Here is a 124,947-nt window from a genome sequence, read left to right on the forward strand (position 1 = left end):
ACATTCTGGACATTAGTGGTAACAACATTCTGGACATTAGTGGTAACAACATTCTGGACATCAGTGATAACAACATTCTGGACATTAGTGGTAACAACATTCTGGACATTAGTGGTACATGTAACAACATTCTGGACATCAGTGGTAACAACATTCTGGACATTAGCGGTAACAACATTCTGGACATTAGTGGTAACAACATTCTGGACATTAGTGGTAACAACATTCTGGACATTAGTGGTAACAACATTCTGGACATTAGTGATACATGTAACAACATTCTGGACATCAGTGGTAACAACATTCTGGACATTAGTGATCACAACATTCTGGACATTAGCGGTAACAACATTCTGGACATTAGTGATAACAACATTCTGGACATTAGTGGTAACAGCATTCTGGACATTAGTGGTAACAACATTCTGGACATTAGTGGTAACAACATTCTGGACATTAGTGGTAACAACATTCTGGACATTAGTGGTAACAACATTCTGGACATTAGTGGAAACAACATTCTGGACATTAGTGATAACAACATTCTGGACATTAGTGGTAACAACATTCTGGACATTAGTGGTAACAACATTCTGGACATTAGTGATAACAACATTCTGGACATTAGTGGTAACAACATTCTGGACATTAGTGATAACAACATTCTGGACATTAGTGATAACAACATTCTGGACATTAGTGGTAACAACATTCTGGACATTAGTGATACATGTAACAACATTCTGGACATTAGTGGTAACAACATTCTGGACATTAGTGATAACAACATTCTGGACATTAGTGATAACAACATTCTGGACATTAGTGATAACAACATTCTGGACATTAGTGGTAACAACATTCTGGACATCAGTGATAACAACATTCTGGACATTAGTGGTAACAACATTCTGGACATTAGTGGTAACAACATTCTGGACATTAGTGATAACAACATTCTGGACATTAGTGGTAACAACATTCTGGACATTAGTGATAACGACATTCTGGACATTAGTGGTAACGACATTCTGGACATTAGTGATAACAACATTCTGGACATTAGTGGTAACAACATTCTGTACATTAGTAGTAGCAACATTCTGGACATCAGTGATAACAACATTCTGGACATTAGTGATAACAACATTCTGGACATTAGTGATAACAACATTCTGGACATTAGTGGTAACAGCATTCTGGACATTAGTGGTAACAACATTCTGGACATTAGCGGTAACAACATTCTGGACATTAGTGATAACAACATTCTGGACATTAGCGGTAACAACATTCTGGACATTAGTGGTAACAACATTCTGGACATTAGTGATAACAACATTCTGGACATTAGTGATAACAACATTCTGGACATTAGTGGTAACAACATTCTGGACATTAGCGGTAACAACATTCTGGACATTAGCGGTAACAACATTCTGGACATTAGCGGTAACAACATTCTGGACATTAGCGGTAACAACATTCTGGACATTAGTGATAACAACATTCTGGACATTAGTGATAACAACATTCTGGACATTAGTGATAACAACATTCTGGACATCAGTGATAACAACATTCTGGACATCAGTGATAACAACATTCTGGACATCAGTGATAACAACATTCTGGACATTAGTGATAACAACATTCTGGACATTAGTGGTAACAACATTCTGGACATTAGTGATACATGTAACAACATTCTGGACATTAGTGATAACAACATTCTGGACATCAGTGGTAACAACATTCTGGACATTAGTGGTAACAACATTCTGGACATTAGTGATAACAACATTCTGGACATTAGTGATAACAACATTCTGGACATTAGCGGTAACAACATTCTGGACATTAGTGGTAACAACATTCTGGACATTAGCGGTAACAACATTCTGGACATTAGTGGTAACAACATTCTGGACATCAGTGATAACAACATTCTGGACATTAGTGGTAACAACATTCTGGACATTAGTGGTACATGTAACAACATTCTGGACATCAGTGGTAACAACATTCTGGACATTAGCGGTAACAACATTCTGGACATTAGTGGTAACAACATTCTGGACATTAGTGGTAACAACATTCTGGACATTAGTGGTAACAACATTCTGGACATTAGTGGTAACAACATTCTGGACATTAGTGATACATGTAACAACATTCTGGACATCAGTGGTAACAACATTCTGGACATTAGTGATAACAACATTCTGGACATTAGCGGTAACAACATTCTGGACATTAGTGATAACAACATTCTGGACATTAGTGGTAACAGCATTCTGGACATTAGTGGTAACAACATTCTGGACATTAGTGGTAACAACATTCTGGACATTAGTGGTAACAACATTCTGGACATTAGTGGTAACAACATTCTGGACATTAGTGGAAACAACATTCTGGACATTAGTGATAACAACATTCTGGACATTAGTGGTAACAACATTCTGGACATTAGTGGTAACAACATTCTGGACATTAGTGATAACAACATTCTGGACATTAGTGGTAACAACATTCTGGACATTAGTGATAACAACATTCTGGACATTAGTGGTAACAACATTCTGGACATTAGTGATACATGTAACAACATTCTGGACATTAGTGGTAACAACATTCTGGACATTAGTGATAACAACATTCTGGACATTAGTGATAACAACATTCTGGACATTAGTGATAACAACATTCTGGACATTAGTGGTAACAACATTCTGGACATCAGTGATAACAACATTCTGGACATTAGTGGTAACAACATTCTGGACATTAGTGGTAACAACATTCTGGACATTAGTGATAACAACATTCTGGACATTAGTGGTAACAACATTCTGGACATTAGTGATAACGACATTCTGGACATTAGTGGTAACGACATTCTGGACATTAGTGATAACAACATTCTGGACATTAGTGGTAACAACATTCTGTACATTAGTAGTAGCAACATTCTGGACATCAGTGATAACAACATTCTGGACATTAGTGATAACAACATTCTGGACATTAGTGATAACAACATTCTGGACATTAGTGGTAACAACATTCTGGACATTAGTGGTAACAACATTCTGGACATTAGCGGTAACAACATTCTGGACATTAGTGATAACAACATTCTGGACATTAGCGGTAACAACATTCTGGACATTAGTGGTAACAACATTCTGGACATTAGTGATAACAACATTCTGGACATTAGTGATAACAACATTCTGGACATTAGTGATAACAACATTCTGGACATTAGTGGTAACAACATTCTGGACATTAGCGGTAACAACATTCTGGACATTAGCGGTAACAACATTCTGGACATTAGCGGTAACAACATTCTGGATATTAGCGGTAACAACATTCTGGACATTAGTGATAACAACATTCTGGACATTAGTGATAACAACATTCTGGACATTAGTGATAACAACATTCTGGACATTAGTGATAACAACATTCTGGACATCAGTGATAACAACATTCTGGACATCAGTGATAACAACATTCTGGACATCAGTGATAACAACATTCTGGACATTAGTGATAACAACATTCTGGACATTAGTGGTAACAACATTCTGGACATTAGTGATACATGTAACAACATTCTGGACATTAGTGATAACAACATTCTGGACATCAGTGGTAACAACATTCTGGACATTAGTGGTAACAACATTCTGGACATTAGTGATAACAACATTCTGGACATTAGTGATAACAACATTCTGGACATTAGCGGTAACAACATTCTGGACATTAGTGGTAACAACATTCTGGACATTAGCGGTAACAACATTCTGGACATTAGTGGTAACAACATTCTGGACATTAGAGGTAACAACATTCTGGACATTAGCGGTAACAACATTCTGGACATTAGCGGTAACAACATTCTGGACATTAGTGGTAACAACATTCTGGACATTAGTGATAACAACATTCTGGACATTAGTGGTAACAACATTCTGGACATTAGCGGTAACAACATTCTGGACATTAGTGATAACAACATTCTGGACATTAGCGGTAACAACATTCTGGACATTAGCGGTAACAACATTCTGGACATTAGTGGTAACAACATTCTGGACATTAGCGGTAACAACATTCTGGACATTAGTGATAACAACATTCTTGACATTAGTGGTAACAACATTCTGGACATTAGTGATAACAACATTCTGGACATTAGTGGTAACAACATTCTGGACATTAGTGGTAACAACATTCTGGACATCAGTGATAACAACATTCTGGACATTAGTGGTAACAACATTCTGGACATTAGTGGTACATGTAACAACATTCTGGACATCAGTGGTAACAACATTCTGGACATTAGCGGTAACAACATTCTGGACATTAGTGGTAACAACATTCTGGACATTAGTGGTAACAACATTCTGGACATTAGTGGTAACAACATTCTGGACATTAGTGATACATGTAACAACATTCTGGACATCAGTGGTAACAACATTCTGGACATTAGTGATAACAACATTCTGGACATTAGCGGTAACAACATTCTGGACATTAGTGATAACAACATTCTGGACATTAGTGGTAACAGCATTCTGGACATTAGTGGTAACAACATTCTGGACATTAGTGGTAACAACATTCTGGACATTAGTGGTAACAACATTCTGGACATTAGTGGTAACAACATTCTGGACATTAGTGATAACAACATTCTGGACATTAGTGGTAACAACATTCTGGACATTAGTGGTAACAACATTCTGGACATTAGTGATAACAACATTCTGGACATTAGTAGTAACAACATTCTGGACATTAGTGATAACAACATTCTGGACATTAGTGGTAACAACATTCTGGACATTAGTGATACATGTAACAACATTCTGGACATTAGTGGTAACAACATTCTGGACATTAGTGATAACAACATTCTGGACATTAGTGATAACAACATTCTGGACATTAGTGATAACAACATTCTGGACATTAGTGGTAACAACATTCTGGACATCAGTGATAACAACATTCTGGACATTAGTGGTAACAACATTCTGGACATTAGTGGTAACAACATTCTGGACATTAGTGGTAACAACATTCTGGACATTAGTGGTAACAACATTCTGGACATTAGTGATAACGACATTCTGGACATTAGTGGTAACGACATTCTGGACATTAGTGATAACAACATTCTGGACATTAGTGGTAACAACATTCTGTACATTAGTAGTAGCAACATTCTGGACATCAGTGATAACAACATTCTGGACATTAGTGATAACAACATTCTGGACATTAGTGATAACAACATTCTGGACATTAGTGGTAACAGCATTCTGGACATTAGTGGTAACAACATTCTGGACATTAGCGGTAACAACATTCTGGACATTAGTGATAACAACATTCTGGACATTAGCGGTAACAACATTCTGGACATTAGTGGTAACAACATTCTGGACATTAGTGATAACAACATTCTGGACATTAGTGATAACAACATTCTGGACATTAGTGATAACAACATTCTGGATATTAGTGGTAACAACATTCTGGACATTAGCGGTAACAACATTCTGGACATTAGTGGTAACAACATTCTGGACATTAGCGGTAACAACATTCTGGACATTAGCGGTAACAACATTCTGGACATTAGTGATAACAACATTCTGGACATTAGCGATAACAACATTCTGGACATTAGTGATAACAACATTCTGGACATTAGTGATAACAACATTCTGGACATTAGTGATAACAACATTCTGGATATCAGTGATAACAACATTCTTGACATCAGCGATAACAACATTCTGGACATCAGTGATAACAACATTCTGGACATTAGTGATAACAACATTCTGGATATTAGTGATAACAACATTCTGGACATTAGTGATAACAACATTCTGGACATTAGTGGTAACAACATTCTGGACATTAGTGATACATGTAACAACATTCTGGACATTAGTGATAACAACATTCTGGACATCAGTGGTAACAACATTCTGGACATTAGTGGTAACAACATTCTGGACATTAGTGGTAACAACATTCTGGACATCAGTGGTAACAACATTCTGGACATTAGTGGTAACAACATTCTGGACATTAGTGATAACGACATTCTGGACATTAGTGGTAACGACATTCTGGACATTAGTGATAACAACATTCTGGACATTAGTGGTAACAACATTCTGTACATTAGTAGTAGCAACATTCTGGACATCAGTGATAACAACATTCTGGACATTAGTGATAACAACATTCTGGACATTAGTGATAACAACATTCTGGACATTAGTGGTAACAGCATTCTGGACATTAGTGGTAACAACATTCTGGACATTAGCGGTAACAACATTCTGGACATTAGTGATAACAACATTCTGGACATTAGCGGTAACAACATTCTGGACATTAGTGGTAACAACATTCTGGACATTAGTGATAACAACATTCTGGACATTAGTGATAACAACATTCTGGACATTAGTGATAACAACATTCTGGACATTAGTGGTAACAACATTCTGGACATTAGCGGTAACAACATTCTGGACATTAGTGGTAACAACATTCTGGACATTAGCGGTAACAACATTCTGGACATTAGCGGTAACAACATTCTGGACATTAGTGATAACAACATTCTGGACATTAGTGATAACAACATTCTGGACATTAGTGATAACAACATTCTGGACATTAGTGATAACAACATTCTGGACATTAGTGATAACAACATTCTGGATATCAGTGATAACAACATTCTGGACATCAGTGATAACAACATTCTGGACATCAGTGATAACAACATTCTGGACATTAGTGATAACAACATTCTGGATATTAGTGATAACAACATTCTGGACATTAGTGATAACAACATTCTGGACATTAGTGGTAACAACATACTGGACATTAGTGATACATGTAACAACATTCTGGACATTAGTGATAACAACATTCTGGACATCAGTGGTAACAACATTCTGGACATTAGTGGTAACAACATTCTGGACATTAGTGGTAACAACATTCTGGACATCAGTGGTAACAACATTCTGGACATTAGTGATAACAACATTCTGGACATTAGTGATAACAACATTCTGTACATTAGTGATAACAACATTCTGGACATTAGTGATAACAACATTCTGGACATTAGTGATAACAACATTCTGGACATTAGTGATAACAACATTCTGGACATTAGTGATAACAACATTCTGGACATTAGTGATAACAACATTCTGGACATTAGTGATACATGTAACAACATTCTGGACATTAGTGATAACAACATTCTGGACATTAGTGGTAACAACATTCTGGACATTAGTGATAACAACATTCTGGACATCAGTGGTAACAACATTCTGGACATCAGTGGTAACAACATTCTGGACATTAGTGATAACAACATTCTGGACATTAGTGATAACAACATTCTGGACATTAGTGGTAACAACATTCTGAACATTAGTTGTAACAACATTCTGGACATCAGTGATAACAACATTCTGGACATTAGTGATAACAACATTCTGGACATTAGTGATAACAACATTCTGGACATCAGTGGTAACAACATTCTGGACATTAGTGGTAACAACATTCTGGACATCAGTGGTAACAACATTCTGGACATCAGTGGTAACAACATTCTGGACATTAGTGGTAACAACATTCTGGACATTAGTGGTAACAACATTCTGGACATTAGTGATACATGTAACAACATTCTGGACATTAGTGGTAACAACATTCTGGACATCAGTGGTAACAACATTCTGGACATTAGTGGTAACAACATTCTGGACATTAGTGGTAACAACATTCTGGACATTAGTGATACATGTAACAACATTCTGGACATTAGTGGTAACAACATTCTGGACATTAGTGATACATGTAACAACATTCTGGACATTAGTGGTAACAACATTCTGGACATTAGTGATAACAACATTCTGGACATTAGTGATAACAACATTCTGGACATTAGTGATAACAACATTCTGGACATTAGTGGTAACAACATTCTGGACATCAGTGATAACAACATTCTGGACATTAGTGGTAACAACATTCTGGACATTAGTGGTAACAACATTCTGGACATTAGTGATAACAACATTCTGGACATTAGTGGTAACAACATTCTGAACATTAGTGATAACGACATTCTGGACATTAGTGGTAACAACATTCTGGACATTAGTGATAACAACATTCTGGACATTAGTTGGTAACAACATTCTGGACATTAGTAGTAGCAACATTCTGGACATCAGTGATAACAACATTCTGGACATTAGTGATAACAACATTCTGGACATTAGTGATAACAACATTCTGGACATTAGTGATAACAACATTCTGGACATTAGTGATACACGTAACAACATTCTGGACATTAGTGGTAACAACATTCTGGACATTAGCGGTAACAACATTCTGGACATTAGTGATAACAACATTCTGGACATTAGCGGTAACAACATTCTGGACATTAGTGGTAACAACATTCTGGACATTAGTGATAAGAACATTCTGGACATTAGTGATAAGAACATTCTGGACATTAGTGATAACAACATTCTGGACATTAGTGGTAACAACATTCTGGACATTAGCGGTAACAACATTCTGGACATTAGCGGTAACAACATTCTGGACATTAGTGGTAACAACATTCTGGACATTAGCGGTAACAACATTCTGGACATTAGTGGTAACAACATTCTGGACATTAGTGATAACAACATTCTGGACATTAGTGATAACAACATTCTGGACATTAGTGATAACAACATTCTGGACATTAGTGATAACAACATTCTGGACATCAGTGATAACAACATTCTGGACATTAGTGATAACAACATTCTGGACATTAGTGATAACAACATTCTGGACATTAGTGATAACAACATTCTGGACATCAGTGATAACAACATTCTGGACATTAGTGATAACAACATTCTGGATATTAGTGATAACAACATTCTGGACATTAGTGATAACAACATTCTGGACATTAGTGGTAACAACATTCTGGACATTAGTGGTAACAACATTCTGGACATTAGTGGTAACAACATTCTGGACATTAGTGATACATGTAACAACATTCTGGACATTAGTGATAACAACATTCTGGACATCAGTGGTAACAACATTCTGGACATTAGTGGTAACAACATTCTGGACATTAGTGGTAACAACATTCTGGACATCAGTGGTAACAACATTCTGGACATTAGTGATAACAACATTCTGGACATTAGTGATAACAACATTCTGGACATTAGTGATAACAACATTCTGGACATTAGTGATAACAACATTCTGGACATTAGTGATACATGTAACAACATTCTGGACATTAGTGATAACAACATTCTGGACATTAGTGGTAACAACATTCTGGACATTAGTGATAACAACATTCTGGACATCAGTGGTAACAACATTCTGGACATCAGTGGTAACAACATTCTGGACATTAGTGATAACAACATTCTGGACATTAGTGATAACAACATTCTGGACATTAGTGGTAACAACATTCTGAACATTAGTTGTAACAACATTCTGGACATCAGTGATAACAACATTCTGGACATTAGTGATAACAACATTCTGGACATTAGTGATAACAACATTCTGGACATCAGTGGTAACAACATTCTGGACATTAGTGGTAACAACATTCTGGACATTAGTGGTAACAACATTCTGGACATTAGTGATACATGTAACAACATTCTGGACATTAGTGGTAACAACATTCTGGACATCAGTGGTAACAACATTCTGGACATTAGTGGTAACAACATTCTGGACATTAGTGGTAACAACATTCTGGACATTAGTGATACATGTAACAACATTCTGGACATTAGTGGTAACAACATTCTGGACATTAGTGATAACAACATTCTGGACATTAGTGATAACAACATTCTGGACATTAGTGATAACAACATTCTGGACATTAGTGGTAACAACATTCTGGACATTAGTGATAACAACATTCTGGACATTAGTGGTAACAACATTCTGGACATTAGTGGTAACAACATTCTGGACATTAGTGATAACAACATTCTGGACATTAGTGGTAACAACATTCTGGACATTAGTGATAACGACATTCTGGACATTAGTGGTAACAACATTCTGGACATTAGTGATAACAACATTCTGGACATTAGTTGGTAACAACATTCTGGACATTAGTAGTAGCAACATTCTGGACATCAGTGATAACAACATTCTGGACATTAGTGATAACAACATTCTGGACATTAGTGATAACAACATTCTGGACATTAGTGATAACAACATTCTGGACATTAGTGATACACGTAACAACATTCTGGACATTAGTGGTAACAACATTCTGGACATTAGCGGTAACAACATTCTGGACATTAGTGATAACAACATTCTGGACATTAGCGGTAACAACATTCTGGACATTAGTGGTAACAACATTCTGGACATTAGTGATAAGAACATTCTGGACATTAGTGATAAGAACATTCTGGACATTAGTGATAACAACATTCTGGACATTAGTGGTAACAACATTCTGGACATTAGCGGTAACAACATTCTGGACATTAGCGGTAACAACATTCTGGACATTAGTGGTAACAACATTCTGGACATTAGTGATAACAACATTCTGGACATTAGTGGTAACAACATTCTGGACATTAGTGGTAACAACATTCTGGACATTAGTGGTAACAACATTCTGGACATTAGTGATAACAACATTCTGGACATTAGTGATAACAACATTCTGGACATTAGTGGTAACAACATTCTGGACATTAGTGGTAACAACATTCTGGACATTAGTGATACATGTAACAACATTCTGGACATTAGTGATAACAACATTCTGGACATCAGTGGTAACAACATTCTGGACATTAGTGGTAACAACATTCTGGACATTAGTGGTAACAACATTCTGGACATCAGTGGTAACAACATTCTGGACATTAGTGATAACAACATTCTGGACATTAGTGGTAACAACATTCTGGACATTAGTGATACATGTAACAACATTCTGGACATTAGTGGTAACAACATTCTGGACATCAGTGGTAACAACATTCTGGACATTAGTGGTAACAACATTCTGGACATTAGTGGTAACAACATTCTGGACATTAGTGATACATGTAACAACATTCTGGACATTAGTGGTAACAACATTCTGGACATTAGTGATAACAACATTCTGGACATTAGTGGTAACAACATTCTGGACATTAGTGATAAGAACATTCTGGACATTAGTGATAAGAACATTCTGGACATTAGTGATAAGAACATTCTGGACATTAGTGGTAACAACATTCTGGACATTAGCGGTAACAACATTCTGGACATTAGCGGTAACAACATTCTGGACATTAGTGGTAACAACATTCTGGACATTAGTGATAACAACATTCTGGACATTAGTGGTAACAACATTCTGGACATTAGTGGTAACAACATTCTGGACATTAGTGGTAACAACATTCTGGACATTAGTGATAACAACATTCTGGACATTAGTGATAACAACATTCTGGACATTAGTGGTAACAACATTCTGGACATTAGTGGTAACAACATTCTGGACATTAGTGATACATGTAACAACATTCTGGACATTAGTGATAACAACATTCTGGACATCAGTGGTAACAACATTCTGGACATTAGTGGTAACAACATTCTGGACATTAGTGGTAACAACATTCTGGACATTAGTGGTAACAACATTCTGGACATTAGCGGTAACAACATTCTGGACATTAGTGATAACAACATTCTGGACATTAGTGATAACAACATTCTGGACATTAGTGATAACAACATTCTGGACATTAGTGATACATGTAACAACATTCTGGACATTAGTGGTAACAACATTCTGGACATTAGTGGTAACAACATTCTGGACATTAGTGGTAACAACATTCTGGACATAAGTGGTAACAACATTCTGGACATTAGTGGTAACAACATTCTGGACATTAGTGGTAACAACATTCTGGACATTAGTGATAACAACATTCTGGACATTAGTGGTAACAACATTCTGGACATTAGTGGTAACAACATTGTGGACATTAGTGATAACAACATTCTGGACATTAGTGATAACAACATTCTGGACATTAGTGGTAACAACATTCTGGACATTAGTGGTAACAACATTCTGGACATTAGTGATAACAACATTCTGGACATTAGTGGTAACAACATTCTGGACATTAGTGGTAACAACATTCTGGACATTAGTGATAACAACATTCTGGACATTAGTGGTAACAACATTCTGGACATTAGTGATAACATTCTGGACATTAGTGGTAACAACATTCTGGACATTAGTGGTAACAACATTCTGGACATTAGTGGTAACAACATTCTGGACATTAGTGATAACAACATTCTGGACATTAGTGGTAACAACATTCTGGACATCAGTGATAACAACATTCTGGACATTAGTGGTAACAACATTGTGGACATCAGTGGTAACAACATTGTGGACATTAGTGATAACAACATTCTGGACATTAGTGGTAACAACATTGTGGACATTAGTGATAACAACATTCTGGACATTAGTGATAACAACATTCTGGACATTAGTGATAACAACATTCTGGACATTAGTGGTAACAACATTGTGGACATTAGTGGTAACAACATTCTGGACATTAGTGATAACAACATTCTGGACATTAGTGGTAACAACATTCTGGACATTAGTGATAACAACATTCTGGACATTAGTGATAACAACATTCTGGACATTAGTGGTAACAACATTCTGGACATTAGTGATAACAACATTCTGGACATTAGTGGTAACAACATGCTGGACATTAGTGATACATGTAACAACATTCTGGACATTAGTGGTAACAACATTCTGGACATTAGTGATAACAACATTCTGGACATTAGTGGTAACAACATTCTGGACATTAGTGATAACAACATTCTGGACATTAGTGGTAACAACATTCTGGACATTAGTGATACATGTAACAACATTCTGGACATTAGTGGTAACAACATTCTGGACATTAGTGATACATGTAACAACATTCTGGACATTAGTGGTAACAACATTCTGGACATTAGTGATAACAACATTCTGGACATTAGTGGTAACAACATTCTGGACATTAGTGGTAACAACATTCTGGACATTAGTGATACATGTAACAACATTCTGGACATTAGTGGTAACAACATTCTGGACATTAGTGATAACAACATTCTGGACATTAGTGATAACAACATTCTGGACATTAGTGATACATGTAACAACATTCTGGACATTAGTGATAACAACATTCTGGACATTAGTGGTAACAACATTCTGGACATTAGTGGTAACAACATTCTGGACATTAGTGATAACAACATTCTGGACATTAGTGGTAACAACATTCTGGACATTAGTGATAACAACATTCTGGACATTAGTGATAACAACATTCTGGACATTAGTGGTAACAACATTCTGGACATTAGTGGTAACAACATTCTGGACATTAGTGATACATGTAACAACATTCTGGACATTAGTGATAACAACATTGTGGACATTAGTGATAACAACATTGTGGACATTAGTGATAACAACATTCTGGACATTAGTGGTAACAACATTCTGGACATTAGTGGTAACAACATTCTGGACATTAGTGATAACAACATTCTGGACATTAGTGGTAACAACATTCTGGACATTAGTGGTACATGTAACAACATTCTGGATATTAGTGATAACAACATTCTGGACATTAGTGGTAACAACATTCTGGACATAAGTGGTAACAACATTCTGGACATTAGTGATAACAACATTCTGGACATTAGTGATAACAACATTCTGGACATTAGTGATAACAACATTCTGCATGGACATCAGTGGTAACAACATTCTGGACATTAGTGATAACAGCATTCTGGACATTAATGGTAACAACATTCTGGACATTAGTGATAACAACATTCTGCATGGACATTAGTGGTAACAACATTCTGGACATCAGTGGTAACAACATTCTGGACATTAGTGATAACAACATTCTGGACATTAGTGATAACAACATTCTGGACATTAGTGATAACAACATTCTGGACATTAGTGGTAACAACATTCTGGACATTAGTGGAAACAAAATTCTGGACATTAGTGGTAACAACATTCTGGACATTAGTGATAACAACATTCTGGACATTAGTGATAACAACATTCTGGACATTAGTGATAACAACATTCTGGACATTAGTGATACATGTAACAACATTCTGGACATTAGTGATAACAACATTCTGGACATTAGTGGTAACAACATTCTGGACATTAGTGATAACAACATTCTGGACATCAGTGGTAACAACATTCTGGACATCAGTGGTAACAACATTCTGGACATTAGTGATAACAACATTCTGGACATTAGTGATAACAACATTCTGGACATTAGTGGTAACAACATTCTGAACATTAGTTGTAACAACATTCTGGACATCAGTGATAACAACATTCTGGACATTAGTGATAACAACATTCTGGACATTAGTGATAACAACATTCTGGACATCAGTGGTAACAACATTCTGGACATTAGTGGTAACAACATTCTGGACATTAGTGGTAACAACATTCTGGACATTAGTGATACATGTAACAACATTCTGGACATTAGTGGTAACAACATTCTGGACATCAGTGGTAACAACATTCTGGACATTAGTGGTAACAACATTCTGGACATTAGTGGTAACAACATTCTGGACATTAGTGATACATGTAACAACATTCTGGACATTAGTGGTAACAACATTCTGGACATTAGTGATAACAACATTCTGGACATTAGTGATAACAACATTCTGGACATTAGTGATAACAACATTCTGGACATTAGTGGTAACAACATTCTGGACATCAGTGATAACAACATTCTGGACATTAGTGGTAACAACATTCTGGACATTAGTGGTAACAACATTCTGGACATTAGTGATAACAACATTCTGGACATTAGTGGTAACAACATTCTGGACATTAGTGATAACGACATTCTGGACATTAGTGGTAACAACATTCTGGACATTAGTGATAACAACATTCTGGACATTAGTTGGTAACAACATTCTGGACATTAGTAGTAGCAACATTCTGGACATCAGTGATAACAACATTCTGGACATTAGTGATAACAACATTCTGGACATTAGTGATAACAACATTCTGGACATTAGTGATAACAACATTCTGGACATTAGTGATACACGTAACAACATTCTGGACATTAGTGGTAACAACATTCTGGACATTAGCGGTAACAACATTCTGGACATTAGTGATAACAACATTCTGGACATTAGCGGTAACAACATTCTGGACATTAGTGGTAACAACATTCTGGACATTAGTGATAAGAACATTCTGGACATTAGTGATAAGAACATTCTGGACATTAGTGATAACAACATTCTGGACATTAGTGGTAACAACATTCTGGACATTAGCGGTAACAACATTCTGGACATTAGCGGTAACAACATTCTGGACATTAGTGGTAACAACATTCTGGACATTAGTGATAACAACATTCTGGACATTAGTGGTAACAACATTCTGGACATTAGTGGTAACAACATTCTGGACATTAGTGGTAACAACATTCTGGACATTAGTGATAACAACATTCTGGACATTAGTGATAACAACATTCTGGACATTAGTGGTAACAACATTCTGGACATTAGTGGTAACAACATTCTGGACATTAGTGATACATGTAACAACATTCTGGACATTAGTGATAACAACATTCTGGACATCAGTGGTAACAACATTCTGGACATTAGTGGTAACAACATTCTGGACATTAGTGGTAACAACATTCTGGACATCAGTGGTAACAACATTCTGGACATTAGTGATAACAACATTCTGGACATTAGTGGTAACAACATTCTGGACATTAGTGATACATGTAACAACATTCTGGACATTAGTGGTAACAACATTCTGGACATCAGTGGTAACAACATTCTGGACATTAGTGGTAACAACATTCTGGACATTAGTGGTAACAACATTCTGGACATTAGTGATACATGTAACAACATTCTGGACATTAGTGGTAACAACATTCTGGACATTAGTGATAACAACATTCTGGACATTAGTGGTAACAACATTCTGGACATTAGTGATAAGAACATTCTGGACATTAGTGATAAGAACATTCTGGACATTAGTGATAAGAACATTCTGGACATTAGTGGTAACAACATTCTGGACATTAGCGGTAACAACATTCTGGACATTAGCGGTAACAACATTCTGGACATTAGTGGTAACAACATTCTGGACATTAGTGATAACAACATTCTGGACATTAGTGGTAACAACATTCTGGACATTAGTGGTAACAACATTCTGGACATTAGTGGTAACAACATTCTGGACATTAGTGATAACAACATTCTGGACATTAGTGATAACAACATTCTGGACATTAGTGGTAACAACATTCTGGACATTAGTGGTAACAACATTCTGGACATTAGTGATACATGTAACAACATTCTGGACATTAGTGATAACAACATTCTGGACATCAGTGGTAACAACATTCTGGACATTAGTGGTAACAACATTCTGGACATTAGTGGTAACAACATTCTGGACATCAGTGGTAACAACATTCTGGACATTAGCGGTAACAACATTCTGGACATTAGTGATAACAACATTCTGGACATTAGTGATAACAACATTCTGGACATTAGTGATAACAACATTCTGGACATTAGTGATACATGTAACAACATTCTGGACATTAGTGGTAACAACATTCTGGACATTAGTGGTAACAACATTCTGGACATTAGTGGTAACAACATTCTGGACATAAGTGGTAACAACATTCTGGACATTAGTGGTAACAACATTCTGGACATTAGTGGTAACAACATTCTGGACATTAGTGATAACAACATTCTGGACATTAGTGGTAACAACATTCTGGACATTAGTGGTAACAACATTGTGGACATTAGTGATAACAACATTCTGGACATTAGTGATAACAACATTCTGGACATTAGTGGTAACAACATTCTGGACATTAGTGGTAACAACATTCTGGACATTAGTGATAACAACATTCTGGACATTAGTGGTAACAACATTCTGGACGTTAGTGGTAACAACATTCTGGACATTAGTGATAACAACATTCTGGACATTAGTGGTAACAACATTCTGGACATTAGTGATAACATTCTGGACATTAGTGGTAACAACATTCTGGACATTAGTGGTAACAACATTCTGGACATTAGTGGTAACAACATTCTGGACATTAGTGATAACAACATTCTGGACATTAGTGGTAACAACATTCTGGACATCAGTGATAACAACATTCTGGACATTAGTGGTAACAACATTGTGGACATCAGTGGTAACAACATTGTGGACATTAGTGATAACAACATTCTGGACATTAGTGGTAACAACATTGTGGACATTAGTGATAACAACATTCTGGACATTAGTGATAACAACATTCTGGACATTAGTGATAACAACATTCTGGACATTAGTGGTAACAACATTGTGGACATTAGTGGTAACAACATTCTGGACATTAGTGATAACAACATTCTGGACATTAGTGGTAACAACATTCTGGACATTAGTGATAACAACATTCTGGACATTAGTGATAACAACATTCTGGACATTAGTGGTAACAACATTCTGGACATTAGTGATAACAACATTCTGGACATTAGTGGTAACAACATGCTGGACATTAGTGATACATGTAACAACATTCTGGACATTAGTGGTAACAACATTCTGGACATTAGTGATAACAACATTCTGGATATTAGTGGTAACAACATTCTGGACATTAGTGATAACAACATTCTGGACATTAGTGGTAACAACATTCTGGACATTAGTGATACATGTAACAACATTCTGGACATTAGTGGTAACAACATTCTGGACATTAGTGATACATGTAACAACATTCTGGACATTAGTGGTAACAACATTCTGGACATTAGTGATAACAACATTCTGGACATTAGTTGTAACAACATTCTGGACATTAGTGGTAACAACATTCTGGACATTAGTGATACATGTAACAACATTCTGGACATTAGTGGTAACAACATTCTGGACATTAGTGATAACAACATTCTGGACATTAGTGATAACAACATTCTGGACATTAGTGATACATGTAACAACATTCTGGACATTAGTGATAACAACATTCTGGACATTAGTGGTAACAACATTCTGGACATTAGTGGTAACAACATTCTGGACATTAGTGATAACAACATTCTGGACATTAGTGGTAACAACATTCTGGACATTAGTGATAACAACATTCTGGACATTAGTGATAACAACATTCTGGACATTAGTGGTAACAACATTCTGGACATTAGTGGTAACAACATTCTGGACATTAGTGATACATGTAACAACATTCTGGACATTAGTGATAACAACATTGTGGACATTAGTGATAACAACATTGTGGACATTAGTGATAACAACATTCTGGACATTAGTGGTAACAACATTCTGGACATTAGTGGTAACAACATTCTGGACATTAGTGATAACAACATTCTGGACATTAGTGGTAACAACATTCTGGACATTAGTGGTACATGTAACAACATTCTGGATATTAGTGATAACAACATTCTGGACATTAGTGGTAACAACATTCTGGACATAAGTGGTAACAACATTCTGGACATTAGTGATAACAACATTCTGGACATTAGTGATAACAACATTCTGGACATTAGTGATAACAACATTCTGCATGGACATCAGTGGTAACAACATTCTGGACATTAGTGATAACAGCATTCTGGACATTAATGGTAACAACATTCTGGACATTAGTGATAACAACATTCTGCATGGACATTAGTGGTAACAACATTCTGGACATCAGTGGTAACAACATTCTGGACATTAGTGATAACAACATTCTGGACATTAGTGATAACAACATTCTGGACATTAGTGATAACAACATTCTGGACATTAGTGGTAACAACATTCTGGACATTAGTGGAAACAAAATTCTGGACATTAGTGGTAACAACATTCTGGACATTAGTGATAACAACATTCTGGACATTAGTGGTAACAAAATTCTGGACATTAGTGGTAACAACATTCTGGACATTAGTGGTAACAACATTCTGGACATTAGTGGTAACAACATTCTGGACATCAGTGATACATGTAACAACATTCTGGACATTAGTGGTAACAACATTCTGGACATTAGTGGTAACAACATTCTGGACATTAGTGGTAACAACATTCTGGACATTAGTGATAACAACATTCTGGACATTAGTGGTAACAACATTCTGGACATTAGTGGTAACAACATTCTGGACATTAGTGGTAACAACATTCTGGACATTAGTGATAACAACATTCTGGACATTAGTGATAACAACATTCTGGACATTAGTGGTAACAACATTCTGGACATTAGTGGTAACAACATTCTGGACATTAGTGGTAACAACATTCTGGACATTAGTGATAACAACATTCTGGACATTAGTGGTAACAACATTCTGGACATTAGTGATAAGAACATTCTGGACATTAGTGATAACAACATTGTGGACATTAGTGATAACAACATTCTGGACATTAGTGGTAACAACATTCTGGACATACATAAGGGGCCGCGGTGGCCGAGTGGTTAAGGTTTCCCGACACTTTAACACTAGCCCTCCACCTCTGGGTTGCGAGTTCGAAACCTACGTGGGGCAGTTGCCAGGTACTGGCCGTAGGCCGGTAGTTTTCCTCCGGGTACTCTGGCTTTCCTCCACCTCCAAAACCTGGCACGTCCTTTAATGACCCTGGCTGCTAATAGGACGTTAAACAAAAACAAACCAAAGAATATACATAACTGTTTATTAAAAGTATGCCTTGATACAGCCTATATGTTCCAGATATTGTTAAAAAATTGTTGAGATGGTGGCCATCTTGAATGTCACATGGAATCAACTGTGTTCTACTTTTCAAGTAGTGAAGGTCATGAATCAAAATCCACACAGAAGAGCTGATAGCAAGCATTGCTTATGGACATATGGCAGGCAATACACTGGATGATGCCCGACCATTGATGGATATCTTATATATTAGACGATGGTTGACGTGCACCATTTATGGACATAAATTGTATGTCAGACACTAGATGACAAAATTTATGGACATTTGACAGTTGACGATGTGTACCATTTATGGACATAATACAGTTGATAATATGCATCATTTATGGATGCAGATTGGATGAGGCTCACATTTATAAACGCAGACAGACAATGGATGACATACACCATTTATTGACATAAGACAGACTATGATGACATACACCATTGATGGACACAAGACAGACTGATGACATGTACCATTTATGGACATAAGACAGACTATGCTGACATGTACCATTTATGGACATAAGACAGACTATGATGACATGTACCATTTATGGACATAAGACAGACTATGATGACATGTACCATTTATGGACATAAGACAGACTATGATGACATACACCATTTATGGACATAAGACAGACTATGATGACATGTACCATTTATGGACACAAGACAGACTGGATGACATGTACCATTTATGGACACAAGACAGACTATGATGACATGTACCATTTATGGACATAAGACAGACTATGATGACATGTACCATTTATGGACATAAGACAGACTATGATGACATGTACCATTGATGGACACAAGACAGACTGATGACATGTACCATTTATGGACATAAGACAGACTATGATGACATGTACCATTTATGGACGCAAGACAGACTGATGACATGTACCATTTATGGACACAAGACAGACTATGATGACATGCACCATTTATGGACACAAGACAGACTGATGACATGTACCATTTATGGACACAAGACAGACTGATGACATGTACCATTTATAGACACAAGACAGACTGATGACATGCACCATTTATGGACATAAGACAGACTGGATGACATGCACCATTTATGGACACAAGACAGACTGATGACATGTACCATTTATGGACATAAGACAGACTGATGACATGTACCATTTATGGACACAAGACAGACTGATGACATGTACAATTTATGGACACAAGACAGACTGATGACATGTACCATTTATAAACATAAGACAGACTATGATGACATGCACCATTTATGGACACAAGACAGACTGATGACATGCACCATTTATGGACATAAGACAGACTGGATGACATGCACCATTTATGGACACAAGACAGACTGATGACATGACATGCACAATTTATGGACATAAGACAGACTATGATGACATGCACCATTTATTGACACAAGACAGACTGGATGACATGCACTATTTATGGACACAAGACAGACTATGATGACATGCACCATTTATGGACACAAGGCAGACTGATGACATGCACCATTTATGGACACAAGACAGACTGGATGACACACCATTTATGGACATAAGACAGACTATGATAATGTGCACCATTTATGGACACAAGACAGACTGATGACGTGCACCATTTATGGACACAAGACAGACTTTGATGACATGACATGCACAATTTATGGACATAAGACAGACTGGATGACGTGCACCATTTATGGACATAAGACAGACTGATGACATACACCATTTATGGACACAAGACAGACTGATGACATGCACAATTTATGGACACAAGACAGACTGATGACATGCACCATTTATGGACACAAGACAGACTATGATGACATGCACCATTTATGGACACAAGACAGACTGATGACATGCACCATTTATGGACACAAGACAGACTGATGACATGCACCATTTATGGACACAAGACAGACTGATGACATACACCATTTATGGACACAAGACAGACTGATGACATGCACCATTTATGGACACAAGACAGACTGATGACATGTACCATTTATGGACACAAGACAGACTGATGACATGCACCATTTATGGACACAAGACAGACTGATGACATGCACCATTTATGGACACAAGACAGACTGATGACATGCACCATTTATGGACACAAGACAGACTATGATGACATGCACCATTTATGGACATAAGACAGACTGATGACATGCACCATTTATGGACACAAGACAGACTTTGATGACATGTACCATTTATGGACATAAGACAGACTGATGACATGCACCATTTATGGACGTAAGACAGGCTGATGACATGCACCATTTATGGACACAAGACAGACTTTGATGACATGTACCATTTATGGACATAAGACAGACTGATGACATGCACCATTTATGGACGTAAGACAGGCTATGGATTATGCGCACCAAGGCACAAACATTGGTCTTTTCCAGTAGAACTGACTTTACCTGAGCTACATACATACCATATAAATGGATCTTTCTAATTATCTAATATCTTTAAGAATATTTATCGACATTTTTTACTTTCAGTCTCCTTAAACATCAAAACAGAACACACTGACTATATATAAGAACTGTGTATGTTGATTTTTTATTAATATCATCAGGAACATGATCATACTAAGTTATACAATCTCTGAAATAACAGAAACATATTCAGTGTAAACAGCTACTCAAAACACAATATCATATTATGGCAGCTACAATTGCAACAAATCATCATTATATAAAGAACAATAATATATGTATTTTGATTAGGACTGGGCCCGGGGTTATCTCCCCTGGTAAATAATCAACGTGATTGAAATAAGCACACACTACCGCATATATCTTCATAGCATCAGCAAAGTTCTTTATTTCAAATGAAACAATATTGGACAAGAGTCTGTGCTATTCTCCATTACTGGTAAAAACTTTGTTACATTTCAACTGTTAGTAAACTTTGTACCTCATGTTTGGTAATAGGTCTAAAAGAATCTAAAACAATACCCATCTAAACAACTTTGTCCTAATTTAGTTTACCACTGTTAAGTGGAGTAATTCACAAAGTTGTACATAATATTTGAATTTCAACTTAAAATGAAAAAAATTCAAACTGGTAATTCTATGCAGTAAAACATCTTCACAGAAAAGGCAACCTAGTACAGACTTTGTGTTGTTTTTTTGGTGTTCAATAAGTGAAAACAAAAATGGAATTTACAATGAAACATGACACTAGCAGTTACTGGCCATAGGAGAACTTCCTAGTAATTCATGGTGAACTGTTCAGACCACACCAGATATTTTAAGTACAAAAAATTTAGACAAACACAAACCAAAGCTCAATACTGCCATTCTGCATTTTCTGGGAAAACAAATTCTGAACAATGATATTTACAGTGCATATGATTTAGTATATAAGCCCCAATTCTCATCTCCTCTTTCTCAATGGACGCAAGCTAGTGCTTTACAGACAAAGTGAAAGGAAGGGAAGTAACTCTATTAGACAACAATGATAACCCTTGGATAATAAAAATTGGTCCATGTGCGTAAAATATCAGTTATAACAATACCATGAACTTTTATATGTATATCTGAAATAGATAATCAAATCACTTCATAAGTTTATTATTAAGTACTTGAATTACCAGTTGAGATGATCGTTTAAAAGAATATGATAATATTTTCCATTGAAAATCAAATTCACAAAAGATTTACCATCTTTTCATAATTTATTGCAATACATGTAAATATGATATTACTTTTTGAGGAAAATCACAGAAAAGAGATACATTGAAACAACATTAACAGAGAAATTATGCCTCATTTAATAATTTATTGTAAATCCAAGAAAACTTGAATCATCAAAAACTAGACTTCATAATAGTTGATTGATATTAATTACATGGATATGAGAGGAACTTGTGTAGCTCTGTATAGACTACAATTGACACAAAAAATCTGTATACTATCAACAAGGTTCAAACATTCAACATGAAAACGTAACAATGAAATCACAGCACTGAAACCACCAGTGACGGAATGTTTGTGCAAGATGAATTAACAAATTATTTTTTTGTGTATAATCTCGTGTTTAAATAATAAAGTTATGATAAGGGTTGAATATATAAAATAATGTTCTGAGAGTCAACTTTCATTTTTTCTTTTTAATAATACCGTGATAAGATGATGATATTTGGAAATACGATTTTAACATTATTTATCACTATGATAATATTGGGAAACCAAATAGGAATCTGTGTGAAAATATGCATGATCAAGCAAAACTGGTCTTATCCACTACTGTGTTCTTAATAAAGCCGGTTATCAGCAAAATCAACTTGCTAAACCTCAATATTGAACTGATTATTTTTTCTAAGTAATGTGTATAGGCTAATATATACCATGTGGTAGACATTCAACCAACAAATTTTTAATTTGCCACCTGTCTACATAAACTTTATGAGAACATTGCCATGTAGACACAATACACAGGGCAGATTAAATAGAATGTCAAAATACACAGGTGATATTTCAATACTTAATTTTTAGTTTCCATTAAAATAATGAGACTTGAATTTGTTAGATTAGACAGGATGATGGAATACTTGAGGTCGGAATGCATCACCAGGGAAGTCAATTCTTAAATATCCCATTAATAGATGATTATTACAACTAGCAACTTTTATATATAATTGTATAAAATCAACATTGTAAATCAAGTTGAATGATGTAACTGTTTTCAGGCCTCAAAACCTTCCTCAAGCATATCAATGATGTTTATCACACGGAGGGGAATCACGTGATCTGAAGATACGAATTCAAAATGGTCGCCACCAGTGTAGAAAGCATAAAATGAGGTAAGACACTGAAAATACTCATTACGTAGGCTTTTCATTGTAGCGAGCATATGATATACTATAATCTAGACATATCCATACCTCATGTATGCTGGAACAGTCCGTAGTTTTCCGTAACATTCTGACCAAAATTTTGAATTGAATTCGTCAGTGGAATCCTTTCGATTCGAAATTTTGGTCAGAATGTTACGGATAACTACAAACTGTCCCAGTACACACCTGACCACGTGATTCCCCACCGTGTATCAGGATCTTCACTTTTTAGCAACAGAAAATTTTACAAGTAAAGTTGGTTATGTTAGAGACATTGGAAATACATAATGATTTTTTTTTGGTGACAAGCTGAACCAGCTTAAGAAACACTACAAATAACATGTACAGAATTAACAATCTCAAACTCAATACTGTTCTCATTGTCCACACAAAGGTGAAGAAACATTGCATGAAATAACATATATATTTTCATATTGGAGTAGAACAAATTAAGCCTCTGTAAATATCTATAACAAGAATAAGAAATGCATATATAACTGTAGATTTCTTCTACCATAACAAACATCACATAAACTGTGTTTAGACATCAATCCTACTCCTTGTATTGTTAGGTATGGGGTATATATACATAAAGCAAGATGTGTATATTTTTCCATCAATAAGCCTATGTCTGGTATCAAGCCCACTCAAATTTACTGTATTTGGCCTAATAAGCACATCTGCCCCAATAAGCACCTTTTTCATGAAAAAAGAATTGGTGCGCTAATTGAATCATATAAATGTTCCTTACCTCACAAATCTGCCATTACAATTTACAGTCTGTTAACCAAAGACTCTGGATTATTATATTCACTTTATGAAGATGATTAATATGTAAATTAAAAAAAAAAAAAAAAAAAAAAATCACTGATTTCGCATAAAATCTTTCCCTGTACATGCTTCTATGAAGCACACCACTTTTGTGTTTTTGTAAGCGTACAGTGTGCTTATTAGGTCGAATGTGGTATTACAGTTCAGTAGAAATACCTTACTTTGAATCAGTGTGGGCTACAAAATACAAAGCATTTCAGACTTATATTAAATAGTAGACACGATGTTATAACTGGAATTGGATTACAATATTATCTATTATATATTCATACATAATACCCACACTGTACAATATGTATTGATGAATACTGGCATTTCATTACCAAACACACTTGTAAATACATACATGTAATAGCAATTAATTTTCAGATAATAAAGTTAATCAAAGCACGTTTTAGGTCTGAGAGAGAACAAATATTTATCACTGTTATTTAACTATGATCAAATTCACTTTTTGTTCTGATTTTGGAATTGCTACTGCTGGTAATCTTAAGATCATGCATGATACATTTTTGAATAATTATCTTATTAGATACACTGTAACACATAACATCACCTAGCCAGCATTTAGACATTTAACACATTCTAAAGTAAATGTATAAACCATTTCATCAATATCCATTGTTTACTTGAGAACAAAAGACTTTTTACAAGGTTTTAAAGTAAACAAAGACCCATAACTCTGTATATTGTGAGATTAAAGTGACACAATGACAGACAAGTTGCTAGATGATAGAGTGTAAAACTCTAGTTCCTTCTATTACTACTGGCTAGGGACTTATTAGATCTCGACTGAATTGTCTTTGTCGCATAAAAGGTACCGGTATTGGAAAGTTGAAGTATATACATTAACTTTATGCTTTGTTAGGGTTCCAAAGAAATCTGACAAAGATTTAAATTTCCTTTTTTTTTTTTTAATTTGAAAACATATTTTTAATCCTAAAGAAGTGTATCTAACAAAGAAACTGGCTAATAATGGGTAGAACACATGCACTATGATCTGACTTTGTATATACATGTACACTGTATATATATAATTCCATGTTTCTGTTTTAACTGATTAACACAACCCCAAATTTCATTTCTGCCCCTCTCCATTACAATCCTTATTGGCTATTAAACAGAATCTTAATCCACTCCTCTGACTAGGGAACAACAACTTGTGTTAAAAACGTGTGCTTTGTAATACAGGATTAAGATATACAGCATATATAAGCATGAACATCACATTTGCATCAAAAGCCTTCTCATTCATTGGAATTATTTATCAATGAATTAATTTCCCATAGAAAACAGATTTACAGTACAATATCATGGCAACAATAGCACAAACAAAAACACTTTACTGCACTGCTTCATCTACTGTTTCCAGGACGACATATACTGATGTCATTAGCTACGGTTTCTAGGACGACATATACTGATGTCATTAGCTACTGTTTCTAGGATGACATATACTGATGTCATCTGCTACTGTTTCTAGGACGACATATACTGATGTCATTAGCTACTGTTTCTAGGACGACATATACTGATGTCATTAGCTACTGTTTCTAGGACGACATATACTGATGTCATTAGCTACTGTTTCTAGGACGACATATACTGATGTCATTAGCTACTGTTTCTAGGACGACATATACAACTGTCATCTGCTACTGTTTCTAGGACGACATATACTGATGTCATTAGCTACTGTTTCTAGGACGACATATACTGATGTCATTAGCTACTGTTTCCAGGACGATATATACTGCTGTCATTGAATTGAAGTGTTTGTTACATGACTATTTCATGACACATAGTTCAAGGTAATTCATAACAACACCTTAGAATGAAAGACATTTGCCTACACAACAACTAGTATTGCAAAATTTACTGCATACTGTAGATAGACCTACTTTGATATCTATCGATAAATAACATCTAGGTATGATCTATTGCAAAAAAAAAAAAAAAAAAATTTTTTTTAAAATCCGGTAGTTTCCCCATTAAAGCCCCATGTTAGTCACAATGTCATTCAGGCCCTGGATTTCTGTCACTCGTGAAAAGATACAGTTGTTTCTTCACTGATGGATTAAATTTTGTGCTTGTGGAAAAATCCAGTTGCTAGCATAAAAGACTTCAGGATAAGATCAAGCAGGATCATTTATATAATATGCTCCTCATTTGTCACTTCAGAGTCAAACTCATTTCATAGAAAATTTTACAAACAACAGCACTGATGCCTCTAGCACAATTCTCTTACATACTGTTCAGTATTTAATGTAACCATCTTCCAAGGTGATCCTTGAATCCTTCATTGTTTGGGTCACAATTTTTTTCTTCTAGGAACACGAAAATATTCTTACTCCTCAAGGAGACATCATTTGTTCAGAATAAATTTCTTAGCAGTATACCAAGTTGTGGAAAATGTCTTTAAAATGAACACTCTCATTTTGAATTTTTTGTCTGACTAGTGTTCACTGTCAACATACTTGATGAAGAAATTTTATCTTAAACTAATTTCAAAAATTCAAATGAGGGTACAAATGAAATACAAACGTAAAGGTACAATTATCTTGAATGAAAATTACATTTTTTTCAGGAAATTCAACTTGGTTATTTTTTAACAGCATTTGTTTCTTGAAAATTTCCATTGTTGTTCTCTCATAAGTCGTCGTCACCTATTGTGTCAAATGCATTGTTTTCTATAACACTCTGTCCGTTACTCTTTGGTGTTTCCTGCAATGAGAAATTGAGTAATCACTGATTTTGTACTTATCTAAGACAGAAATTTTCATTTAGTTTTATCTGATATGAGTTACATGATCATTTTATAGAAATCCATTTCACTTTTATAGCCATAGTAAAGAGGTACCATTGACAAGCAATAAACATATCATCCATACATTTGTAAATATTATTTTCCCCTTTCATCTAAGTCATTCACAACTAGAGTTATGTCCCATTAACTTCCTGCTCTTTAACTAGAGTTATGTCCCCTTACTTTCCTTCTCTTTAACTAGAGTTATGTCCCCTTACCTTCCTGCTCTTCAACTAGAGTTATGTCCCCTTACTTTCCTGCTCTTTAACTAGAGTTATGTCCCCTTACCTTCCTGCTCTTCAACAACTAGAGTTATGTCCCCTTACCTTCATTCTCTTTAACTAGAGTTATGTCCCCTTACCTTCCTTCTCTTTAACTAGAGTTATGTCCCCTTACCTTCCTTCTCTTTAACTAGCGTAATGTCCCCTTACCTTCCTTCTCTTTAACTAGAGTTATGTCCCCTTACTTTCCTGCTCTTTAACTAGAGTTATGTCCCCTTACCTTCATTCTCTTCAACTAGAGTGATGTCCCCTTACCTTCCTTCTCTTTAACTAGAGTTATGTCCCCTTACCTTCCTTCTCTTCAACTAGATTATTCCTGAACTGGAGTTATGTACCTTTATCTCACCTTGGACAGAGTTTTGTGTCCTTACCTCTCTTTGATAAGAGTTGTGTACCCTAACCTCTCCTTGGCTGGAGTAATGTGCATTTCGCTCTCCTTGACTACATTGATATACCCTTAACTGTCCTTGACTACTGTTATATGCCTTTAGCTCTCCTTGCCTAGAGTTATGTGCCCTTATCTCTCATTATTTAGATAAATGTGTCCTTCCTATGCTTGACATGGGTTTTGTGCTCTTAACCCTTTAAGACTAGAGTTAGGATTGGGAGGCAGGTCTGCAGAAGATGCTCCTTGACTAGAGTTATGTGCCCTTACCTCTAAAGGATTGGGAGAGGGGTCTGTTGACTCAGTGCCCCTTGACTAGAGTTATGTGCCCTTACCTGTATAGGACTTGGGAGGGAGGTCCGTCGACTAGAGTTATGTGCCCTTACCTCTATAGGACTTGGGAGGGAGGTATGTCGACTAAAGGTATGTGCCCTTACCTCTATAGGATTGGGAGGGAGGTCTGTCGACTAGAGTTATGTGCCCTTACCTGTATAGGATTGGGAGGGAGGTCTGTCGACTAGAGTTATGTGCCCTTACCTCTATAGGACTTTGGAGGGAGGTCTGTTGACTAGAGTTATGTGCCCTTACCTCTATAGGACTTGGGAGGGAGGTCTGTCGACTCAGAGCCCCAGCATAACTGTCTCCTCTCTGCAGTGGTCGGATGGCTGACACTGTCTTGTTTCTGTCTTGTGGCTGTCAACATCAAATTAATTAAAATGTTTTATTTCCTTCAGAAAGGCTGCAATCATATCGCTGTAGTCACATTACTAATGAGTAAATATTATAGCTGTGTATCGCAAGGTAGTTGGCAATACGATACGTATCATGATACAGGGGTCACGATACGATACGTATCATGATACAGGGGTCACGATACGATATGTATCATGATACAGGGGTCACGATACGATACGTATCATGATATATGAGAAACTAATGACCTATCAGACATCTGATATTTTATTGCTAACACATGTACAGTATATGTAGTTTCTGCAAGTTAATGTCACATTTATTTGAGAGTTATATGTGATATCAATATAATAAAATAAATAAATAATCAAATAAACAATCAACAATGACAGAGATTTCTTGACTTGTTTATTTTTTCATTTCAGAGTTTACTTTAAGAATATTAAGGTGTCCACATGTTTTGATATTAATGAGCTCTTCTGAGCTGTAACAATATTGATGTCCCAAGCACAGGAAAACACTCTCTAACTTGGGACTGAAGTCCCGGAAATACAGTGATAGCGTTTATCTAATCTGGAGAGCAGAGGATAAAAAATGCATTTTCTCTCCACCAATGAAATGGATTTTCTTTCATATTTTATAAATTAGAAGTCAGAGGGATGAGTGATTCTAGTTCAGGGCACGAGTGGTTCTCATGAGGCACTCATATTGGATGAGTAATGGGACGAACGCTTTCAAAAATACTTTTCTCACCCTGATCTGTGACCTTTTTATTCATTGACAATATAAACATCTCCTAATAAGTCACTCCAAGCACAACTACTAACATCATACACAATAAAATTAGCAATTGATGTTGTGATTGATTTTTTTTTAATTTTATTTTTTAATCATTGTTGTAATTCCTGTCTGTGCCGGTTAAACTAGACCTATTGGTATTAAACTGAAATGTAGTTGCTGTAGAATCAGTCCTCACACTTAATTGTGAATTAGATCCAGCTCACATTGATGAAGTAATTGATTCGTGATGTTTTTGTAACGGTGTTCAGTAGTTTTGTTTTTTTTTGGTATTTCTGGAATATTTGAGTCTTTTATTCTTATTCATTACAAAAAACATAGTTTTGTCTGTTTCCTACAAACCGTTCTTGAATTTAGATGATACAAATCAAGGATAGACAATGCATTGATGCAGTCTCTGCGATCCAATACATTGATCATGAATAGTAACACCACTAGTAAATATACAAATACTTCTTACTGTTTAACATAGCAACACACATTTTTACTTCTGTATACTTACTCGTTTTATTTTCTTCCCTTGTTTTTTCCTGATCAATTCATCCACAACTGACTGTAGACACATGCTCATCAGGATAGCCTAGAACAACACACAAAGACACTAGAGGATAGCCTAGAACAACACACAAAAACCTCACTTCGTTATGTCAAATGATTGTCATTTGTTATATCTCTCTAGCCGAACAGTATATTGTGGCTAGTATTTACCAGGGTTACATACTCCCCCTCCAGGAAAGAACTCGTCCTCGAGTTTCAAGGGGATAACAGCGATGCTTTCGTAAGCAGCAATGAGTATCATTCCCGAGTCCCTACGTTGGCGCCAAATGTAGCAGTGGTACCAATCAAATATGTTAGCAGTGGTACCAATCAAATATGTGTTTACATAACCTAACGCAAGCTTTTAATTTTATCATTACACATAATGAAACCATATACACTGTATTTGGTATTAAGTAAAAATTCTAAGAGTATATTTTCAATCCACCCCTCCCCCGTCATATTTATGAATAAGAACATGATCCTTTGCTGACTCTTTTCCAATGACATCCAAAAGTGAATAGGTGAAAATGTAAAAAGTCAACCTTGTAGTACATGTCCTTGCTCCGACTTTGATAGAAATTGAGTTAAATGAAACATTTTCCCAGTTCAGAAAATTGCATATGTTCAGCACTTATCAAGTTCAGAACGTGTCATATGTTCAGGATATTAAACAAACATTTTACAATTTATGTAGCTACCGTAATTTACGTAGCATAAAATGACAGAAAAAAAAAGTACAGAATATATTCTGATGTCATGTACATACATGTCTGATGGGAAATTTAAAGACACAAGATAATAACGCATTTCAGGACTAATTGAGAGTTAGATGGCGTAGAGCCAAAATGAACTAGAACTAGACTAATGCACCCGCAATCCGCATGAGTCAATGAACAACTGGAACTGTTATTTGGAGGCTAACTAAGATAACCTGTACATGCCCCTATTTCTGAAATTCAGAATGGCTGGAATATGTGTTCATAATAAAGAGAATTTAGTCATAAGTTTTGTTGTAATCAGTACACAGGTTTTGGAAGAGTTGTCCGGACAGGAAAAACCTATAAATAGTGACCAGTAACCGTAGCAACCCCATTGTTGGAATTTAAAAAGCTCCATGCACATCTACACATGGTCCTCTCTATTTGTGTGAAGAGTCATTGGAATCGGTCCACTGGTTTAGGAGTTGTCCGGACAAGATGTGTCAATAGACAGTCGACCGGCCGGCCAGCCGGACAACCCGATTCCAGTATACCCCCCACTAACTTCGTTGCGGGGGTATAATTAAACTGCACCATAGAGCTGTTTTGTTTTTCTAGGTCTTGTAAGGGTGGTGACCAGAGATGTGAAAAGGCTAAACGAAATGCCAAAATCTGGATGGAGAGGTGCAAAAGACTAATTTAAATTCAACCAATATCATAATTTACAATATTTCATTTAATCCAAAAGAACTTTACCTGTAAAAAGTTTTCTTACTCAAATTTATAACATACAAAAACAAGAGGCCCACCTGGTTTCATGAGATATGAAACAAAAATGATGCTGAAGTATATTTGTCGCTGGTATTGCTATGTCAATATATATCATAAGCATTTTATATGGGTACATGTACATTGGTTTTATTTTGATACTAAAAATTCCAAAAAGTGCATTAATCCATGAAATGATATTGACTTTTGGCGCGACCTCATAGGGATGCTACCACACAAATGTGAGTGATATCCATTGCTTAGTTTCAGAGAAGAATTTGTTTAGACCAATTGACCCCTTTTGACTCTGCCCTCTGCCCCTTTGGGGGTCAGCTCCTTCCTTTATGCAATTTTGAATCCCTACCCCAATAGGATGCTACCAGTCAAACCATTGCTAAGTTTCAGAGAATAAGTTGTTTAAATTAATTTAGCCAAATTGACCCCTTTTGGCCCCACCCCTCAGCCCCCTGGCTGCCCGGGTCAACCCCAACATTTTTACAATTTTGAATCCCCACCCCATAACCATGCTACCATACAAATGTGAGTAATATCCATTGCTTAGTTTCAGAGAAGAAGTTGTTTCAACTAATTGACCAATTTTGGCCCCGCCCCTCAGGCCCCTGGGGGGGGGGGGGGGGGTTAGCCCCACCATTTGTACAATTTTGAATCCCCATCTACCCGGGAAATTTGAGCGATATCCATTGCTTAGTTTCAGAGCAGAAGTTGTTTATTTCAATTTTGCAAAACTGACCCCTTTTGGCCCTGCCCCTCAGCCCCCAGGGGGGTCAGCTCCGTCATTTGTACAATTTCAAATTCCTACCCCAAGGTGATGTAACCAGTAAAATATGAGAGATATCCATTGCTTGCTTCCAGAGAAGAAGTCAATTATATGAATATAGCCCGATTGACCACATTTGGCCCCACCCCTCAGGCCCCTGGGGGGTCAGCCCCATAATTTGTACAATTTTGAATCCCCACCCCATAGTGATGCTACCAGGCAAATATGAGCGACAGCCATTGCTCGGTTTCAGAGAAGAAGTCGTTTATATAAATATAGCTGGATTGACCACATTCGGCCCTGCCCCTCAGGCCCCTGGGGGGGTCAGCCCCATAATTTGTACAATTTTGAATCCCCACCCCATAGTGATGCTACCAGGCAAATATGAGCGACAGCCATTGCTCGGTTTCAGAGAAGAAGTCGTTTATATAAATATAGCTGGATTGACCACATTCGGCCCTGCCCCTCAGGCCCCTGGGGGGGTCAGCCCCATCATTTGTACAATTTTGAATCCCCACCCCATAGTGATGATACCAGGTAAATATGAGTGACAGCCATTGTTAGGTTTCAGAGAAGAAGTCGTTTATATCAATATAGCCGGATTGACCACATTCGGCCCCGCCCCTCAGGCCCCTGGGGGGTCAGCCCCATCATTTGTACAATTTTGAATCCCCACCCAATAGTGATGATACCAGGCAAATATGAGTGACAGCCATTGCTAGGTTTCAGAGAAGAAGTCGTTTATATCAATATAGCCGGATTGACCACATTTGGCCCCGCCCCTCAGGCCCCTGGGGGGTCAGCCCCATCATTTGTACAATTTTGAATCCACACCCCATAATGATGCTACCAGGCAAATATGAGCGATAGCCATTGATTGGTTTTAGAGAAGAAGGTGTTTATATCAATATAGCCGGATTGACCCCTTTTGGCCCCGTCCCAGAGGCCCCCAGGGGGTCAGCCACATCATTTGTACAATTTTGAGTCCCCTACCCATAGGGATGCTTCAGACCAAATTTGTGCAAATTCTGATCAGCGGTTATGAAGAAGAAGTCAAGTAAGTCAATTGTTGACGGACGGACGGACGACGAACGCCACGGTATGGCATAAGCTCACCTTGGTCCTTCGGACCAGGTGAGCTGAAAAAGGGGGGAAAAATAGATGGACAAGTCTCTGATCACCTCAGGTTGGGTATAGATATTGGTCTTATGAACCTAAATTTACTATTAATCAACCAATTACAAAATACATCTGTCCTGCCGCTCAGTCACTACCGACCTGGTCACTTGTTATAGTGATCCACTTAAGGGTATCCTTGGCCATCAGGTACTCAAAGGCAAGCTCCAGGCGTGGACTAGATGGGTTCCTAATCTCCTCCTTACTGTCACTCAACTATAAAACAAATTGACAAGTTTACACATTTTGTGGTAAATTAATTGGCTTTCATAGTTGTAGATGTGCCAACAGTTTTTCTGTTACCTGTATATCAATGTAAACTTAAAAGGGATGTCATTACATGTAGACAGAAACAATTTGTACCAGATGTACAAACATGTATTTCATTTGCTTTGTGAAACACTATGTCTAGTATAAAAAAATCAATTAGCCAAAAACTGAAAAAAACCTTTTGAGTTATATCAGTTTGTTTGTTTGTTTTTGTTTAATGTCTTATTAACAGCCAGGGTCATTTAAGGACATGCCAGATTTGTGAGGTGGAGGAAAGTCGGAGTACCCAGGGAAAAACCAACGGCCTACGGTCAGTACCTGGCAACTGCCCCACGTAGGTTACGAACTCGCAACCCAGAGGTGGGGGGCTAGTGATAAAGTGTCGGGGACACATTAACCACTCTGACCCCAGAGGTGGAGTGCTTGTGATAAAGTGTCGGGGACACATTAACCACTCGGACCCCAGAGGTGGAGGGCTTGTGATAAAGTGTCGGGACACATTAACCACTCGGACCCCAGAGGTGGAGAGCTTGTGATAAAGTGTCGGGACACCTTTAACCACTCTGACCCCAGAGGTGGAGAGCTTGTGATAAAGTGTCGGGACACCTTAACCACTCGGACCCCAGAGGTGGAGAGCTTGTGATAAAGTGTCGGGACACATTAACCACTCGGACCCCAGAGGTGGAGGGCTTGTGATAAAGTGTCGGGACACCTTAACCACCCTGAACCCAGAGGTGGAGTGCTTGTGATAAAGTGTCGGGACACCTTAACCACTCTGACCCCAGAGGTGGAGGGCTTGTGATAAAGTGTCGGGACACCTTAACCACCCTGAACCCAGAGGTGGAGTGCTTGTGATAAAGTGTCGGGACACCTTAACCACTCTGACCCCAGAGGTGGAGGGCTTGTGATAAAGTGTCGGGACACCTTAACCACTCGGACCCCAGAGGTGGATGGCTTATGATAAAGTGTCGGGACACTCGGCCACCGCGGCCCTGAGGTGGAGGGCTTGTGATAAAGTGTCGGGACACCTTAACCACTCTGACCCCAGAGGTGGAGAGCTTGTGATAAAGTGTCGGGACACCTTAACCACTCTGACCCCAGAGGTGGAGGGCTTGTGATAAAGTGTCGGGACACTCGGCCACCGCGGCCCCAGTCAAACCAGCACAATGTACTTACACAAGTGGTGATCCTCCAACACCTCATTCTGGTGATCCGGAAATTTCCCTCTTTTATCACATTCTAAAAATGAACAAGAATAAAATATATATTTCATCATAAAGCAACCATGTTATCAGAGTCAAAACAACATATGATACAGTTTGATGTTCCCTAACCATGGTGGTTTGTGTTTCTCAGGAAACTGAGAAACAGACTGGTCTGTGCTGTTGTGTGGTTGTGTTCTTGATCAAGACACTTTACTGTAATTGCTCAGGATGGCATGCAACGTGCCTCTATATATTTTTCATGTAAGGTATTCACAACTACTACAAGGAGACCCAGTCTCAAAATGACAAACACATCAATATATCAAACAATATCACTCTGTTATCAGTGTCATGTTAAAGGCATCACAAACTATCACACCTTAGATAGAGGTAACTTACAGGTGCTGTCTGTATCCTAAAGTTCATTTCCTTGTTGCCGACCGATATCACAGCTCGGGAGCTAGGATGAGGGTAGTCCGTCACGCATGGCTTGAACTGTAGGTGACCATAATACTTGAGAGTCCGCGCTAGTCGTAGATACTGTGAAATGATTAACCAACAATCTCAGATTATCGGAGGATGACACTTTCTTTCTGTCTTTTTGCGAGGTATTAGTAGCTAAATTTTCTGTCAACTGTTTCATTATATAGCTCTCAATAATTTTTACAAAATTTCATATCTAGTATTTTCTAAAATGCTATTTAATGTCTATGATGCTATGACTTTTCTAGGCTGTACAGTTCCCAGCCCCGTGGGTTATGTCATAAACCAGTAAAACTCAGATGGTATAGAGAGGAAATTATGGGCCTGTTCGTATATGCTGACAAACCAGTTCAAGTTGGTCAGTTTTTAAATGTCATATTTCAAACATATATCTTGACGAACCTGCAAATGTTAATACAGGCCTTGGAAGTCTTTGTCAAGGCTCGTCTGAAAACAATATAAAATCACCAGGTCTGTTTTTATTTCATAAACGAACAACACAGGTCCAACAAGTCCAATCGTTTGGGCCGCAAAAAAGAAAATGTCCCATGTCTAAGAATCCTGCTTTGTACATCTCCCTGGTGATGGAAACCATTCTCTAAATACTGATTAAAAACCCCTGAAAGTTTGTTGAATTCTGTCAATTGGTTTTGAGGGAGTTGCAGATTAACAGAGTGAGACAACTTACACTGGTGACAGACAACAATGACGAATTGTTATCTTGACAGTAACAAATATCGTACCAGAGTGTCTGGTTGTGTCAAGACTTAACCAATTACAAAGTTACGGAGCGAACTTTCTATAGATAATCACATAGGGTACAATGAGAAGCTATTGAGACCTTCGAAGGACAAAGCAATCAAAACAATTTGGCAAATTACAGTTCCCCACTGGATGTGACATTATACGCCAAGAATGCACAGATAATCAATTCGTAATAAATAAGGTGAACCCATAACTCAAGTATAAAGTTCCAGTGACAAGTAGTGTAGGAGATAGAGCTCAAACAAGGCTAAAGGTCATAATGTAGGTGACCTAATTTTGATGACATGATTACTAAATAATTATTTAAATTCCATTAAATAAAACGCCCCTATGCATTCTTTCCATAAATGAACTTTCAAGAAGACTGGTACCTGACTCTAGAATACGGAAGCTACAATGTATAAGTCAAATTGAGCTTTATAAGTTTGGTCTCTGCCAGGGATATGTCTGATTCAAAGATTCAAACTAGGGGGAGATAATCTAATATCAGAATGAAGTTTGTAATAAACATTTAAAGGTGCTACACCTTCGACAGATAGTATTTTTTATCAATTAAAAACACGAATAGACTCGTATGTATTTTTCTTCAGGAATAAAAGTTACACACTTGACATTATTACCACCCTCGGAAAGTTTCATCATCTTATTTATCTTTAAAATTAAAAAAATATAAAATAATCAATTGCATCCCGAAGAAATTCCGTTTCGCTCCGCCTCCATATTGAATGAAATACTGATAGCGCATGCGCCGAAAACAGAACCACAAACGAGTAGGAACCACATGGCGAAGCGAGGAAGGCAACATGTGTTAGCCTAACGTCTCCAGAAAGGAAGCATAGATTAGATTATGAAAGAGAACGAAGAAAGGGAAGGATTTCAATCGGAGACTGCACAGACTGGTGGAATTGTTAACAACAATGGAATCGGAACTCATGCGGAAATGACACAGTTGAGTTTTTGTTGGAGAGGCAAGTACACACGTACGTAGTGTAACGTTGGGTCTGTTGTCATCTTTACTGAAAACGCTAAGCATATGATGCGATTGAATCAATGGTTAGGATTTCTTTTGTGATATGTAGTGATTGCAGATTCACTATTTATAGTTCACCAACTTAAACCTGTTGATAAATCACACCTGTATCAATCCAGCGAAATGGGGCCGAAAGGGGTAACGCTAAGAAAGCGTTTCGGTTTGTGGCCGACAACAGGCACAGGATCGTGATTTTTTGCAACGGATAATATTGAAATGTTTATTTAGTTTTTATTTTCTGTTTGCATTAAAACCTCGCAATTAAAAGTTGTAGTTATGTATGTTAGGCAGCAGGCATTATATATACAATGTAGTTGTCGCAGCTGAATAAAAATAAGTCCACCATATTTGTAAATCTCTCCCAGAATGCAATGCGATCAAGTTCAAGTGTAAGCAAAGTAGATTATAATGTTCAAAAGTTTGAAGCTTCTTGGTTTCATTCCGACAATTTTTGATGTTATGATAATAACAGATTTTTTTTATTTGTAGTTCTTAAATAGACATATATATAAAAATGGACTAAATGCCATTTATTGTCAAAATAATAACAATTTATTATACTCTGTGTCTTTATATCAGTGTGGCAGTTGTTTTCTCTTACCCTGGACAGGGATATCCGCAGTTTTACCAGGGTGAGATTTTCTTATCTCACCCTAGGGAAAAGACAAGCTACACATGCTCTTTTCACGTTCTCAACAATTGTATTTCATCACGTCAACAATACCATGAAGTCACGGCAACAGTACCATGATGTCACGTCGACAATTCAATCACGTCACATCAACATTTCCTTGCATTGATGTAACGTCAATATTAGATACATAAGAGGGTAAACAGGGTAAGAGAAAAAAAATCATTCACCCCCATGGAAGTGAGGCAGGGGAATCTCATCCCTCTGGGTAAGATAATTAAGCTGCCAAACACTCGGTGGATGAAAGATTCTAGTATTCTTACCTCACGTTTTGAACCTTTACTTTGTAGAGAAGATAAATGCTTGAGTTGTTCCTTACTTCCCAGTGTCCAGTGTCTCTCTATATCATTAACTGCCTGTAAATAACATATTTACACCAAAATCTATAAAAGTATGAAAACCAACATTTCTGTCTTTCCCAATAGCGGTAACATTCCTGGACAAAACCTAATAATAATTAACAGAGATCAAATAGTGGTAATATCCCTGGACAAAACCTAATAATAATTAACAGAGATCAAATAGTGGTAACATTCCTGGACAAAACCTTATAATATTAAATAAAGGATCCAGAGATCCCTACTATGTGGTGAACATAATCTTGGAACATAAAAGCTTCTCAACTTCAAAACATGCAACACCATCTCATTTGCAATAAAACAGATACTGTTCTTGGAGTTTGAAGATTATGTAATAATTTAATTTTGTATGAAACACGCATTTTCATTGGCTGAAATAATTTTGTTATACCTCCATAACAAAATTTTTGACGTTGCGAAATGTAACGTCATTTTTGATTGGCTGATGACCTTGCGTAATAATTTATCACAGAAAAGAGTTCGCCAAAGAAAGTGAAATATCTTGGTGTGTTTAAGACGAAATTAAATTATAAGGATTAACATTAATTATTTTTTCTGTTATACAGTCATAACATAAAAACTGGAGTGTACTCTCTTCATAAACCGCTTCGCGGTTTATTTAGAGTACACTCCAGTTTTTTCTGTTATGACTGTATAACAGAAAAAATAATTGATGTTAATCCTTAAATAACTTGTATCACCATCAATGTAATCTAAACTGACCTTAAATCTTTATGTTCATTGATACCCCCTGCTCCTCACATTACTGTTCAGAAATAGAAATGCTGTAGCATGTCGGACGGTTAATGGAATAAATTTGACACTTTATTTAAGTTCTAACATTCCAAACTTCTGTGACCTACTTTAAGCATGAATATGAGTTACACTTTAGTAATGTATTTTTTCTTTAAACCATCAGTTAATGATACATACCTGCACATAAAGAAGATTCATTGAAATTTTATTTTCTAGAAGGTCATCTTCATATGATAAGTCCCAAAAACTGTAAAACAAAACATGTAATTATCTATACATAAATATTGTGTAGCTGTCCTATTCTCTATTCTGATTTCAGTACTGTCCAGTAAGAACAAGTGATTGTGTCAAAAATAGTTTTCTGTATTTGAAACACACTCAAAGGGCTGCACTTAACCAGGTACAGGGCAAAGTTTCCATATAGAATCTGGGTAGGAAAAAAATCTTTGTTTTCCTCATTTTAGGTATCTCTATAAACAATTCAGAATCTTTGATTAAATGACTGAGTATTGTATCGGCAGATCAGTGAGGTAAGGAACTGTTTTTGTTTTAATTACCTATACCGTTCTCAATTCCTGAAATAAGGTGGGGGTTAACTTATAGCAGAAGTTGTGCTTATAAGGTCAAATACAGTATTTGTAACACAACATTGTGTAGTAACTGCGATAGCTCAGTTGGTTAGAGCGCCGGCTGTGTAACTTCAGGTGAAGGTCAGAGGTGCATGGTTAGAGCGCCGGCTGTGTAACTTCAGGTGAAGGTCAGAGGTGCATGGTTAGAGCGCCGGCTGTGTAACTTCAGGTGAAGGTCCGAGGTGCATGGTTCGACGCCCTCTAGGCCTTCGTGTGTCAGTTTGTGTTTCTTATGAAGCTGAGAAACGGGCCGGTCTTTGCTGTTGTGGTTGTGTCCTTGGGCAAGACACTTTACCCTTATTGCTCTTTACTCTAATTCCCACCCCATAGGTCCCTATATTATCATATATATATGGACCTTGGGGTAGGTATTTGCACCAAATCCCTATTTATAATAAATGTATTTATCCTAATCAAATCTTACCTTTTTCTGAAGACAATTCGATGTGTTCCTGACTTGTTTGCATATTTCAATGAGATGAACGGAGATTCAAATTCTTGTAATTTTCTGACAACTGAAAATCAATAATGTATAATTATTATTAGGTAATTTTAGCAAATAAACAAAATTTTAAAAAAATTAATGAATTTAAAGTTTTCACACACAAAGAATATATTGAACTTGTCTGTCATGAGAGATTGAAATCATTTGTGCTTTATTGCAAAATTCTGGTGCTATTCAATTGTTTCTTCATTTTTTCCCAGAACAGCTTTGGTCCAGAATTTGTCCACTGAAAGTGTTACAATCTGGCAATTTCATCAATCATTTTTTTTGTTTGTTGTTCTTTTTTTTTACAACTCTTGTGTAGAAAGGACTAAATATCTATACCTCAGGCAACTTTGATTTTATGTAAACTAGCAATATAGACTTACTAGAGTTATCCCCCGCTACTTCCTTCTGCACAAGGAAAAGACCAAAATAGTAAACATAGTCATCTGGTAGATCTATCTGGGAAGCAACAGCCTATTAAATAATAAACACATCTTAGTTAAATGTACCTGTACAGAAAAATAAAATCTAATATACATTTTACAGACATGCATTTAAAAAAATTATATTAATGAGAACTATTCTCAGAAGATTGCACTGAATCCATATTAATATGGATTCAGTGCAATCTTCTGAGAATAGTTCTCATTAATATAATTTTTATATTTTACAATTTGAACCAGAATATTGAAAGATTTGTCAGCGCATTATATATATATGTATATATATTCCCCAAGTTTTTTAGCATATCCTGAATCCTTATAATACCAAAAATACAGCGAGGTTCCATAAAACAACATCAAACTTGTCTGATGTAAAAGTGTCAAAAAAAAAAAAGATTCTTCAAAATGCCTCAACGAAGACTACAACTACACATCATGATCATAAAGCCTATGAAGTTAAGATCAGTAGAAAAACCGATAGAAAATATATGGACAAAAGTTTATCCCGAAAGAGCAATTCCATACCACAATTAATAACTCAAGTCAAGTTTGGATCTGTAAGATTTTGTGACCTAACGCTGAACAATCTTTATGTAACCATGGTAAATACTAGCTGTAATATATTGCTTGGCTAGAGAGAACTTCCCTTTGGCTCGATCAGTTGAGCATAAGACTAGCAAGCCCGAGGTCCTGGGTTAGACCCCTAGCGGATTATTAATCATGTGCTCTTGACTACTGGTAGTACATTTATTATGCTTAATCCAAAACCTGTAAGACTAAAGCTGTACATTTTACTAGATTAAGTAGCTGTACAATGTACATTCAGGTACCCTAAATCAAACAGGTCAATTTCTGAATTTATTTATATTTCTACCTCCAAGACATCATCTGTCTGGTCCGTGGACTTGATATTGACTGTGATCTTGTGCCCATTCATTAAATACACATCCAGCACTACATCTTCTGACGCTTCCTTCTGAGTTTCCTAGAATCATAAGATCCATCCTCAAACTCAATTATATCACATTGCTCCAAATAACATGCACAACAAAAGCATTCGAATAAGATCAAAGAGACAGATTTCTTTATTTTGCTAAAAAAAATAACTTGTTAAAAATAAGATAAACTCTTCAAATACATATAAACAATAATGCTGTAGAGAATGGTGTTATGGTCTATAAAGCATATTACTATTGCTGAAAAACATGTCAGGATTTTGAATTTTCAATAGCAATACAGTACATATTATGTCATATTACAGTATTGTAACGTTATTTTTTAAATATCATCTTCTAATATATATGTGTTAATAGGACATTTTGCCTTGTTTTGTCTGAATGTTTTAAGTGTTCTTATGTCAGTTTGTGAACTTCTTGGAATGGAAAAATTGGTGTTTTCTCGATATGACGTTTTGATATATATATATATATATATATATCAAAACGTCAAATTAAAAAGTCAATAATTCTATACTTCAGCATTTTGTTATGTCTTAATATCAGTGTACTTGTATGCACATTATTAATTGTAAGCATGCTTTGGCATATCTACCAGATAACAAAAATACCAAGTCAACAACAGTACCTGTCTAATCCGACCAAAACTCCCTATGGTGTCGGATTAGATAGGTTTCACTGTATTTCAAAATATGTGAACAGATTCCTTTAACATCTGGTAAATATGGTACAGACACTCATGTTTACCTGCTGTGCACTCAGAAGAAATCCATTGAACACATCACTGTTGGCAATCTTTGGGTCTTGGCTTACTAAAATTCATTTAAAACATTTATCAATATTTATATTAATTCATAATAGGGGTAAACCCTACCAGATCAGTATTCTGAAGTACGACACATACCCAGATACACGTTTGTACTACACATATACATTTATGGTATAAGCATGATTACTTTATCATAGTGAATTAAAAATCTCTGTTAATGACTTTTTGCAAATTAGAAATTAGTCATCGAGAATGTCATCTTAACATTTTTGCACTGATCTCAAAATAAATAAGGATTCTTCTCTCTTTTCAACGATTAAAGTAGTCATTTATCATAAGACTCTTGGTTTAAAAATACAATAAGAAATTTCTCTTTGATAAGAAGATCATTTCAATATATTATACATACCAATCTGAACAAATTTCTCAAGTAGTATCCGTCTTTCGTCCAGTTTTAGGGGAGAAAGTGGGAAAAGTTTCTTGGGCGGAAAATGTGGAAGCTGATTAGCCCCAAACTCTTTCTTCAACTAAAAGGTTAAATGATTTTTTTTCTTTTAACAACAAAATGTCACTGTTTGTACTAAAATAAAAACAATCCATATATAAATCATTTAATAGTCAATACATACGGTACATGTAATATATGTTTTCAATATGTATGCTTATTATATAATAAAATAATTGCACTGTCACCATTGTCAAGGCACATAAAGATATTAAACATGAATTTATTTGTTTTTTTCCTTTAAGTAATTTAGATGTAGAAATTAAGATTGAATTGTTGATAACTGTGCAGATACAAAGTATCTTACAACAGCTTTGGTATGATATTATAAGTATATTTCATCATAATGACATACTGTAATATGGTCACAGTATAAATATTCTAACAGGCAGCTAGGCATGTAATAAAACTGTAAGTAGATACAAACGTACAATTTTCTTCATAGCGAAGAAGTATTACCCAGTAAAAATTTATTTTATTTATAGGGGAATGAATTTTAATGAGGATTTGACAGTAAAACAAGTATCTAAGCTAAACAAGAGATCCCTGAGGGATCTTGGCAACCACCATTGAATGATCTATATCAGTCAAATGAAAGACTGATCTTTTCTCTTTTTTTCCCTTCTTTCAGTCTCCTACGTACTACAATATGTATATAGCGGGAGCAACCTACAATAGTCAAAATCCAAGATGGCTACCTGTCAGCCATGTTATTTTCCGATCAGTCCCAAAATGCAATATGCATAACTAGGGACCAAGGGCAACTTACTTATGAAATTTGAGAAAGATCCTTTTGGAACTTTCTGAGAAAAAGTGATAGCAAACTTCAATTAGCAAAATCCAAGATGGCTGCCTGTCGGCCATGTTGTATTTCAATTGGTCCTAAAATGCATTATGCCCAACTATAGACCAAGGCGAACTTACTTATGAAATATGAAAAAGATCCCTTTAGTACTTTCTGAGAAATAGTGATAAATATCAAAATCCAAGATGGCCACCTGTTGGTCATGTTGTTTTCTGATCAGTCCCCTTATAAAATATGCAAAACAAATGACAAAGGGAAACATACATAACATTTCAGAAAAATGCTTCCATTACATTTTGAGGAATAGCGATAACAAACTTCAATTGTCAAAATCAAAGATGGCTTCCTGCTGCCATTTTGTTTTCAGATTGGTCCCAAAATGCAATATGCACAACTACGGACTAAGGGAAACTTACATATAGCCTAATATTTGAGAGAAGATTCCTTTAGTACTTTCTGAGATAACAAATAACAAACTTTAATTGTCAAAATCCAAGATGGCAGCCTTTCAGCTATGTTGTTTTCCGATTGGTCCCAAAATGCGATATGCATAAGTAGGGACCAACGGGAACCTATAGATGAAATTTGAGAAAAATCACTACTTTCTGAGAAATATAATAGAGAAAACAAGAATTGTTTACGGAGGGACGGCCGGACGGAGAGAAAGACCACAGACGCAGGGCGATTTGCATAGTTGGTTTGTTGTTGTTTAACGTCCTATTAACAGCCAGGGTCATTTAAGGATGTGCCAGGTTTTGGAGGTGGAGGAAAGCCGGACTACCCGGAGAAAAACCACCGGCCTACGGTCAGTACCTGGCAACTGCCCCATGTAGGTTTCGAACTCGCAACCCAGTGTTGGAGGGCTAGTGTTAAAGTGTCGGTACACCTTAACCACTCAGCCATCGCGGCCCCTAAGGATTTGAATAGCCCACCATGTGAGGATGGTGTGCTGTTATCAGTAGGAAAACATGGTACTTACTTGTTCATGAAATGTGTGTAGGACACTGTAGCGAACGGAACAGTGAAACATTCCATTGATGTGAATGTTGAATGTCTGGAAAACAACAAAGTCATTATATTGTTGTGTAATCAGTTTAATGGGAATTAATAAGACAATTTGGTGAATAACCAACCCCCACCAAATGTACATCAATTTGTCAAAGGCTGAAAATGTAGGTCAGTGTGAACTACTTTTGATACATGACACTGTCTCACCTAATGTATTTGAAATATGAAGTTCTAATGACTAGATCGAAGCACATATGGAACAGATATAGGGCCTGGCCAAGCTTGTTCTTTGAAGTAGGTCAAATGTCAAATTGTAGATCAGGGTGTCCTACCTTTGGTACATGACACCACCTTACCAAGCTTAAGGTGAACACATCTATCTACCATGTATAAAGGTTCAGTAATGCCTATATGTAGGAGATAGAACTCATACAAGATAAAGTGCAGATGGAAGACAGAAGGACATTAATGCAATCCTATCACATTGTCCCCACTAAATACCGATGAGGGACTCATAATAACACAGATGCATTTTATTGTAATCAAATCAAAAGGTCAGTGTTTGGATTGTTATGGAGTAGTGTTCTGATTAATCAAGTTTGTCATGGTTTGACATGTTTGACCAATTCATCGAGTAAGATATCTGTGTAGTGGTAATCAAGTTTCATCAGAAATGCCCAACATCATGATAAATGAAAGAATATTAGCTGATTGGTATAACATGTCAGAAAAATAGTCAAAATTGATCACTTGTTTATGATTGTTGCTTATATATAATCACATCATATAAAATACAAGATGACAGTTTCAGTGCAGTCATGATCAGCACTACAAATCGAATGTAAAAAAGGTTTAATCATAAACCAAAATCAATTTTAATCGATCATCGATTGGATTAGATAAAACAGATGATTGATCAGGAAATTTCAACCTATTCCCAACACCAGTAAAATGTATATTGTATGATCAGCCCAATAGTGTGTCATTTCATCCTTATCGCACACTATTGACTTGCACATGTATATATTCTCACATCTGATGTCAGAGATAGACTAGACACTTTGACAAAATAACTCGCATTTAGAGTGTCGTTCACTTTTTAAATTACATGTTCTTAATGTTCATTTTACAAGCGATATAAATATGCATATGCCTATCTGTTTTATTTAGTCCTGCACGTGCATATCCTCTCAGTTTAAATGATATTGCTCATGAACTGTCACACTGATAAATGTACACCTACATGGATATAAAACAAGGTATGCAAAAGGGAGAATATAAAACTAACAAAATGTTGAGAAATTAATTCATGTTATCAAAATTTTCTAAGAATGGAATACAGAAAGTTATATACGCAATTACACCAGTAATGCGAAATAAAAAATGAGGAAGTCTCAGCTGATCTTCGAGTTCAATAAACATTTTGTCCGGTGTTATACATTCGATATACCGTGAAGGCTGTGCCATTAGCATCCTGTTGTTCCTGGGTCTCTGGTATAGAGAAATGCATCTTCGTAGATTATAAATAGAAGTGTTAATGGGAAAAATCACCAATCCAACTGATTTGACAAGTAATGAGAACACTCCCCTTCCGCCATGTTTTCTCAGTTTTATCACGTGACTTAGAGTTTGTAAGGGATGTTAACATAATTCAACTCTGTGTTGCAAAATAAATATATTAACCAGTTGTTAAATTGGTCGAACTTTATCAAATAATGATCAAATTTCTGTCAAAAAATGCACATGACAGCTAAAAACCGTAGCAGGTGGTTTGTTATCATTTTACCGGAAATAGATAACCGGAAGCTATAAGTTTGGTACTTGCGCAGTGAAACCAAGAAACACGTTCACCGGCCGGTAGTTAGTACGGTGGTAGACTTTACACTTGTATACCCTACAGAAACGAAATGGCACCAGTGCCAGTTAGTGGAGAAAGCCAGAAGACTGGCGTGAATGCCGTCCTCCTAGGACCTCCTGGTGCAGGAAAAGGCACACAGGTAAATACGGATATCATGACGTGTCAACTTGACTTTCACTTTAACATTGAGACATGCAGGTGCTTGCGATAAGCATGTCTGGTAGTAAGACCGTGTAGGCTCTCACAGGCAGTGTAGTCTTATGATAACCTCAGCTAGATGTGCTTACATTATAATTTATTATGCTGTTTTATGTTTTGTACAACTTTAAGTAAAACCTGCTAAGGCCGACAAAAGCCCGGCAAAATGAAATAAAAAAGCTGTAACACTTTTTCTAATTCAAATCATTTTGTACTCAATGAATTACAGAAAGATAACCAAGTCCATCAATTAAGATTAGTAATGATAACCAGTTACCTCCCTTTATATATTAGTCAATGATGGATAAGTATATAGCTCATTTCTATGCTACCTGTAACTAAAAGAAGGTATGTTGGTAGAGACAGTGAATTAAATTAATTTTATCAGAGTGTACTTCTTAACTATTTATTATACATAAATGAATTATAATCTACAAGAGAGAGATATACAAATAAGACTTGTTGTAACAAAAAATAGATGTAATCGATATCCCCCTCCCTAGATATAGCATCTGTAATTGGAATTACAATATTCAACCTAAAAATGGCACCTGTCGCTGTAAGCACACCTTGACCTTTTAATGAAAAGAGGATTGGTCAGTATATTAATTGAAATATAAAAAAAATCCTTACTTCACTGATCTGCAAATTACCGATATATATAATCTTCAGTCATTTAACCGAAGACTCTGGATTGTTTTTGCTATACATCATGTATATCTGAAAGGAAAAAGAAATGCAATTAGAAATTGCCTGGTTCACTACAGGAAATAAAGCGATGACCATGTTACATGTGATATCATGTATGCCCTCCATAAGCTGCCATGGTAGCAAAGATATTTTTCATTGGTAGAAGGTACCATTCCTCCTAAAGTCAGTGCCAATGTTAACTGAGAGATGTTGATTAGAGGGTTCTGCCTATGTCTTATCTTTCTGTCCAACTCCTCCCATAAATGATTTGTCAGGGAGAGGTCGGATCAACCTGAAATTTGATGATGGTACAGAAGACGTACATTGATAAATTTTTAATTTTTTTAAAGACGGCAAAGTGGCTCCCTATCATTCAACTACACCATTCCATTATTACGTTCTATAACATCTTTTTAAAATGTTTTACCTAGAAACTTGGATTTTCTACTTGCGTTTCTTTTTCCTTTAAGTACTAGCTTTATATAGACATACCATAAACACATGTAAATTTAAAAAAAAGTTATTTTGCCCACCTAGATTTCACATGGAAACTTTTCCCTGTCATGGACTTGGTTTTATTTAGCATATTATTAAAATGCTTTGGAGTTTTTGTAAATGCAGTCCACTTATAAAATTATGTATACGGTCAAACATGTTAACCACCGAAACATCTGGGATTCCTGATGAAGCCTATTAAAGCTGACAGTGCAAGTTAAAAAGCATCCAATTGAGATTAAAAAAAAATAACACATGTTCAGATTTCCGAAAATCGTTTTCGAGACATCCCCTAGTTATGGTAGTGTCGTATCTAAGGACAAGAACATTTTTCTTTTTCGTTATGCATGGATACGAACCACTATAAAGGCGCGTGCGTTCATTGAGGCAAGTATCAGTCTATCGATACATGCGCAAAGCGACACATCTCTCCATTATTATATAGTATACGTTCCCAATACACACGCCAACGGGTTTTTGTTTTCATTGTACGCAATTGTAGAACTTGGATATGGAATTTGAAGAGGTAATTATATATATAAATATATATTTTATTTTACAATAAAAGAAGGAAAAGAAAATTTTGACAATACAATAAATGTGGGCCTCAACAAAAACATGCACCTAATAAAATTATAAACAGAGTATATATGAGTAAACTCCTACCTGAGTCTTTACAACTGTTACAGTATTATATCCATAGTCTCCATCGATATATTTTCCGTGTCTTCCTATCATTTGTGCACGTGTCATAACGCAATTAAAGCGTGATAAAACTGCACTACTGCACTACAACAGCCGTAGTGTAGTGTAGACAATATGAATACATCCGAGGAGTTCCGAGTGCTAGTGTAGACGCGAGTAAAAATTGGAACTCCTCGGACTGTTTACTTGTTATCGAAATGGCCGCACCCACGAAAAACACGTGAGAAAATGGATAGAGTATTTCGGATTAATTCGTTATGCATTTTCAGCATTTATTTGGAGATATTGTTTTGAACAAGATTTGAAAGATAAACTGAAAGACACTGACCATCTTTCTGCTCAGGTTACAGGTAAGTGCTTCGTCTGTTTGGTGTCGTTCGCGAATACAGTTGTAGGTCACGTGATGTACAGATGTAGTGTAGGTGATACAGGTGTGCCACCGTGAACACCTGAGGTAAGAGTGAGTGCGAGTGTGACGAAGCACGTTCTTTTTATAGCAGCGGCGGTTTGGTTGTATCCACGCATAACAAAAAAGAAAAATGTCTGCCCGTCCTTAGATACGACACTACCATAACTGGGGAATGTCTCGGAAACGATTTTTGGAAATCTGTACATGTATTATTTTTTAGCTCACCTGGACCGAAGGTCCGGTGAGCTTATGTCATGGCGCAGCGTCCGTCGTCCATCCGTCCGTCCGTCCGTCAACATTTGCTTCAAATCGCTACTAGTCAAAAAGGCCTTATTGGATTTTGACCAAATTTGGCCAGAAACATCCTTGGCAGAAGGGAAACAGATTTTGCATAAATGGTGATTCTGACTCCCGAGGGGCCAAAGGGGCGGGGCCCAATAGGGAAAATAGAGGTAATTCCTTTAAATCGCTACTTGTCATAAAGTTATGAATGGATTTGAACCCAATTTGGCCAGAAACATCCTTGGCAGAAGGGGAACAAATTTTGCATAAATGGTGACTCTGACCCCAAAGGGGACAAATGGGCGGGGCCCAATAGGGGAAATAGAGGTAATTCCTTTAAATCGCTACTAGTCATAAAGTTATGTATGGATTTGAACCCAATTTCGTCTGAAACATCCTTGGGGAAGGGGAACAGATTTTGCATAAATGGTGGCTCTGACCCCAAAGGGCCAAAGGGGCGGGGCCCAATAGGGGAAATAGAGGTAATTCCTTTAAATCGCTACTAGTCATAAAGTTATGAATGGATTTGAACCCAATTTGGTCAGAAACATCCTTGGGGAAGGGGAACAGATTTTGCATAAATGGTGACTCTGACCCCAAAGGGGACAAATGGGCAGGGCCCAATAGGGGAAATAGAGTTAATTCCTTTAAATCGCTACTGGTCATAAAGTTATAAATGCATGTTCTAAAAACAATTCTTGAGGTATTTCAGACCTTAGAGAGTCTGGACTTCATTAATCTTTAAAGCAGTTCGGAATCCCACACTATAACCATATATAGCATTGTTAGAGATTTACAAATAAAACAAATTGAATATGAACATTATTTTGACATTTGGTCTAATCCATTCAGGTGAGCGAAACAGGCCCCATGGGCCTCTTGTTTTAAATCTCAATTAGGTGCTTTTTAACTTGCACTGTCCACTTTAAGCACTAAAACCTACAAACTCCATGAACTCTATTTATTTGAAATCCAGCAGTCTGGTATATATATATATCAATATCGAAAGTACTGAGTACTTTACGAATAGGTCATATATGTTGATGTACAATGGAACTTTTAAAAGCCATATACAGATAATGCCAGATTTATGCATATTTAGGTGATTTTACAGAGTTGATATGCTTGGTAATAAGAGCCCTCTGTGTATTCAAAAGAAATCGGTTTTTACACTCTGGTTTCCTGAGGTTATCTTCGATGAGCTCCACCACTAGGCTGTCAGTCACAAGTTTTCCTTCATTGATCACTCCTTTTATACGTTTCCCTAACTCTGATCCGGATGCTATAACAGCTCTCAGCATATCACCTGTGTAAAACAGATAATGCCAGATATATGCATATTTAGGTCATTTGACCTGAAGTATCCTGTAAGGATAACCTACATTTATCCTGTTACACTTGGTGTTGGTTGCTGTGCACCATATATGCATAAACTTTTCACATTTCAAACTTCTTCTCAAGACTGAGCTCTAACTTGCCAGAATTGATCCAGAGATGGTCCTGACCAAGTGCTGTCAGTCCAAAATCCAATATGGCTGCCATCTTGAAAAACATATTTCAAACTTCTTTTCTTTGCAGTACGTTCCACTGGTGCCATTTAGCTTTTTTTTCCTATTTTAAACTTCAAGTTCTACCAGTGGTATTCAGTCTAAAATAATCCTGAAATGGTCCTGCACCAAGTTTTATTACTTTTAGGGGTGATCAGTAATTCATGATGGCCACATGGCCAATGTACATGCAGTATTGCATTAAATCTGAATTGCACTATACTGCTACTGAGTATGTATACTTAAAAAGTACCAGGGTCTGGTCAGATGACCTTGGGGCCATTTAGCCTCTTTTTTTGAAAGAGCCAGTGTGATTAGTCCTGTTCAGAAAATTCTTGTTTACATCCAGACCACATACAAATGTTCCTTTAGTCCATCATGCCTCTTTTGTTGTTTGTCTCTAAACATATAACATTTTCAACTTCTCCTCTGAAACCTCAGAAACCTCCGAACCATTTTCAATGAAATTTTGCAGAAACCTTCTAAGGCCAAAATATATAAAAATTATGAGGTCCCCAACCCCAGGGACCTCAGAAATGAGGCAAAAAGGGGTTGAACTAGCTGAAATTTCAGAAATCATATTAAATGTATCAAAGTTCTATTATTTTCCACATTTTCACCCATTTGGGTAAATATAGTTTTTTTTTATCACTGATCCTTTGAAAAATTGCAATAATCGATCATTAGGTCATTTAAAGTAATTATTTAAACACGTCTATTTAGGTAAGGTATAACAGAGTTGATATGCTTGGTGATAATTAAGATCCCTCTGTGTATTCTACTCCAATTCAATGACCTACATGGATGCCAGGCTCAATTCTCAAAAACCCTTCTTCCTCTGTAGGAATGGCAAGATTTGATCCAAAGAAGTGTGTTTTTGTGAAGGGTAATTACCACTTAGAATAAATTGTGAGGCCTCGAAGGGTCTGAGGGGAAATAATCCCCCCCCCCCCCCCCCCCCCCCCCCCCCCCCCCGAAATATTGCAAATTCTTTAAAATCCTTCTTCTGTTTTGATTTAATGGCAGAATTTTCTCCAAATGATTCTGATTCTGAATGATCCTGGGGATAAAGGAAATGAATTTCATATAAATAGTGAGTTTGGGAACCATGTGGCCTGAGGGTGAGGCCAAATAGGTAAAATTTGGCTAATTAATGCCGTGATTATGTCTTAATTATAGGTCACCATATTGGAGATACGGATGCCCTTTAGTAATTTCTCTGACTGTCTGTTTGTTTGTCTGTCCATTGACAAATTATGTTCTCAGCTCTTAACTTTAGTATTTATAGACAGATTTTACATGAAATTTGGTTGAGATGTTCAGTAAACAAAAATGTATACCGAGGTCAATAATCAAAGTTTTGAATTAAAGGTCTGGGTCATTAGGCCAAAGGTTAAGGTCAACCAAAGTTGTTTAGATTTAAACAAGGAGTAAACTGACCAAAGATCAAGGTCATTTTGGTTCAAAGGCCAAGGACAATATGAATCTCTTTGACAATGAACCTGGCTGTTATTTGGGGAGTAATATAAATTTAGCTTATTTGAATAAATCAAATGAAAGCTACATATTAGTATTATGCTGTTATTTTACATTTGGCCCAAACAAATATGGAGGAAAAGGTGGAAGGAAAAAGAGTTCTATAGTCCCATATAAACCATACATGTATAATGTATAATTTGCTTCATTGCTATTGTTTTTGGAGTCCAAATGTCAAATGTTTGGAACCTGAAAGCGCAGTCTTAGTAAATGGAAAGTGTTGACAGTAATGCATGGTACTGCATGAGTGGCAGATTCCAAACTGGGAAAGTATTTATAATATAACTTAACTGAGAGTGTTGTGCTATAATCACTGAAATATCCAGTTGAACAATACAAGCCCTCTGGGCCTCTTGTTGTGTTTGTTACTGGTTGGTGCATCAATATGATGTCCCAACAGTGTGATACCCTATACTTTCTTTGTCATTTTAACTGTGTGTGTTTTATTTTCAGGCTCCATTGCTGGCAGATCTGTACAAAGTTTGTCATTTATCTACAGGTAAGTCAGCCCAATACCAGCTATTTTTACTCTTTGTTGTAGTCTGATAGAATGTACTGTCAATTTCAGCCTGGTCAGTGTACATGTATACAGTATGCATTATTTTAAGTGTAAATTACCATATGTCCACTTGCTCTGCCTTATAACGCACTAAATACAGATCCTTCCTAAAAAAATCCTTAAAACTTTTTTTTTCTTTTCAATCTTCAAATTGCCCTTTGTTTTTCAAATTTAAATATCTGCAATCTTAATATTGATAACCTGAGGTAATTTATACCTACACAAGTTCAAATTTTTTTCACACTTTCTACCTCATTTTTTTGATGTGTAATAAGGGAGATCTCCCTCATTAGAGATTTCAGAGGTTTAAATGTGCGAACCTAACCAAACGAGTTATTAGATCATAATTCTCCTATAATTCTCATTGGTGTAGTGCTATATGAAGAACAATGTTCATGACTTTATCACTGAATGTCACATTACATATCAAGGATAGATATTTAATTCAAACTTTCTCTGTTTTACACAGGTGATATGCTGAGAGCTGTTATAGCATCCGGATCAGAGTTAGGGAAACGTATAAAAGGAATCATCGATGAAGGAAAACTTGTGACTGACAGCTTAGTGGTGGAGCTCATCGAAGATAACCTTGGGAAACCAGAGTGTAAAAACGGATTTCTTTTGGATGGATTTCCTCGTACCATCAAACAAGCAGAGGCTGTAAGACATTAAACGAGTTACCTCCCTTGATAATAAATTTTCTATTGTACAAATGATGGGACTGCCTACCATTCAGAGGGACAGAAGCCAAAAGTGGGCAATTTGTCTATATTGCTTTCTTGCTGGTAAAAGTCTTTCTATTAAATGTAATTAAGTACTGTATCGTGGGATAACATTGATGCTAACCATCATCTTTCCACGTACAGTTAAAATTTTGATGTTAATTTTCTAAAGCTTAAAAAAAGATTCATATTGTAATTTTCTTGTTAATTAGATTGAGAAAATGTCTTCATTTCAGTTGGATGGCTTATTGTACAGCAGGAAAACCAAGCTGGATGCATGTGTAGAATTTTCTATAGATGACTCACTGCTTGTCAGACGAATCACAGGACGCCTTATTCACGTAAAAAGTGGACGGTCCTACCATGTGGAATTCAACCCTCCCAAAAAGGAGATGACTGATGATGTAAGCAATAGATCTGCACAACCACGGACGTCTGCTTCTGATTAGTATTTATAGAAAATATAAGCCCCTACTCCTAATATATTAACAAGGTATTACACTCAAAAAGTAGGAAGTGATCCTATCTGATTAAAAGAAGATCTAAATTTCACTGCATGTGTAGCGGAACTGGACCGGGTCGATCATCGGCGACCAGGTAGCTCAATTGGTAGAGCATCCGGCTAGTGTTCGGAGGTCCCGGGTTCGAACCCCGGTCTGGCCGTGCATTTTTCCACTCCTATTACATTTGGTGCCTGTGACCAAACCTTGTTTCAAGTGAGGTGAATACTTGACAAGGGGATACCCGAACCTGGGTTGTGAAGTCTTTGGGGTCGAAGACTTAAAAAAATAGGAGGGAAGAGTGTAGCGGAACTGGACCGGGTCAATCATCGGCGACCAGGTAGCTCAATCGGTTAGAGCATCCAGCTAGTGTTCGGAGGTCCCGGGTTCGAACCCCGGTCTGGCCGTGCATTTTTCCGCTCCTATTACACATGCAGGTATTACATGTTCATCTATATTTGGATTCAAACTCTAAAAAATTAACGTAACAAATTAATTTATTGAACTGTAATATCAAATCTTTGTCTGTATGAATGTAGTGTGCCAAAGTTTGATGAGTGTGGGTACCTGATATAAGACCTGACCAGTTTTGTTACGATTGTAACTTGTCAGAGTGGTTTCTGGGGTCTGTCGTCTGGAGTCCAGGGTCTGATACCCGACGTCCATCCATCAACAATTGACTTCTTCTTACCCACTGGGATTCAAATTTATACTAATGATGGGGCTGACCCATTAACCGTTGAGATCCCTACCCATAACCATATATAGCATTGCCAGGCATCAAGAGATAAACAATATCCTGTTATAAAAATAGGCCCTGGGGTCTTTCTTCACCCCTAAATACTTGTTCCTTTGTTATATCTAATAAATTGTTTGCTCAAATCAACCAGATGAAAGATACAGGCCTATGGGCCCTTATAAGGCTGTGGAGGGGGGCGAAAATGGCTGAGGGTTGAAATGGGAGGGTGGCCAGAGTTGCTATGGGAGCTGGGGTTTGGGGGTGCCGAATTTTTAACCCCTAAAAAAGGTTCGATAGTAAAAAAACAGTAGACATTGGGGGAAGTGTAAGTACAAAAAACAAAAAAGACAAATAGAATTTAATAAGTTCTAGTGATTATTTTTTTTTTTTTTTTTTTTTTTTTTTTTTTTTTTTCTTTTTTTTACCGGGGTAAGAAAATTTAAAATTTTAGCCATCTTGTATTTTGGCAATTGAAGTTTGTTATCGCTATTTCTGAGAAAGTACTGAAGGGATCTTTCTCAAATTTCATATGTAGGCTTCCCTTGGTGCCTAGTTATGCATATTGAATTTTGAGACCAATCAGAAAACAACATGGCCGACAGGCAGCCATCTTGGATTTTGATAATTGAAGTTTGTTATCGCTATTTCTGAGAAAGTACTGAAGGGATCTTTCTCAAATTTCACATGTAGGCTTCCCTTGGTGCCTAGTTATGCATATTGCATTTTGAGACCAATCGGAAAACAACATGGCCGACAGGCAGCCATCTTGGATTTTGATAATTGAAGTTTGTTATCGCTATTTCTGAGAAAGTACTGAATGGATCTTTCTCAAATTTCATATGTAGGTTCCCCTTGGTGCTTAGTTTTGCATATTGCATTTTGAGACCAATCGGAAAACAACATGGCCGACAGGCAGCCATCTTGGATTTTGACAATTGAAGTTTGTTATCGCTATTTCTAATAAAGTACTGAAGGGATCTTTCTCAAATTTCATATGTAGATTCACCTTGGTGCCTAGTTATGCATATTGCATTTTGAGACCAATCGGAAAACAACATGGCCGACAGACAGCCATCTTGAATTTTGACAATTGAAGTTTGTTATCGCTATTTCTCAGAAACTTATGAAGGGATCTTTCTGAAATTTCATATAAAGGTTCCTCTTAGTGCCTAATTATGCATATTGCGTTTTGAGACCAATTGGAAAACAACATGGCCGACAGGCAGCCATCTTGGATTTTGACAATTGAAGTTTGTTATCGCTATTTCTCAGAAAGTACTGAAGGGATCTTTCTGAAATTTCATATGTAGGTTCCCCTCTGTGCCTAGTTATGCATATTGCATTTTGAGACTATTCGGAAAACAACATGGCCGACAGGCAGTCATCTTGGATTTTGACAATTGAAGTTTGTTATCGCTATTTCTGAGAAAGTACTGAAGGGATCTTTCTCAAATTTCATATGTAGGTTTCCCTCAGTGCGTAGTTATGCATATTGCATTTTGAGACCAATCGAAAAACAACATGGCCGACAGGCAGCCATCTTGGATTTTGACAATTGAAGATTGTTATCGCTATTTATCAGAAATTGCTGAAAGGATCTTTCTGAATTTCATTTGTAGGTTGCCCTCTGTGTCTAGTTATACATATTGGATTTTGAGACCAGTCAGAAAACAACCTGGCTGACAGGCAGCCATCTTGTATTTTGAAAATTGAAGTTTGTTATCGCTATTGTACAAAAGGTACTGAAGGGATTTTTCTCAAATTCCATATGTAGGTTCCCCTTGGTCCCTGGTATTGCATTTTGGGACCAATCGGAAAACAACATGGCCGACAGACAGCCATTATCGCTAAATCTTAAATTTTATATATAGGTTCCCCTTGTTTGAAAAGTACTAGATCTAGAGGGCTGTTTCTGAATTTACACAGATTAGTAAGACTTAGAAGAAGGGAAAAGTAGAGAAAAGATCAATCTGACATGGAACCTATAAAGATCATTCAATGGTGGGCGCCAAGATCCCTCTGGGATCTCTTGTTACTCTCTGTTGTAGTCTGATAGAATGTACTGTCAATTTCAGCCTGGTCAGTGTACATGTATACAGTATGCATTATTTTAAGTGTAAATTACCATATGTCCACTTGCTCTGCCTTATAACGCACTAAATACAGATCCTTCCTAAAAATTCCTTAAAACTTTTTTTTTCTTATCAATCTTCAAATTGCCCTTTGTTTTTCAAATTTAAATATCTGCAATCTTAATATTGATAACCTGAGGTAATTTATACCTACACAAGTTCAAATTTTTTTCACACTTTCTACCTCATTTTTTTGATGTGTAATAAGGGAGATCTCCCTCATTAGAGATTTCAGAGGTTTAAATGTGCGAACCTAACCAAACGAGTTATTAGATCATAATTCTCCTATAATTCTCATTGGTGTAGTGCTATATGAAGAACAATGTTCATGACTTTATCACTGAATGTCACATTACATATCAAGGATAGATATTTAATTCAAACTTTCTGTTTTATACAGGTGATATGCTGAGAGCTGTTATAGCATCCGGATCAGAGTTAGGGAAACGTATAAAAGGAATCATCGATGAAGGAAAACTCGTGACTGACAGCTTAGTGGTGGAGCTCATCGAAGATAACCTTGGGAAACCAGAGTGTAAAAACGGATTTCTTTTGGATGGATTTCCTCGTACCATCAAACAAGCAGAGGCTGTAAGACATTAAACGAGTTACCTCCCTTGATAATAAATTTTCTATTGTACAAATGATGGGACTGCCTACCATTCAGAGGGACAGAAGCCAAAAGTGGGCAATTTGTCTATATTGCTTTCTTGTTGGTAAAAGTCTTTCTATTAAATGTAATTAAGTACTGTATCGTGGGATAACATTGATGCTAATCATTATCTTTCCTCCTACAGTTAAAATTTTGATGTTAATTTTCTAAAGCTTAAAAAAAGATTCATATTGTAATTTTCTTGTTAATTAGATTGAGAAAATGTCTTCACTTCAGTTGGATGGCTTATTGTACAGCAGGAAAACCAAGCTGGATGCATGTGTAGAATTTTCTATAGATGACTCACTGCTTGTCAGACGGATCACAGGACGCCTTATTCACGTAAAAAGTGGACGGTCCTACCATGTGGAATTCAACCCTCCCAAAAAGGAGATGACTGATGATGTAAGCAATAGATCTGCACAATCACAGACGTCTGCTTCTGATTAGTATTTATAGAAAATATAAGCCCCTACTCCTAATATATTAACAACTTGAAGGTATTACACTCAAAAAGTAGGAAGTGATCCTATCTGATTAAAAGAAGATCTAAATTTCACTGCAGGCAGGTATTACATGTTTATCTATATTTGGATTCAAGCTCTTAAAATTTAACGTAACAAATTAATTTATTGAACTGTAATATAAAATCATTGTCTGTATGAATGTAGTGTGCCAAAGTTTGATGAGTGTGGGTACCTGATATAAGACCTGACCAGTTTTGTTACGATTGTAACTTGTCAGAGTGGTTTCTGTGGTCTGTCGTCTGGAGTCCAGGGTCCGATACCAGACGTCCATCCATCACAATTGACTTCTTCTTACCCACTGGGATTCAAATTTATACTAATAAATGGGGCTGACCCCCCCCCCCCCCCCCAGGGCCTGAGGGGCTGGGCAATAGGGAGCAATATGACTATATTGCTATAAACAACTTGTATTTTTGAAACTGTTGAGATCCCCACCCGTTAATCATATATAGTATCTGCCATCAAAAGATAAACATGTTCATGCTGTAAAAATAGGTCCTGGGGTCTCTCCCCGCCCATGAAGACTAAATTAGTTCCTTTGTTTTATCTTTGTAACCGTTGAGATCCCTACTTATAACCATATATAGCATTGCTAGGCATCAAGAGATAAACAATATCCTGTTATAAAAATAGGCCCTGGGGTCTTTCTTCACCCCTAAATACTTGTTCCTTTGTTATATCTAATAAATTGTTTGCTCAAATCAACTAGATGAAAGATACAGGCCCTATGGGCCTCTTATACAGGCTGTGGAGGGTGGCGTAATATGGCTGAAGGTAGTGAATATGGTGTAGGGTGGCGCAGAGTTGCTATTGGGTAGCGTACGGTAGTTTGGGAGGATGCCGATATATTAAAGCTCTACTAAAGAAGGTTCGATAGTAAAAATACATGTAGACATTGGTTGAAGTGTAAGTACATATAAAACAATGAAAGACAAGTAGAAGTGAATAATGTTCTAGTGATTATACCGATACAGATTCCATCTAGCGGTGACAGTGCTGTGCTGATGTGGCATTTGTATCTGACTGTTAGTCCTGCTTGTATCGTGTGTGAAGGGGCCCTTTGAGATTCCTAGTGGTTGTATTTAAAGGGGTAACAGAAACATGTTGGTATAAGCTTAATTATAATTTTGGATAAAAAAGTTGAAAATAAAATCAAAATGGCCATCATAGAGATGACTTCTGATTGGTCAAAATTTATGTATGGTCTGATTTCAATGAAATTTAATTTGTAGGTGAAGTATGACACTGCACAAACAAAGACCATGTTTATTTTTGGGAAAAACCAAATGGCCGCCATTTCCTGGCCTCTAGTTGAATGGTTGAAATCTAAATACACTTGAACTTCGTTAACTTGAACTCGATGGGGCATGAGAAATATATAATGTTACTGTTAGTACTGAGTTGGCATGTTATCCGATTTAATAGACAGTGCTGACAGTACTCTGAACACCTCGGCAGTAATTACGCTATTGTTTAGCTGTTTAAAGATTTAATAGGCACTGGTGACTGTGTCATTTCTACACCTGTAAAAACATCAGCCGAGTACCGGTGTGTCAGAGATTAGTTCCGCTTGAGCGAGCGGGTAGATGAGTTGATGACTATTGTGTGTACTATTATCGGCGACCGCCTTAGGAAATTACCGTATGTATGTAAAGCAGTACTTTTTATCACCGAAAGTTTCTGTTATACGATTCCTTAGTATAACAAACAGAATTTCGATGAAAAAAATGTCTGTGTTTACTACCCATCGTTGACAAAAAATGATACTTCGAGTTATTTGATCATTTCAAGTAGGATTTTTAATGTTGGGACCAAATTTTTACTTCGTATTAGCGGTACCCAAGTTATTTTAGTTTTCAAAATTCGAGTTTCCAATTTTTTTTTACTAGGATAAAGAGAAAATTTCGGCCGGGACTGACAAAGTACTTCGAGTTAAGCGGGGTATTCGAGTTTTCTGAGTTCGAGTTAACGAAGTTCCACTGTATTGTCAAATTTTGATGAATTTTGGTATATATATGTTCACCGTGGAACTAAACTCTTCATTTTTGCAATCTAAGTTTCACATTTTAAGAAAATGGCCACCATTCACTGTCTTCTGGTTGATCAAAATTTACACATTATTCAATTTTAATGAAAATTGACTTATATATGTATAGGGTATTATGGGACTGCAAATTCAACTGAATGGGTTTCGTTGCAATAATAACAACAGGTAGGCTTCTGATTGATCAAAATTTAAATTTGTCCAATTTTGATGAAAATTTATATATAATATAGGGGTATTAGGGGACTATGAATTCAACTGTATGGGTTTGGCTGCCATAGCAACCACAACTGCTTTGATTGGTTGAAATTTAGATATTGTTTGATTTCTATGAAAATTGGTTTAGTGTTTTTAGGGACTGCAAATTCAATCGCATTGATTTCATTTCATAGAAACGTTTGCATCTTCGGGAATATGGGAGGCATTTGGGGGACTTCTGTAATGGTTTTATGGTAATATAATCCTTTGTCATATAAATGCAATGGGATGTATGAGTTGGCCCTGGACGACAAATCTAGTTACTTATTGAACTCATTATTTTATTGGTTCATTAATGAAGTGACGTAATCTTTCTTCCACAGATTACAGGAGAGCCTCTGATTAGACGGTCAGATGACAATGAGGCAGCTTTAATGAAGAGGCTGGATTCCTACCACAAACAGACGAAACCCCTCGTTGATTACTACAGCAAGCGCAATATACACACAGCCGTTGACGCATCACAGCCACCCAAAGTTGTGTTTGCTAGCATCAGGAAAATCTTTGACCAGAAACGAATCCTGGCAAATTTAACTGGAAAATACAGTTGAAATAAACTATTCCATTAATGTTATTTTGTCAATATTTAAGAACAAGGTTTCAGCCTTGCGATTTAATAAATGATACAACTCAATAACAGGGATGTATATTTTAATATAAACTTTTGTTACATTTCTTTAGTTTCGTTCTTTTTAGCTGATCATCCAAATTGCCCGTCATCCGTTTGTCATCCTTTTGTATTTAAACAATTCTTGTTAGCTAACCTGCAATGTAACTGAGATCTTGCTACATTTATAAATTCCATTTGTCAGGTCGAACAACAAAGAACATTTTGTATACAAGTACAGTTGTATCAGAGTCCAGATGAATATTTAACCATAAACGAAAGTCTACTAGTCTAGAAATGCTGAGAGGATTTTAACTAAATTTGCAATGTAGCTTTTTCAAACCACTGTTTGAATAAGGTTCTTGTGATGTACAACATGCAACAACTCGCCTTGTTTACAAAATGTAAAAAATTTAAGAATAATTGTTTGATATGTAATTGAACAAAATATAATGCAAGTAGCCCAGATTATTGGGCCAGATCTTTTTATGCATTGAATTGGCTGATAAATTTATTCCAATTTTGAATCAATTTAGTGTTTTGCAGTGTCAATGGTGTTTTATCAATATGATGGATCATGCAGTGTACATTTGATAAGGATTACAAATTTTAAAAGTACGGACGCTATGGTGTGCATTAAATTCATCATTGTTATCTCACCTGCCCGAGGAGAAGTGAGCTTTAACATTAATCTCCTTTTATTCAGAAGGACAATTTCTTTTCAATAACCAAGAGGGCAAGAGTCCTGATAATGGCCAGAAGCATGCTGGAATGAAGGGCTAACAAGTTTGTTCAAAGGAAATATCTTAACCTACTTTGAGGTTACACTGGGTTTACATATGTTCAAATCTTCAACTTCTTCTAAAAATTGGCCAGTAACATGCTTGGACGAAGGGTTTATTTGTCAATGAATGACTTGACCTACTTTTAAGGTACCAGAGATCAAACTATATAGAATCTTCAAACTTTCTTTCTGAAAACCAAAAATCTAGGGTTACGTTATATAAACCTGTAACAACTGAAAAGAAAGGGTTTGAATATGAGCTCCTCATGCATGATCTATCAATTTGTGAGATTATCCACATATACACTATGTAGTTACATCTTCTAACACATATTTCACTTCATAATCAGAAGACATTGGGAAACAGGAGAGCAATACAGGCCCTGTTGGTACTCGTTATTATATTGTCAAGCATATGCAATGAACCAATAATTCTTTACAATTAAACAACCTGATGAAATCCATTTCTGTACTGTTGTTAATAACATTCCTAAACTTTCAGAAATATTTTTAGCCATCCATCATCAGAAGGTAGGCTATACAAATCGCCTTGTGTCTGTGGGTTGTCCATCCCTAAACAATCCTTGTTATTGCTTTTTACAAACTTTAATCTCATGTAGATTCCCCATTGTTGTGCTCATTTGATTTCGAGTCTGATCAAGAAAACTAATAACTGACAATTAAGTATAACTATTTCTGTTTCACAAAAGTTCTTCTTGGATCTCTTAAAAGATTTCATATATAAGTTCCCCTTGTCTGAAACTTCATATGTAGGTTCCCCTTGTCTGAAACTTCATATATAGGTTTCCCTCGTCTGAAACTTCATATATAGGTTTCCCTTGGTCTCTAGTTTTCAAATTTGAGTCCGTCCAGAAAACCAAATGACTGACAGTTGTAATTTAGCTATTTCTAATTCATGGAAATTGGCTCTCTTTCAGATTTCATGTGCAGGTTTTCTTAATTTTAATTATAACTTTCAAGTAGAGAAAAGATCAGTCTAACATAGAACCAATAGGGATCTTTCAATAGTGGGTGCCAGGATCCTTCTTGGATCTTGTTTTGTTTTATCCACATAAAAATTCATCTGAGGAAATACATATATATAGGTTTATGTAACTTACCTTTCAATTCACCTGAAATGAAGTCTTAACAAGTGACCTGTTGCAATTGCCTTTTGTTAATCATATATTGTCCCTCCGTAAACAATCTACATTTTCAACTTCTCAATATTATATGGCAATAGCTTGCTGAGACAAAGGTCTCCTAAATTAGTTCAGGTGAAAGATCTAGACCTACTTTGTAAAGGTGTGAAATATATTAAAAATTTTAAACAATACGTTTTCAATGACAGAGGTAGGGTAATATTATTAATTAAGCCAGTAGTATGCTACCAATTTAGTTCAAACTAGAACTGTTGCCAGGATGGCTGACTAATACCCCTGCAATCTGCATGGACAACTGGAACTGTTATTTAGAGGCTATAACTAAGAAAACCTGTGCATACCCTTATTTCTGAAATTCAGAATGGCTGGAATACATATTGTTCATAATAAAGAGAATTTAGTCAAAAGTTTTGATGAAATCAGTCCACAGGTTTTGGAAGAGTTGTCCGGACAATAAAAACCTGTTAAATGTGACTTGTTACCATGGCAACAAAAAATTGGAATTTAAGCAGCTGCATGCACATGCACATCTGCATATGTTCCCTAACATTCCCATGAAGGTTTGTGAAAATCGGTTCACAAGTTCAGCTTTAGGAGGAGTTGTCCAGACAAGAAAAACCTATGAATAGTGACCAGTAACCATGGCAACCAAAATTTTGGAACTTAAACAGCTGCATGCACATCTACACATGGTCCTCTCTATTTGTGTGAAGAGTCATTGGAATCAGCCCACTGGTTTAGGAGGAGTTGTTCGGACAAGATACGTCTACAGACGGCTGGCCGGACGGACAACCCGATTCCAGTATTCCAGGGATTAAGGGTCGATCACGGTATAGCAGAATAATGTTGAATTTCAAACACAAATAAATATCTAAAGATTTGCACAAAAATAGTCATGTGATATACCAAAATGTTTGCTTGGACATGTAGTTTCTTACAATCACCAATAATTTGCTGTAGGTGCTATCAGTTTCTTCTATAGAGTTACTTTGTGGTAAGATGTAGCATGGAATAATTTTAAGTCATGCAAATGACCAAACCTGAAAAATAACCAAGCTGTTATATGCTCACAAGTGTCTATAGGACAGGGAAGGAGCATTTGTTTGACAGGATTTTACTTTATGTATGCAAAAACACTTATTTTCTTTTGACTTTGAAATGCAAATAACGACTGAGAATAATATATCATTTATATTGTTAACTTCTTTTACATTGTTCGAAAATCAAATTGGCAAATCGATGTTAACCATGCAGTTCATTAGAATTTTTTTACCATTTACTATATTTTAGAACCAGAGTATTTTGATTCATACATATATATGGAATGTATTTTTAAGCAACACCATATCAAGTTAGTTAATGCATTGTTTCCATAGAATATTATGATTATAAACAAAAGTGAGCTTTAAATTTCCAAGTTTGGTCTCTAGGATCCAGTTCTAGAATAAGATTCTAGATAAAGCTTCAAACTAGGGGGGATAGTCTAGTATTGAAATTCAGCTGGACAACTCTTTAAAAAGTCAGGAGCTGGTGGTCCGATCATGTGACCGCTAGAACATATATATGTCCCTTTAGTTAATGTTAGTGGGGTTTGTACACAATATTAACAAACCTGATTCCAGGTACGCTGATAGGTACATGTATTATAATATAAACACAAAATTCTTCAAAATAAGAAAACAAAATCTATTAAAAATAAGCAAACAGATGCATGTACAGAGTAATTAAATTCATACATTTATATGCAATGTATCTTTTAAACAACACAATATCCAGTTAAATAAAGCATTGTTTCCATGGTTACCAATAGTTTCATGTTGCTTTAGGTTATGCATCAACACTTCCAGCTCAGCTATCCAAAATCTCTGACCAATGAAGGCTTCTCTTATATATGTGAGGATACTGTCCATCTCATCACTGTGATTTGTACTGGGATAAGTGATGTTGAGTTGATTTATCCGTCCTTTATTTATTTCTGTTGCTATGGTAACTGTTACTTGTGTTCCATCTAGAACTTTACAGTAATTCTTTTTTAACCAGAATTTGGGTGTTTTTCCATAAATCCATTCCCAGTCTTCTAGAGTGGATTGTATTTTGTTAAGTCCTGGAAACATTTTACTGTCTGTTGGCTCCACAAACCTGATTTCACCCAACTGTGGAAATGAATAAAATTTCTTAAAGTGAACAAAACAATAAAACAAACATTTATACACAAACTAGAAGCCCAGGGGGCCTGTATTGCTCACCTGGTTTATTTGAACAAACATTAAAATAATGTTTATATTCTATTTGCTAATAGCTTTATTTGTTGATGTATGATTACACGGGTATGTTGTGGGGATCTCAACTGCTTCAATAATATAACACAGAAACGAAGTCAAGATTCAACATGATTGTATTTAAAGAAACTAGAATTCCCTTGGGGTTGGGAAGGACCCCAGGCCTATATCAGAATTGTGTTTATCTCTTGATGCCCAGCCAGGTTATATATGGTTATGGGGTGGGAATCTTAATGGTTTCAAAGATAAAACAAAAGAAATAAGTCTTTAGGGGTGAGGAAAGACCCCAGACCCCAGGGGGTGGAGGGATGTCAGCCCCATTATTTGTATAAATTTGAATCCCCCTTGGGGATGTTACCACTGCAATATCAATGTCATACATTGCTTAGTTCCTGAGGAGAAATCATTAATATCAATATTGCCATATGGGCCCATTGTGGGCCACTTAGGCCCTCAGGGGGTAAGTACAATTTTGAATCCCTGCCCCATCAGGATGCTACCAATGACCATATATGATTGGCATATATGGGCGATGTACATCACTTAGTTTCAAAGAAGTTGTTTATATATCTAATTGCTTAGTTTCAGAGAGGAGGCTGTCTATATCAACGCCGGAAGCCGGACACCACGGTATGGCATAAGCTCACCTTGGTCCTTCAGACCAGGTGAGCTACTGTAATACGCCTGGTGTCAGTGTCTGTAGACAGCTAGGTTAAAGTTTTAATAAAACGGTGTTGTGTCAATACTAATGGGGATACAGCTCAAGTATTTCACATTTGAGGACCATGACTGTAACCTTTGACCTACTTTAAAAAAACCTTGACCACAATATGTTAACCGTATGATATAGGGCTTTCATAATTGTTCTTGTGTTCCTTGTCCCAAGACCTTTCTAGTCTAAATTTGCATGGCCTTGGGCATGACTGAACTTTGATCTACTTTTAAAATAACCTTGGCCACAATATTTGAACATATATGATAAAGGGCTTACATATTTGACCTTTGGGTTCCTTGTCACAAGGTCGTTTCGTTGTTACGCTGTTATCTTCTGACAACTCTTGTTTCAAGTTCATCATCAAAGAATCAATGAACTTTCCTGATTTCAACAGTATGTATATCATCATGTTTCTTGGGATGAATGTTGGTAACTTGGTATAAACTAAAACAAGAGGCCCAGAAGGCCTGTATCGGTCACCTGGTTGGATTTGACCAAAGCATCAAAATAATGTTCGTGTTCAATTCGTTTATAGCTTTATTTGTTGATGTAAAACAATGTTTTATATGGTTATGACTTTGGGATCTGAACTGCTTTAAAGATATAACCCAGAAATAAAGTCCAGACTCTCTAAGGGTTTAAAAAGAACCCAGGTATTGTTTTTACAACATGGTTGTGTTTAAAGGAACTAAGTCCTTAGGGGTGGGGAAAAACCCCAGGGCCTATATTTACAACAGGATTGTGTTTATCTCTTGGACCCTGCGATGCTATATATGGTGGGGTGGGGATATCAATGGTTTCAAAAATACAAGTAGTGATTAAAAGGACTTACTTCTATTGGGCTCCACCCCTCTGGCCCTTTGGGGGTCAGTGTCACCATTTATGCAAAATCTGTTCCCCTTCCCCCAAGGATGCTCTGAAGGATGATTCTGACTGAATTGGGTTCAAATCCATTCATAACTTTATGACTAGTAGCAATTTAAAGGAATTACCTCAATTTCCCCTATTGGGCCCTGCCTATCTGGCCCCTTTGGGGTAAGAGTCACCATTTATGCAAAATCTGTTCCCTTCCCCCAAGGATCTTTCTGACCAAATTTGGTTAAAAAAGTTTTTTATGACTAGTGGCATAAGCTCAATATGTATCTTTGGTCCAGGTGAGCTAAAAAATATTATTGAATAACTCATTTGAAATTGTAATTAGGAAATGTTTATCTGTAAGCATGCCATTCTTTGTTCATTTACCTGGACATTTTTCCTCTATAACTCAAACACCTAACTTTCAATACAGGTTCCAAAGGTCAAGGTTGTACATATAAATCATGACTATATAGAAACATAGAATATAGTCCTGTTTGATAACACTTCCAAATTGAATAATGAAATAGATTTAAATTGGAAAAACATAATCACCTTCTGTTGATCAATCTCCTGGTCAAGTCCTGCACGGTGGAAATGTTGTCCGATCACTTGTACGAGACAGTTGAAGTCCATTTCCGTTGCGTAGTCAGACATGTTTCTCACCTGTGACGACACACTCTTTGTAGCCTTGGAATCTACCCCTGTCTGTAGGTAAACGTCACAGATAAATACTTACAGTACCAGGGAACATAACTACAGGAACATTAGCTGTATAGATAATCTCATCCATCATGTTTTATTAGCTAATCTGCCTGAAATGTACCATTTTAGCATGCACTGTATTTGTTGAGAGTAGTGAACATCTATGATATACATACACATGTAGTAGTCAAGATATGCTGGACAGATACCTATATTACCTCAGGGCTCAAAGTGGATATTTTTACCAGGTGGCCTTTTTGGCTACCAGGTCATAAAATCTAGCCACCTTGCCTAGTTGTCTTAAATTAAAAAAAAAATTCAATTCTTTAGATCAGTAGATAACATATCTCTGTAACTTTTTTGACTGTGAGCATCATTTTAGCGTTGACTGCAAACTTTGGAAGATAAACCAAATTGCAAATTTACACAATATTTTTAGTGGCCATGCAGGTACCTTAAAGGTCAATAACCGGTCTCCAATGGTGAATTTAAGGCAACATGGCCACTAAAATAGGTGCCACTTTAAGCCCTGTTATCTGGTAGGCAACAGAGTTCAAAAGTCATGGCCGGAAGAGGTTTTGGTAACCTAATTTAATTAAGTACAGGATACCTTTTTGGATACATAACAAAGTCTGCAGTCAGACATATTCTGGAAATATTATTGGTATCTGAGTGAGGTCAAAGGTCAAATAGAGGTTGTGTAGGTCCTGTTTTGCTATTCCACACAGTACCTTTTTGTGTTGTACCTAAATGCCACATATTCTCATCACTTAATAAGCTGTATAACAGGAAAGTAACAGGAGGCCTTGTTTGCCTTTTTCACTTCTTGGGAGTATCATTTCAGCAATATAGTGCATTCTATTTTAACTATATCTTACCCCAAATGGACTTGTGAGGAGTTTGTGCAGCTTTTCTGTGTCAGTCCTGTACAGAAGTGTGAAGTGGTGGTAGGTCTTTGTCCGAGTCAGGCGTGATGCTGTACCGGACACCTAGAATAGTGTAGAATATACACAAAAAATATCTGCATGAAATTAAATTTTATGTAGCATTTTCTTAAAACAATGTATGTATATTAGGTGCGAGTCCCTAACCTGATTATTGTCCACTAAGTTTAAACAAGCACATGTAATTTTGACCTACAATTAGCTTATGTGATATCTTAGCATTGTTTTAGAAACAAAACTACTTTGTAAAGGTGTAAACACAGATATCAATTATCTTGAATATTTCAAATTTTTTCTTATGATTCATAGATTTTCATTGCACATTGATATATATCTGGATATGTTTGTTTGCTGGGTTTATCATCCTGTGCACAGAGAGTGTCATTTTGAGGCAAAGTCTCCTTGTAGTAGTTGGTGACCACCTCACTTAACATACAGGAAGTCAGACACTGCATGCCATCCAGAGCAATTAGGATAAAGTGTCTTGCCAAAGAACACAACCAAGATCAGCTTGAACATGTACATTTATAATTAACATGTTTTATATCACAAGTAAATTTTAATACTCTACCTTATATAATTGATCAAGGATGATGTCATCTCTTTCATTGATCTCAAGGTCTATATCCCATCTCGACTTTATTGCATCGATGACAAATTGGAGATTTCTATGTCTATCATATCGACATTTATCCATTATGAAGGAACAGTTAAGATTTCCTTCATCATGGTACACTGTTCCCCCACCACTACCACGACGAACAACATCCACTGACATACCTATAGCCTTTGAAATGTTACACTCCAACCAAGGGTTTTGATGTCGTCCGATCACGACACATGGTTTGTTCTTCCACATAAGAAGTACAGAGTACTTTGAAAGATCTCGGTTTTCAAAAAGCCATTCTTCCAATGATAAATTGGCAAATATATTATTGGACTTTAGATACTATGACCTCATATGTATGGTTGTGTGAAATCGATGGTCGTGTTACAACACAAAATGCTCTCCATGATTTTAGTTCTCAGTTTGTGTGTAAAAAATCTTCGACAGAAAATATCAAATGTACATTTGAACATTTCTGCAATGTAGCCAAGGAATTAGCATATGGTCAAAATATGTGCTCAGTCATAACCAGTCCCTTACAAACTTCATATCAGCCAGTCATGTTCCACGACACTTCTACTTTCACTTTACACCGATTAAGTATTTTTTTTACGAGAATACATCAGCTATGAAATCTACAACTATATTATCGCGAACAGATAAACAAGTGTGTCATCCAGATATTCGTATACGATATCGTTCGCAGATTAAAATAAAATGTTGTCGATAAATGGTGCCGAGATGGGGGGAAATGCTTTCTCCTTTCACCGGAAGCGCTCCGACAGTGTAAACCGGATGTAACTCTCTTGTTACCGAAGTTCTCTTCTTTTTTCTTTACTATATATGGAACTCAAAATTATTCCGAAGTACGGGAAAAGATGGCGACGTCCACAGCGCCATACGACCAGTGGTTGGCAGACAAATTGTTGTCGCTGAACCCTGAGGTAGACACAGATGTCTTCGTTATGTATATCAGTAGTATGTTGGATGAAGACTCACCTGCCGACGAAAAACGAGAGTCAATACTTGAATTGTTGGCCGAGGTTTTGGTGGGTAAATTTATATTATTCTAATTTGTCTCGAGAAAGTATGATTGTAGAACGAATATTCACACTGCTCGATGACGACCATCTGTCAGAAATTGTCCGTCCGTCGTCCAGAGCTACGTTATCGCAGCTAGTATGATACTCCAACAACGTTTGAGGTTTTACACGGCGAGATACTTTTGACAGGCGTTGCAGTCGGCAAAATCATATTAGTACCTTCAGAAAGGGACTGATTTTCGAATATCAAGATTTAATTTAAACAATCAGTGCTATTAAGACATTTGTCTGTTTACTAGAGAAGCAAATTTTAGTAAAAAGCACAACTTGCATTGATCTGTTGAACGTTTTTTCAGCTGTTTTTCGAGACAGTCCAGCGAGGGTCTATACAGACGGAATAAAACACCTAGATGGGACTAAATGGGTGTTCTTGGGTAAATAAATATCTCATTTATCCATATATGTAAGATAGGTGTTATGTCACACCCGATTTTATTGTATTAGCACCAAATTCTTAGCGACACCAAACGGTGTCGGATAATTCCACATTTCATATAGTTGTGCACTCTGGCCCTACACAAGACATATGGTGCCAGTGCCAGAGGAAACTCGGGCTACATGACAGCCTGTCAAAAGTTTCCTGTCGTGTTAACCTCTAATAATATTATTGGACAGGAATAATGGTCACTGTTGTTTGGGCTCTTAGCTCATTTAAGGTCTTTGATTAACTACACAATAAGCCAGCTACACTCCTCTGTACTTACAATTAAAAGTCCTTGACCTCAAAAACACTCACAAGTGATACCCCACACGGGTGTGTCTAATGAGTGTCCTGTGAGGAATGAGTGTCCTGTGAGAGTTTTTTCACGCCCCGCAATTCGTTAAGTGATATTTTTAAATATTTTTTTCTGTATCATACAGATGAACATCGAACCCATTAACATGCAAAATTTGACTTTGATTGGACGTGTGCATATTATGCATTTTTAACGACATAGTTACGGTGCAGTGCACATGCGAGTGTCCTGTGAGGTTTTCGCACGCCCCGTAATTCATTAAACGATATTTTAAAATTATTTTTTCTGTATCATACAGATGAATATTAAACCTAATAACATGCAAAATTTGACTGTGATATAACGAGTGCATACTATACAAATGTACCGGCGAACACGAAGTTACGGTGCCATAAACATACGAGTGTCCTGTGAGGAATGAGTGTACAGTACTGTGATTGTTTTTGCACGCCCCGCAACTCATTAAATGATATTTTAGAATTATTTTTTCTGTATCATACAAATGCACATTGAGCCTATTACCATGCAAAAGTTGACCTTGATTGCACGAGTGCATATTATATAAATGTACCGTCAAAGTTACATTGCAGGGTGTCCCGCGAGGTGTTCGCACGCCCCGTGATTTTGTTTACCTTTCGAATACAGTGTGTACTAGGCTAACAAGTGAGTGTCCTGTGGCGCCGTGCCAACCTCGGGTACCTTGCCGCAGGCATGGTCACTGGTGATTGAACTGCTCAAACTTCAAAACTATGTCCGTTATATAAGAAATACAAATACACTATTTTCTCCCAAAGTCCGTTTATAAGAATTATACAATAAATAACTTTATTACGCCTGAAATATCGTATTTTATCCCCAAGTCCGTATATAATAATTATACAAAAATTAACTTTATCATGCTCGAAATATACGTATTTTCTCCCAAAGTCCGTTTATAAGAATTCTACAAGAATTAACTTTATTACGCCTACAATATACGTATTTTCTCCCTAAGTCCGTTTATAAGAATTCTACAAGAATTACTTTATTACGCCTACAATATACGTATTTTCTCCCTAAGTCCGTTTATAAGAATTATACAATAAATAACTTTATTACGCCTGAAATATACGTATTTCATCCCCAAGTCCGCATATAATAATTATACAAAAATTAACTTTATCATGCTCGAAATATACGTATTTTCTCCCAAAGTCCGTTTATAAGAATTCTACAAGAATTAACTTTATTACGCCTACAATATACGTATTTTCTCCCTAAGTCCGTTTATAAGAATTCTACAAGAATTAACTTTATTACGCCTACAATATACGTATTTTCTCCCTAAGTCCGTTTATAAGAATTATACAATAAATAACTTTATTACGCCTGAAATATACGTATTTTATCCCCAAGTCCGCATATAATAATTATACAAAAATTAACTTTATCATGCTCGAAATATACGTATTTTCTCCCAAAGTCCGTTTATAAGAATTCTACAAGAATTAACTTTATTACGCCTACAATATACGTATTTTCTCCCTAAGTCCGTTTATAAGAATTCTACAAGAATTAACTTTATTACGCCTACAATATACGTATTTTCTCCCCAAGTCCGTATATAATAATTATACATGTATATGTATATAAAGTGAGTTAGTTGGCATCACCAATCAATTCATATACACTGTACTGTTAATTACCTTTTGAAAAAGGAACGATGTAAACAAATAATTATGGTTAATAAAATATAATGAAAAGTAAAATCCTTCAATATTTAACTAACGCTCACGATCAACATGTACACCAAGAAAATGCACAGTCTTAACTTTTAATGTAATTTCTAATTACACGTATTTAGTAAAAGTGCAAATACACTGTCTACATAGTTAACGCACTTTAAAGTTTAAATACATTTAAACATATAATTGACGGCAGTACTGCTTTTCGTACATTACCAATAACAGTTGTTTTTAACGTTTAAAATTTAAGGCCTTTATTTCGTAGAGCAGCGCAAAAATCTTAACCTATTTACCCTTTACTCAGTGATGACTTCAAAATAAGTTATACTATTAGTTAATATTCATATCTATTACACGCCTATCAATTCAACAACACGTGCAAAAAACTGACATGACACTCACCTTAAACTTACTGTAAATTCGTCGTAGCATTTATTTTATCCAAATATATTTTATTGACAAAAAGTACAGGGGGATTTGGCACAAGTTTTTGCAACTTATCAACGCCCTTTCCCAAAACAAATACAAAATTACAATATTTGACAAAATAAAGACTAAAGGTCACTAATTCAGTATTTTTGTAATATCTTTGTAACATTGCTCTCCGATTTGTCAAGCGGCAGGAAGTACAGAACAAACAAATATCATGCATTTTAAAATCTATTACTTGTTTTTCGTAGCATTTGCTAAAATGTACTTGTTGATAGTAATAGACATCGCGTATATGTACGAATTGTGGGGTGTGCAAAAACCGCACTGGACACTGCACCGAAAATGAATAAATTTTCGATGTTCATCTGTATGGTACAGAAGGAGTTAACAAAAAGTACTACTTATCGAATTGTGGGGCGTACAAAAACTCTCACAGGACACTCATTCCTCACAGGACACTCACATATATGTATTGCACCGTAACTTCGCCGGTATATTTGCATATTATGCACTCGTCCAATCAGAGTCAAATTTTGCATGCTAATAGTTTATATGTTCATCTGTATGGTACAGACAAAATAATTTTAAAATATCTTTTAATGAATCGCGGGGCGTGAAAAAACTCACACAGGACACTCATTCCTCTCATTCCTCACAGGACACTCATTCCTCTCAGGACGCCAACATGTGTAATGCATCGTAACTTTGCCGGTATATTAGCATAATATGCACACGTCCCATCTAAGTTAAATTTGGCATATTAATCGGTTAGATGTTCATCTCTATGATACAGAAAAAAATATTTTAAAATATCACTTAACGAATTGCGAGGCGTGAAAAAATTTTCACAGGACACTCATTCCTCACGGGACACTCATTCCTCTAAGGACGCTCACATCGTAACTTTGGCGGTACATTAGCATAATATGCACACGTCCCATCTAAGTTAAATTTGGCATATTAATCGGTTAGATGTCCATCTTTATTATACAGCAAACATAATTTTAAACCACAGATAATGAATTGCGGGGCGTGAACAAAAACGCTCAAATTTTATTAACATGACAATATATCACCTGTCGACCTGTTTGTGATTGTACATTACAAGTTTTCAGACTGAGATTAACAAATTCTATGTATTAATAACAGTTTACCATTATATTTGGTTATATATTATGTATAAGTTATATTGTTCAATTCTATATTAATACGTCTAACTCAAGTAGCTTAAACAATGCATTAAGTTATCATATGTGCGTAAATTACATGTAAAAGGAGCAGCACAAACCGGCCCGCACATTTAAGAAAAAAAGGTTTCAGCAGTTTAATTAACAGTGATCCATGCCTGCGGCAAGGATATATAACTAACACGTCAAGGTACCCGAGGTTGGCACGGCGCCACAGGACACAGGTGGTACATGTGTATAACCATCGGTAAATGGGGCGTGCGAACAAATCGATCAGCACCGTAACTTTGTCATAAAAAATGCATCATATGCACACGTCCAATCGAAGTCAAATTTGGCATGGTTATGGGTTAGATGTTCATCTGTATGAAACAGAATAAAAAAATTAAAAATATCACTTAACGAATTGCGGGGCGTGTAAAATCACTCACAGGACACTCATTCCTCACAGGACACTCGCGTGTGTAGTGCACCGTAACTTCGCCGATAGATTTGCAAATATTTGCATTATATGCCCTTGTCCAATCATAGTCAAATTTTGCGTGCTAATATGTTCTATGTTCATCTGTATGCTAGAGAAAAAATAATTTTAAAATGTCTATTAATGAATCGCGGGGCGTGAAAAAACTCTCACAGGACACTCATTCCTCAAAGGACGCTCACATGTGTAATGCATCGTAACTTTGCCGGTACATTAGCATAATATGCACTCGTTCAATCAAAGTCAAATTTGGCAAATTAATCGGTTATATGTTCATCTGTATGATACAGAAAAAAATATTCGAAAATGTCACTTAAAGAATTGCGGGGCGTGAAAAAACCTCACAGGACACTCGCATGTGCGCTGCACCGTAACTTTGTCGTAAAAAATGCATAATATGCACACGTCCAATCAAAGTGAAATTTGGCATGGTAATGGGTTCGACGTTCATCTGTATGATACAGAAAAAAATATTTAAAAATATTACTTAACGAATTGCGGGGCGTGAAAAAACTCTCACAGGACACTCATTCCCCACAGGTCACTCATTAGGTGGACCGCCCCACACAGTTTACTATATATATGCATTCTGATCTATCAGAGTTACTTCCCTTCATCCCAAAAGTGATAGCTTGACAGCTGATGGGAGCCAATAGATCTAGAGAATGCATGTATGAGGACAAAAAAACGCAACGATCAGAGAGGGACTCAAACCTGGAACCTCCAAACTCTTAGCGCCTGATTGAATATTTTCGTATTTCCTCATGTGATTTGCGCAATGCATGTATATGTGCTAAAAATAAAGACATTGATACATCTTCTTTTATGGGTATCTTTTTCTTTTAGAAAAATGATAATGGCTTCAATAATGTATTTTTCATTACAAGATATCCATATTTCAATTGTCTTGATGATATCTCTTATACATTTATAGAGATCTCTTATTTTTAACAGATATCTTAAACATCAGGTGAGTATGGCTCATGTCCAATACAACTAAACTATATTAAAATATCAATGACTGTTGATTTATCAGGAAACTGATCGTGAGCAAGCCTGTGATGAAATTATGAAGAAATATGATGAAACGCACAACCAAAACACAAATAAGAATAAAGAATCAGGTAAGCTTATAATGGGAAAGATCTACTGTTTTGTTTCATCCCTATTTATTTATCATTCATAATCATGGAAGGCAATCCTTTAAAATCAATACACCACAGATTATCTCGACTCCATGTAGATTGTTTACCTTTCTCATCACATATATAAACAGGTAACAGCGAGTCATTAATTTACATTATATATGTATCAATATATGATGAAACATTAGCCTAATTGATTGTATAATGTAATATATAATTGTAATATGGACAAATATTCAATATGAAGCAATAGCCGACTGTTTTGCTACCACCAAAGTTTCAATGCAAACACTAGCTCAGCTGGCTTACTATGGTGTATAGACTAAATTATCAGTTCCCTGCCGGCGAAACTGGAGGGGACTATACATGTCTTTCTGTCTCCCAGAATGTTGTTTTCCAGGCAATAATCTAAGAAAAGACGGATTGATTTAAATGAAACCTCATTGAATGTTAGGTTATGAGGTAATACAGAGAGGGATTGAGTTTTGGGTTGAGAGGTTAACTATGAAGGTCATTGTTGCTAAAGATAGTTATTTTTCTTCAAATTTTGGATGAGACATCTTTCATTGCTGTAAAAGTCGATGTTGCTTAGAAAATTTAACTGACTGCAGTGGATGAGTGTTGCATGCAACACTAACTGTAAGCTTACTTCATTTGACATTCTCATGAATTCTGGTATTAAACAAGTTCCTTTGTATATTATGTGTATAATGTATTGCCTTTGCCAGCAGTATGATAACTTATTTCTTTTACCTACAGCCCAGAAAAATATTGCAGACCAATTGTCAAACATGTTGGAGAAACAGACAATAGAATCTGTGAAGGTCAAAGATACGACCTCTGACGAAGCTCGGGCCAGGAAGGAGGCTATATTGGCTCAGTATTCTACAGTATCAGATGAAGAAGACGAGTATCCTTTCTTGTTGTTTCTTTTAATTCCAAACATAACACAAATAAAACTTGGAATCAACTTCATATATTAATTTACAGTTTTAGGATTATTATTTTCTCTTTTATCTTTATAATTGTTAAACGTTTTGAATATAAGTTTGATAATCTGTGACCAAGATACATTTCTAAATAAAGATAAAGATATTTGTTGTCCTGGCCTTTTCAGGTACTTTCTTTGGTCAGTGAATAAACATATTCTATTATTGTACTAAAGTTACCATCAGAGGATGAAAGTCTGATTTGTCACAATACAGTAAAACACGGTTATAACGAATCTCAGGGGACCAACTGAATCAGTTCGCTATATCGATAGTTCGTATTATGTGTATTACAAATTTTATTGTTTTTCCCTAAAACTTCGCTGTATGAAAATATTAAAATAAAATTACAAGTAAGTACAAATTAAAAGCAATGCAATTATTTTAAGTCAGTTATAACTTCCTGCCGAAACTTTTCTTGTGAGGCAAGTGTGTACAAAGTACTAAAAGCATCTGACGTATTATTTTTGGACTCCAGAAAACGGCCTGTCTCGTGTAAATAATCACTCGCCGTAGCACCACTAATAACGGAATGTTCCACCTCTGACTTCACTGTCCGAAACATTCATAACGTCTTTTACAGCATCTGTATCAGTCATTTCCGTAGTAATACTGACGAAATCAGTTGCGGTGACCTTTAGCCGGAAGTTTTCATTAGCTCTAAGTCGCTTGATGATAAAGCCATTGCGAAACATACACATTACGGTGTACACACTAAGACATCTAAGAATGGATTAACAACTTAACATAACATCGACAAAACAACTTACTTTATTCAGAGGTCATCGAAAACATAACTCACCGATTCAATAGCCATACAAATACATACCCTGAAACATGCCCTCGGGTACCTCTCTATGACGCGGTCGTGATCACCAGGGCATTACTTACCTTCTGCGGAAGATGGGTTCGTACTATAGTATTAAAATAACATGGAATTTCAGCCGACGGGACCGCTTAATTGGTTCGTTATAGACAATATTTCGCTATGTGAAATTCGCAATATAATTTCAGAATTACATAGAAGTAAGAGGGAGAATAGCTGGGGAATCGGAATCAGTTCGCAATATCCATAAAATCGCTATAAGCGTGTTCGTACTAAACGTGTTTTACTGTAGTGAATGTTTCCATTATGATATTGGTTTTTACTTCAAGAATCTCATCCTCTATACCCTAGGGGTTATGTTAATTTTACACTGTGTTGAGAGTGAAAGTGAATGTAACCATGGGAATATCGAAGATAAAGATAGTTTTTTTCTACCGATTAAATCCTGTATAATGGAAAACACTTGCTCTCGGACAGATATACCTTGTAGTGTGTATTGGCGTGTTGATAAACTAGTCATTGAATGTGTAATCTTGTTAACACAAATATAATAATAAATTAATGATATTTAATTATTATATATTAGTAAGACCAAAATAGAATAAAATAGTTAGTTTAGGGTGTGAAAATTGTGATTGTGTTGATTTTTAAAATTTTATCTCTGTAATATTTCATGAATTTCATAGCTGAAAATGACCCTGGATGTTGATAGATAAAAGCATGGAAAAAAATTACTGATCCAACCAGAGCTGTTGGATGGGCTTGATATCAAACAAATAGTTTTTTAACCTTGGCCTAATGATGATATAGTTATGATATTTGATAAATCGTGTCAATAATATAATCCTTAACCAATGACAGGGATGGAATGTCCAGCCATGCTGGGACTACAGGAGGAGCTGGAGCCACAAGTGGTGCTACAAGTGGTGCTTCAGGAGACTGTATCCTTAACCTTAAAGTTTTAGTACATGAGGAGCCCTTTGTGACAGAGTTAAAAAGGGAAAGCAAATTTATTTCTCGTGTATTTCTTTCGACAGTTGATGTGTTGTTTTCTATAGTTGGGATTGATCCAAAGACAATATTTGCTTAGTCTAATAGAATTATGTCCATGTCATGGCGTTCTCAGGGAAAGTCTGTAGCATAAGACTGAAGATTGACTTTGATAGTGTTGTCAACAATAATTTGTCATCAGTTTGACAGTCTTGTATCACAAAATGATTCCACACACAGTATCTCTCTTTAAACTGAAGCAAGTTTACAGCTGATAATTGTCTGAGGTTTATAATATTACCATTTTTAGCCCACCATCATCAGATGGTGGGCTATTCAAATCGCCCTGCGTCCACGTCCGTCGTCCGTCCCTCCGTCCGTCCGTCCGTCCGTAAACAATTCTTGTTATCGCTAATCCTCAGAAAGTACTGAAGGGATCTTTCTCAAATTTCATATGTGGGTTCCCCTTGGTGCCTAGTTATGCATATTGCATTTTGAGACCAATTGGAAAACAACATGGCCGACAGGCAGCCATCTTGGATTTTGACAATTGAAGTTTGTTATCGCTATTTCTGAGAAAGTACTAAAGGGATCTTTCTCAAATTTCATATGTAGGCTCCCCTTGGTGCCTAGTTATGCATATTGCATTTTGAGACCAATCAGAAAACAACATGGCCGACAGGCAGCCATCTTGGATTTTGATAATTGAAGTTTGTTATCGCTATTTCTGAGAAAGTACTGAAGGGATCTTTCTCAAATTTCATATGTAGGTTCCCCTTGGTGCCTAGTTATGCATATTGCATTTTGAGACCTATCGGAAAACAACATGGCCGACAGGCAGCCATCTTGGATTTTGACAATTGAAGTTTGTTATCGCTATTTCTGAGAAAGTACTGAAGGGATCTTTCTCAAATTTCATATATAGGTTCCCCTTGGTGCCTAGTTGTGCATATCACATTTTGAGACCTATCGGAAAACAACATGGCCGACAGGCAGCCATCTTAGATTTTGACAATTGAAGTTTGTTATCGCTATTTCTCAGAAAGTAATGAAGGGATTTTTCTCAAATTTTCATATGTAGGTTCCCCTGGGTGCCTAGTTATTCATATTGCATTTTGAGACTAATCGTAAAACAACATGGCCGACAGGCAGCCATCTTAGATTTTGACAATTGAAACTTGTTATCGCTATTTCTAAGAAAGTGCTGAAGGGATCTTTCTCTAATTTCATATGTAGGTTCCCCTTGGTGCCTAGTTATGCATATTGGATCTTGAGACCAATCGGAAAACAACATGGCCGACAGGCAGCCATCTTGGATTTTGACATTTGAAGTTTGTTATCGCTATTTTTCAGAAGGTACTGAAGGGATCTTTCTCAAATTTCATATGTAGGTTCCCCTTGGTCCCTGGTGTTGCATTTTGGGACCAATCCGAAAACAACAGACAGCCATTATCGCTAAATCTTAAATTTTTTATAGAGGTTCCCCTTGTTTGAAAAGTACTAGAGTGCTGTTTCTGAATTTATACAGATTAGTAAGACTTAGAGGAAGGGAAAAGTAGAGAAAAGATCAATCTGACATGGAACTTATAAAGATCATTCAATGGTGGGCGCCAAGATCCCTCTGGGATCTCTTGTTTATTGAGAAAATAGATCCCAGTCTTTCTGTATTTATGTGTTTCCTTGATTGATAACCAGCTCTGTTGATGAAAAATACAAATGCGGAGAGTGTTGGACAGATCGAGAAGGAAAAACGAGAGAAGGCTAAAGAAGAATCAGACAAAAAGAAAGAAAAGGATAAACAAGATCGAGCCCAACAAAAACAGAAAAATGTAGACAGAAAAGAAGCAGAGAAAAAACGTACACAAAAAGGAGAGAGAAGAAGATAGCATCCTTCAAAGACAACATTAGAACTATTTATATACCATTATATCTCAGAAATGTCAAAACCACAGCAAAACTACAGAAAATACTGGAAATCATTTTCCAAAATAAAAAAATAAATCACCACATGCTTCCAACATACTGACACATCTACTCTATAATATGTTAGAAAGTATTTGTAGAACTCTACAAATATTACAGATTATGTTTTTAATATAAATATGACTTATTAATAGGAATAAAGGGGAGGTAATTTGCTAATGCTAAAACAACCTTTTTTCACTGATCTAATAGAAAATCTAAATAAAAATTGTTTTATATTTTTACATGTGAATAAGACTTCTCTACAATTTTCATCTCAATGAGATATACTATTATATGGTGTTGCTTTTCTGGCCCTTCACTTATGCGATAGCCTCCAGAATTTAATGTTCAGTGACTCTGGAAATAGGGGATGCTGAATCTTGTCGTGCTATAGTAGGAAGGAGAGACATTTTGTTGTGTGTGCTTATAATTTAGACAATGGGGAAATATGGCAATGTTATGGATTACAAATAGGAGTAACCAGAATCTTTTAATGAGATAACAAGGAAATCTTGTCCAATACTACCACGTCCATTCACTGTACATGTATGTACAAAACAACACTTCACATTTATTTACCCAATGTGCTGTCATCAAAAGTTGTGAATCTTGTGTATCTGGGTACTAAACATTGTGTGCCAATAATATTTATCAAGTATACTATGTACACTACAACACTACACAAAAGTTGTGGATCTGGTTCAAGTGCACCCACGTCACTAAATATTAATCTACGTTAGCCAAGTGTGAAAGCAGAGTAGTAAACACACTTTGGCTTGTGAAGATGCTGAACATTTTTATCCAAAATCTTGTTCAAGTTTAGAAAGTATTACTATTACAAACAGCTGTATCCATTATTTCACAATGACAAGAAAAAGGCACCAGGAAACCAGATTACCCAGTTCTAGTTAATGTAGTGAGCAAACATACTAAAACAGGTCACAAGAACAATACAATGCTATATTAAAACTCCACTAGGAGTTTCGGCGACTTTATTTTTGATACCTAAAGATATTTATTGTGTATAAGTAGGACAAACACCTTTCTAAACATGACATTGTGGAGATGTTTTAGTTTTATCACATAATTGTACATTAATTTATGTGTTTGTGACATTGTATAAAACATTTGATGTACTCTTGTGAATTAAGTCACTGTATTGATTATGGTAACTGGATGGATAATGATCAGAGGTTTTAAATTACTACTAAATGTGAATATGGTTGTCTAAAATATTATGTTATATGATTTAAAACCAGTCTGTAATTACTTTCTGATTTGAAAAGATATTAAGTCTGAAAGGCTTGAAAATGTAGAATTGTCTTCTCAAATAAATTATTGTATTTATCTGCAAATAAGCCTCTGTCGACAAATAAGCCATCTTCTTCATTTTGGCGGAATCATCAATTTTAAAATACTGGAACACATCTAGTATGTATTAATGCTAAGTAGGTCACAGAATTAATGAGCCTCCAACTCAAACGTTCACACTTACATTCTAAATTAGGTGATGGGGCTTATTTTAAGATAAAAAGCATAATATGAATAATTTAATCACAAACATACATGTAAAAGGAAATGTGTTGATTCCAGTTTTGAAATATATTCTAGTAATAACTAATAAGCATTATATGTTATCATTTTTTCCTTAAGAAATGAAGAAATTTAAAGTGATGAACTTCCTGAAAAACATAATATCTATGATATTCCCACACAAAACATCGTCTGTTTTAACTGATATAAGTATACAAAGTGTAAAGAAAAACATATGAAACATTATTTTAAATTGAATATTACACAAGAAATGCATTTATTGTATGTTGACAATCAGAAGGTATTAACAGTATGATAATAATGAGCTGACAGAACTTGTCAATTCCTGCTTAATTAACTGTAAAAACAAGACCATATAAGGTATTGTATCAATTTATGAATTAACCTGGAGAGTCATACCCCTGAATTCTGGACATATGTTTTCCACGTACATGTGTATATCATAAATCTTATTACTTCAATTATTCACTGAAAAATATTTTTGAATTTGACTACATGTGTTTTTTGGATTTCTCCCTGTTTTTTTTTTATTGAAAAATGATTGCTAAGGGTCCATTGGATTGTTTAGCCCAGTATTAGTGAAATGGTCCTCATCTGGTGCTGTTGTGAGGACAGGGCACAGGAAAATGTGTATTGTAGAGGTTATTTGGCAAATTTGCTTAAAACCTAAAAAACCATTTGATAATGATTCCTGATTGGTATCCATACAAAGAAACCCCATATCCCTGCATGTTAAAACTCATTAAGCTTTTATGACAGGGTATTGATGTGGATATTTTTTTTATTTTTTCCTAGCCTTTTACTTTTTCAGAATAAAACAAAATAAATTATGCTAAAAATGACAAGAAAAGGCATAAAGTATAATGTATCATTGTTTGGATTTTGTTTGCTTGTTTGTTTGTTGTTTTTTTTTTTGGGGGGGGGGGGGGGGAAGGTTCTTATTTGGCTTTTTTGAAATTAAGGGTTTTAACTGTGAAGAGAAACTATATATATACACATATATATAAATAGTTTGAAAAAGGTTAGAATAAACATACGGTAAATGAAATACTACCAGTGTATAACCTTGAAAAGAGGATGGAGAATTCAATGTGCAGTACCGTATGGATAGTGAAGGAACAATACACATCGGTTTTTGCTGAATAAAAACGTCAACTGTAAAGGTGTGTTTATTGTATGTTTTGTGTATCATCTAAAAATACAGGCAAACATAATCTATATGCTTGTTGTAAGTTGTCCCACACTGAAACGGTATATGTACTTTGCTAAGAAGTTAAAATTGTGAACAGTCATCAACCAATCACACTGTTGCTAGATGTTTGAATTAATTACAAAATGTGGTTATATTACAATTTCTACCAGTAGGTGTGTCATTTGACTCCCAAGTCATGATATAAGCATTACAGTTACAAATGTAACCATGGAAAAATAACTAAACTGAGTGAAAGAAATGCCACATACAACAACGACTTGATGTGTTACCTCTACTTACATAATCTGGTTGTAACACTGATAACAGAGTAGTTTTGTGATTTATACTTTAATTTCAAGGTCAAAGGTCATATACATAATTATGTACCAGATATATGCCTATCCGTATTACCTTGAGTTATTTCAATATCTTCTTTCGATATTTCCAGGAAAAAAATACATTGAGATAGATAAACACTGGATGGTGTGACCGTAAAAAAATCCATGAGACTTGCTATCATCATTTTAGATATGCCTCTTCTCATTTTACATGATCTCCATGAAACTTGATAGCTTCATTGCTAGGAATTGAAGTGGTTGTCTAAGTGGCACTTTGATTTGACAAATTTTGAAAGAGCTTCTGCCTACATTTGCATTCTAGCTGGTTTGACTTGGACAGCTCTGGATATTGCTTAGTCAATTTATTTGTGATACAGTAATCACTTTCTGTGTCTGTCTGACCTTCCACAAACTCCTGACAATAACTTTTGTATTTATTGACCGATTTTAATCAAACTTTGTCAAGAAGTTCCATTGACAAAAGTTCACACTCAATTTAAAACTCAGGGTCAAAGGTTGATGTCATAAGGCTCAAAAGTCCAGGTTTAATTTTGTATTTTTTCACTTATGAATGTTTTGTTATGGCATGATGAACAAAATTGTTAAGAATTAAACCAGAAGTATATAGACCAAAGGTCAAGATCATAGGATAAGAGTTAAAGGGCAAAGTCAAGGTCTTATTTTGTAGATTTTCATTAATGAATATTTTGTTGTGACACTGAAGTTATGTTGCTTGAATTTTATCAAGGTATCAAAGACCAAATGTCAAGGTCACTGGATCAAAGGTCAAAGTCAAATTCTGTAGATTTTCAGATGAACATTGTGTAATGACATTATAAAGTAAAGTTGTAAAGAATTAAATAAGGAGTGTACTGACCGAAGGTCAAGGTTATGGGGTCAGCAGTCAAATTTTGTAGATTTTCACTAATGAATATTTTGTTGTGATACCTGTGAAGTAATGTTGCATGGATTTCTACAAGGGTCAACTGATCAAAGGTAAAAGGTTACTTGGTCCAAGTCCAAGGTCTTTAAAAAAAGATTTTTTTACTGATGGACAATTTATGACACGTTGAAGCAATATTGATAAGAATTAAACAAGGAGTCTACTGACCAAAAGTCAAGGTCAAGGTCAAATGTGTATGCATTTTTTCACAGATGAACATTTTGTTATACTGACAAAAGCATCAAACCACTCACCTCAGATCTTTCTGAAGTTATATACCCAATGCTCTAACCAGCTGAGCTATCACAGCCCCTCACTGGATTAAAGGTCCAGGTCATTTATGTCCAAAGTTCAAAGACCAAATGAATCTCTATGATACTGTCTCTTGATGGGGACATTATGAAATAAAACAAATCAAAACTAACAAATAAGATTGCATCAATATTTACATTTCTGTTAGCCCAGCAAATATAGAGGGGGAGGGAAACCAGTCGCATCTTGGTAAATGTAAAAACTATATTCTGCTTCCTTGTAATTTTGAAGTCCAAGTGTCAAACATCAACCTCATCTGTATGGGTAGATCAAAGATGTCTTGATGATTAAGAGGAATGTGTATTACAACCAGACGGGCCCTTGCTGCCCTGTTCGTGCTTTAGTCATAATCTACAAAGTGATTCTCGAGAAGGTTGTTTTATTGCAATTTGCTAGGTGATTCTTGGGAAGTGTAATCTGCCGATTCTTGAGAATAATTAAGGCTTTGAAATAAGTTAAATAAAATGTTGACAGACTGCAGTAAGATTGTGCCAGTTGAGCCAAAACAAAACACCAATAGTTTCGGTTTATTTTTTATTATTTTTATTTTTCCCATGATTGATTCGTCTACAGTGAATTCTTTCTCAACATGATCCTTGCATCAGTAATTATAAGTAATACAACATGCATCATGTTCCACTTGACTGTTAGAAACACAAAACATATTACGTCAAATCACTTAATAAATGATAACATTCATAAAAGTATGGATGTCCTCCAGTCAAATACAAGTAGCACTTGATGAACTATACAACGACAATAAAATATGACCATTTCCATATTTTCATAACTGAAAACTTAAAGCTCTTTAAGATTTCTGTTCTGTAAAAATGAAATTTGTGAATTGGAAATATACTGATGCAATATATGTAATTAATGGTGTATAATGTCTATACATATTAACAACAATATAAACCAAAAAACAAAGTTTAGTTGTCATATGACTGCCCCAAATACATACAGGTAATTGTGACAACTTGGTAAGTTTTCAATATTTTCTTAGACAAAACTAGAATCTGTATGATATCACTTATGTACACAGAACCATATAAATCAATTTTTTTTTTTTATATAAATTAGTTGATGGCCACTACAATATTTACAGTAAAAGTATAATTTTATAAATTTGAGGAATTTTTGATTGAATTTTTACAATTTTACTTTGTGTCTGAATTTGCAACACAACGTTTTACAAAAAGGATCAGATACTTTTAATATTTGTTGATTTAAAAAAAATCATTTATATCACCAAGATTGATATGCTCCATTTGAAAATAAAAATACTTTCGTTGCCATTAATTATAAACTTTGAAAACGGTTAACATTGAAAATAAAATATGTAAAAATCATGATTCATTTTTCTTAAAATCAATCTTTGTTTCTATGACGGTAACTTCCTTCAATCTTTGTTTCAATGTATCTATACTGATTACTTGCCATTTTCAATGTTAATGGTCGCTATACAGAGGGTCATTATACATGTGTAGTAAAATCTCACGGAGAATCTTAAAATCGGTTGTATACACACGCGGTTGTTAGAGCAGGTTTGACTGTATTATGTTTTTTAAAGCATTTTTTCAGCACTACATGTACATTATAAATGTAGGGAAATAATTGTGACATAATTTCACATTATGTTATGGAAAATGACATAATAAAATCATCACCCGAACGAAATCAGACAGGAAAAAACAAACCTCACACATACACATGTACAACATTGTCAAAAGCTTTAAAGACTTTAAATCTTATCCACAATCATGCACTCATTTTAACAATACAGAATATTACTTCAGAAATGACTGGTGAATTTCTTCCACAAGAAAATTTCATTAAATAAACACCTCAGGTTATGCTTGTCAAATTATTTGTTACAAAACAGAAGGTACTAGTAGTCCTAACTGCAAACTCAAATGTATGTTTCATATCATTTTCTTTCTTGATGTTCTTAAGAGAGTGTTATAGTGTATTAATTGTTAAAGAAAACTTTGAATACGTACCCAATAAATATCATTCTGTAATGAGTGTTATATCAGAGAAGATTTTTGATCAATTAATTAGGATTAAACTAATATTAGTAATAGCCAGAAATTTATTTTATATATTTAATATAGAGGTATGATAATATTAGTGACTACAGAAATAAATGATGAACAAATACTTGAGTGAAAAATATTGCCTATATCATGTACTCACACAACACCAACACGAGTGGTCTGAATAACGTAACAAGCATGCAGGAGAAGAACTTCGGGATACTCTCTAGATAATACTCCCTACTGGGGTTACACAATACATAATCACATAATGCTTGGCTTTCATCAGGTACTTGTCAGAGTACCTTTATACACTGGCTAATCTAGATACAATTTGTTTATTAGACTACTTACTTTGGGTTAGAACCACACATACACAACATTCCCCCTACATATGTTAGAGCACCAACAACGTAAACATAACAACTACGACTATGTACATATCCAAAAACAACCATAGCTACCAATGTCATCAAGATTTTACAGTGTTATTAAATGGTTGACGTATATCCAAAACATGTACATATAAGGCAATACTTCCTACTGATGTACATGTCTAAACACATTTTTTCTTGGAAAATAAATTCTAATACGAGTGAAGATTTTTATCTCTGTGTAGTGTATAAGTTCTTCCTTTTGGAATATGTTGTATGAAATGCAAGCTAGGCCAAGGTGTAAGGAAGCAGACAGATGCTACAACATAGCAAACAATGTCAGCATATACACTGTTGATGTTGGAACCTGGAAACCGTTTCTATAATTATGACATCTGACAGTCAGAATAATATGTATTAAGCTAGAAAGAAGGAAGCACCTACTGTTTACATTTAAGTTACAGTGTTTATATGATTTGTTAGAGCATTAGTTTCACCACTCACTTCTGAAGTAACAATCTCCTACCAAAATAACAAAAAAACAATATCATACACTTTTTTTCATACTCTCAGAGTAAAATTTCATACACTTTTTCCATACAGCACTCAAACAATGTTGTACAATGTTGCATACTATTTTTCATACCAATTCTTCATACAATGTTCCATACATTATTTGCATACATAAAATGATAAATTAATTCTGGTTTTCTGTATCATAGTTCATCCTTGAGGTCATCCAGTTCAACATCACTCAGATCAATCTCGTCTTCCACATCCAACTGGAACAAAAGTTACACAAATAATTATACAATTTTTGTATGGTTATTCCAAACACACGTATAAATAGAGGATGTTCACTGTACCGTGATGATATGCGAGGAGGACTTAACCTGTAACTCAAGTTACTGTTGTATAATTTCGATTTTCGAACTTGTCTGAAATCTTGTCGATATATGGATGTACACAAAGTTTCATCAAAATTGGTTGATATTTACTCCAATTATTATTTTTTCAAGGTCCAATAATAATATCATTACAAAGGGCAATAACTCAATACTCAAGTTATCAAGGTTATTGTTGATGGACAAACGGACGTAGGGTCGGCATAAGCTCAACTTGTACCTTGGTTCTTTGGTGAGATAATAACTATACAGTACTGTGACCCATTCATGTTTAAGGGTATATGGTATCTAAAAGTGACTGGCCCTTATATTCAAATGAGGTCCACTCTAACAACGTAACAGGCTATTATGCTATGTAATTTCATTGAAAGACAATTCCAAGTTAAATGTTCTATATTGCTGAAGTAAAACATTTTTGTAAGGGAGATAATTTTGACATATTGCAGTGGTGTGATTGCACAACATTACACAATGGGTGGTGTTGTTGCTAGCCATTGGGTTATTATCAGACATTGGGTTATTGCAAAGACAACTACTGTATACAATTCTCATGAATTTAAGAAGAGATAATATTGTCTTCGTTTATAAGGAAATGGTCTGTATAGCATCTTTCATTTTTGATATAGACTTACCACTCCGTCCTTTCCATCCCAGGGTTCCAGAGTCTGTACCTTGGGTAGTTCACTATCTTTCATCAACACAGAAGATCCCTTACCATATGACAGGTCCCTGATAAACAGAGGATTACAGTATAGAATTGAATCAATGCTAAAGATAGCTGACAATTTTTTTTATTATTTCATTTTTTGTTGTTTTCAATTTTTTGTTAACTAGTTTATGATTTCAAATACATGTATATCATTTTGAAGATTATATCTTAGTACCATTTCAAAATATTGTTTTAAGTCGGGCTAACCAACATACAGTTAAGTTTGCTACATAATACGTGACATTTTTTTTTTGCTATTTTCAAGGTTAGATTGAAATAAAGAAAATCAAGAAAAAGAATGGTCCATTGATAATAATACGTACATCAGTTTTATTTCTAATATTTGGTAAAACTTCGAACCATCAAAAAACTCAACTTGTACTGTATATGTATTGATAATATACAACTAAGTGTGTTGAAAGTTGACACAGTAAATTGTAATAAACTGTGTATTTAACAAGTGATTACAGAGCAGACTTACCTCAGGTATTCGTTGATACCACTCTCACTAAATGGTCCTTTCAGGAGTACATACAGTTTCTTCCTGGAGTTGAGAGCTGCCATGGCCTTAAAAAGAAACCAAACAATATTATCTTGATGGTCATCAACCACAGAACTGTACATGATAAATTGTTGAGATTGATAACAGGAAATATCTTCAAACAAGAGGCTACATGCTGTCGTAAATTGACATCTGATAAGAAAGACATTAGGCTATAGAGAATGATAACTTTTATATTCACAACACTTGCAGTAAAATCCCATTAAGAATCTGTTTGCCATGACGGTAGTTTTGGTCAACAGTGGGTAACTACATATTTTCATCATGCTAATTACATAATTTCACCAATATTTCGCAGCACATGTATATTCAATGAAAAACCTTATTGCTGTTTACTCACTGGGTAGCCAAATCCTCCAATACCAAGGGCCGACTCAAGCTCTGGCTGAGCTGCAGCCTCAGACCAAACCCATCTGTAACACAAGATTTCATTGTTTCATTCAAGTGATGTTCCTCAACTGTACTTATAATAAAGAATGTAATGAATATTGACCTGGTTCCATTTAAAGAAGTCCTTTCATCGTTTTCATCTTGGATCTTGGATTAACTTTCACTCTATTTCTGATAACTATCATTGTAGTTTGTCATTTTGATTTCTTTGCACACATTATTTTAGGTAAGGACAGTATTCTCTGTGCCTCCCCTCCTCCCCACCCACAACATTCCTCCCTAATATGCCTTCCAGCATTTGTCAACATGATATAGTACACAACTTGATACATTATTTCAGGAACTTATGATTGTGCTTCAACCTGATTGTTATCTGGTGTTTGCACTGTTAGTAAGAGAAGAAATAACTTCAGAATGCTTCGTGGGAATTCATCCTACAGTCCTGTTTCATCTTTACTACGAGTTTCCTCTTTAGCCATTTTTAGTGCTATAATTACTACATAGAGAGTGTAGTGTGTTCTTACCCCCACTGGTTTTTCTTGTACTTTTCACCCATAGCTTTTAGGATGGCCAGGTATTTGTTCCTACAGTCTGCCTGGCAGTCGAGAATGTGTGGAAGGACGGCCACAACACAGATCTGCTGGTCCTGGCAATTCTGTGTCAGTACATCCTGGGAGGTCACCTAAACATCAAACAACATTGACTTCTGTAAACATCACCTAAACATCAAACATTGACTACTGTAAACATCACCTAAACATCAAACAACATTGACTACTGTAAACATCACCTAAACATCAAACAACATTGACTACTGTAAACATCACCTAAACATCAAACAACATTGACTACTATAAACATCAAACAACATTGACTACTGTAAACATCGCCTAAACATCAAACAACATTGACTACTGTAAACATCACCTAAACATCAAACAACATTGACTACTGTAAACATCACCTAAACATCAAACAACATTGACTACTGTAAACATCACCTAAACATCAAACAACATTGACTACTATAAACATCAAACAACATTGACTACTGTAAACATCGCCTAAACATCAAACAACATTGACTACTGTAAACATCACCTAAACATCAAACATTGACTACTGTAAACATCACCTAAACATCAAACAACATTGACTAATGTAAACATCACCTAAACATCAAACATTGACTACTGTAAACATCACCTAAACATCAAACATTGACTATTGTAAACATCACCTAAACATCAAACAACATTGACTACTGTAAACATCATCTAAACATCAAACATTGACTACTGTAAACATCACCTAAACATCAAACACCAATGACTACTGTAAACATCACCTAAACATCAAACAACATTGTCTACTGTAAACATCACCTAAACATCAAACATTGACTACTGTAAACATCACCTAAACATCAAACATTGACTACTGTAAACATCACCTAAACATCAAACACCAATGACTACTGTAAACATCACCTAAACATCAAACAACATTGTCTACTGTAAACATCACCTAAACATCAAACAACATTGACTACTGTAAACATCACCTAAACATCAAACAACATTGACTACTGTAAACATCACCTAAACATCAAACATTGACTACTGTAAACATCACCTAAACATCACACAACATTGACTACTGTAAACATCACCTAAACATCACACAACTTGACTACTGTAAACATCACCTAAACATCAAACAACATTGTCTACTGTAAACATCACCTAAACATCAAACATCAATGACTACTGTAAACATCACCTAAACATCAAACAACATTGTCTACTGTAAACATCACCTAAATATCAAACAACATTGACTACTGTAAACATCACCTAAACATCAAACATTGACTACTGTAAACATCACCTAAACATCAAACAACATTGTCTACTGTAAACATCACCTAAACATCAAACAACATTGACTGCTGTAAACATCACATAAACATCAAACAATGACTACTGTAAACATCACCTAAACATCATTGACTGCTGTAAACATCACCTAAACATCAAACAACATTGACTACTGTAAACATCACCTAAACATCAAACAACGTTGACTATTGTAAACATCACCTAAACATCAAACATTGACTACTGTAAACATCGCCTAAACATCAAACAACATTGACTACTGTAAACATCAATTACCATCCAATGTCAACTGATCAAAACTTAATCTAAACATCAAACAATGACAACCACTTAACACATCACCTTAACATCAAACAATGCAACAATGTAAATGTCACCTAAACATCAATCGCCAATTTCTTAAAATTCATCTAAACATCAAGCAATGTTAACTACTGTAAATCTCACCTAAGTATGACAACTATAAATGTTACCTAAACAACAAACAACAGACTGCAGCAAACATCATCATAACATCAAACAAAATCAGGGATTATTTAAGGTTACCAAATAGATTGGTCATTTTCAAGAAAAAGAACTATCTGTAATATAATGTATGGGCCATTTTGAAATTTAAAGGATTTTCCTGAACTATGTGGGTCATTCAGGACGATTGTGGGCCAATGGTCCCATGGCCCCCTTTAAAATTGAACGCTGTAAATGTCATTCAGTGAGTTTTGCACCTGAATCATTCCACTAAATTATGATTGTTCTAATAGGTGTTTCTGTGTATTGTTTTCTATGACAAGTATTGTTGCAGCCCAAGATGTGTTGATCTGGTTTTATTAGCTCACCTGCCCGAAGGGCAAGTGAGCTTATGCCGTGGCGCGGCGTCCGTCGTCCGTCCGTCGTCCGTCCGTCCGGCCGTCCGGCGTCAACTTTCCATTCAAGCAACTTCTTCTCAATAACCAAAAGGCCTAGAGACCTAATATTGGGCCTGTAGCATGCTGGGGTGAAGGGCTACCAAGTTTGTTCAAATGAATAACGTTGACCTTCATTCAAGGTCACAGGGGTCAAAAAGGCTAAAATCTTTAAACAACTTCTTCTCAATAACCAAGAGTCCCAGGGAGTTGATATTGGGTCTGTAGCATGCTGGGGTAAAGGGCTACCAAGTTTGTTCAAATGAATGACCTTGACTTTCATTCAAGGTCACAGGGGTCAAATATGCTAAAAAAAAATTAGACGACTTCTTCTAAATAGCCAAAAGACCCAGGGACTTGATATTGGGTCTGTAGCATGCTGGGGTAAAGGGCTCCCAAGTTTGTTCAAATGAATGACCTTGACTTTCATTCAAGGTCACAGGAGTCAAAAAGGCTAAAATCTTTAAACGACTTCTTCTCAATAACCAAGAGTCCCAGGGAGTTGATATTGGGTCTGTAGCATGCTGGGGTAAAGGGCTACCAATTTTGTTCAAATGAATGACCTTGACCTTCATTCAAGGTCACAGGGGTCAAAAAGGCTAAAATCTTTAAACAACTTCTTCTCAATAACCAACAGTCCCAGGGAGTTGATATTGGGTCTGTAGCATGCTGGGATGAAGGGCTACCTAGTTTGTTCAAATGAATGGCCTTGACCTTCATTCAAGGTCACAGGGGCCAAAAAGGCTAAAATCTTTAAACGACTTCTTCTCGATAACCAACAGTCCCAGAGACCTAATATTTGGCCTGTAGCATGCTGGGGTAAAGGGCTACCAAGTTTGTTCAAATGAATGACCTTGACTTTCATTCAAGGTCACAGGAGTCAAAAAGGCTAAAATCTTTAAACGACTTCTTCTCAATAACCAAGAGTCCCAGAGACCTAATATTTGGCCTGTAGCATGCTGGGGTGAAGGGCTACCAAGTTTGTTCAAATGAATGACCTTGACTTTCATTCAAGGTCACAGGAGTCAAAAAGGCTAAAATCTTTAAACGACTTCTTCTCAATAACCAAGAGTCCCAGGGAGTTGATATTGGGTCTGTAGCATGCTGGGGTAAAGGGCTACCAAGTTTGTTCAAATGAATGACCTTGACCTTCATTCAAGGTCACAGGGGTCAAAAAGGCTAAAATCTTTAAACAACTTCTTCTCAATAACCAAGAGTCCCAGGGAGTTGATATTGGGTCTGTAGCATGCTGGGATGAAGGGCTACCTAGTTTGTTCAAATGAATGGCCTTGACCTTCATTCAAGGTCACAGGGGCCAAAAAGGCTAAAATCTTTAAACGACTTCTTCTCAATAACCAACAGTCCCAGAGACCTAATATTTGGCCTGTAGCATGCTGGGGTGAAGGGCTACCAAGTTTGTTCAAATGAATGATCTTGACTTTCATTCAAGGTCACAGGGGTCAAAAGGCTAAAATCTTTAAACGACTTCTTCTCAATAACCAAGAGCCCCAGGGAGTTGATATTGGGACTGTAGCATGCTGCGGTAAAGGGCTACCAAGTTTGTTCAAATGAATGACCTTGACTCACATTCAAGGTCACGTCGATCAAGTATGCTTAAATCTTTAAATGATTTTTAGTGAAAAGCCAAAGTGCAGAGAGACATTATATTGGTCCTGTAGCATGCTTTCAAATAACTGCAGGATCCATATATGAAAAGATCACTGCATTGCAGGTGAGCGATTTGGGCCCATTGGAACATCGCCTAAACATCAAACATTGACTACTGTAAACATCACCTAAACATCACACAACATTGACTACTGTAAACATCACCTAAACATCAAACAACATTGACTACTATAAACATCACCTAAACATCAAACAACATTGACTACTGTAAACATCACCTAAACATCAAACAACATTGACTACTGTAAACATCACCTAAACATCAAACAACATTGACTACTATAAACATCAAACAACATTGACTACTGTAAACATCACCTAAACATCAAACAACATTGACTACTGTAAACATCACCTAAACATCAAACAACATTGACTACTGTAAACATCGCCTAAACATCAAACATTGACTACTGTAAACATCACCTAAACATCACACAACATTGACTACTGTAAACATCACCTAAACATCAAACAACATTGACTACTATAAACATCACCTAAACATCAAACAACATTGACTACTGTAAACATCACCTAAACATCAAACAACATTGACTACTGTAAACATCACCTAAACATCAAACATTGACTACTTTAAACATCACCTAAACATCAAACAACATTGACTACTATAAACATCAAACAACATTGTCTACTGTAAACATCACCTAAACATCAAACAACATTGACTACTATAAACATCACCTAAACATCACACAACATTGACTACTGTAAACATCACCTAAACATCAAACAACATTGACTACTGTAAACATCACCTAAACATCAAACATTGACTACTGTAAACATCACCTAAACATCAATGACTACTGTAAACATCACCTAAACATCAAACAACATTGACTACTATAAACATCACCTAAATATCAAACAACATTGACTACTGTAAACATCACCTAAACATCAAACATTGACTACTGTAAACATCACCTAAACATCACACAACATTGACTACTGTAAACATCACCTAAACATCAAACAACATTGACTACTGTAAACATCACCTAAACATCAAACAACATTGACTACTGTAAACATCACCTAAACATCAAACATTGACTACTGTAAACATCACCTAAACATCAAACAACATTGACTACTGTAAACATCACCTAAACATCACACAACATTGACTACTGTAAACATCACCTAAACATCAAACAACATTGACTACTGTAAACATCACCTAAACATCAAACAACATTGTCTACTGTAAACATCACCTAAACATCAAACAACATTGACTACTGTAAACATCACCTAAACAACATACTAAACAACATTGACTACTGTAAACATCACCTAACATCAACAACATTGACTACTGTAACATCACCTAAACATCAAACAACATTGACTACTGTAAACATCACCTAAACATCAAACAACATTGACTACTGTAAACATCACCTAAACATCAAACAACATTGACTACTGTAAACATCACCTAAACATCAAACAACATTGACTACTGTAAACATCACCTAAACATCAAACAACATTGACTACTGTAAACATCACCTAAACATCAAACAACATTGACTACTGTAAACATCACCTAAACATCAAACAACATTGACTGCTGTAAACATCACCTAAACATCAAACATTGACTACTGTAAACATCACCTAAACATCAAACAATGACTACTGTAAACATCACCTAAACATCAAACATTGACTACTGTAAACATCACCTAAACATCACACAACATTGACTACTGTAAACATCACCTAAACATCAAACAACAATGACTGCTGTAAACATCACCTAAACATCAAACAACATTGACTACTGTAAACATCACCTAAACATCAAACAACGTTGACTATTGTAAACATCACCTAAACATCAAACATTGACTACTGTAAACATCACCTAAACATCAAACAACATTGACTACTGTAAACATCAATTACCATCCAATGTCAACTGATCAAAACTTAATCTAAACATCAAACAATGACAACCACTTAACACATCACCTTAACATCAAACAATGCAACAATGTAAATGTCACCTAAACATCAATCGCCAATTTCTTAAAATTCATCTAAACATCAAGCAATGTTAACTACTGTAAATCTCACCTAAGTATGACAACTATAAATGTTACCTAAACAACAAACAACAGACTGCAGCAAACATCATCATAACATCAAACAAAATCAGGGATTATTTAAGGTTACCAAATAGATTGGTCATTTTCAAGAAAAAGAACTATCTGTAATATAATGTATGGGCCATTTTGAAATTTAAAGGATTTTCCTGAACTATGTGGGTCATTCAGGACGATTGTGGGCCAATGGTCCCATGGCCCCCTTTAAAATTGAACGCTGTAAATGTCATTCAGTGAGTTTTGCACCTGAATCATTCCACTAAATTATGATTGTTCTAATAGGTGTTTCTGTGTATTGTTTTCTATGACAAGTATTGTTGCAGCCCAAGATGTGTTAATCTGGTTTTATCTGGTTAGTCATGTTTTACAATACTTCCATCATTTTTATTTCATTGACAGATTTTACAGCTGATCCTGACACAAATAATTTGTGTCCCACCAAACCATGTTTCTCTCCTGACAGTTACATTGTTAACATGCATACTGGGTATTGCTAAAGCAATAGATGTCCCCTACTGACTCCAACTAAAAATATTAACAGTGACCTTGACATTGACCAAAAAAACTGGCTCCAAGTAAAAATAGTAAGTGACCTTGACATTGACCCAAAAACCCTGAAACTCAAACTTTCCAAGATATTATGGTCATTTATCAGTGTGTGAAGTTAGATCAAAATCTCTCAAGGAATAAATCTGCGAGAGCACTGAAAAACTTTGGCATTACGTAGAGGTTAGACAGAGAATAAACCATAGTCCCCTCAGTTTTATCTGTAGGGGACAAAAAACAATTCTATCTGTATCAATGTATGGATAAATATTTGAATATGTGAATGACATAAATATACCTGGTAGGCTTCTGGGGGTGGAATATTTGCAGCGACTTTGTCTGTGGCCCATGCAACAATATCTGAGGCGGTTCGACCTCCATCATATTCTGCAGCCTCGCCATCCTTTTTCCCTGCAGGGGAACATTTTAATGGTAGGGTAGCCACGAACCTATAATTACAAGAACAAACAGTTCAACAACAGGAAAACAATTGAGGAGTTTACAATCTAAGGGCCTTATTTACAATAAATTGTTCCTTCCATCATCACCATTAAGGATCCTATCTCTGTAATCTGACCATTTAATGTCTTAACTCTGAAATCTGACCTTTTATGATCTTAACTCTGAAATCTCATCTTTTATGATCCTAACTCTTTAATCTTGACCATTAAAGGTCTTTACTCTGAAATCTGGCCATTAAAGGGCTTTACTCTTTAATCTTGACCATTAAAGGTCTTTACTCTGTAATCTGACCATTAAAGATCCTACTCTGTAATTTGACCATGACCATGAAAGATCTTTAATCTGTCCATTAAAGATCCTTCCTCTGTAATCTGACCATTAAATGTCTTTACTCAGTAATCTGACCATTAAAGATCCTTACTCTGTAATCTGACCATTAAAGGTCTTTACTCTGTAATCTGGCCATTAAAGGGCTTTACTCTGAAATCTGACCATTAAAGATCCTTACTCTGTAATCTGACCATTAAAGATCCTTACTCTGTAATCTGACCATTAAAGATTCTTACTCTGTAATCTGATCATTAAAGATTTTTTACTCTGTACTGTGACCATTAAAGATCCTTACTCCATAATTTGACTACTAAAGATTCTAACTCTGTAAGGATTCTTACTCTGTAATCTGACCCTTAAAGATCCTTACTCTGTAATCTGACCATTAAAGATCCTTACTCTGTAATCTGACCATTAAAGGTCTTTACTCTGTAATCTGGCCATTAAAGGGCTTTACTCTGTAATCTGACCATTAAAGGGCTTTACTCTGAAATCTGACCATTAAAGATCCTTACTCTGTAATCTGACCATTAAAGATCCTTACTCTGTAATCTGACCATTAAAGGGCTTTACTCTGAAATCTGACCATTAAAGATCCTTACACTGTAATCTGACCATTAAAGGTCTTTACTCTGTAATCTGGCCATTAAAGGTCTTTACTCTGAAATCTGACCATTAAAGATCCTTACTCTGTAATCTGACCATTAAAGATTCTTACTCTGTAATCTGATCATTAAAGATTTTTTACTCTGTACTGTGACCATTAAAGATCCTTACTCTGTAATCTGACCATTAAAGATCCTTACTCTGTAATCTGACCATTAAAGATTCTTACTCTGTAATCTGATCATTAAAGATTTTTTACTCTGTACTGTGACCATTAAAGATCCTTACTCCATAATTTGACTACTAAAGATTCTAACTCTGTAAGGATCCTTACTCTGTAATCTGACCCTTAAAGATCCTTACTCTGTAATCTGACCATTAAAGGTCTTTACTCTGTAATCTGGCCATTAAAGGGATTTACTCTGTAATCTGGGCATTAAAGGGCTTACTCTGAAATCTGACCATTAAAGATCCTTACTCTGTAATCTGACCATTAAAGGTTTTTACTCTGAAATCTGACCATTAAAGATCCTTATTCTGTAATCTGACCATTAAAGATCCTTACTCTGTAATCTGGCCATTAAAGATCCTTACTCTGTAATCTGACCATTAAAGATCCTTACTCTGTAATCTGGCCATTAAATGTCTTTATTACTCTGTAATCTGACCATTAAAGATTCTTACTCTGTAATCTGATCATTAAATATTCTTACTCTGTAATCTGACCATTAAGGATTCTTACTCTGTAATCTGACCATTAAAGATCCTTACTCTGGAATCTTAATATTAAAGATCTTTACTCTGTAATCTGACCATTAAAGGTCTTTACTATGTAATCTGACCATTAAAGGTCTTTACTCTGAAATCTGACCATTAAAGATCCTTATTCTGTAATCTGACCATTAAAGATCCTTACTCTGTAATCTGGCCATTAAAGATCCTTACTCTGTAATCTGACCATTAAAGATCCTTACTCTGTAATCTGGCCATTAAATGTCTTTACTCTGTAATCTGACCATTAAAGATTCTTACTCTGTAATCTGATCATTAAAGATTCTTACTCTGTAATCTGACCATTAAGGATTCTTACTCTGTAATCTGACCATTAAAGATCTTTACTCTGGAATCTTAATATTAAAGATCTTTACTCTGTAATCTGACCATTAAAGATCCTTACTCTGTAATCTGGCCATTAAAGGGCTTTACTCTCTAATCTGACCATTAAAGATCCTTACTCTGAAATCTGACCATTAAAGATCCTTACTCTGTAATCTGACCATTAAAGATTCTTACTCTGTAATCTGATCATTAAAGATTTTTTACTCTGTACTGTGACCTTTAAAGATCCTTACTCCATAATTTGACTACTAAAGATTCTAACTCTGTAAGGATCCTTACTCTGTAATCTGACCACTAAAGATCCTTACTAATGAATCTGACCATTAAAGATCCTTACTCATGAATCTGACCATTAAAGATCCTTACTCTGGAATCTTAATATTAAAGATCTTTACTCTGTAATCTGATCATTAAAGATCCTTACTCATGAATCTGACCATTAAAGGGCTTTACTCTGTAATCTGGCCATTAAAGGTCTTTACTCTGAAATCTGACCATTAAAGATCCTTACTCTGTAATCTGACCATTAAAGATCCTTACTCTGTAATCTGATCATTAAAGATCCTTACTCTGTAATCTGATCATTAAAGGTCCTTAATCTGTAATCTGATCATTAAAGATTTTTTACTCTGTACTGTGACCATTAAAGAGCCTTACTCCATAATTTGACTACTAAAGATTCTAACTCTGTAAGGATCCTTACTCTGTAATCTGACCACTAAAGATCCTTACTCATGAATCTGACCATTAAAGATCCTTACTCTGTAATCTGACCATTAAAGGTCTTTACTCTGTAATCTGATCATTAAAGATCCTTACTCTGTAATTTGACCATGACCATGAAAGATCTTTAATCTGTAATCTGACCATTAAAGATCTTTACTCTGTAATCTGATCATTAAAGGTCCTTAATCTGTAATCCTGACTTGGTAATCTGATATCAAGGATCCTTACCCCATATCTGCTAGCATACACAGTATGTACAGTAGCATCGACAGCTCCAAATTTGACCTTGCCCTTCATCTGGGAAGCAGCCGACTGCCAATGTGGCGCAAGATTCTTACAGTGACCGCACCAGGGTGCGAAAAACTCCACTAGCCACAAATCTTCACTGTCAAGCACCAATTCCTGGAAGTTTCCATCGGTTAGCTCGATCACATCCTTTGGATCTCCAGACTGAAATCATATCATCATGTGTTATACAGTGGAACTTCGTTAACTCGAAGTCGACGGGACCACGAAAAAACTTCGAGTTATCCGAGTTCGAGTTAACGAAGTTCCACTGTATATATATTAAGACTTTTCCTAAATTCAGAATTAGATAGGACATGCTATTTCACCAGGAGAATCGTTTTCCTTCTAACTTTTTAATCCTGCCGAAAAGAAAGAAAATAAACCTCTGACTTACCTTTGACCCACCACTACTACCACCGCCACTTCTGCCTCCTCGCCCACTCATACGATCATTCACCATGGCCTTGGCCTTAGACATTGCTGTATCGACAATGGCGTTAGCTGTTCGCCCACCTTGGTAGTCCTCTGGCTTGTTTTTATTACCCCCAAATACCTTAATTGTGGGGAATCCCTGAACACCATACTTCTGTCCCAGCTGTCCGTGGGCATCAGCATCCACAGCGGCGACCTTTACTATACCCTGTGTAAATTTAATAGAACATTTCCAGTGGTGGCATTCAAACAGACCTTTGAGATGTGACAGTAATTAGAGAGGTTAAGCTTCCCTACATATATATGTGCAGAATAGGAATTCCTAGAATTTTGTGTGCATGATGTCATTGATTCATGTGGTTTTGCATCTGCTATACGTTTCAAAAACTTGTAGCGTGGTGGTTACAAATAAGTCCAAACATGTAGACGATAGTGTTTGAATGACAGATTTTCGCAGTGAAATTTACTGTAAATTAATGTTTTTGAACATCAGTATTTTCTGACAAGATTGTGTCTTTTTTTGTTTAGTTACAAAAGGTTGAGCAATCAAGTGTTTAAAAAAGCCGCTTAAAACAAACCTTCATATATATACGATGTGTATATTGTAACATCATTTTATAACGTTCCAAATAATGTCAATGTGTATATATATACAGTGTAGCCTACACACATTTACACATAAGGTTGCTTAACCTCTCTAATATAATAGTGTTAGCATCAGGAAAGTAATGCTTCATATGTAAATTGGGGAAAAAGGGCATGAATCTGCTTACTTTTGATTATGAAGCGAAGAACGGGAATTGGCTGCAGTCTCATGAAAATTTGGGAACTTAAGGGAAAATTCATCAATTAAATTGAATAATTCTATTTTCCATAGGAAAGTATTACAAAGTTTATCCTTTTTGATACTAGTCCCACTAACCTGTTTTGTCTATCCATGTGAAAAGGCCTAAATATCTTAACAATACCGCATTACCAAACCTTAGTACAAACACATCTTAGAGGAGGTAAAGATCTTTAGGTAGAAACATGCTTCTGCTATAACTGACAAAGAGGTCGATGAAATACTTAATGAAAAACTAGAAAATGTCTATAAGACATAAATGCCTCCACTACCAATTGACAACCCCAAACCTCAACAGTTCTTGAGATCAGCTAGTTACATAGCATCGAGACAGGATGGGACGGGGCGAACATGGGTAACACTATATACCACCCCACCCATTTCATGGCAGGGCATAAAAAAATTGTTTACCTTTAGGGCCTTAGCAGCCTTTTTCCATTCTGGAGTGAGGGACTGACAATGTCCACACCTGTAAATACATCTACATTTTATTATCTAAATTAAGAGGTTCAAACACCAAGAACTTTTAATATTTTGAACTCATATACTGATATTTAAGATATATAGTTCATTCAGCCAATATTCTTTTGTCCTCCTGTCTCCTGTTTTGTATTAAAAAAAATTTACATTAAATTTTCTACACAAGCCCACAAAATTTCCTTTAGTGAAATCTCTTAATACTGTATTCCACCTGATAAGTGCGCTGTGCACTAACAAAAACACAAAAGAGGTGTGCTTCATAAAACCATGTATAAAGAAAGATTTGTGTGAATTTGGGTGGAGAAAATAACTTCTTTATCAGGCATATTAGTGATGTAAATTACAGTACCTATCCACCTTTCCTGAAAAAGGTGGGGTGCGCTTAAGTTAGAGAGGCAGGTGCTCTTATTGGGTCAAACAGGGAACAAGAGATTATTAGGGGTCAGATCAGGATGCATGGTCCTGTGACTGCATAGGAAGTTACAAATACCTGTTTCAGATGCATGCATTGAAGATTAAATTTTCATGACTTTGATGTATACGTACCACGGAGCATAGAACTCAATGAGCCACAAAGCATCGCTGTTCATCACTTCCTTGTCAAAGTTTGCTGGTGTCAACTGAACGACATCATCCCCTGCCGAGTACATGGCTGCCGCTGTTGACAACAGGCCAACCATGGCCAATGCTGAAAAGAAAAAAAAATATTAAGTAAAATCTTTTTAAAAAATCTCTTAAAAATATTCTTATGTTATTGTAATAGCTCTGCAATGCATCATTTTACAAGTAAAGTTTTCTTTAGTTAAAGAAGCCTAATATCTCAACCCAGAAAATTTTTTTATGAATCAATATACAATGTAGCATGATTTCCAGAGCAGGCAAAAACCTAGGTCAGATGGCCCAAGGTAAGTAGATTTGGTCTGTTAGCAAGTGAATATTGTTGACAACTTGCTTAAATGGAAGGTACAAAATTTCTCACAGCTTTTACCTTTTCCTGTGAGTAATATAAGATACTACGAATTCAGATTAATTGGATCACTATGCTTCACCTTTGGGCCAATACTGGTGATCCCAATCTTGTCTGAAGGACACAGATATAGGTGTATCTGAAACAAATGGGTAAAAACCCAAACGTCTTCCCATAGACAGTGCCTTATTCCAAAAATATCTCACAAAATCAATGACTGTATCCTAGCATGATGGACAGCTGATCAACTGATCAGTAGGCATAGATGTGAGCATAGTACTGCAGTAGGCCTACACAGGCAAAATGTCTTCATGTCAATTCAGGTTAAGATTTTCAGGTCAAATTGACCTGAAAAGAGCAGATTAGTCAATTCATGTTAAGAAATGAACATTTTACCTGAATTCACATGAATATTTTTTCAGGTCAAATTGACATGAATTTCACCTGAATTCATATGATTTTTTTCAGGTCAAATTGACATGAATTTCACAGGAATTCATATGAAGATATTTTCATGTCAATTTGACCTGAAATTTTCTTCATGTGAAATTGACCTCATTTTCAGGTCTTTTTCAGGTTAATTTCAGGTCAATTTGAAATTGACATGAAGACATTTTGCCTGTGTAGATCTGTATATTTACAAACAGGGTCCTTGTGGACATGTAATGCATCTGAGGAAGAACTCCAGAAAAGAAAGAGGTCTTGAAGGTCTCGGTAGTTGTGTTATTGACAAGGTCTTGAAGGTCTCGGTAGTTGTGTTATTGACAAGGTCTTGAAGGTCTCGGTAGTTGTGTTATTGACAAGGTCTTGAAGGTCTCGGTAGTTGTGTTATTGACAAGGTCTTGAAGGTCTCGGTAGTTGTGTTATTGACAAGGTCTTGAAGGTCTCGGTAGTTGTGTTATTGACAAGGTCTTGAAGGTCTCGGTAGTTGTGTTATTGACAAGGTCTTGAAGGTCTCGGTAGTTGTGTTATTGACAAGGTCTTGAAGGTCTCGGTAGTTGTGTTATTGACAAGGTCTTGAAGGTCTCGGTAGTTGTGTTATTGACAAGGTCTTGAAGGTCTCGGTAGTTGTGTTATTGACAAGGTCTTGAAGGTCTCAGTAGTTGTGTTATTGACAGTCTTCATGTCAAGTATACATAGGTTCCAGGCGATGATGGTGCATGGGAAGAAATAGTATTTGTAATATTCTTCCGTTGTGCATGTGGAACCTTAAATCTCCTATTGTGGTTGAAATAAAGGAATGCATTTCGATGGTATTTTTATAGGACAACCTGCTGAAATCTTTCAGGCAGATTTTTCATTGTTCCCTTTCTGATATTATAAAGTTCTATGAGGGAAAGACGGTAATGTATCCTCAACCACTTTGAAGAATAGGAAGAACTGAATAGGGTAAGATGAAGCATTGCCTGCGCTCTGATAGTGGAGTCAGGCCCAGGTCCCTTAGCATATTTCCTACGCAGTCCACATCTGGTCTTGTATATAAACAGAGCAACCCGCTTATTTGCATAGCCCTTTTTCCATGACAAAATATGCAAATAACCGGAGTATTCGTATAGGCGGAGTTGGGTTTTGGCCCCTCTTATACACATTTAGATCGTCAGGTAGGTACTCAAAATGGGCGCTATATGATTGTTTACGTTATTTGCATTAAAAATATATTTAAAAAAAAAACATTATTTAAAATATAAGAGTAAATACGAAATACATGGGTTGTTATTCTTTGTAAATGTACAAATAAAAATATTTGCATACACTTCATTGTTTACTACTTGTCACTCTGGGTCCGATATCGGTCATACACGCGTGGGTTGGCACTACGATGTACAATGTCATCGTTTCAATTAACATTCATTATCGCCTCGAGATGCGTTGTGTTCCTGCTATGAGTATATTAGTTGTTTGATCATAGATGATAAACTGCTGAAGCAATAGACTGTCTTAAATGACCCTGATGTGTATTGTTGTTTGGGTTTGTCTGATAGTGGAGTCAGGCCCAGGTCCCTTAGCATATTTCCTACGCAGTCCACATCTGGTCTTGTAATTATACATGTATATGAAATCACCAGTTATAAAGTGTGCAACCTTACACAGGATGCTCTCTAGGCTAGCTATGTTGTATTGGCAGTATGAATCTCATACAACATACTCCAAGACTGACCTAACAAGGCAGAGGTAGGGTGACATTTGACAATTATGTCGGCAGTGTTTGAGTTGCGGATTATGAAACCGGGGGAACAGTCGGCCTTTTTAACAGTTTTTGAAATGCGCGACGACTACTCACAGGGGCATGTCATCTTATATTAAGAAATAGTCAGAAATGTCCATATATAAAGAAATATAGGTATTTCTGGCTATCTTTTAATATAAGACGAGACATGCCCCTGTGGTCCACCTTAGTGGTTCAGTAATGACAATGTATGGGCACTCACTGGTTTGCTGGATTATCTGACAACTGAGAAAGTAGAAATGAGGCTATTTGCTGTCAATATGAAGGACTGTACATTTCTTAGCATTGAACTCCATGCCCCAGTCACTTGCCCAACATTCAATGTTGTTGAGATCGTGCTGTAGTTGGCACGTATTATCTCGGTAGATCACAGGGGCATTTCTTAATATAAAGGTATCTCTGGCTATTTCTAATACAAGACTAGGCATGCCCCCGTGGGTATATCGAACCCACTTTCTCCAACAGATCGATGCTAATATAATCGTCATTTCTGACGGAATTAGCAAATCATGAAGAAGCATTCACCAGCCAGAAGACCTTAAGCTTGTAGGTCCTACTGGCACTAGGCCTAGTACTGTACGTATATTCACTCAGAAGGCCAAGCGTACATGAGTAAGGCAATGCAAGTGGAATATACAATTGTAAAATGACAATTTTTGGTAAAAGAGTAATTCGGATACCAATCAAAACACGTCTACTACATTTTTATCTACAATCGGATGACAGCTCTCTCAACCTGTTCCAGTTTCGTTTTATCGGCTAAAGTAGCGTTCAGGCCAAAACCACACGACACAAAGTATTATCCTACACTTTTGGCATATAATCACTTACCAAACACTTGCATGCTGACTTCGTCTTTTTTCTACTGCAAAATTCTTTTCTATTCAGTTTGCGAGTCGGTCTTGTTGTGTTGCCGGTGTACTTTCTCCACGTTTGTGCTGACCCGAACAGCAAAGCGTGGCTCATTTTCATTGGTCCAAAGTTTCTATTACGTGTTCATCTCCACGATCTCGGGGGTTTTCCTACGGGAGATAACTCTTACATTTATTTTTCTGGTAAGGTGCATCAGTACCGAGTAAGATTTGAAAAATAATCAAACGGTTTGTAATCAATGATGAACCCCTCCACAAATGTTTTTAGATGTGTTCTATTTCTCAAGGGATAGTTACAGAAACATTGAAAACAGACATTTCAATATAAAATATTTCAATTAAATTATAAGATCTAGATCTACGAAATTCGAGAGCTTATCTAAAGTGTTTTTTTTTTTTTTTGGCGGGGGGGGGGGGGGGGGGGGGGGGGGGGGGCAGTTTCAATAATATCATTGTATTAGTGTTTATCTATGTCGTGACAGGCTTGATTGATAACTTTCATGATAAAAACGGCTAGACTATTCGTATTCATGTAGATTTGAGCTTTTTTCACGCTGTTTTTGTATACAAAAGTCTGGCATGACACAGATAAACACAAATACAATGAGATTATTGCAATTGCTTTACAAAAAAAACAACAACAATCATAATTCTTCAATTTTTGATTTAACACAAAGAACGTGTGTAGGTCCTAAGTTAACCAGACGTTTTTTCCCGGCCTCCAGTAACCTACGTTCACCGCGTGCTCGTTACACTTTGATGGACCAACGACGGACAAAGTTATGATGAGGACCAGGCGTTCACAAAGGATGTGTCAAAATAGGGGTCACAGGTGAGCATTTCCACCATCAATATTTTTGGTCTGAAGGAGTCATCATTTCTTTGCTCAAGAAAGGTGATAAAAATGATATTACAACGGATAAACTTAATTCAGAACTACAGACAATAAAAACTGTTTGTGCTAGTAATAATATCAAATTATCCTGGGATTTGATGCCAAGTAATAATTTCAGTGAACTGCCTTTGAATGAAAATAGAAACTTTAAAACATATTCAAATGCATGTTAAATATAATCTTCAAATACCAATAATACTTTTTTTTCATAAAAACGTGAGATGTATGTGGGCCAACTCTCTGATAAATAGTATTAAATTATGTAGATGGAACTTTCAACATCTTTATCCTAAAATAAATGAAATAAAATCATTCATTTTTAATACAGAAAAATTCTGCTGAAATTACAGATATTATGTTTGTAGATGGTTCCATGATTGAATGGAAAGATAGGGAAAATAAATCAGACGGCGGTGTATTTGTTGATATAAATGATAGTGTCCCTTATATAAAACGCCATACCATTGAGAATGAATCAGTGGAGATAATGTTGGTAAATTGGTACGAAAAATAGTAAAAAGTTCCTGCTTATTAACTCCCGTGTTATCCTTCATTTCGGATAGACTTATTTGATCTACAATTCGAAGTGGCAATGGCCGAAAACATGGATATCATTGTAGTGGGATATTTGAATATAGATCTTACTACTAGGTGTACGAATACCAAATGGAATGATATCATCCAGAGTTATGGTCTTACACAATTAATTAATACACCAACCAGAGTGACTGAATGTTCCAATTCTATTATAGACCACGTATATTATACAGACACAGGATTAATTTATAATATATCCTTTCCTTGTACTGCTCTTACCGATCAGTTTCCAGTATGTGTTGCTAAATCATTAGGTACAAACCCTGAACCATATACAAACAAAAATATAACAAAAACAATATCTTATCGATACTTCAAATATTTAACTTTTGCTCTTACCGATCAGTTTCCAGTATGTGTTGCTAAATCATTAGGTAAAAACCCTGAACCATATACAAACGAAAATATAACAAAAACGCATAAAACAATATCTTATCGATACTTCAAATCATTTGATCATGAGAAAAACTAAATGGCCTACTTAAGTCTAATGTCGATGAAATATCAAACATCAGTGATGCCAATGAAGCATTTGAACGGCTGCATCTCCCCTTAACACAAATGTAAGGCAAGCATGGAGCTATCTGACAGCAACGGCAACAATGACCAGAATGGTGTAATGGTGACATTACTCAAGCTAGAAATCTGCGTGACTATTAACATAAAATGAAAAAAACTGGACAGAATATCGATATTGTCGAAACAATTTTTTTTTCTCTTTTTTTTTTTGGCGAAACAAATCTAATGACATACTCATTACATCAAAAAGTAATTACTTCAAGAATGCCATTAAAACAATGAAAATACCTCTTCTTTATGGAATCATTTAAAAATGTTCACATCCAAAGCCACAAATAGCTGTTTACCAACATCTCCGAAAATAAATAATGATTATGAACTACACTGTAAATACGATAGTGGACATTTTTGAACATCTTAATAAACATTTTGTTAACATACCGCAGAATATTACAAAGAGATTGTTAAAAGGAGAAGACCATATTAAACTTAAAACTAATATCAAAAGTTAAATACCTTCTAATATAAACTTCGTAATTCATCACAATACTAGCTTATATAAAATTATAAATTACATGGTCTCTAATAAGGCTACAGGTATTGATGGTATTGGCTCAAAAATCATTGAAATATGTGGACACATTATATCTCCTCATATCCTTCATATCCTTAATACAAGTATTCACACTGGTATTTTCTCAACTAAACTCAAAGAAGCAAGAATAACTCCTCTTTTTAAAAATGGAAATAAAAATGATCCTGGTAACTACAGACCAATATCAATCCTTCGCACTTTAGTGAAAATATTTGAAAGACATGTAGCAAATCATCTTAATAAATATCTGGGTAAATATAATCTTCTAAATGATGCATGGTCTGGATTTAGAGCGAAACATTCATGTCAAACAGCACAGAACGGTCCAAACGTCGTTTCTGCAACCCAATGATTCCATCCTGCAGTTTGCTATGATTTTTGAAGTATCGAACAGTCTCTGCAATGAATATAGATATATTGTGTTGTGACAATTTGTATATGTGTTTATAAACCATAGGTATACTAATCTTAGATGAGATGTTGTAATCGGTAACCGTGTGTATGATCGTCTAAAATAAGGTACAACGTACATCTGTAAATTACATTGTAATCTTTGTGAGAACAATTTTTTTTTACTACCTCGTATATAATACTCATTCCACTATATAAGTCGAATTGTTTCGACCAATTTGTGTTGTTGCCTTCATATTACCATTATTATTGCTAGTATCTCAATAAGATAAACCACTGACTTCGGGTTGCCCCAGTCTCACCTTCTGGATGATAGATTATTTTACGTACGCGTGCAGTAATGTCAGTAAATGTAATTGATCTCGGTAATTGATGTCTGAAACGCTCGGACGTCGTGGAAGACATACTAGTGTATGTGTGCGCCTTTGCTGTAGTGTTTACTCAAGCATACCTTGCCTGATTGCATTTATCCAGATGGCGTTTGGTGATGCATACTGCTTTAGTGTGACAACTTAGACATAAAATGCTTACACAATAATAACTTATTGAATATGTAAGCTGTATTTTTTTCAAGTCTTTCTGACACGTTCAAATCCTATGTCAAATGTAAATACAATGCAAGCAGGTAAGATATGTGATGTGTGAGTAAGATACAGTGTACACGTGTGTGCATGAGTATCGAGGGTGCACGCCCACGTGCGTGATTTCATTTAGCCGTGACATGTATATAGTTACAATATATTATATCAATTAAATATGGTTAATGTAAATATGAACAATGTATATATCAGTCTAATTGTTTGAAAGCAATAAGTTCAAAATTTTGATAAGTGCACCGTAAAACGTTCTAGTGTCTAGCTGGTTTTCTGCTACAGTCAGTCTTGTTTAAATCTTACGTGTTACCAGTTCTTGTAAAGCAATCGTGAGGAACTATTCTAAAATTTAGTATTCTAGTGTTGATCATTGCTCTTTTGGCAAATTTTAATTAAATCATTATTCATTGTATCTACTAAGTATACAACCGAATGATATATTCCCAACATAACTATATATATTTTTTTATTCAATTTATTTTCAATGTCCACGTTTCATTTGTATCAATATGTCTTAACATAATACCCACCATACAACCCGGATACTCCATTGAGTATCTGCTGTAACTTACCTGTACTTACCTGTACTTGTTTATCTTCTTCTCTCTTTATTACCTCCTTTTACATTTGTCTGCCTCGCCTTCCGAATGGCATTCATCTTTTTCCTTTTCCTCTGTGTACTTTCTTCGCTTGGCTCGGTCTCCCCCTCCTTCCCAGTATATACGTATGCACCGCGGTCACCTATGGCAGACCTCCATCAATGCTTAGAGAATTTTATTTTTGACCCTCCATGACAGGTAATGATGTTTGCGCCTGGAGAGCTGCCATAGGATGTTTCTATTGTACGTTGGCATGTATACCAGTCACATTTGTCTTCAATAATGATTTCTCCAAAGTTTTTAAAACAGCTATCTCCAATCTGAACTGTCTCCATAGGATATATATTTTGCTACTACAGTTGTCCCATTACATCCATCATCCATACAATGTAACCTTAATTATTTTATTAATAGCTGGGGATATTCACCCAAATCCCGGGCCCAACTCTAATAGCAGTTCGGCTACCAGTGTCATTAGTTTGCTCCATTTAAACATCCGAAGTTTAAGAAATAAGGTTCAACATTTGTGCTCCCTAATATATAGATGATGTTGATATTGTATGTATAACTGAGACCCACCTCGATAACTCCATTCCAAACTCCGATATTAATATCAGTGGTTTTTCTGAACCCTTTCGTAAAGATCGAAACATGTTTGGGGGAGGGGTTGCCATATATTTTTCTGAATCACTTGTAGCCAAGAGAAGAATCGATCTTGAATTTGGTAACGATGAAACAATATGGTCTCAAATTAAATTTCGTAATACCTTGTATCTAATTTGTAACGTATACAGACCACCCTCTTATACTGGTACTGGTTTGTGGCAGAATTTACGACACTCGATTGATATTGCTTTCGAAGAAACGCCCAATATAATAATTACTGGTGATTTAAATATTGATTTTTTAAAGCCTATCAGAGGTGATCTGTGTGATATCCTGTCCAATTATAATTTAACTAATATTATTACCGAACCTACTCGACAAACCGATACCTCCTCTACACTACTTGACCCGATCATTGTAAGTGATACTGTTAATGTCGTTTTTTCTGATGTTATTGAAATTGAGCGAACCATCAGTGACCATGATGCTGTTTTTGCAATTATAAATATCCCTGTCAAAATTAAACATTATTTTAAAAGAAAGGTTTGGCTGTATGATCAGACTGATATTGATAAACTGAAAGTCATGATTAATAGTATCCCATGGCTTGACAGATTTGCGAACCTATCACATGTCAATGAAATGTGTAATTTCTTTACTGAGAAATTCCTTGATGCCGTTGACAAATGTATACCGTCCAAAGAAATAGTAGTACGCGATAGTGATAAACCGTGGATGAATGGAATAGTTAGACGTAATATGAGAAAAAGAGATCGACTTAAAAAAATAATGTTCAATAATAGAACCGAGTCGAACAAAAAGAAATATAAGTATATGAGAAATAGAGTAAACAATATGATCAAGAGGGCTAAATAAATATTTTATGATAATATAAATACAGTTATAGATAAAAGTACTAACAGTCCTAAGACGTATTGGAAACTTCTTGGGAATATTCTTAAAAGTAAAAAAAACCCCAGATATATCCCCTTTACTAGATAGTACTACAAACGAAATAATATACGACAATGATAGAAAATGTGAATTACTAAACAATTATTTTAGCTCTGTGTGTACTTTACCTGAAAATGATATAGATAAACCATTGCCAGCTTTTGAGAGGCGGACTGATTCTATTTTATCAGAAATACATATAGATTACAGTGAAGTTGAAGATATTATAAATAATCTAGATGTTAATAAGGCGTCTGGCCCAGACGGAATTAGCCACAAAATGTTAAAACTACTGTCCAGTGAAATAGCTATACCGCTATCTTTTATATTTAATTATTCTTTGTCTTCCTCTATATATCCTGACAATTGGAAAATTGCGCATGTCATGCCTATTTTTAAGGCTAATGACGCAAGCATTGTCTCCAACTACAGACCTATCTCACTGCTAAGTTGTATAGGTAAACTATTTGAGCGTGTAGTACATAAACATATTTATAATTTCTTAATCGAAAATGACCTTATTTATAAATATCAGTCCGGGTTTCTACCAAACCATTCCACAACACATCAACTTATCGAGTTATATCATTGAATAATTACATCATTAGAAAATTATGAGCATTCGATTTTAATTTTTTGTGATTTTTCAAAGGCCTTTGACCGTGTGTGGCACAAAGGTCTTCTACATAAACTTAACAATTATGGTATCTCAGGACCTCTTCTAAGATGGATAACTAGTTATCTGTCGAACAGAAAACAATCAGTTTTTATTAATGATTCTATATCTTCGCGTAAGACTATAAATGCTGGTGTCCCTCAAGGATCAGTTCTAGGTCCACTTTTCTTCCTTCTTTATATAAACGATATTTCATGTGAACTTTCTTCCCTATCTAGACTCTTTGCAGATGATACCTCTCTTTCTTATTCGTCCCATGACTTAAACACTATTGAAGCAGACGCAAACGCAGATCTTATTAAACTTGAAGTCTGGTCTAAAGAATGGCTAATGTCCTTTAATCCTACTAAAACTGAGGCCCTGGTTATCTCAAATAGGCAACTTCCATTTATCCCATCTTTAACATTCAACAATACCCCAATTCAAATCACTAACCAACATAAACACTTAGGTGTCGTTTTTTCTAATGATTGTAAATGGAATATCCATGTTGAATATATGGTTAAAAAAGTTAATAAATATATAGCCACACTTCGTAAATTAAAACTTATCCTAAATAGGAATACATTAGAAAAAATGTATCTTACTTATATTCGACCTCTACTCGAATATGCCTGCGAAGTATGGGACAACTGTGGTACAACAAATTTATTGCTATTGGAAAAAATAAATTTAGAAGCTGCGAGAATAGTTACAGGGCTGCCCATATTCACAAAAAAAGATTTCTTATATCAAGAAACCGGCTGGTTACCCCTTGCGAAGAGAAGGGATGCTCGGAAACTGTCTTTATTCTATTCTATAGTTAATAATTTGTCACCTACTTTTCTCGTCGACTTATTGCCAATGTATATTGGAAATATAATTCCATACAATTTGCGAAATGCACATCTTTTGAGAGAACAACACTTTCGTTTACAACTTTCAAACAATTCTTTCTTTCCCTCTACGTCAAAACTCTGGAACGACTTGAATATCACTATTAGAAACTCGCCTTCTCTAAGTTCTTTTAAGTCAAATGTAAAGAAATCTATGACAGCAAACAATATATTATATAGTAAGCATTTTATAAACTATGGACCTAGGAATTTAAATATTATCCACAGTCGACTGAGAAATCGAGCTAGCACACTAAACTATGATCTTTTTAGAGCTAATCTCGTAGATTCACCCGAGTGTCAATGTGGGCATCCCTGTGAAGATTGCTATCATTTTTTCTTTATCTGTCCTTTGTATGCCAATTTAAGAAGAACACTTATTACTGAAATATCATGGTACGGTCCTGCCAACATCGATGTTCTTTGTAAAGGTGATCCTAATATTTCACCAAATGACAATGTAAAAATCGCCAAAGCTGTGCAAAACTTCCTGAGAAGGTCGGGTAGATTCGACTAGCTGCCGTTTCTTACTCCCCCTCCCTTTTTCCTCTCCTTTTCTTAATCTTATTAGTTCATAAACTTGCTTCAAAAGTGTCCTATCTATCCGTACTTTATATATAGTGTAAGGACAACAATGGATCAATTGAATCCATCTAAAAATGTAGGTTGTATTTCTGGTCCTTCCGGATCCAAACGGCACTTGAGAAACGTAGTTAACTGGAAGAGCGGACGGAACCAGGAGAAAGCCACTTACGCACGGGATGTGATGAACATTTGAAACAGCTGAAAGATTGGAAAGTGAATAGTGTAACAAGTGTCGTCTGTGTCGGGAAGGATCGGAAACACAATCTCAGTTCATTAATTTTACTTGTTGCAAGCTATACAAAACTATTGTCACCCCCCCTCTCTCTCTCCTCCTGCCTGTCTCTCATTCTCTCTCTCTTTTTCCATCCCTAATAAAATATAACTTTTTTTTTTATTTTTTAAGAAAGACAATTCATAAATCATCTTTTGTTTATCATATTGTTGAATATTTGTACATATCATCATGTGACCACTGTATATTATCATATGTCATTTATGCGGGAAAGGTCATCAATAAGTTGGCAAAACTTACCGACCAATCCCTTTGTCATTTTATGTCAATAAAATATGTTTAAACTAAAAAAAACCAGAACGGTCGGTCTACTAGTGCTGTTTGACATGAATGAAGGGTATTAAATTCAGACATTCTTCAACCTTGTTCTCTAAGCTTTTAAATTATTGGTCTTGACACAGGGACTAGGTAAGAATAACCATCATATATATCATCAGCTCTAGGCATGTGACCTGAGAAGAGGCCCCTTGTGGATAAGAGGTTGACCCTACAATCCGCAAAACTCTCTCTCCTCTGAAAGGTTAGCATGTTTGTAAAGATAAAACCTGCTCTAAGTGTGCGACAGTATTTCATCTAGTCTCTGTAATGATATCAGCACAACAGTTCAGAGAAGGAAGTATATATAGAACCCTGGTCAATAATCGCCCGCCTAGAGAGATTTTCTCTTCAGCTCAATTGGCTGAGCGTAAGACTTGTAAGTCGGAGGTTTCGGATTCGATCCCTAGCGGAGGCAGTGATTTAAACTTGGTTAATCACGTGCTCTTCACATTGACGCCCTCGTAGGGACACATGTGAAAGCATCGCTGTAATCCATTGAAACTCGAGGACGAGTTCTTTTCTCGATGGGGAGTATATAACCCTGGTAAAATACTACCCGCAATATACAAATGTACTGCTGAGCTAGAGCGATCTCTTTAGCTCGATCGGTTGAGTGTAATACTAGTAAGCCAGAGGTCCCTGATTCGATCCCTAACAGAGGCAGTGAGTTAAACTTAATTAATTCTGCACTCTCTTACAAATCAGTTATATCAGTCATCGGCCTTTTATGAGCTATACGCTTCTGGACATCCTTGATATTCTTTCTTCACACTCCCACGGAGCACCCTGATTTCTTTTCATAAATGTTTGTTTAACATTGATTGTATGTGATATATTATGAATATCATTATATATGCTGCAAATCTTCAGTGTCTAATATAACTGTCTTTATAACGCACACTATATACATTGTTTACATTATACAGAGTTATTGTGTAACTTAATTCGTGTGGTAGCAACTTTCTGTAAAGATCTTTCCAGTGTCGGTTCAAAGCAAATAAAAACCCATTCTGGCAAGCTATTACATTTGTCTGTAACCCAAACTTCAAAGAAATGCTTCCTAATGTTTAGCCTTGCCCGCTGTTTTTCCAATTTCTTGTTGTGGCCCCTTGTTCTATTTTCTCTAGATGTTTTGATAATTATTTTCACCTTTCTGACTCAGATTGTCTATACCAGTCATTATCCTGTACATTTGGACGACATCACTCCTTTTCTTTCCATATACAAATGTACATGTACTAATGAAAGAGATAATAGCCTTTCATTGTAAGATTGAATTTCAATTGCCATTTTTAGACCATTTTGACAATTTATTTACTCGCCTCATTCGTTGTACTGATTTTTCAATATATCTTGCTGTCATCCGCAATAGTTTAAGAACAAAATCGATCCGAAAACACTTCCTTGAGGGTTACCACTCTTGACCTTGACCCAGTTTGACGCCTAACCATTTCAATATGTCAAAACGAACTAATCCAATTTAGTAGATATCCTCTGATGCCAACACTTTTCACCTTTATAGAAGTCTGGTATGAAGCACACTGTCAAAGGCTTTCTGGAAATCAAAACAGATGATATCCATTGGTTTTCTTTTGTCCAATCCTTCGGTGATGTTATCTGTTGTGAAAATAGGTTTGACTGTATTACTTTACCAATGACTTGTTATTATAACTATGCAAAACGGTATGTTGTGTCAGTATTTAAACGTTAGTTAATAATGCTTTTATAATACGTTGCAAATTACATACTTTAGAAGTAATATCTTGTAGTTTTGAATATGAGAAACAAACGTGCCATGTTGTTAGAAACTTCTGGATAATGTCATCCGAGTATATATATATCGCTCGCGTTTATGTGTCAAATATTCCCGCAAACTCTTGTCAGTTTACATTGTGACGTCATACTTCGGTGATGTTATCCAGAACTTCCAATAGTTAAGCCCTGCAGGTAGGACGTAAGTATTGTACCTGCTGCCTCCATTGCATGATCGTAAGAGACGACTAAATTTGGGATTTGATCTTTTCTCTTCTTTCTTAACAACTTTCTTCTTCCTTATGTCTCCCTTGACAATGCCTCACTTTTGGCCTTTAGTTGAGCGTTCGCCCCTGTGATGAAGGCTTTGGGTTCTGTTCCCTGGCCGAGACATACCAGAGTCTTTAAAAATGGTAGTTGCTACTCCTGCTTAGCGTGTCTTCGGCACTATGCTTCAGTGAGGTAGCACTATAAATCGGCAAAAGTTCCGACCTATCACAAGGAAACTGATAGTTGGTAGTAGGATATTCGTTGGTTGTAGGATATTCGTTGGTAGTAGGATATTCGTTGGTAGTAGGATATTCGTTAGTAGTAGGATATTCGTTGGGAGAGCTCCAGCACATGTATTTTCTATAGCTTCTTCTGGTGAGTTATTAATTTCTGTACGGAATTACATAGCCTTTTGCCTCTTACGAATTGTCACCGCGATGCACTTATTTATTCATTTATGACTGCCCTGCAGGTAGGGCGTAGGCCTTTAGTTGAGCGTTCGCCCCTGTGAGGAAGGCTTTGGGTTCTGTCCCCTAGCCGAGACATACCAGAGTCTTTAAAAATGGTAGTTGCTACTCCTGCTTAGCGCTCAGCATATTTGGAGTGGGACGACTGGGTCGCCCGTTGTCAGTATAATGTGACCGGGTGGGGTGTGCTGATGGGTGTCTTCGGCAGTATGCTTCAGTGAGGTAGCACTATAAATCGGCAAAAGTTCCGGCCTATCACAAGGAGACTGAACATCCCGCAGCCTACCAAAACACACATACGCACTCACCACACGCATTTGTGCATTTATACAACTACACTTGTCAGGCTAACTGGTCTTTAGATTTTTGCTAATCTTTTGTTTTCTTTTGTATAAATAGGAGTAATGTTGCGCTGTACGAGGCTGGTGCGCAATGTTACAGTGCCGGGAACACTTGTATTGCTGTTGCACTGTAGGAAGGTGGTGCGCAAGTTAACCACTACGAGGTTCCAGTGCCGGGAGCGATTGTATTGCTATTGCGCTGAAGGAAGCTGGTGCGCAAGTTAACCACTACGAGGTTCCAGTACCGGGAGCAATTGTATTGCTGTTGCGCAGGGCTGGATAAGCTGGTGCGCAAGGTAGACACTGCAACGTATCAAGTGCCGGGAGCACTTGCATTACTACTGCGCTGTATAAGCTGAAGCGCTGTACCAGTGCCGGGAGCACTTGCACTTGGCGTGCTTGGTTGATCATCGCCGGTGCGCACGGCGGCCACTGCTCCGTACCAGCGCCTGGCGAGAGCACGAACGGTAGGCGTGTGCTAGCGATATTGCCTTTTATTGCTATACTTGTATAATTATTTTAGAGGCCCCGTGGCAAACGGCACGCCCGTTTATGCTGTTTTTATATATAACATATAAACTAATCCATTGTAAATATTACTGATTCTATAACAATTAAGATTTGACCAGTCAAGTGCGCTGAAGGCACAGCTTATCCCAGGAGACACTTTGGACGGACCAGGTGCACATTACAGTAATATTTACCTCCATTCAACACTCGGGTAGGAACCCTTCCTGTATATATTTATTGAAGATAATAGTTAAGGGCTTACTGCTTTCACGTTTTAGTTTCGTGAGAAGTTTTGGGTGAAGCTGGTCCGGTCTCGATGATTTTACTCCATCTAATTTATCCAATATATTGACAACTGTATCTTGGTTTATTATTACTTAGTAGATTGGATGTTTCTACGTTAGTTATCTACTTCCGGTATCTCCATTGTGTTTTCCTCAGTAAATACAAGAGTTCAAAAGTTGTGCTTTAACACATTGATCCACTTCCAAGATGCCTCCATCAGTTTCTAGACTTGGTATGTTTTCCTTATCTGACATATTTCCAAAAATGTTTTTGGTTAGTCTTTATATCTGTTCCTCATACTCCCCAACTCTTTTCCTTTGTTTTTTTTGTTGGTCTATTTCTCGCTATCCGGTATTGTTCGTAATCTTCAGGATTTTTATTTTTCAGATATTGTTGCCAAAGTTTCATTTTGTGTTTTAGTCCATCTATTACTGGTTTGTTCATCCAAGGTTTACGTGCTCGGGTTTTGGAATTTTTTGTCACCGGTATGTTGATACTTTTTAATAATTTGTCGATAAAAAAATACATAGCTTCTCGAGTTCCTAATTCCTTGAGGAAGTTTCCCCAGTCATGATATGATAATTCTACTCGCATTTATCGAAATTTCCTCTAAAGTGATTATATTTCATGGTTTTTGATGTGTCCGATGAGTAGAAAAGGATACTAAATTTGATAGCGGAGTGATCACTTTTGCCTAATTGTGTCCCAATTTCCGGATCCTGTATCATAACCTCTTTATTTGTTATTACCAGGTCTAGTATTGGTGGGACGTTCCCTTCTCTGTGTCGCGTAGCCTCTTGAACATGTTGACACAAAAAGTTATCTTTAAGTATTTCCAGAAATTTAGAGATTAAATGGGATCTGTTGTTGATTCAGCAACCCAGTTGATACCTCTAAAATTACTGCATGGGTATCCTTGTCATATCAACCATGCCAAGGCTTCTGATTAGTCGAAGTTTAGATATTGGATTTGGATGAAAGATGGTAAATATAAGGGAATTCGAATTCAACCACATTATATTCATGTAGCAAACACATGGAGGCATCCAATTGGTCAAATTTTAGATGAATATTCAACCTCATGGGGTTTGTTGCCATACAACCACGGTGAGGCTTCTTATTGGTCGAAATATTGACATTGAGCGATTTTGATGAAAACCAGGACTCGTGCATGGAACCTCTGAACTCAAGATGGATATTCTTATAGCATCTTGATTATTTATTTTTATCCGTCTTTCGTGCTCAAACAGAGTTATCGCCCCCTCACTACACCCTTCTAGTTAAAATCCCCAATAATAAGTATGTGGCTAGCACTTTCTGTTGTATTCCTGATAACATTTTTGAGATTTTTGAAATTTTCCGTTGTTGAATTTGGACTTTTGTATATGTTTCCTATAATTTGTCGTTTACTTTTAGTTTGATGGACAGACATCTGTATCATTTCAGAGAATGCTATAGCTGTCAAATTTTCGTCCAATTTTGAATTCAGTTCTGTCTTCGCGTAGATTAGCACACGTCTACCTTTATCGAGTCTATTGTAGACCATATCGTATCCATTGATATAGAACTCACTCTGATGTAACATACTGTGACTACTATTATGTCCGGCTCTTCCTGGTTCACTATAACCTCCATTTCAAGAAGCTGTCGGCTTTACAATGATAAATGTTAGCCTTATTGATACAAATGTAGTATCTGGTGTATCTACAGTGCACTTTAAAACATGACTCCTAGTATTCAATCCCTTCCACGTCATCAGTGAGTTGAGTCATAGTCTCACTGTCTTTGACTTTCATTTATTAAATCTGACTGTGTAACTTGTCTCTAGTATGCTTCCCATGACTATTGTTTTCCTAACAAAGTTACGGCCATCATCAAGAAATATCCATCTTTCATCATTGTAGATTGATCACTAATCAAACAATGTACAAATTGTTTGGTAGGTCTGAAGTATGATCTTCGTATTTGACGACGACATGATATTTGTAGTGAAAATAAATAAACGGGTCTGAAGTAAGCAATGTTGGTATACATACCAGTAACCTGATGACAATCTTATTCGTGATATGCATTTCTTTTTGTTCGTCCTGATTTCAGCAAACTGACAAAAATTGATCATATAAATAAGCATATTGTTTCTGACAAAAGCATGCTAATCCATCCCCCTTTTTTCTTCTAATTTCTACGTCTTGGCCTTCATGACTTCAGTTGCCTTTCCTGTGTACTGTTACATTCGGTGGACGGGACTCTCACGTTTGAACAAATATATGATTAACGATTACATCGCAGCGTTCATTCGACGAAATTCTTCAAATAATGGTAAATTTCGTAAATTTTCAAGTAGCCTAAACGTTTTTCCGGAAAATATACGGTTTGTGAAAATTCATGCGTAGATTGCTCCAAAAAGTGCACCTGGCGATAGCCGATAATATAAGCGCATGGCCTTTCAATCCCGTATGTAAATGAGGAATCTGGATATGCTGAGGAAGCAGTTTGAAAAATGGTATCCTGAGGGAGGATTTCACGGATTATTGTGTTTTGGATTTAACAATTCGCATTAAGGGATATGGTAGGTTAAAGATGAATGCTTCTTAATGGCGGTCGTATATAGTATCCGATGTGTCAGTTTGAATAAATGTGTTGTTTAGTCGATTGAAGTGAGGTGGGGTGTCGTTTCGCTCGTGACGGAAGTGTACACATACCACTGCCATATCAAATGTTTTGAAAATCACATTTTCTATGCAAGCGCCTGTGGTACGTATTACATGGTTTATGTTTAGATCCGGTAGTTCCAGTACCATTGTGAGACATCAGTGTCATTTGATTTCGCTTCTGCCGAATCTTTTGATTTTGATTCTTAGACATTGTATGCCATGGGGCATACAATTCTCTCCTTCTTTGCTTTTCTATTTCTATGATTTTATCTTCCATTATTGTGCACATATCTTCTTTGCTCTTACTTGTTATCCGCCGTCCACAGTTTAACATTTGATCAGTTGATACCGCCAAGCTACCGAAGCTTTTATCTATGCTTGATAGTGTTGGAAATTTCCATTTGTAATACAGGCACATGAACATGAGACTGTCCTGCTCGTCGTCCATCACCAATTGATATATTTGCGGTGTAAATTCTGTACAGTTTAAACAGTACCAGAGCTCGCAAATATCACACTGCAATGCATTGTCCTGTTCCTTAATTGCCTTGTCGCAGTTTCGATAACAAAATGCTTCCTCATTTGATTAACTTGACCGATTTGAGGCCTGGCTGACTCTGTACTAACGTTATTGCGAAGATGTTGCCATACTTTAAATTAGTTGATATCTGGTAGTTCTTTTAACGTTTAACCTTTCTGATCTTTTTCGGGAGCTTTATCAATGTTTATTGGATAATTGAGGGCTAGCGTGGAAATCAACACTTACCTCTTTCCCGAATCTGTCAACATTATAATCACATCTCTCGACAAACTTGTAACACATGAATGACCTACTAATTCTCGTTAAAGCAGTGTAGCGTGATAGACCACACATACCTCTAACCTATATAATGTGCATGGGCACAAATTTAACCAGTCATTTATCAGAACCACATTCTAGAATCTCTAGCCAACTTACATTGACTAAACGAGGCATCTATCCGGACTGTAATCTGGAGTCACTAGGTAGCGTACATTTACTAATTTCGTGGTATCTCCAGGTTATTTAGTGTAGCGAGGCGATCCACACTTACCACTCACCTGCACATAATGTGTACGGACTCAACCAGTCATCTATCAGGACCTCCGGAATCTTTTTGAAGCACCTAGCTGTATAGTGATCTCTAGTTAAAGCAGTGTAACGTGGTAGTCCACACTTACCACTTAATTATCCTCCTTATAATTTGATATTATTGTGTTCTTATGTCAATAAACGTTTTGCCCAGTCAGTGGCTGTCATTGTTCTTACAGTCAAAGTGTACTATATAGCGTGGTAATCCGCCTCTTTTCACACAGCGACTATTTACTTTAAGATTGGCTTGTTACTTGTAGTCTTCAATGATTTGCTCATTCAGCTTCCTCAATCATACTCTAGCTCTGTGCAGACAATTACCTATAATTCTGATATTCCTAATCAGAGCTACTACCTGTCCTAGTAGTGTCCTGGTCCTAAAATACCGAGTGTGCCATTTTACAATAGAGTGCACTGGCATTTCCAAGATTGTCAATTTATAGTTTTAAAATTTACACACTTTTTGAACAATAAGGTCAGCTTGTGTTAAAATGTGATCGACTCTATCCTCAGAATGGCTGGCCAGTGAGATGAATTTACCATGACTGTTGGAAATTTAATACAATGTCAAGTGGAAAAATCGACAAACAGACAAGGTAAGGACACATTTAAGATACTGTACCAGAAGCTCCTACATAAGGGGTCGCCTGCAAAGGCTACTCTGGTGGCTATCTTGTACGTTGTGTTCAGTTGCATATATAGTACCGGTAAGTGAACGGTTTGGGGACGCCAGAAGCTCCTGAGTAAGGGGTCGCCTGAGAAGGCTACTCTGGTAATCCAAGCCTGCAGCTTTTCACACCTCGAAACTACAGCTGGAAGAAAAAAACAGACATGTTTATACATGTATGTGTACACATTCTCCCCAGACATCGCACCCGGCCCTGATCTACATTACCGACAGGAAAATGCTTTTTGTGTTATAGTTTTAAGATTAAAAACACCCAGACACACAATCATTTAATCACGAACTTTTCCTCAACAACGTGCCTATATAAGCTTTGGCACGATGAAGAACGCAAGTTATTAAGTTATGCGATATTGTTCAGATGTCGACAACAACAGTAACATGTAGATGTGTGGTCAGCTGATATGTTTGCACAAATGTTAGTTGCATTCTTTGTATTGTAGCACAACAGCGTCTCGATAATACGGTATTTAGCTGTTTATGTCCGATAATCATCTCT

The 124,947-nt window shown here is 36.1% G+C and overlaps 5 protein-coding genes across 7 annotated transcripts; 2 read left to right on the plus strand and 3 right to left on the minus strand.

Moving 5' to 3' along the window:
* Positions 1–22,696: 22,696 nt before the first annotated feature.
* Positions 22,697–47,662, minus strand: LOC117317088 (sorting nexin-17-like). The gene is made up of 15 exons (XM_033871875.1): positions 47,371–47,662; positions 45,892–45,966; positions 44,012–44,129; positions 43,581–43,645; positions 42,752–42,862; positions 41,818–41,908; positions 41,369–41,459; positions 40,493–40,562; positions 39,464–39,556; positions 36,631–36,771; positions 36,203–36,265; positions 34,859–34,972; positions 31,299–31,376; positions 29,894–29,998; positions 22,697–28,557 (listed from the first exon to the last, which is right to left on the minus strand). Exons 1-15 carry the CDS (start codon positions 47,428–47,430, stop codon positions 28,483–28,485), a joined length of 1,350 nt encoding a protein of 449 aa, XP_033727766.1. The 5' UTR covers positions 47,431–47,662; the 3' UTR covers positions 22,697–28,482.
* A 68-nt stretch (positions 47,663–47,730) lies between these two features.
* LOC117317089 (adenylate kinase 2, mitochondrial-like) lies at positions 47,731–63,628 on the plus strand. 3 transcript variants are annotated; one of them, XM_033871878.1, is made up of 5 exons: positions 47,731–47,917; positions 54,094–54,139; positions 54,669–54,859; positions 55,158–55,325; positions 62,097–63,628. In XM_033871878.1, the coding sequence occupies exons 1-5, from the start codon at positions 47,828–47,830 to the stop codon at positions 62,322–62,324; spliced, it is 723 nt and encodes a 240-aa protein (XP_033727769.1). In that variant the 5' UTR covers positions 47,731–47,827; the 3' UTR covers positions 62,325–63,628. The 3 variants fall into 3 exon arrangements, with proteins under 3 accessions (XP_033727769.1, XP_033727767.1, XP_033727768.1); XM_033871876.1 differs by lacking the exons at positions 54,669–54,859; positions 55,158–55,325 and adding exons at positions 58,693–58,883; positions 59,182–59,349 and having other exon boundaries at positions 47,737–47,917; XM_033871877.1 differs by lacking the exon at positions 55,158–55,325 and adding an exon at positions 59,182–59,349 and having other exon boundaries at positions 47,743–47,917.
* Positions 63,629–65,998: 2,370 nt separating this feature from the next.
* On the minus strand, positions 65,999–71,219 carry LOC117316892 (lipoyltransferase 1, mitochondrial-like). Its single transcript, XM_033871675.1, has 4 exons — positions 70,397–71,219; positions 69,760–69,870; positions 68,732–68,884; positions 65,999–66,480 (listed from the first exon to the last, which is right to left on the minus strand). The coding sequence occupies exons 1-4, from the start codon at positions 70,682–70,684 to the stop codon at positions 66,058–66,060; spliced, it is 975 nt and encodes a 324-aa protein (XP_033727566.1). The 5' UTR covers positions 70,685–71,219; the 3' UTR covers positions 65,999–66,057.
* Positions 71,220–71,287: 68 nt separating this feature from the next.
* Positions 71,288–84,727, plus strand: LOC117316894 (coiled-coil domain-containing protein 43-like). Its single transcript, XM_033871678.1, has 5 exons — positions 71,288–71,481; positions 77,133–77,220; positions 78,001–78,151; positions 79,918–79,997; positions 81,742–84,727. The coding sequence occupies exons 1-5, from the start codon at positions 71,311–71,313 to the stop codon at positions 81,930–81,932; spliced, it is 681 nt and encodes a 226-aa protein (XP_033727569.1). The 5' UTR covers positions 71,288–71,310; the 3' UTR covers positions 81,933–84,727.
* Positions 84,728–86,870: 2,143 nt separating this feature from the next.
* LOC117316893 (protein disulfide-isomerase A6-like) lies at positions 86,871–107,958 on the minus strand. Its single transcript, XM_033871676.1, is given in 12 exon segments — positions 86,871–89,542; positions 90,298–90,394; positions 90,856–90,941; positions 91,277–91,349; positions 91,851–92,008; positions 98,804–98,923; positions 98,925–98,954; positions 101,977–102,198; positions 102,431–102,676; positions 103,724–103,781; positions 104,339–104,480; positions 107,818–107,958. Coding segments are annotated over 12 exon segments (1,311 nt in total). The 5' UTR covers positions 107,831–107,958; the 3' UTR covers positions 86,871–89,476.
* Positions 107,959–124,947: the final 16,989 nt, after the last annotated feature.

Source organism: Pecten maximus, chromosome 18 (genome assembly GCF_902652985.1).
Source record: "Pecten maximus chromosome 18, xPecMax1.1, whole genome shotgun sequence".
Lineage (NCBI taxonomy): Eukaryota > Metazoa > Mollusca > Bivalvia > Pectinida > Pectinidae > Pecten > Pecten maximus.

Coding starts and splice junctions, on each gene's coding strand:
- LOC117317089 (XM_033871878.1), top strand. CDS start 47,828: ATGGCACCAGTGCCAGTTAGTGGAGAAAGCCAGAAGACTGGCGTGAAT. Junction 47,918..54,093: donor GTGCAGGAAAAGGCACACAG/GTAAATACGGAT, acceptor TTTTATTTTCAG/GCTCCATTGCTGGCAGATCT. Junction 54,140..54,668: donor AGTTTGTCATTTATCTACAG/GTAAGTCAGCCC, acceptor TGTTTTACACAG/GTGATATGCTGAGAGCTGTT.
- LOC117316892 (XM_033871675.1), bottom strand. CDS start 70,684: ATGTGGAAGAACAAACCATGTGTCGTGATCGGACGACATCAAAACCCT. Junction 69,871..70,396: donor TCCTTGATCAATTATATAAG/GTAGAGTATTAA, acceptor ACACTATTCTAG/GTGTCCGGTACAGCATCACG. Junction 68,885..69,759: donor TCCTCACAAGTCCATTTGGG/GTAAGATATAGT, acceptor GTTTACCTACAG/ACAGGGGTAGATTCCAAGGC.
- LOC117316894 (XM_033871678.1), top strand. CDS start 71,311: ATGGCGACGTCCACAGCGCCATACGACCAGTGGTTGGCAGACAAATTG. Junction 78,152..79,917: donor GTATCAGATGAAGAAGACGA/GTATCCTTTCTT, acceptor AACCAATGACAG/GGATGGAATGTCCAGCCATG. Junction 79,998..81,741: donor AAGTGGTGCTTCAGGAGACT/GTATCCTTAACC, acceptor ATTGATAACCAG/CTCTGTTGATGAAAAATACA.
- LOC117317088 (XM_033871875.1), bottom strand. CDS start 47,430: ATGCATTTCTCTATACCAGAGACCCAGGAACAACAGGATGCTAATGGC. Junction 34,973..36,202: donor GTTGGAGGATCACCACTTGT/GTAAGTACATTG, acceptor TTTGTTTTATAG/TTGAGTGACAGTAAGGAGGA. Junction 29,999..31,298: donor AAGGGAAGAAAATAAAACGA/GTAAGTATACAG, acceptor TGATGTTGACAG/CCACAAGACAGAAACAAGAC.